The sequence below is a fragment of the Mustelus asterias genome, chromosome 13, assembly GCF_964213995.1.
Source record: "Mustelus asterias chromosome 13, sMusAst1.hap1.1, whole genome shotgun sequence".
NCBI lineage: Eukaryota > Metazoa > Chordata > Chondrichthyes > Carcharhiniformes > Triakidae > Mustelus > Mustelus asterias.
The window spans coordinates 10,094,603-10,238,781 of record NC_135813.1 but is presented as its reverse complement, the minus strand read 5'-3'; the positions used below and the strand labels follow the sequence as shown (position 1 = coordinate 10,238,781).

Sequence of the window (144,179 nt, the reverse complement as noted above, 5' to 3'; positions counted from 1 at the left end):
AAATATGTCCTTCTGATATCTGTGTTAAACCTCCCCCCCTTCACCTTGAACCTATGTCCCCTCGTGAACGTCACCACCGACCTGGGGAAAAGCTTCCCACCGTTCACCCTATCTATGCCTTTCATAATTTTATACACCTCTATTAAGTCTCCCCTCATCCTCCGTCTTTCCAGGGAGAACAACCCCAGTTTACCCAATCTCTCCTCATAACTAAGCCCCTCCATACCAGGCAACATCCTGGTAAACCTCCTCTGTACTCTCTCCAAAGCCTCCACGTCCTTCTGGTACTGTAGGGATTCATGATTCTATGATTCACAGTGAGTTATTGTGATCTGAAATGCATTGCCTGAAAGCCTGGTGGAAACAGATTGAATTGGAAATTTCAAAGGGGGATGGGATAAAGATTTGAAAAGGAAAATTATTCCAGAGTGAGGGGGAAAATGTATGGGGGTCGTGGGGTTTTTATTTTGCTCATTCCTGGGATGTGGGTGTGATTGGTGAGGCCAGCACTTATTTTCCATCCCTTATTGCCCCTTGAGAAGGTGGTGGTGAGCTGCCTTCTTGAACCGCTGCAGTCCATGTTGTGTAGGTATACCCACAGTGCTGTTAGGGAGGGAGTTCCAGGATTTTACAAAAGAACATAGGAATCAGGAGCAGAAGTAGGCAAATTCAGCCCTTCAAGCCTGCTCCGCCATTCAATCAGATCATGGTTCATCGAATCCCAATAGTGCAGAAGGAGGCCATTTGGCCCATTGAGTCTGCAACAACCACAATCCCACCCAGGCGCTATCCCCAAAACCCCACATATTTACGCTGCTCATCCCCATGACACTAGGGTTAATTTAGCATGGCCAATCAACTAATCTGCACACCTTTGGCTGATCTCTCCCTGGTCTCAAATCCACCTGCCCACCTGTTCCCCATCTCCCCTTATCCCTTTTTTAAAATTAGAAATATATCTATCTCCTTCTTGAAACCATTCAATGATTCAGACTCCACCGCGCTATGGGGGCAGCGAGTTCCACAAATTCACCACCCTCTGCGAGAAGTAGTTCCTCCTCATCTCAGTTTTAAATCTACCGCCTCTCAACCTATACCTGTGACCTCTTGTTCTAGATTGCCCCATAAGAGGAAACATTTGGTCTACATTTACTTTATAAATCCCTTTATAAATGTTTAAGTTTATTTATTAGTGTCACAAGTAGCTTACATTAACACTGCAATGAAGTTACTATGAAAATCCCCTAGTCGCCACACTCCGGCGCCTGTTCGAGTACACCGAGGGAGAATTTAGCACGGCCAATGCACCTAACAAGCACGTTTTTTGTACAATGGTTATGAAGGGCGGTACGGTGGCACAGTGGTTAGCACTGTTGCCTCACAGCGCCAGGGACCCGGGTACGATTCCCGGCTTGGGTCACTCTGTGTGAAGTTTGCATGTTCTCCCCGTGTCTGTGTGGGTTTCCTCCGGGTGCTCTGGTTTCTCCCACACTCCAAAGATGTGCGGGTTAGGTGGATTGGCCATGCTAAAATTGCCCCTTAGTGTCAGGGCGACTAGCTAGGGTAAATGCATGGGGTTGTTGGGGTGGGGCCTGGGTGGGATTGTGGTCGGTGCAGACTCGATGGGCCGAATGGCCTCCTTCTGCACTGTAGGATTGTACGTACCTCGATCAGACCCAGCGTCAGTGAAGGAAAGGCTGATATGTTTCCAAGTCAGGATGGTGAGGGGCATGGAGGGGAAACTTACGGGTGGTGATGTTCCCAGGTAACTACTGCCCTTGTCGTTCGAGGTGGATACCTCTTTCAAAGACCCCTCCCCACCCCCTCCACACACACACATCCATTGACTCTGTCTACTCTTCCCGTTGCCTCGGCAAAGCAGCCAGCATAATTAAGGATCCCACGCACCCCAGACATTCTCTCTTCCACCTTCTTCCGTCGGGAAAAAGGTACAAAAGTCTGAGGTCACGTACCAACCGACTCGAGAACAGCTTCTTCCCTGCTGCTGTCAGACTTTTGAATGGACCTACCCTGCATTCAGTTGATCTTTCTCTGCACCCTAGCTATGACTGTAACACTACATTCTGCACTCTCTCCTTTCCTTCTCTGTGAACGGTATGTTTTGTCTGTATAGCGCGCAAGAAACAACACTTTTCACTGTATGTTAATACATGTGACAATAATAAATCAAGTCGGATCAAAAACACACAGAGGGGAAGGGCCGAATGGTCTCTTGCTGACCCGCCTCATCCTTTGAGATGGCGCCAACAATGTGAGCACTCCACATCTAAAACCCATGAATCTTGCAAGGAGCTTCTGAAGATTAAGTAGACGTGTTAGGACGGGTTTCAACAGGTCAAATCTCAAATTTAAACAAAAACCCAAAGATTCTTCACACACAAGAGAGAGGCATATCTTATAAGCCTTCTGAAAGGCTCCCAGAAAGTTACAGATTCACACAGCCTGCCATTTCGATGTGCAATGAATAATAAAAAAAAAACAGTCCCAGGCTTATCAAAGGAAGGAAGTGTAACACACATCTAAATAGAATACCAGCAGAGAGAATCCAGTCGCTTGAAGCTCTGAATCAAACACTCAGTTGGCCCCATTAGCAGGAATCCTGTGTTTGCGAACACTCAGTGCCCCCCGGGGGAGACAGTGCGTCGATATACAGGATTTGCCACATTCTGGGAATACAATCTTTCCAATGGACAAGGGGGGGGGGTGTATTTTTTCACCGCACAGGGGAAACAGAAAGTCTTGAATCGATTTGTCGTCGGAGAAAAAACAAAGCAGTTGTCACTCACTGCCTGAGACACAGCATTGCTACATTGAAGCCAATCCCTCTTTGCCCTGACAGGCACCCTGTTCCTGGTGCTAAGCTTACCTCGAAGAGTTGAGGGATCTCCCTCTGCGAAAGGTAATCCCTGGCGTCGCTGGAGTTCATGCCGGACGGTGCGGCCAAGTGGGCGAGTGCTGAAACTGACCAGTGAAACTGACAGCAGTCAGGGTTACTGCTGCTGTCACTGCCCCTGTCCTGCATCCAGCTCCCTCTTAATGTAGCGTTCAGGTCTCCAAATGTTTCTGTGCTGTACAGGAGGATGGGTGGGGAGGGGGCAGGGGGAGACCCCTTTCTGTGTGAATCCAATCTCTCTCTCCCCACACACACAGAGAAAGAAAATCCTGGGTTTAACTCCCAAACCAAAACATCTTTTACCAGCCTCCTCCTCACCAGCAGCCAGTCATCACCATCAGTCCCTCAATCCTCCAGCAACTTTTCTTCAACCTTACTGATAACGTTCACCGCTTCTTCCCCCCCGACCCAATCTCTTTCCCTTCTGCATCCAGAGCTCAGGAGTTACACACGCGTCCTCGGCGCCAGCATGTTTTTGTGCTGTTACTGTCTTTACACTGTGGCTGCACTTGAGTGAATGAGATTCCTTGTGCTGTGTGTCCTGCCTCTCTCTCTCTCTCTCACACACTCACTGCTCTTCTCTAACACAATCCAGGGTCCAAGTGCCCGTCCTGTCTATTAAAGTAGCTGCCCATTCATAGAATCCCTACAGTCTAGAAGGAGGCCATTTGGCCCATCGAGCCTGCACCTACAACAATCCCACCCAGGCCCATCCCCTTAACCCCACGTATTTACCCTGCCAATCACCCTTGACACTAAGGGTAAATTTATCATGGCCAATCCCCCTAACCCTCACAACTTTGGACACTATGGGGCAATTTACCATGGTCAATCCACCTAACCTGCAGACCTTTGGACACTATGGAGCAATTTAGCATGGCCAATCCACCTAACCCGCACATCTTTGGACACTATGGGGCAATTTACCATGGCCAATCCCCCTAACCCATACATCTTTGGACACCAAGGGGCAATTTATCATGGCCAATCCACCTAACCCGCACATCTTTGGACACTATGGGGCAATTTAGCATGGTCAATCCACCTAACCTGCACATCTTTGGACACTATGGGGCAATTTATCATGGCCAATCCACGTAACCTGCACATCTTTGGACACTATGGGGCAATTTAGCATGGCCAATCCACCTAGCCCGTATATATTGGACTGTGGGAGGAAACCGGAGCACCCGGAGGAAGCCCATGCAGATACGGGGAGAATGTGCAAACTCCACACAGACAGTGACCCGAGGCCAGGAATTGAACCTGGGTCCCTGGCGCTGTGAGGCAGCAGTGCTAACCAATGTGCCAACGTGCCACCCCCAACTGCTGTGCCACTGTGCCACATGTCTTTCCATTGCCAGTCCCGCTCCCTCTGCGGTAGGGCCATAAAATTCTGTGATATTCTCCAGGCGAGTTCACAGAGTTGTTACGCCAAAGGAGGAGGCTATTCAGCCCACCCTATTGGCACTGGCCCTCCAAACCAGCATCATGATTTAGTGCCATTCCCCTGCCTCTTCCCCTTGTACCCCCTGCACATTGTTTCTAACAGCTCAAGCAAATGGATTACAGCATGGTAGAAATGTTACAGCACAGAAGGAGGCCATTCACCCCATCATGCCTGTGTCAGCTCTTTCAAAAGGCTAGGCCACTCCCCTGCCTTTTCCCGGTGAGTCCAGGAAATCTTTCAATTCCCTGGTGAAAACCATGTTTGAATCTAACTGGGCGGCACGGTGGCACAGTGGTTAGCACTGCTGCCTCACAGCTCCAGGGACCTGGGTTCAATTCCAGACTCGGGTCACTGTCTGTGTGGAGTTTGCACGTTCTCCCCGTGTTTGCGTGGGTTTCCTCTGGGTGCTCTGGTTTCCTCCCACAGTCCAAAGATGTGTAGGTTGGTGGATTGGCCATGCTGAATTGCCCCCTAGTGTCTAAAGATGTGTAGGTTAAGGGAGTTAGCCAAGCTTAACGTGTGGGATTATGGAGATAGAGCAACGGGGTGGGCTTTGCTCTTTCGGAGAGTCGGTACAGACTCAATGGGCCAAATGGCCTCCTTTTGTATTGTAGGGATTTTATGGAACTCCACCAACATCTCAGGCATTCCAGATCCTAACCACCCCTTTGTAAAAATGTTTTTCCTCACATTGCCTTTGGTTCTTTCTCTGTGCCGAGGTGGGCGTCACGGTGGCACAGGGGTTAGCACTGCTGTCTCACAGCGCCAGGGACCCAGGTTCGATTCCCAGCTTGGGTAACTGTCTGTGTGGAGTTTTCATGTTCTCCCCGTGTCAGTGTGGGTTTCCTCCGGGTGCTCCGGTTTCCTCCCACACTCCAAAGACGTGTGGGTTAGGTGGATTGACCATGCTAAATTGCCCCTTAGTGTCAGGGAGATTAACATGGAGTTACGAGGATAGGGCCTGGATGGGATTGTGGTCGGTGCAGGTTCGATGGGCTGAATGGCCTCTTTCTGCACTGTAGGGATCCTATGATTGTATGAATAACAGCAGAGCCCACACGGCAACAGGAATGGAACCAGCATACCACCATGAACAACAACTCTCTCATCTCAGGTCCCATAGCCCGCCCAGCTGGCTTCAACCAACCACGCCAACACTGGGCACTCCTCAACCATTTCCACACTGGCCAAGGCCTTTGTACAGCAAATTGGCACAAGTGGTGCCATGCAGGGAACCAGGACTGCGACTGTAGAGCCTCCCAATCAAAGACTCACATCATCGAGGACTTGAGAATTTCTCCCTATCTACTCTGTCCAGACACATCATGATTTTGAGCACCTCGATCAAAATTCTTCCCAAACTTTGTTTCTCAAAAGGAAAACAGCCCTAGCTTCTCTATCCAGGTAACTAAAGTTCCTCAACCCTGGAACCATTCGCATCAATCTTTTCCGCATCCTGTCTAATGCCTTCACATTCTTCCTAAAGTGTGGTGTCTGCCCCAGACTGGACACAATACTCTAGTTGAAGCCAAACAAGTGTTTTAGATATGAACGTACATACAAGTAGGAGTAGGCCACTGGGCTCCTCGTTTGAGCACTTAATAAGAACATGGTTGATCTGATTGGAACCACAACTCCACATTCCCACCTACCCCCCTGATAACTGTTCACCCGCCCCCTGCTTATCAAGAATCTATTACCTCTGCCATAAAAATATTCAAGGATTCAGGCTGGGATTTTCCAATCTCGTTCACCCCACCTCTGCTGCCAGCGAGAACGGAAAATTTGACAGCTAAAACTCCATTCACTGCGGCAGGACTGGAGAATCCTGGCTGTGGGCTAGGTTGGAGAATTCCAACCTCTACTTCCACTGAGTTTTGAGGATGGGAGTTCCAAAGGCGCACTACCCTTGAAAAAAAAATCTCCCCATCTCTGTCTTAGTATCTCAATGAACCCTAGATGGGAATATTATGGCCAGTTCTTCTCCAATGTCCACTCACAATTTCACCAGTATTCTCAGATCCAGTCCTGGTGATGTAGCAACTTCAAATCCACCCATACCTTCTAATACATCCTTTGTATTGATCATTTCCTTTAGGCCATCACTGCCTCAACTATCTCCTTTTTCTCTACAACTTTGGTAGTATTTTCATCCTTGGTAAAATAGCCTCAATCCCATTTTTGGTCCCTATTTGACCCCAGTCCTCTTTTTGCTGGCTTTTTACTATTTAGATGTTTTTTTTCATTTATTTGTGGGACATGGGCGTCGCTGGCTGGCCAGCATTTATTGCCCATCCCTAGTTGCCTTTGAGAAGGTGGTGCTGAGCTGCCTTCAGTCCATGGAATCTTGAATCATAGAAACCCTACAGTACAGAAAGAGGCCATTCGGTCCATCAAGTCTGCACCGACCACAATCCCACCCAGGCCCTACCCTCATATCCCTACATATTTACCCACTAATCCCTCTAACCTATGCATCTCAGGACACTAAGGGCAATTTTTAGCATGGCCAATCAACCTAACCCGCGCATCTTTGGACTGTGGGAGGAAACCAGAGCACCCGGAGGAAACCCACGCAGACACGAGGAGAATGTGCAAACTCCACACAGACAGTGACCCAAGCCGGGAATCGAAGCCAGGTCCCTGGAGCTGTGAAGCAGCAGTGCTAACCACTGTGCTACCGTGCCGCCCATGTTCTGTGGGTTGACCCACAATGCCGTTAGGGAGAGAATTCCAGGATTTTGACCCATAAGACATAGGAGCAGAATGAGGCCACTCAGCCCATCGAGTCTGCTCCGCCATTCAATCATGGCTGATATTTTTCTCATCCCCATTCTCCAGTGACTGAGAAAGAACAGCGATATATTTCCATGTCAGGATGGTGAGTGGCTTGAAGGGGAACTTGCAGGTGGTGGTGTTCCCATGTATCTGCTGCCCTTGTCCTTCTAGATGGAAGTGGTCGTGGGTTTGGAAGGTGCTGTCTAAGGATCTTACAGGAACTATGTTGGCAGTTCATTCTGACGTGAGTAAAATGACACCCAGGTCCCTCCCTCACTCAGCACATTCCAGAAAGAGTCACTGGAATGCTACTCACTGACTCCCGCCCTCGAAGCAAAATGCTCTGGATTATTATACCAAGACACAGCAAAGATATGAAAATAACAATTCTCTTACATACTGCTATAAATTTAACCTTCAACCCCTTCCTTTTAAGGCTGAAAATCTTCACCTGCAAAGGCTTTATGTGCGGATCATTCCAGCCATACCAGTAGGAAAATCAGTTTTTTAAGTCTTTCCTGATAACTCAGCCTCAATCTCGAAATGTCCCCGGTTGGTCTTGGTGACCAGATGTAGCCACTGACTGTCACCAATTTTTACAGATGCACCACAGAAAGCATCCTTTCTGGTTGTATCACAGCTTGGTATGGCTCCTGCTCTGACCAAGACTGCAAGGAACTACAAAGGGTTGTGAATGTAGCCCAATCCATCACGCAAACCAATCTCCCATCCATCGGCTCTGTCTATGCTTCCTGCTGCCTTGGAAAAGCAGCCAGAATAATCAAGGACCCCACGCACCCCAGACATACATTGGGCGGCACGGTGGCACAGTGGTTAGCACTGCTGCCTCACAGCGCCAGGGACCTGGGTTTGATTCCCAGCTTGGGTCACTGTCTGTGCGGAGTCTGCACGTTCTCCCCGTGTCTGCGTGGGTTTCCTCCGGGTGCTCCGGTTTCCTCCCATAGATGTGTGGGTTAGGTTAAATAATAATAAATCAAAACTATAGCTTTTCAATTACGGATTAATTAATTAAACTAAATTCCACCACTTGTCATGGTGGGATTTGAAACCTTTGGTTAAAAGAGAGGCGATCAAATGAGACAAAGGAAAAGTTGGAAAATGGATTAATAATTTAAATTTGACATTTTAAAATCTCAAATAATTGGAATCTGAAAGAACGTGACTCCTCATTTCTAATTGTTAATTGCTGGGAAGTTGCCTAGTAAAGGTTATCACAATTAACTTTCTGTGGCGAGTTTAGTTCATCTCAGCTGCTTAAATATTTATTTATTTTATTAATGTCACAAATAAGCTTACATTAGCACTGCAATGAAGTTACTGTGAAAATCCCCTAGTCGCCACACTCCGGCGCCTGTTCGGGTACACTGAGGGAGAATTTAGCATGGTCAATTCACCTAACCAGCACATCTTTCAGACTGTGGGAGGGAACCGGAGCACCCGGAGGAAACCCACGCAGACACGGGGAGGATGTGCAAACTCCACACAGACAGTGACCCAAGCTGGGAATCGAACCCAGGTCCCTGGTGCTGTGAGGCAGCAGTGCTAACCACTGTGCCACCGTGCCACCCATAAAATACAGCATCTTCATGCTACTCAATGCATCATAACAGTGAGGCAGATGGTAAAATGCTGTTTTTGCAAAGCTGGCCATGGAGTGGTGCAACTTAGATCGGAACATTTGGGTATTGGCATTTAACTGCATATCTGCACCTTGCCCAAAGCTGTTGTATCAGCTCCATATAAATACCAGCAAACATCACCAGCCTCATTAACCTGGCAGCAAATTCTGTCCCAGTGCCTTCCCTTCTATTGGTTTTTACCCATTGAACACAAAAATTTGTCAAGTACATTTTCATGGAGATTTAAATGAACAGCCTTTCAACAAAAATGTCCCAAGCTCCTGATCAGAGTGACGGTTAATTAGAGTGACAGCGTGTACCAACATTCAGTCGCTGCAAGCAAGCGCACAGGTACAGCAGGTAGTAAAGAAGGCAAATGGTATGTTGGTCTTCATAGCGAGAGGATTTGAGTATAGGGATAGGGATGTCTTGCTGCAATTGCACAGGGCGTTGGTGAGGCCGCACCTGGGGTATTGTGTACAGTTTTGGTGTCCTTATCTGATGAGGAAGGATGTCCTTGCTATAGAGGGAGCGCAGCGAAGGTTTACCAGGCTGATTCCTGGGATGGCAGGTCTGTCGTATGAGGAGAGACTAAGTCGGTTAGGATTATATTCACTGGAGTTCAGATGATTGAGAAACTTATAAAATTCTAACAGGGTTAGATAGGGTAGGTTCAGAAAGAATGTTCCAGATGGTGAGGGAGGCCAGAACTAGGGGTCACAGTTTGAGGACAAGGGGTTTTAGGACTGAGGTGAGGAGAAATTTCTTCACCCAGAGGGTGGTGAATGTGTGGAATTCACTCCCACAGGATGTAGTTGAGGCCAAAACGTTGTGTGATTTCGAGAAGAAATTAGATATAGCTCTAGAGGCTGAAGGGATCGAGGGGTATGGGGGGAAGGGGGGGATCAGGATATTGAATTCGATGATCAGCCATGATCAAAATGAATGGCAGAGCAGGCTCGAGGGGCTGAATGGCCTGCTCCTGCTTCTAGTTTCTATGTTTATAAGACATAAGACCATAAGACACAGGAGCAGAATGAGGCCACTCGGCCCATCGAGTCTGCTTCGCCATTCAATCATGGCTGATATTTTTCTCATCCCCATTCTCCTGCCTTTTCCCCATAACCCCTGATCCCCTTATTAATCAAGAACCTATCTATCTCTGTCTTAAAGACACTCAGTGACCTGGCCTCCACAGCCTTCTGCGGCAAAGAGTTCCACAGATTCACCACTCTCCGGCTGATGTGTGGATTCCATTCTGATCGACCTGATTGCTAATCGTTGTGACATGAAATGCTGAACGTTATGAGAAGATTGTATTTTAAAATGTTCTCAGTACTTTAGTGAAGTAGAATGTTCCGATAAGAGGGGAAAAGAGCAAATCCCTGATAAAACACCTCAGTCCGGAGAAAAGCCCATTGGATCTGGTTGGCATGGGGAGAAAACCCCGATTGGAAACCGTCAGTTTTAGCACCTTCCAAAATATTTCACAGAAGAAGGAGGCTGCTGTTTGAGACACAGAAACAAAGGAGACGCTGCCGTGGGAGCAGGGGGGAACCGTTTTATAGAAATCATAGAAACCCTACAGTGCAGAAGGAGGCCATTCGGCCCATCGAGTCTGCACCGACCACAATCCCACCCAGGCCCTACCCCCACATATTTACCCACTAATCCCTCTAACCTACGCATCTCAGGACTCTAAGGGGCAATTTTTAACCTGGCCAATCAACCTAACCCGCACATCTTTGGACCGTGGGAGGAAACCGGAGCACCCGGAGGAAACCCACGCAGACACGAGGAGAATGTGCAAACTCCACACAGAAAGTGACCCGAGCCGGGAATCGAACCCGGGACCCTGGAGCTGTGAAACAGCAGTGCTAACTTGTACGAACAACCAAGCAGGATGCTCTTGGGAGCTCAGCGTCTGTTCAAAAGAGAGGAATCAGAACATATGGTGCTCTGGAAGATTTAAGGAACAGGGTGTCGCTGAGGCGTGCTTTGCTGGTGATACTCGCATTTAGGAACATAAGAATTGGAGCAGGAGGAGGCCATCTGGCTCCTTGAGCCTGCACCGCCATTCAATAAGATCATGGCTGATCTTTTCGTGGACTCAGCTCCACTTACCCGCCCGCTCACCATAACCCTTAACTCCTTAAGGAAAACTCCAGTGGAGTGGAACAATTGTCACAGGACACTGGAAATTTTGATCTGGCATGGCAGGGAGAAGTGAACCTCTGCCAGAGAGCTGGGAGTGACTACGGGGCTTTTCTTATACTGTCACATATCTGCCGGAAGCATGGTGCACAGTGAAAGGGTTTTGTAAGGTTGATTTTGATGGGTTAGTTAGTTAGTTAACGAGACAGTACCTTTCCTTTACTTTGATGTATTAGTTACCTGTCAATGAATGTTTGATCTATGTTGATTTTAGATGGTTTGTTATAGTAAAAGTCTTTAAAAAGTGAAATCTTGTCCTCTGGGTTGTGTTGTTCATTGGGAAATTCATTTAAAAAAAATAGGTTTTGCTCCCGGGCGGCACGGTGGCACAGTGGTTAGCACTGCTGCCTCACAGCACCAGGGACCCGGGTTCGATTCCCGGCTTGGGTTTCTGTCTGTGCGGAGTCTGCACATTCTCCCCTGTGTCTGCATGGGTTTCCTTCGGATGCTCCGGTTTCCTCCCACAGTCCAATAATGTGCTGGTTAGGTACATTGGCCATGCTAAATTCTCCCTCAGTGTACCAGAACAGGTGCCGAAGTGAGGTGATGAGGGGATTTTCACAGTAACTTCATTGCGGTGTTAACTGCAAGGTTCAATTCCCAGCTTGGTCACTGTCTATGCGGAGCCTGTACGTTCTCCCCGTGTCTGCGTGGGTTTCCTCCGGGTGCTCCGGTTTCCTCATAAACTTCAAAGATGTGCAGGTTAGGTGCAGTGGCCATGCTAAATTGCCCCTTAGTGTACCGGGATGCGGAGGTTAACTGGATTAGCGGAGTAAATATGTGGGGTTACGGGGATAGGGCCTGGGTGGGATTGTTGATTGTACAGACTCAATGGGCCGAATGGCCTCCTTCTGCACTGTAGGGATTCTGATATGATTTCTAATGTAAGCCCTACTTGTGACGCTAATAAATGAATAAACTTTAACTAAGGGGATTGTAAAAATTGGCATTCTAATCAGAATGTCGCTGATCAGGGTGACATTGTACACTGATACCCTGATGGGAGCGATTGTTAATCAAAGCGGCGGTGTGTATCGCTATCCTGATTGGAGTGATGTCTAATCTGAGTGACATTGTCTACAGATAACCCGGCGAGAGTGACGGTAAAAGAGATTGCAACAATCCAATCTCAACAGGGAGTTTTCATATCAGTCAGCCAGCCCAAATATTGATTGCTATCTCATCGTGATCCATACTGAGTTTGACCATGTGTACGCTTCCACATGGCAGGAGACCACTTCATCACAAGCTGAAGTCATTACTTGCACTCATTATCAAGTCTGGTTAGAGCAGTGACTAACTGCACAGTGTATCTCGCAAAGAGCCATCAACAAAAGACAATCCATTTTAAACTGAGATTTCAAACACTCGCAGGTTGGGTATCTCGGCGTTGGTTGACAGTGATGACTCTGCTACAATTTTCTCCTCCAGCAGGGAGTCTCCGATCACTTGCTGTGGTGAATATCTAGTTACATACGAATTAGGGGCAGGCAAATCAGCCCCTCAGGCCTACTCCCCCATTCGATGAGATCATGGCTAATCTGATCGTAACTTCAATCAACGTGTAGTTTCCTGCTTTCAGTTTCTGTCCCTTTATGAATAAAGGAGTCACATTTTCTATCTTTCAATCTAATGGAACCGTCCCCAAATCTAGGGAATTTTGGAAAATGAAAACCAATGAATCACCCATCCCGTTAGTTCCTTCTTTCAAGACCTTAGGGTGAAGTCCATCTGAACCTGAGGATTTGTCAGCCTCCGAACCCAATAATTTGCTCAACACCACTTACTTCCCTGGTAATGTTCCCAAGTTCCTCCCTCCCTTCCATTTCCCGTGTTCCAGCTATTTCTGGGATGTTACTTGTATCCTCTATCGTGAAGACTGATGCAAATCCATCATAGCCTTGCTTTCCATCAATGCCACAGACACACTTTCTACAGAACCAATTCTCCCTTTATTAACTCTATTCTTCTTTAAGTATCTATAGAGAGTCTTACTATCCATCTTTATATTATTGACTACCTTTCTCCCATACTCTAGTTTTTCCCTCCTGATCAATCTTTCTATCATTCTTTGATGTTCTTTATACTTTTTCCAATCTCCTGACTTGTCATTCATCTTTGTGCAAATATATGCTGTTTCTTTAAGTTAGATACTTTTGTTAACTATAATTAGTGAACCATGGATGATGGGTCCTCCTCTTGCAAAACTTTCTTTCACACTGGAATGAATCTATTCCTCAAGCCACAAACACAAATGTTTACAATGTGCCCTGAAATAAACCCCTTCCGATTAATTCCACGAAGTGAAAATCGAGTGGATTCCTTTCCGGGTGCAACTCAAAAATGTTCCGACGACGTTCAGCGCAACAGGACACAGACTCGAGGAAAATCTCCCCCGAGATCTGACAGGAGGTACACAGACAGACAGACAGACAACACCAACGACAATGACAATCGATGCCAAGTCAAAGAAAGAGACGTCGGGACAGGCGACTGACTGGCTGAGGGGTGGCTTTCACGGAACGGGAGAGGGATGTGGAGAGTTTTAGGGAGAGGATTCCTGAGATTGGACAGCTGAAGCCATGGTCACCAAGGGTGAAGTGAAAGTAAGTGGGAGACAAACAAGAGGCCGGAGTTGGAGCAATGCAGAGTTCTCGGGAGAATCGTACGGCCGCAAGGGGCCAGGAGCCAACCAGCAATCACAGGAGTGATCATGGAGATGCCGGTGTTGGACTGGGGTAAGCACAGTGAGAAGCCTCACAACACCAGGTTAAAGTCCAACAGGTTTATTTGGAATCACGAGCTTTCGGAGCGCTGCTCCTTCCTCAGGCGAGTAGAGAGTTGGGTTCACAAACAGGGCATTATATAGACACAGACGCAATTGCAAGATAATGGTTGGAATGTGAGTCTTTTCAGGTAATCAACTCTTTACAGGTACAGACAATGTGAGTGGAGAGAGGGATAATCACAGGTGAAAGAGGTGTGAATTGTCTCAAGCCAGGATGGTTAGTAGGATTTTGTTTAAAGTTTATTTATTAGAGTCACAGGTAGGCTTACATTAACACTGCAATGAAGTTACTGTGAAAATCCCCTAGTCGCCACACTCTAGCGCCTGTTCGGGTACACTGAGGGCGAATTTAGCATGGCCAATGCACCTGACCAGCACATCATTCGGACTGTGGGAGGAAACCGGAGCATCTGAGTCACTGTCTGTGTGAAGTTTGCAATTCAGGGTTTACACGTTCTCCCCGTGTCTGCGTGGGTTTCCTCCGGGTGCTCCGGTTTCCTCCCACAGTCCAAAGATGTGCAGATTAGGTTGATTGGCCATGCTAAATTGACCCTAGTGTCGGGGGATTAGCTAGGGTAAATGCGTGGGGTTACGGGAATAAGGCCTGGGTGGGATTGTGGTCGGTACAGACTCGATGGGCCAAATGGCCTCCTTCTGTACTGTAGGGATTCTATGAAATCCACGCAGACACGGGGAGAATGCACAAACTCCACACAGACAATGGTCTAAGCCAGGAATCGAGGCCCTGGCACTATGAGACAGCAGTGCTAACCACTGTGCCACCGTGCCACCCCGTGCAAGCCCAGGCCAAACGGTGGGGGTTACAGATAATGTGACATGAACCTAAGATCCCGGTTGAGGCCGTCCTCATGCGTGCGGAACTTGGCTATCAGTCTCTGCTCGGCGATTCTGCGTTGTCGTGTGTCTTGAAGGCCGCCTTGGAGAACAGTTACCCATTAACAAACATAATGATAGTCAATCACACGCAAGGGTCGAAAGTCAAAGGTCAACAGTGTGTTTATTCCGGAGTATTAGGCACTATTTGACCTTCCCTGTGTGGAGAGAAGGTTTGGGTTTTTTACAGACCCTTAACATCCTGCAGGATCTGGTGTCCTTTACAGGACATGGGAGAGTTGAGATCATGAGAAAGTATGCAATCCAATCCTTTTATGGGATTCATGTCAAATGAAAACAACATTTTGTTTACTTGTTCATCTTGTCCATGAAGCTGTTCTGTAACCAATTCTGAGCCTTTGTTATTTAATCGATAGGCTACCTTAACCTTAGTAAAAGCATTGAAACTGTAACTCACTCCCATGTGTCCGTTATTCCACATTTATACACCCTTCAAACCCTTCAGTTAGATTTATAACGCACTCCCAGCACTCAGTTACACAATGTACGATTCACCCTCGGGTGGGTAGGGCAGTTGCCTCACTGTGGACTGGGAGCCCATTGGTCTGACTGGGGTTTGATTTCCTGTTGAGACGAATTCCAAAACTCGCACTGACATTTTCCTCTACAGCACGGATTGCCTTCACAGACTCACTCTGACACACACGCATGCATATTCTGATACACATGCACGCACACACAAGGCTTGGAAACTCTGACACACACACACATGTACACACTCTGACGCACATCGCACACACATCCTCTGACACACACACACATGCACACTCTGATACACACACACACTGATACACACACACACACATGCACACTCTGATACACACACACACTGATACACACACACACACTGATACACACACACACACTCTGATACACACACACTCTCTGATACACACGCACTGATACACACACTCTGATACACACACACACTCTGATACACACACACACTCTGATACACACACACACACACACTCTGATACACACACACTCTCTGATACACACGCACTGATACACACACACTGATACACACACACTGATACACACACACACTCTGATACACACACACACTCTGATACACACACACACTCTGATACACACACACTCTCTGATACACACGCACTGATACACACACACTGATACACACACTCTGATACACACACACTCTGATACACACACACACTGATACACACACTCTCTGATACACACACACACACACACTCTGATACACACGCACTGATACACACACACTCTCTGATACACACGCACTGATACACACACACTGATACACACACTCTGATACACACACACACTCTGATACACACACTCTGATACACACACTCTCTGATACACACGCACTGATACACACATTCTGATACACACACTCTGATGCACACAGACACAGTCTGATACACACAGACACTGATACACACACACTGATACACACACTCTGATACACACACTCTGATACACACATTCTGATACACACACTCTGATGCACACAGACACAGTCTGATACACACACACTGATACACACACTCTGATACACACACTCTGATACACACAGACACTGATACACACACTCTCTGATACACACACTCTCTGATACACACACTCTGATACACACACACAGACACACTCTGATGCACATTTAGACACAACGCATGCTCTGACATACACAGGTTCTGCTGCAGGGGGCTGGTGCCACCTAGTGGAATTGTGTAGAACTTCCTCAATCAGGGAGTAATTCGCCATCGCTACAGACCCCTCCCCAAGGCAGTTCTGCCAAGTGTGGCAGCAGTCTTCAAGCTTCATCAGCTTGGACACATTCGCAGGATGGAAGATCGGGGCGGCACTGTGGCACAGTGGTTAGCACTGTTGCCTCGCAGCACCAGGGACCCAGATTCGATTCCTGGCTCTGGTCACTGTCTGTGCAGAATCTGCACGTTCTCCTCGTATCTGCGTGGGTTTCCTCCGGGTGCTCCGGTTTCCTCCCACAGTCCAAAGATGAGCAGATTAGGTGGATTGGCCAGGCTAAATGTTTGGGGTTACAGGGATAGGGCCTGGGTAAAACAGAGAGTCAGTGCAAACTTGATGGGCTGAATGGCCCCCTTCTGCACAGTAGGGATTCAATGATTCTAAGTCCCAAGTAGTTCCAATCTGAGGGCAGTGTTTTCTCTTCCACACATGACCGCGTTACTGGAGATGAATAACTTTTACATGAAACAAGAAATCTAATCAGTTTCTCCCACAATCTGTTTAGCTTCATTGAATAGAATCATAGAATCCCAGGACAGTTCTGGTTCTTAGAATCATAGAATCCTACAGTGCAGAAGGAGGCCATTCAGCCCATCGAGTCTGCATCGACAACAATCCCACTCAACCCCTATCCCATAACCCTACGTATTTACCCTGCTAATCCCCTGACACTAGGGTCAATTTAGCATGGCCAATGCACCTAGCCCGCACATCTTTGGACTGTTGGAGGAAATCGGAGCACCCGGAGGAAACCCATGCAAACACGAGGAGAACGTGCAAACTCCGCACAGTCACCCGAGCCTGTGAATTGAACCCGGGTCCCTGGTGCTGTGAGGCAGCAGTGCTAACCACTGTGCCACCCATTCAGTCCACACATAGCAATCCTTTGACCGGTTAAGACATTCACTGTCCTCGACTTCAGAAACTTCCAAAACATTTAGGATTTTCAAAAGTATGATGCGCGATAAATCACACGGGAGGCTGGATGTACCCGGGAAATAAAGGCTTTTATTGCCAACATTAACGGAGCTACTATATACAATCCCAGACTAAAGGGTCACCAGGCAGAGCAGTGACCTTTATACCTCTCCCGGAAGGCGGAGCCAACTGGGGTGTACCATAGGACTATATTAACAGGTAGAACAGCCCAACCCTAACCCGAACAGTAACATATCTACAGACTCATAGTACTGGCCAGACCATGGCTCAGCACTCCTGGTGGGAACCAACAATGGTTCACCATAAAGTGTGAAGTGGATATTCCTGATCGATATTATGCCGACATCAAGCTTTGAACAGGTTTAAGAATAAATACAAGTGTTGCTCTCAATAGCTTCCGATCTGGGCAAACCTCTACAATAGCAAAACTGCAATGAAAAGGGATTGTTTGCAGGTGGGGTGGCTCTGTAATGATCAATTTACTAAGCTGGAACTGATGAGGATGATTAATGGCTTTTTTTGAGTTGGGAATAACAAGGAGGCTCTTCAACCTCTCCAGGTGAAGAGAATCAGAGATTGGAGGTAACTATAGGAGTGTGTTTGTTCTTGAGTTGTTAAAACTCAAAGGATAAACTGACTGAATCTCTTTATTTTTGACAAAGAGGAACAGTGATAGGAGTCTGGATGATGGTGCGCCCAAGGACCAGAAGCTACAATGCCCTTTCTAACCGTGTTGAATATGAGACAATCACTCCTAGGACCACCAAGGGGATCTTCTCAGCCCAGGCCCTGGGTATCGAGGATTCAGAGGAGCAATCTACAGACAATGCTGAGGATTCTGCCTATAGTTGGTATGTGATCAAGTTTGAGTTGAGCTGTTACTCTAGTTTGTTGGATTATAATCTCTTTAAATTGTAATTTGAGTTACTTTTTGAGAGGAATTTATGATTTCATTATTATGGATGTAGAAGCATCAGCTTCATTTCTGAGATAGCAGCTATATTTTAAATGTTGCTGGAATATGAGATTAATAGCTGGAAACAACTCCCCTCCCCAAGTCTTAACCCTTTTCTTTTCCTTTCCTGTCTGTTTTGAGGGTTGTTGGCAGCAAGTTGCATGCTATTAAAGTTAAAAAAATCATATGTGATGTACTGCAAGATCACAAAGGAGTCTCCAGAAGGGTGTTTTTGAGTTGGGGAAGGGTTTTGTGGTATGGCACAGTGGTTAGCACTGCTGTCTCGTAGCATGAGGGATCTGGGTTCAATTCCTGGCTTGGGTCACTGTCTGTGCGGAGTTTGCACGTTCTCCCCATGTCTGTGTGTGGGTTTCCTCCGGGTGCTCCAGTTTCCCCCCTCTGTCTGAAAGATATGCTAGTTTTAGTGCATTGGCTGTGCTAAATTCTCCGAGTGTGTCGACTAGGGTATTTTCACAGTAACTTCATGTTAATGTAAGCCTGCTTGTGACACTAATAACTTAAAACTTATCTTGGAAGTAGTGTGGTGATGTGATTTATCTTTCTATTGGGTGGCACGGTAGCACAGTGGTTAGCACTGCTGCTTCACAGCTCCAGGGACCTGGGTTCGATTCCCGGCTTGGGTCACTGTCTGTGTGGAGTTTGCACATTCTCCTCATGTCTGTGTGGGTTTCCTCCGGGTGCTCTGGATTCCTCCCACAGTCCAAAGATGTGCGGGTTAGGTTGATTGGCCATGCTAAAATTGCCCCTTAGTGTCCTGGGATGCGTGGATTAGCGGGTAAAATATGTAGGGATATGGGGGTAAGGCCTGGGTGGGATTGTGGTCGGTGCAGACTCAATGGGCCGAATGGCCTCTTTCTGTACTGTAGGGTTTCTATGATTTCTATGATATTGCAAACATGGAACCTGGGTACAGCAATGCCGTTATCCAAAGGCCTTGTGTTTATAAGCTATTGTCTGTACTGTCTAATCTATCTAACCATGTGGGCCAAATCTGGAAAATCTCTCGTGATGCGTTGTGTGTGTCTGCTAAGGTGGAGCAAGCATTTCAGGGGATATTGGATACAAATAACTATATGTAGCTTTAATTAGAATGAATACTTAGCAGTATCTGTGGAGAGGACAATAGATAAGGTAGATAGTCAATATCTCTTGCCAAAGGTAGGGGAGTCCAAAACTAGAGGGCATAGTTTAAGGGGAGAGATACAAAAGGGTCCAGAGGGGCATCTTTTTCACACAGGGTAGTGTGTCTGGAATGAGCTGCCAGAGGGAGGTACAATTTTGGCTTTTAAAAAGCGTTAGACAGTTACATAGGTATAGAGGGATGTGGGCAATTGGGTCTAGCTCAGTGGTTAAAAATTGGGCCGAAGGGCCTGTTTCCATGCTGTAAACCTCTCTAATGGACTTGATGCTTAAAGTCGATGATTTAAAACTTGCTTCTCTCTCCACAAGTTGCTTCAGTATTTCCAATAACCTGTTTGTTTCAGTGTAAGGTTTATTTGCATTGGGTCCAGTTCACACCAGCGTGTTACACACTCTGTCTGCCTGGTGTAAAACAACTCTTTAAAACTCCAAACTACTTCTGGGTGAAAGCTACCTCTTGGCTTCTCGTTTGGACTTGGTGGGGGTACTTTACCTACCTACGTGGCGAGGGAGGTCCAATTTCAATGTTTAGTTCATTTAGCGTGTTGATTCCCGTCTTGTTAAACCTGTGGTAATCTTTAAACAATACACTGTCCTTGTATTCCTCTTGTAAAATATTTCTGTCGGCATAAATTGTTAAATTAGAAACTATTTGCCCCTGGATTTTTCTCATGGTGCGAGTGTTGAAACACAGCAGCCTTGGCGTGCATGTTTGAGATTGTTTTGTTGTCTGGGGGGGGGGGGGGGGGGTACAAACATGCCCTGAAAATGAGGGTGGTGGGATGATCAAAGACTTTCCATCTGTGTCTTAAAACCAAGTCCAATGTAAGGTGGTGACACTTGTCCATTCTGCCTTTTAGAAACCTCATTGTGTGTGTTTTCTTCCTCTTGGGGTTTTCAACGCCTCTGTCTGTCTGAACACTTTCTTCCCATAATCCATCTGCCGGAATGTAGGCTATTGGCTGAAAACTCTAATCATCTGATAAAAAGGACACCAGACTCAGGGGTGTTACCTGTGGAAATTCTTCCCTGGCTCCTGTCTGGGTAATCTCAAATAATCCAGGGGATCCCATTAATCACCTTTTTTAGCAATTGGGATCTAGTGAAGGTATACGGCTGGGGAGGCGATGGCCTAGTGATAATATCAATCCAGAAACTCAGCTAATATTTTGGGGACCCGGGTTCAAATCCCGTCACGGCAGATGGTGGAATTTGAATTCAATTTTTAAAATATCTGGAATTTAAGAATCTACTGATGACCATGAAACCATTCTCGATTCAGAGAAAAACCCATCTGGTTCACTAATGTTCCTTGGGGAAGGAAATCTGCCGTCCTTACCTGGTCTGGCCTACATGTGACTTCAGAGCCACAGCAATGTGGTTGACTCTCAATTGCCCTCGGGTAACTAGGGATAGGCAATAAATGCTGGCCAGCCAGCGATGCCCATGTCCCACGAATGAATTAAAAAAATACTTCTATATCTTGCCACCTTTTGGGATAAAGGCTAATCTAGCCTCGCCCTTGAACCAACTGTTTAAGCTTCCTGAGAGTTGCCCCCAAGCACTTATCAAGTGAACCAACATATCCAACTTTGTAATGCAGTCACACACCAATTGGAAAGCAAAGTGATTCATTACCCAATTGACTATCAGCCAATCGGCCTTCTTTTCACTCCATTTCAATATTATTATTATCCAGTAAAGAGAAACATTCACATTTTTCTCCAGGATTGCATCCAGCTTTATTTCATCTTCAATTCCTGAAGACTCCAGGCCAATCCTGGAGGGTTGGCAACTGTTTCCATTTTGGGTGAAGTGTGGTGATGACATTGGACCTGAAGAAGCTAGAGTGTTTCTTTATTCATTTGTGGGACATGGGCGTCGCTGGCTGGCCAGCATTTACTGCCCATCCCTAATTGTCCTTGAACTGAGTGGTTCATAATTTCAGAGGGCAGTTGAGAGTCAACCACATTGCTGTGGCTCTGGAGTCACATGTAGGCCAGACTGGGTAAGGACAGCAGATTTCCTTCCCGAAAGGACATTAGTGAACCAGATGGGTTTTTCTGAAATCGACAACGGTTTCATTAGATACTTAATTCCAGATTGATTTTTTCCAATTGAATTTCCGCCGTGGCGGGATTCGAACCTGGGTCTTCAGAACTTTAGCTGAGTTCCTGGATTAATAGTCCAGCGATAATACCACTAGGCCATCACACCTCCCCTTTGGTGTCAGATCAGTGCTAGTGTATTGGTGCCCAAATTGTGGGGAGTGTTCAGTCTTTTCTAGCTAAAAGGGAGTGTAGTGAAAAGATCACTTGCTCTAGATCCTTCCTTCCCGACCCCAATTGTCCACCTTCAAGTCTCACCCTCTTGTGCTGTTTTCCTGATCCTCCCCTCTGACTCTGCTCTGCCTAAAGGCCTCTGCTCCATCCCCTTGTGTCCCATCTCCATGAACTTCAAACTGGCCGCCTCTCGTTCTGTGCCCACTTCCCAGGGGAGACTCTCCGGTATTGAAAATATTTTCTTCATCCCTGTCTTGTGCTTGCAATTCCAGAATTCTTCTAAAGCTTTTGGTTCCAGTTTTTTTTTTTTGGTGCTTGCTTTGCAGTTTGTTTGAATGATTCCATTGCGTCTGATTGAGTTGCTGAGATTCCAGCAACTCCTTCAGAGCTGCTTTGTTTCAAAAGCTTCTCTGTTCACTCTTGGTCCAGCAGTGATTCTGGGGAGGAGGATGAGGAGGAGCAGGGGCAACACAAGGACACACTTGATCACTTTCAGACGCAGATGTTAAAGGAGCATCAAGAAGCATTGGCCAGAACTGACGCCCATGTCGAAAAGATAAATGTGATCAAAGAGCGAGATAGGAGGTAAAAATGTCAATCTACTATTGTACGTTTCTTTTCCAATTTTAAAAACTATTTGTGTATGTCAATGTAATCATCCTGCCAATGGGGGAGTGAGGGAGGGGGGGGTGGGAGGGGGGGGGGGGGGTATTGCTGGGGCACACAGGCCAATTTCTATTACAAATGGAGATTGTCCTTCTCTTCAGTTGCTTGAAGACTATTTTTGGTCTTGGTGTTTGCAATACCTCGAAGATCATGCCGTTTGTATGTGTGCTGCACACTTTCTGGGTGTTATCATTGTCATTCCTCCGAGGTGATGTTTTGATAGGATTTTGGGGTGGCACAGTGGTTAGCACAGCTGCCTCGCAGCGCCAGGGACCCAGGTTCAATTCCACCCTTGGGTGACTGTGTGGAGTTTGCACGTTCTCCTCGTGTCTGTGTGGATTTCCCTCTGGGTTCTCCGGTTTCCTCCCACACTCCAAAGATATGCAGGTTAGGCTGATTTGGCCATGCTAAATTGCCCCTTGGTGTCCCAAGATATATAGGGTGGGGTTATGGGATAAGTGCCAGCGCAGACTTGATGGGCCAAATGGCCTCCTTCTGTGCAGTCGGGATTCTAAGGATACTTGTAACTGCACATGTCTCCCACTGGGATAATCGCAGAACATTGCAACCCCATGGGCAAAATTCTTATTAAATATTTTTTCCAAAAATACACTAATCTTTCTGACCTTTCAAAATGACCATCACGGTGTGATAAGATTCAAGTTTTCTACATGTTGCATTCTTCAGCTGCTTCAGTTCACAAAGAAATATTACAGATGTTTCAAAATGGCGCTTGGTTGTCGACATGGATCTGGAGGTGCTTCTCTACATGTAATATTCACTGTATACATTCAGTAAAGAGACAAGATCACTTCAGTGGCTCTGCATTTCGTGCACAAGACCCACCTTGATGCACTCCTCTGAATTAGTAATGTATGGCCATCTAATCAGTACTCCAAAAGACATGTTGGTTGGTTGCATTGGCCCTTCTAAATTCTCCCTCGGTGCACCCAAACGGGCACCTAGGATAAAAGGCATAGAAAGTGAACTTTTTACCTCTATTTGCCTCTTTTCCTCCCTCCTCCTACACCCCCCCCCCCCCCCCAACCTTTTTCTGTCACAATTTATCCTCTGATTTCAGTTTCTCTGCCGTTTGCCCATTCACACCCTTTACTCTCTCTATGGGCTGCCATTAGCAGCCTTTCCCCTGGTTTTTGTGGCTATGACTCATCTTTCATTCCCTCCCCCTGCAGTATAAATATCTCACACTTTCTCTGCCTTTTAGCTTTGACAAAGGATCATCTGCTCTCGGAACATCAGCTCTTTTCTCTCCTTACAGATGCTGCCAGACCTGCTGAGATTTTCCAGCATTTTCTCTTTTGGTTTTGGATTCCAGTGCTGCACCATCAATCGAGCAAAGACTAGTTTGTATGCAAGAACAAATAGGCTTTTATTAGCAAAAGACTTGGAGCACACCCATGCCGATGAACTGGTCCAGACTGAGGCAGGGGGGTGGGGAGCAGTCGCCTTTATACCTGGACCCGGGGGGAGGGGGAGGGGGAGGGGGAGGAGGAGGGAGAGAGAGAGAGAGAGGGAGAGAGAGTCTCGGGTAGGGCCGGCAGGGATGTGTCCAGGCATGTCACATGTATACAGTTAATAAGCTAAGTGGTTTACCACATCCAGCATCCGCAGTAATTTGCTTTCCCTTCAGGATAAGGGGTAGGCCATTTAAGAATTGAGATGAAGAGGATTTTTTTCAGTCGGAGGCTGGTGAATCTAAGGGGCTCCCGGCCACGAGGGTTGTGGAAGCTCGATCATAGAGTATCTTTTTAAAACACAGGACATTGCAAAGTCCAGGGATATAGTGGCATTGAGACAGCGGGCGGAGCAGGTTTGATGGACTGAATTGCCACCCTCCGACTGAACAACCAAGACACCCCCACCCCAAACAACTTCTTCCTGCTCCACAAATGTGGGACAAGAAATTGGATTGGGGAGTAAGTTTTGAGTCTGAACTTTAGATTCCAACTGATGCTGGGGAAAAATTGGTTAACCAGGAAAATCTCAGCAGGTCTGACAGCATCTGTGGAGAGAGAATTGAGCCAACGTATTGAGTCTGGATGACCCTTCAGATGTGGAGATGCTGACGTTGGGCAGGGGTAAACGCAGTAAGAAGTCTCTCAACACCAGGTTAAAGTCCAAAAGGTTTATTTGGTAGCACAAGCCACAAGCTTTCGGAGCGCTGCTCCTTCATTGGGTGAGTGGGAGTTCTGTTCACAAACAGGGCATATAAAGACACACTCAATTTACAAAATAATGGTTGGAATGCGAGTCTTTACAGGTAATAAAGTCTTAAAGGTACAGACAATGTGAGTGGAGAAGATTAAGCACTGGTTAAAGAGATGTGTATTGTCTCCAGCCAGGACAGTTGGTGAGATTTTGCAAGCCCAGGCAAGTCGTGGGGGTTACAGATAGTGTGACATGAACCCAAGATCCTGGTTGAGGCTGTCCTCATGTGTGCGGAACTTGGCTATCAGTTTCTGCTCAGCGACTCTGTGTGTCGTGAAGGCCGCCTTGGAGAACACTTGCCCTTCAGAATCGGCAGAGATCTGTTGGCTCAATTCTTTCCCCACAGATGCTGTCAGACCTGCTGAGATTTTCCAGCATTTTCGGATTCCGGCATCCGCAGTATTTGGCGTTTAACCAGGTTATCGGCAATGTCTGCCTCGGGATCTCTGATTTAGTGAAAATGGTCACTTTGTTTAAATCTGGCAGGAAACGGATTAAGGGCAGCTGCAACCAGCTTCGGGGCCTGCTGCCAAAATTTGAAGGGCGAAGGAATGACATGGCTTCAGTCTTGGAGATGACGGTGAAGTATCTGGAACTTGTTCAAACCCTTATCCCACCTCCGGAACGGTCCAGAGTGAGTGGAACTTTCAGTAATATTTCTGCTCCACTTTGTTCAAGGATTTTCTTTTTTTTTGGGAGATTTCCAAACAAGATTTGTCTTTAATAACTTAATAGAACTAATAATGTTCCTGGGATGTGGGTGTCACTGGCTAGGCCAACATCTATTGCCCTTGACGAGGTGGTAATGGGCCATGTGTGGTGTAGGTACACCCACAGTGCTGTTAGGGAGGTAGTTCAAGAACTTTGACACAGTGAAGGAACGGCAATTGTGGCTCCCAAGTCCGGATGGTGAGTGGCTGGGAGAACACCTTGCGGGTGGTGTTCCCATGCCTCTACTGCCCTGTGGAGGTCGTGGGTCTGTTGTGATGCCACATTCGCTGTCCTACTGCAGTCATGTACTGACTCAATCCAGCAGCCACACTGAGAGCGGTAAGGAATGGACTTGAAACCCCCAACGTTTTTAACGTGCTTATTTCTTAACTTGTAGGAACCGGAGGACGAGCCTCTGAACTTGTTAATGTACATTGAGGCTGTGTCTTTTAAGAAATGTAGTTAATGCATTTTTGTTTGTTTTGGTTTTCTCTTGGGGTTTCAGCAGGGTTTTGATTGGGTTGATTGACAGCTTCTCCTCTTGAGCACATGACTAAGATTACAGGGAAAAGCAGGCAGTTCCTGGGCAGCCCAAGTACAAGCACGCAAGCCTGTGTGTGACTAACTATTTTGAAGAGGTGCTCAAGTCTGAGGAATATTGCTTGAATTGGAACTAGGGGATAGGTTAGCAGTGACCTTGTCGTAAGTATTTCAATTCATTATAGTTCAACTGTATTGTTAAAGCTTCCTAGTGTCAATAGTCACACCTGGTGTAAAACACCTTGCCTTCACATTGCCAAAATAGAAAAACTGTTTCTGATGCCCTAACAAAATTTAATACAAAGTGACTATCTATCTTGTCCTGCAATTGTTTTTATTCAGGCTTTATCGGTTCCTGAAGGACTATACAAAAAATGGCAGAAACCCACCTCAAAGACATCTTCCAGACAGGAAGGTGACAAGAGAACCAGAGCAAGAAGAAAAATATACTCGTAAGTTTGCTGAAAACATTCAGTTTTCACTGGGCAAGCCAATCCTTGGGTACTATTTATCCTACACTCCAACATTGGATAGTCTAGTTTTGGGGGTGTAACTCTGTGTGGGAGTCCTGTAAATTAGTTACAATCGCAACCCTGAGTATCTGAGCTATGGACAGCAATTATTCTCTCCAGAACACAGATGTTTGGTAAATGAGGCAAAGCCCTGGAAGTGGTACAATTAATTTAATTGTTTAGTTATCACTGGAAAAGCATGGAGGACAGAAGTCCCAGCTGGTAAGCAATTGGAAGCTTCCGTTATCCAGTGCGTGTATCATTTATTTCACAATCTTTCCGTTTGTTTTGGCAAGTTACGGCACTCCGCCATGAATCGTGCTCTACGTGGGTAGAAATTTGGATACTTTATTCCTTCCTGCCACTTAATAATCACTTTGCTTGCGTGGGACTGTAGCTTGGCATCATTGCGCCCAAGGGCTACACATTATTGATCTCTCGTTCCAGTATTCCTAGAAGGGTTGCCGTGCCAATGTTGGAAGGAGGCTTGCGATGTACATAACCATTCCCAAGGAGTGGAGGAACAGTGGGTAGGAAGGTCCAAACAAACCTGACGCACCATTTAAGACAGTTTAAAGATCTGAATCTCCGGTCAATCACGTTTGTGTTTTACCCCGTTGTCCTAAATGTCTCATCCTTCTTTCAACAGCAAAAAGGGGCCAACGAAAACTCATGGTACAAGTCAAACTGCAAAGGGGAGAAAGCAAGCCATGGCTGGAAGTGCCAACATCACCCAACAGTCAGCTCAACAGAGCATCCCTTTCGCATCTGGTTAGCTCTCTATTGTTAATAAGTGGTCTGTTCTAACTCTCTTGCTGCCCCCCTCTTCCCCCACTGGGTATTGAGAATCCCCAAACATTGTTCCCAGCGCTAAACCAAATTGAACCTAGTATCTGGTTAGAGAGCCATACCAGTTCTTTAAAGCAAGTCCCTCCTGGAGATTGTCAGCCGATCTATATTCTGAGTAGGAAGTATATTTTTTGGGTTCATTCATTAGTTTGAATAGACGAGGGGACAGCACTGATACAAGTTTCAAAATGGTTTTCTTTTTATTGAACAGAAATGTTAAAATTAGTAATGTGGCAGAAGCCAAAAGAAAAGCTAACCTGGAGACTGGCTTTTACTGCCCTCTCTCCACCCCCTATACTGAGCTTGAAACAAACTGAACGTACACACGAAAATCCAAACTATATTTCAACCATTTTCTTGTTGTTGGAAACATTTTTCGCTGTCGGTCTCCGTCTTGGAAAAACAATCCTTGCAGTTATGAAAAACATGTTTGCCTGCATTGTGTACCCTTCAGGAATGCAGTCAATTTTCAGCTAATCTTTAGCTTTCTGATTCTACATGTCGTCACATTAGCAGGGTTAGTTACATCGGCATAAATATCTTAAAATGAAGTCTTTTTGCATAGACGGAAGCAAACAGGGCCAAGCATACTTAGGCACTCAATCTACACAATTGTCCCTGTTTTTCCACACCCCCCCCCCCCCCCACCCCCAGTTTATTTAAATGTTAATTGGGCTATCCATTCCCAGGCCTAGACTAACCTCTGGAGACATGAGGTTCAAATCCCACGATCACAGCAGCTGGGGGGATTTACATTAGTATCAGCTTGTCATAAAAATCCATCTGGTTCAGTAATGTCCTCTAGGAAAGGAAATCTCCTGTGCTGGATGTGACACCAGATCCACAGCAATGTGGTTGACTCCTGACTACCCTCTGAAACGACCTAGCAAGCCACTCCAGTTGTGTTGAGCCCCACCCCTGCACATGGACCAGCAGTGGTGCAAGGGGACTTAGTGCCACTGTCTTGAGAGCAGTTAGGAGTGGACAATAAACATTGGCCTTTCAAGTAATGCTTCAAGTTTTTAGGTGTCTAGATCACCAACAATCTGTCCTGGACCCCCCCCCCATGCTAACACTACAGTTAAAAAAGCCCACCAACACCTCTACTTTCTCAGACTAAGGAAATTTGGCATGTCAGCTGCAACTCTCTCCAACTGTTACAGATGCACCATAGAAAGCATTCTTTCTGGTTGTATCACAGCTTGATATGGCTCCTGCTCTGCCCAAGACCGCAAGGAACTACAAAAGGCCGTGAATGTAGCCCAATCCATCACGCAAACCAGCCTCCCATCCATTGACTCTGTCTACACTTCCCGCTGCCTCGGCAAAGCAGCCGGCATAATTAAGGACCCCATGCACCCCGGACATTCTCTCTTCCACCTTCTTCCGTCGGGAAAAAGATACAGAAGTCTGAGGTCACGTACCAACTGACTCGAACAGCTTCTTCCCTGCTGCTGTCAGACTTTTGAATGGAGCTACCTCACATTAAGTTGATCTTTCTCTACACCCTAGCGATGACTGTAACACATTCTGCACCCTCTCATTTCCTTCTCTGAAGGGTATGTTTTGTCTGTATAGCACGCAATAAACTATACTTTTCACTGTTAATACATGTGGCAATAAATCAAATCATCTCCAGAATGCATTCAATAAATGGCATGCAAGAACCCATTGAAAAGAAGGCATGAAGGAAAAAGTCTGATATAGAAAAAAGATTCTTTTCGCAACACTTACGGATTCTACTTTTCACCCCAAGAGCAGAATAAAAGCTTTAAGCATCTGATTTAATTTATCACAATTACATTGTGAAATTGTTGGAAGACAATTAATTGAATTGTTGTAACAGTAACTCCCTGCCTGTTGTAGCGTGGGTGGGATGTTTTTAAATGCTTGTTTCTTTTTTTAAAAAATATAATTTCTTTTGTAGAGCAACCAGCCGTGATGCCTGTCCCTGGCTCCTCTGAGCAGAGCGCGCCACATCTAACCAGCCATCCATCAACCAAGTGGTTTCCAACTTGCCCCAGTGCAGACCAACATCAAGAAAATCTTCTGACAAGCTCTGAAATTTTTGCTCCACTTCAACTGGATGGGTTTGTGTCTTGATCTCCACTTCTTTGTGGGGGGGGGGGCGGGGGGTGGTGGAGGAAATTTGCAAGTATTGGATTTTCAGCGTTTAATTCCTGTTGTGCGCACAGTTTTCCAGGAGGAAGAGCAACTCAATCGGATAGTCTCAACATCCAAGAACAATGGAATGTCGTGCAAGGTAAGGTTATGTTTATGCAGTATAATAATTTCTCTTTAATTGTCAATTCTTATTTCTGAATTCATGCACAGGCTTGCTTATTGTGTGGGGGGGGGGGGGGGGGGGGGGGAGGGTCCCCCTGCAGCCTCAAAGTGGTGCGACTGGGGTTAACTTGACGACTTCAACCACTGCTCTTTCACACATGTCACGCTGGTCAAATATCTTAGCAGTTCAGCCGCATGGACAAGGAAATCTCCAATCTGGAGTTGATCATAGAATCCTTACAGTGAAGAAAGAGGCCATTCGGCCCATTGAGGCTGCACCAACAACATTCCTCTTGTAGGACATTCCACGGAGAGAGGTCATAGGATAGGGGGTTGCAAATTTACAACAGTTGAGGAGAAACTGCTTCTCAGGATTGTGAATCTGTGGAATTCGCTATCACACAGTGCGGTGGATATTGGGACAGTGAGTAAATTTAAGGAGGAGTTAGATTTTTAATTGGTAATGGGTTGAAGGGTTATGGGAATGAGAAGCATATCAGCCATGATCGAATGGCGGAGCTGACTTGATGGGCTGAATGGTCTTATTCTGCTCTGATATCTTATGAACAATCCCACCCAGGTCCTATTCCTGTAACCCTACACTTACCCTGCTGGTCCCCCGGCACTAAAGGGCAATTTAGCGAGGCCAATCCACCTAACCTGCACATCTTTGGACAAGGAAACCCATGCAGATATGGGGAGAACATAAAATCTCTGCACAGACAGTGACCCGAGGCTGGAATTGAACCCAGGTCACTGGTGCTGTGAAGCAGCTGTGCTAAACACTGTGCCATCCACAATTTGTATCACTGGCTATAGTGACAATAAGGATGCTTTGCTTGAGATGGAAGATTTGAGTTATCTATCCGAGTAGTGGATTGGATTTTGCCCTCCTGTGTTTGGACCTGTTGATCTGGAGCTGTTGAGCAATGAATTTGGCATTTGTGTATATTTTTTTAGATGCATCCAAGACTTGAACCACTTAACCTTGAATAACCATTCATCAGCTTCATGTGCATGAATTTTGAACTTGATTGCATAGCTGAAGTGATTTGATTTATTATTGTCGCATGTATTGGTATACAGTGAAAAGTATTGTTTCTTGCGCGCTATACAGACAAAGCTTTCCTTCTCTATGAACAGTATGGAGAGATTGCAGAATGTAGTGTTAGTCATTGCTAGGTGTAGAGAAAGATCAAGTTAATGTGAGGTAGGTCCATTTTAAAAGTCTGACAGCAGCAGGGTAGAAGCTCACTTTATTGGAAGCTGTCCGCTTACAGGGCACACTGGTATCCTGTAAACATGCCGTATTCAACCCCTGTTGTCGTTGGGTCAAAATTCTGGAACTCCTTCCCTAACAACACTGGATGTACCTTCCCAATGTCCAAAGATGTGCGGGTTAGGTTGATTGGCCCTTTAGTGTCAGGGAGATCAGCAGGGTAAATATGTGGGTTTACAGGAATAGGGCCTGGGTGGGATTGTTCATAAGATGTAGGAGCAGAATTAGGCCATTCGGCCCATCGAGTCCACTCCGCCATTCGATCATGGCTGATATGCTCCTCATCCCCATTTTCCTGCCTTCTCCCCATAACCCTTCAACCCATCCCCAATTAAAAATCTTGGACAATTTGGGAATGGGCAATAAATGTTGGCCTAACCAGCAACTGGAGGGGGACATGTAATGGTATTTAACTGGGCTAGTAATCCAAAGACCCAGAGTAATACTCTGGAGACCTGGATTCGAATGGTGGAATTTGAATTCCAAATTTTAAAAAAACTGGAGTTGTTGTGAAGGGGTACCAAAAAAAAACAAGATGACAACACGGGACTAGTGCACATCTTTGGCCTGAGGGAGGAAACCCACACAGACGCTGGAAGAACGTGCAAACTCCACACTCGCTCGAGGCCAAAATCAAACCCAGGTCCTTGGCGCTGAAAGACAGCGGTGCTAATTACTATGCCATTCTGAGGTGAGAGTTCATACCTGGCACAAAAGAAAATGGTTGTTGGAAGGTTAGTCATCTCGGCTCTAGGAATTCCCAGGGGAGTGTCCTAGGACCAACCATCTTCAGCTGCTTCATCAATGACTTTCCCTCCATCATAAAAGATCATAAGTGGGGACGTTCGCTGATGAATGTTTAACACCATTCGCAACGTCTCCAATACTGAAGTAGTCCCATGTCCAAATACAGCAAGACCTGGACAATATCCAGGATTGGGTTGACAGTGGTAAGTAACATTTGCACCAGACCCAAGTGCTAGGCAATCCCCATCTCCAAGAGGATCTAACCATTGCCCCTCAACATTCCCATCACTGAATCCCCCACTATATCAACACCCTGGGTGGTGGTGGTGTTGCCATTGACCAGATACTGGACTGGACTAGCCATATAAATACGTGGCTACAAAAGCAGGTCAGAGATTAGGAGTACCTCACTATCTGACTCCTCTCCATCTACAAGACAATTTGATTTATTGTCACATGTATTGGTATACAGTGAAAAATATTGTTTCTTGCGTGTTATGCAGACAAAGCATACCATTCATAGAGAAGGAGAGGGTAGAGAATGTAGTGCTTTTGTATCTTTTTCCTGACGGAAGAAAGTGGAAGAGAGAGTGTCCAGGGTCCTTGATTATGTTGGATGCTTTTCCAAGGCAGTGGGAGGTGTAGTGTAGATGGTGTCAGTGGATGGGAGACTGGTTTGTGTGATGGACTTGGCTTTGTTCACGACCCTTTTTGTAGTTTTCTTGCAGTCTTGGACAGCGCAGGAGCCATACCATCGAGTCAGAGGTTTACAGCATGGAAACAGGCCCTTCGGCCCAACTTGTCCATGCCACCCTTTGACTTGAGCTATTTTGTAATTTGGGCTTTCAACTTGATTGGCCCAGACGTGTCTGCAAGTTGTCATTGCATTAAAAAATGATCAAATTTCTGAATCCAACTCCTTTGTAAATTAGGAACCTTGCTATTGTTTCCACCCTTGCCTTCAAAGCTGGAATTAGCCAAGACTTGACCTAAACTTCCCACAGCTTTGACTCTTGCTAGCAGGGAATTGTATAATTAAAAGCAGAAATTCAGATCGGGCAGCAAGAGTATTTTTAGTCAGTAGCCTTCCATCGGAGCAGCAACTTCATTACTTACCCAGGAGCATTACACACAGCTGTCTATCATCCCTCCCTCCAAGCCAGAGACTGGTCAGGCAGCATGTTCCCTCACTGACCTTGTACAGAAAATGCTGGAAAATCTCAGCAGGTTTGTCTGCATCTGGAAGGGCCATCCAGACTCGCAACATTGGCTGTATTCTCTCTATCCCTGTACAGATGCGGTCAGACCTGCTGAGGTTTTCTGCTTTTCAGATTCCAGTATCCACAATATTTTAATTCTATGAATACTAATGGCTGTACAATAACTTGAGCATTTTGTATTGTATTTCGGTGGAGGGAAAAACACAACTCCAATCTCTTTGCTTTGATCTTGGTTTACTTTTTTTTTTGTAACTATAGGACAAATGTCATTCATTACATCAAAAATGCCCAATAACTAATACTTCAGATCTCTTTGCGTGAATAGCCCTAGTTTTTGTCTTTCCCAAAGTTCTTCATTACCATTATTTTCTCCCTTGAATGTCCTTTTCCTGTCTGGAATGGAATCCTCTTTGGCTTGAGTTATCTATATCAAAATACATAGAATGCCATCTTTTCACTCTTTCTTTGTCCACCCACCTTGGCTTAACTTTTGGAAATTCAATGCAGTTTTTCCTCCTGTTTTAGCAGCTTTTGACTATTGCACCTCTTGCATACTCGAATCCAGATCTTTGATCGTGCAACACCATTGACATGCCTCTAGTTCATGAATCGCTGTCCATGTTGCTACCTTCCCTTGACTATGGGTAATGTATTGATCATGGCAAATTGAAATCTATGCTGCAATTGCCAATATGAGCTGCTGGTATCAATATGTCACACGGTACAGCTTTGGATGGAGTGTGAATTTTGAGGGGAAGGTGCTGCTCCTCTGGCTTTTCTAGCTGGTTTTTTTTCACCCTGTAGGAATTTGGCTTCTGCTGAGGTGAGTTGTTGGTGATGGCTTATCCATAGAATCCCTATGGTGCAGAAGGCCATTCAGCCCATCAAGTCTGCTCCAACCTATGTCAGAGCATCTTCTCCACGCCATCTCCCTGCCCTATCCCCGTAACACCATGCATTTACCAAGGCTAATCCCCCTAATCTATACCTTTTGGACACTAAGGGCCAATCCCTCTAACCTGCACATCTTTAGAGTGTGGAAGGAAAGCAGAGCACCTAGAGATGTCTGTTCATGCAGACACGGGGAGAATGTGCAAACTCCACAGTGACTGGAATTGAACCTGGGTTCCTGGCGCTGAGAGGTAGCAGTGCTAACCACTGTGCCATCGTGCTGGTTTAAGTTTGTCCTGCAGTTTGAGAGATTAATGTCTTTTAATTAATTTTAGATTGTGAGTATGGTAGGACAGATGTGTCAATGTTGCGGCAGCTGTTAGCTCATGGATAGTAGTTATCAAGGACGAGCAGCTTGAAGGGTTTCGACTTGGCCATTAAGCTGGAGTCTGAGCTGTGGACAACGATGCATCAGGGAGGGAGAGTTACCTGTTTCAGGAGGCAGTCACAACCCTTGGGATAGAATCTTTTTGGGTTGGAAAGTGGTCAGGGAGGGTGTGATTGCAACAGAGACACATCAGAGGGGAGGAGTATCGGCCTCTACAATTGCCCAACCAGGTTTTGAGGTTCTTTTGGCTTGTTTGGATGTTCTTTTGGCTTGTTTGGATGAATGGGAGCTACAGGGTGCATGAGCTGACTGACTGGTACAGGAGCCATTCAAGTTGGGGAAGGATTTAAGGAAGTGGTGGTGGGGGAGATGTAATAAGGAGGTTCTTTGTGGCAAGGAGCAAGAGTCTGGGTGATTTGTGTTGCCTACTTGATGCCAGGGTTTGGGACATCGGCTCCAGGTTGGAGCAGAACTTTCAGTGGGAGGGATGGATCCTGTTGTGGTCCATGTAGGTACCAATGACATGGGTAGAACAAGGAAAGGGGTTCTGCATAGAGTTTGAGGAGCTAAGCAGTAAAACAACGAACCTCCCCAGGGATATTGAAGTAAAGTCAAAGGTGGCTTCAAGTAATTTACACCAGGATCTAACAGAACTAGTCCATTTCTCCCCTCTGGCTCCAACTCTCATCCTGTATGGCCTTTGTGTGGAGTCCAGCCTAATTGCATGGCCCTCAAAGGATTGCCACATTAAAGGGGCCACATTACCAGTTATAATCCAGTGTGCAGGTTGGCATGGGGTACACAATTCCTGGCTCAAAGACTGGTGTAGAAGTGGGTTTCAGTTCATGGGGTACTGGGAATGTACCACTGGCCTACATCTGAACCATGCTGGGACCAGTGTTCTTGCAAACTGTATAACTAGGGAAGTAGGGAGGACTTTAAACTAAATGGGGGTGGGGGAGAAAGGTGTTCTAGAGAGGGGATATCTAGGCTTGCAAAGCAAAAGGACAAGGCAGCTTTTTAGATAATACCCAGAATGTACCAAAATAGAGGAAAAAATGGCAACAAGCAAAATTAAATACATATAGTACTTCTCTCAAATGAATTAACAGCACATTGAGGTTATAGGGCGGCACGGTAACACAGTGGTTAGCACTGCTGCTTCACAGCTCCAGGGTCCCGGGTTCGATTCTCGGCTCGGGTCACTGTCTGTGTGGAGTTTGCACATTCTCCTCGTGTCTGCGTGGGTTTCCTCCGGGTGCTCCGGTTTCCTCCCACAGTCCAAAGATGTGCGGGTTAGGTTGATTGGCCAGGTTAAAAATTGTCCCTTAGAGTAGGTTAGAGGGATTAGCGGGTAAAATATGTGGGGGTAGGGCCTGGGTGGGATTGTGGTCGGTGCAGACTCGATGGGCCGAATGGCCTCCTTCTGCACTGTAGGGTTTCTATGTATCTATGTAATGGGTATGATGGTGTCGCAATTAGACATGCTTAAGGAGATCCAAACTAGGAACTAAATGTTCAGGGGTCTGGAAAAATATACTGGCATTGGAGGTAGCCCAAGGAAAGTTCACCAGATTGATCCTGGATATGGAGGAACTTTCCTGAGGGGTTGAGTAAGTTAGGCATGTACTCATTAGAGTTTATGAGGCAATCTTTATTGAGACATAGGATTCTCAGGGGGGCTTGATAGGGTAGGTGGAGAGGTTGTTTTCCACTTGTGGGAGAGTCTAGGACCAGAGGACATATAATCTCAGTAAGGGGTTCCCCATTTAAGATGAGAAATATCTTGGTCAGTGAATCTGTGGAATTCTTTACCACAAGAGGGCTGTCATTAAGTATGTTCAAGGCAGAGATGTATAGTTTTATAACCTCAGTAAAGGAATAGAGGGCTATGGTGATAAGGTGGGAAAGTGGAGTTGAGGATTATATCGGATCTATAATCTCACTGAATGGTGGCACAGACTCAATGGGCCTTTTACTGCTCCTATGTCTTATTGGTCTTGTGAAATTCAAAATAGAAGTAGGTGTTTATGCCCTGCACTTGTACATTAAACTCCAATAATAAAAGTGTCTTGGAATGTTTGGCTTTTAACTATAAGCATTGGCTATTTTCCCCTGTGCCCAGGCCTGTCCCACCATCAGTTGTCTGTCAGTATTCTGCTCAAAGCCATACCATTTTGTACCATTACAGATGATAATTCCACCATCTATACGGCTGACAAAAGTTTGGGAATTTCTGCATCTGCTCTGGCTGCAGAGGACTCAACAAACATGAATCTGGCTTTAGCTTCAAAAGTGAAGCCAGAATTGAAGAAATCAGTCCAAGCCTTGGACTTTGATGCATTAATGACCGAGAATGTACTGGGAAACTGGACAGAAGTGACATTGCATGAAACATCTTCTGAAGATGAAATGGCTAGGGTAGACTTAATCTTCCTAAGTTTATAATTGAAACCTTGGCCATTTTCTGTTTCCTACTTGTAATTTTGGGGGCAAATGAGGTATTGCTCTATTATTTGCACCCTCACTTGGGCGCTATTCTGGGAGTTCGCCCAGTGACCTAGCCAACATTTAGCAATGATTTACATTCGTGGAACTTCCCACAGCCACACTAGCTGTTGCACACTTTCCTAATGACTAGTCATCTGACTGAAATCCCAAATTTGTCCATCCTTGGGCTATATTTTTTTACATGTGGCTGCATGATGGTACTGAAACAATCCCATTTGGGATGGGTAAGAAATATCCTCCTCGCATTGACTGGTCAATGATATGAGGTTAATCAGGTGCTCAATTTTAAACTTCCAGCAATGTCTTCGTTCCTGAGAGAGAATGGAGACCTTCAGTGAAGCAGCCCCTAACCATGGTTCAGATAATGTCACTGTCTCAACAGATACTAATGCTTATTAAAGCAACAGATTATATTAAATTCTGTTGAGAATGCAAGTTCTCTTGACCAGAGTTTACTTGCAGGGAACCCATGGTATCAGGGGAGGTCCTTTTGTGACAGCTTTGTACAAAATGTTGTTCAGAATTCTAGCATTGAACTATCTGAGAATGGCTATTTGTAGTACTGAATTTATCTGCTATACTTTTTGCCATTCTTGCAGTGAAAGGAATAAACATGTTTTATTGCAGTGCAAATCATTTGGCAGTTAAATATTAAACTGATTCTCTCCAAGATCACCTAAAACAAAGGCAGCATTTTTGAAATTAACTTTATTTAAATATACTGTACAAGCTTAAAAAACCAACAGCAAGAACACTTTTCTTTTTACAATGACATTAATCAGGCAAGTCTGAGGATCAGTACAGTAAGAACCCACTAATGCAACATGTGCAATAAGTGAACTTGATGTAGAATCCTTCTTCAAAAGGTGAAGAACCAAGATTTATTCCCAATGGAAGTTTCTAGCTTGGAGGGTAAAACTAACACTGCCCTTCCAACCCCCAGAGAATTGCTGGAAATAAGTACACTAACGGGCTGCTGACTTGGTAGTTTCCAGATAAGATTTAATTATTAGTTCACTTATCAACCAGGTTAGAAAAGGCAGCGATTCATATTTTTAACTAAGACACTTTCAACTGTGTCTTAGTGCTATGATGTAAGTGCTTGGCTGCACAGCAATTAAAGGAATCTATAGCTGTTGTTTTGACTTCTGTCTCGCTTCAGTTATTAGGACGCTGATGCCAAAGTATGTGTTAAGCTAAAAATGCACCCTAAACTCTCTGTAGCTGTTGTAATAGATGTTAAACTTCAACAAAAGATTGTATGTACATACAAAATCACAATGGACTTCTTAGTGTCTATACAATACTTCAAATAAAAACATTTGAAAAGCACTTTACAAAGAAAGTTTGGTCAACCTTGAACAAATCTGACCTGCCATTTTAAAAAAAATCCCAACTGTTATACCATCTAAGTAAAATGTTTGCATATAATTGGCATTATCTGATCTTGTAGGGGAAGGAACTCCTTTTTTTAAAAAAACACACCATTCTCCTTGCTGTGGCTTTGACCCAAGTCAAATTACCCCATTATAATTAGAGTGGGGAGGATGAGAAGGCAATAGGAATGAGACCAGTTACTGGGCCATGCTCTATCTTGAACTGAAATGTGAGGTTTTATGTTTCGCTTCCAAGTTGAAAATGTGTGACAGAAATTGCATAATAGTATTGGCACAAAGATTTAATATAGCTGTAGCAGTGCCAGAATAAATTTGCTTTAAATAAAACTCACCCATCTGGATTTATTTAATCAGCACTAGGTATTCATAAGGCAGCAAGGTTTTATTTCCATAGAATAGAATATTGTCCCAATTTTGCAAAAAATGCAACTGCTGTAAATGTTTGCAATTTAATGTATAAAAGTTGCTAGATACATAATGCACTTATTATAGGTGGTGCTGTTCAGCACAGCAATTTGGTATAGTTACAAAAAGTAGCAATTCAATTGTCATTGTAAATGGGTTAAACCGTACAATTCACCAAATGTGTGACTCGCATTGTGTCATCTTCACTACACCAACACCACCTCCAAGACGTCTGTAATTCATACTTCCAAAGAGCCTGTGGGAATAAATTGGTTTTAAGATTAAATCAGCCTTGGTCACTCTACATTGGACTTGTAAAAATATTGTAATCACTTTCCATTTTCTACTATTGCCCTTCCCTTTTAAGCAAAAAAAAAAAATGGTATTGGAGGGGACCAAGAATTCAAACACAAATATCAGTAATAGTTTCATGTCTAATTTAGTAAAAATTTTAAAAGCAATTAAATGTGATTGCTGGATTCTATCTTACAAAGCATTGGATTGGATTCATGTGGTTTTGTAATGAATTGTAGTCATGTGATAAGTAATGCAAGTCAAGATATGCACATTTTTTTAAAAAAAAACTGATTTAAGAGGTTTTATCTTGGTGTTTCCCACTAGTCAGCCAGTAAGTAGAGTCTGGACAGTCTAGAGATGGTTTTAGCTGGTACACCACTCTGGTCAGGATCACAAACCTCTGTTTGCTCTTGGTCCAGGGCACCAGTGAGAAGCACCTTTCCTGATTAAATTACACATGGGTATAGAGCCCAATGATGAAACATTGCAAATGCTGACTCTACCTCGACATCCTTCACTATTAATTACAAGTAAGGCCTACATTAACACTGCACTGAAGTTACTGTGAAATTCCCCTAGTCTCCGGCACCTGTTCAGGTCCATGTACCTAATAAGTCTTTCAGACTGTGGGAGGAAACCCATGCAGACTCCACACAGACAGTGACCCAAGCCAGGAATCAAACCCAGGTTCCCTGGCGCTGTGATGCAGCAGTGCTAACCACTGTGCCACCTGGTCAGGCACAAACCCATCAAATTCACCTAGTCATCCTTTCAAATTGTAGGAGTGTAAGCAGTCTGGGAGTGATTTTGAAGACCAGTTTAGTTTCCGCATTGTCATCTTGTGTAAACAACTTAATATCACTACTTACTATTCACCCAAAAACATTCATCTGTCAGATTACAGCAGGTTTGTGGGCAGCATCCACTTAGCACACCGGAATATATTTACCACAAGAGGTGCGTTCATCAGCTCTTTGTTTGGAACTCAATGCCATTGGTGTGAAAAACTGAAATGTGGGATTCTACCCTTGCACTGATTGGCAAAAAAACTAATTTTCCCTGAGGAATAAGATCGGTTACAGCTTAATTCACATGATGACACTCGCAGCTGGGTTAAAAATCTTTAGGGTCAAGTTCAACTGAAAGCCAAGATTGCAGAACTGACTGACAATCTCCAAGGAGAATGCATTGCTGGAGGCACCATCCTTTGGGTTGTAAAACTCCAGGGCCTATGCTGCCAAAATAAAGTAGTGTTGGTGTTCTAAAACGATCGTCTTCAGCTAGAGCACATGGGATCCCTTGTGAAACTGAGAAGCAGAAGTTGACTGAAGTGCTCTGGTAGATAACAATCTAAAGATCAATTAAACTCTTGACGCAAATGAACTGAAAGATTGTGACAATGCATAGCAGATGTTTTACACGAGTTTGAAACTTTTGGGCATCTCAACATGTTGGGGCCATAGCAAGGGAATTTCTGGGAAAGCATTCTTACAACAAATTGTACATTGCTCGAACTGAACATAATACTATTATAAATGTCAAAACATGTACGGTTTTTCTTGTTCCGCTCTGCAATTTTGCATCATGAAATTCCAATTTAGTTATCTCATAGAGACCAGCACACTGAATGGAATCAATTAATTTGCTGTAAATTTAACTTGAGCTGGAAGCATTTTGAGATGTTTGTACCTCCAAGTATTTGCATCAGGATCAAACACTTCAACAGTTTTCAAGTAGGTTGTACCATCAAAACCTCCGACTGCCATCAAAAGTCCATTTACAACAGCCAGACCGACCTGGGTTGTGGTGAAATAAACATGAATTACAGTTACTTGTAAGGAACTATAGTATTTATATTTGGTTAAGGAGCAAATGCTAATACAAGTACCATGCTAGTTCAACACCGAATCCCCGCAGTGCAGGAGGAGGCCATTCAGCCCAGAGTCTGCACCAACTCTCCGAAAGAACATCTAAGCCAGTCCCCCGCCACTCCACCCTATCCCTATAACCCCACACATTTAGCATGATTAATCCATCCAACTTGCACATATTTGGACTGTGGGAGGAAACCCACACAGACACAGGGAGAATGTGCAAACTTCACACAGACAGTCACCCAAGGCTGGAATCGAACCCAGGTCCCCTGGCGCTGTGAGACAGCAGTGCTAACCACTGTGCCGCCCTGATGAGATACAGCGTCAGATCATGCTACAAAGGCACAGGGTTGTCCATTCAGTTGTTACCAACTTTCTTTGGGCCAGTGAGTGGCACTTACTGAGTTTAAAAATTGGCAAGTCATGTTGCAGCTTTATAGAACCTTAGTTAGGCCGCACTTGGAATATAGTGTTCGATTCTGATCGCCACACTACCAGAAGGATGTGGAGGCTTTGGAGAGGTACAGAAAAGATTTACCAGGATGTTGCCTGGTATGGAGGGCATTAGCTATGAGGAGAGGTTGGAGAAACTTGGTTTATTCTCACAGGAATGACGGAGGTTGAGGGGTGACCTGATAGAAGTCTACAAGATTATGAGGGGCATGGACAGAGTGGATAGTCAGAAGCTTTTTCCCAGGGTGGAAGAGTCAATTACAGGGGGCATAGGTTTAAGGTGCGAGGGGCAAGGTTTAAAGGAGATGTACGAGGCAAGTTTTTTTTACACAGAGGGTGGTGGGTGCCTGGAACTCACTGCCAGGGGAAGTAGTGGAAGCAGATACAATAGTGACTTTTAAGGGGTGTCTTGACAAATACATGAATAGGATGGGAATAGAGGGATATGGTCCCCAGAAGGGTAGGGGGTTTTAGTTCAGTCGGGCAGCATGGTCGGTGCAGGCTTGGAGGGCCGAAGGGCCTGTTCCTGTGCTGTAATTTTCTTTGTTCTTATCATTTCCCCAAAGTGAACTTAGTTGGTAATGGACATCTTAGCCAACCTTGTGAACCACCCAGCGGTTTTACTGCAATAAGGCATATATTGTTAGGAGAATTATGCAGTATTAAGGTAGATCAGTGGTCACCGCATTGTGAACAACTGTGAAACTAAAGGATTGGTATTGCTGCACAGGCAGTGCCAGCAATGTTGAGATCTTAATCAGATTATTCTGCTGTGGCAGCATGGGGAGAGGAAGGAGCCCTGATGTAAATTGCCCGCCAGATGTTTTGTTCCTCTGTAGATACACAGAAAAAATGTATTATTCAACCAGCCACAGTCTGTATGATGCTCCACATTATAAATCTTCACAGTCCCATCTGTTGATTGTTAGATTGAGAGTTAATGGCACTCAATGGACATTATTTTCGACAGAAGATTTGACTTTGATGCCAAGAGGAAGTGCCTTTATCAATTCGAAGGAGCTGCGAAACATCAGGAATCCAAATGATAAAGTTCAATATGCTGCAGATCCAAAAGTTACAACACACGCACAGAAGTTCAATCAGCATTTGGAAGAGGAAACCAAATTGCAACCCTCATTAAAACCGTCAGTTGTGTTGGAGTTATACCCCCCCCCCCCCCCCCCCAAAAAAAGTATAATTCAACTTGTTCGCATTTCATGTCTGATTGGATTCCATCTTGTTCAGGTTAAAACTGCAGTCCAGGGATGGTACTTTTAGAATCATAGAATCCCTACAGTGCAGAAGGAGGCCATTCGGCTCATCGAGTCTGCACCAACCACAAGCCCACCCGCAACCCCACATATTTACCCTGCCAATCCCCTGACACCAGGGTCAATTTAGCACGGCCAATCAACCTAACCCGCACATCTTTGGACTGTGGGGGGAAACTGGAGCACCCGGAGGAAACACGCCCAGACACGGTGAGAATGTGCAGACTCCATATAGACAGTGACCCAAGCCAGGATTCGAACCCAGGTCCTTGGAGCTGTGAGGCGGCAGTGTTAACCACTGTGCCGCCCCTGTATTTTCAGAATACATTATTAAAAACACGCACACACAACACATCTGAGCTTAGTGTACACTTACACCACTCCGTCTAGAAGTCATAGCAACCACTGGAGACCACTGATTGGCTCTGAGGTTGTACCGCTCGGCACTGCTGAGCTCAGTTGTGTCATCGCGTCCTCCGACTGCATAGATCATGTCCTGGAACACAGCGCAGCCAAGGTGCTTCCTCCTCGTCCCCATGGGTGAACAAGGAGACCAGCGATTCTCCTGAGGAATGAAGCGTTCAACTGAAAAAGCACAAAATAATTCCATGAACCCAACCGGCTAAACCTTGTTTCAGTGTTTGAGCACAGCGGGTTACTGTGCACATCGTAATGCTGATATCTTCCAAGTAAGAAATTTGAAAAGCAAGGTTCTCTCCAGGAGAGATTCCAAGCTGTTAGCAGAGGAACATTACTGCAATGCAAACAAAATCATCTTGCATTAATAAAACACAAGGCGCTGGAAATACTCAGCAGGATAGGCAACATCCCCGGAGAAACAACAATTCAGGTCAACAACCTGTCATCACAACAGTTCTCATGAAAGATTCGACTGTTTCTCTCCAGAGGCTGCCTAACCTACCGAATATTTCCAGCATCGCTGGTTTTCATTTCAGATTCCTAGCAAATGCAGTATAAAATAATCTTGCGGTTCCCCTTCATTCTCATAAACGTTGCTGTAGTCGCAATGTACAATGTTCTATGAATATGGAACGGGAAAGAAAATGGTCAGTTTATTTGCAACGATAGCTTCAACTTAATGTACATCAAAAAAAAAATGACAATTACTGAGAGTCTTACTATCAAGAAGTTGCCCCCAGGACCATGCTCCAATCTCCCCATTGTGAGGACAGCTTGACAGAAAATGAATTTGGAAAGCAATTACCCAAATATTGCTGGGTCCAAAACCTTGGCACAAAAGTTTATTTATTAGTGCCACAAGTAGGCTTACATTAACACTGTAATGAAGTTACTGTGAAAATCCCCTAGTCACCACACTCCGGCACCTATTTGGATACATTGAGGGAGAATTTAGCATGGCCAATGCACCTAACCAGCACGTCTTTCGGACAGAGGGAGGAAACCGGAGCACCCAGAGAAAATCCACGTAGATACGGGGAGAATGTGCAAACTCTACACAGACAGTGATCCAAGCAGGGAATCAAATCCGGGTCCCTAGCGCTGTGAGGCAGCAGCACTAACCACTGTGACGCCTATAACTTGACATTAATTACAATTAAATTAGTAATTTTTTTAAAAGCATGTATGACACAGAGGTGATTAAAAAGCCACATAGACACAGCTGGTGATGTTTTAAGATTACAGACACAGATATTTACACTCCATCTGATCTGAAAAGGCAACAACCATATTGAGAAAATGTTAATTGTCTAGCACACACCATCGCTTATTATGACGAGGGAAAGGTTAAAATTAGGATCAGTCTGAAGCACAGCTACTGTTGTAATTATTCTGGTTGCACATACATTACCTGTATTTAGTGGAGATGTTCCATCAGAGCCCCCGATGGCATAGAGATGTCCACCAAGGACTGCCACAGCTACCCCGAGGCGCCGAGTGCTCATGGGGGCTACTCTCATCCACTTATTTTCCTTGGGATCAAACCTGGCAAAATAATAAATGTGCTACAGATTTGATTCTCTCTAATCCTAGAAACATACTGTGTAAAGGGTTGATGGGAGGCAAGTGCCACATTAAATACCCACATAAAAGTCAAACTCTTGGGATTAATTTTTCTTAGGCCAAAATAAAATCATGAGTCGACTTTTATTGGGGTAATGTTTGAGGCGTCAACGTGTGCTTGAATTGGGCCCAAATTAAATCAAAAAAGGTTACTGCAATGGAATAAAGTAAATACCAAAGCTGCTAAAGAAATCAAATTAAATTATGAATATACTTTTTTAAAAATTCATTCGTGGGACATGGGCATCGCTGGCTGGTCAACATTCATTGCCCATCTCCAGTTGCCCTTGTTCAGGAGGGTCGTTGAGAGTCAACCACATTGCTGTGGCTCTGGAGTCACACGTAGGCCAGACCAGGTAAGGACGGCAGATTTCCTTCCCTGAACAACATTAGTGAACCAGATGGGGTTTCTCCCACAATCGTCAATAGTCATCAGCAGATTCTTAATTGAATTCAAATTCCATCATCTGCCGTGACGGGATTCGAACCCGGGTCCCCAGAACATTAGCTGAGCTCCTTGATTAATAGTCTAGCGATAATACCACCAGGCCATCGCCTTGCTTTCAGATTAAATTGAATCGTTAACATCTCCAGGATTTTGATTCTGAATTTTTTGGGTTTTAATCCCTGTAAAACTAGTGCTGATTTTTAACTGCATGAAATATGAAAATTATAGGATTTTTTTTTAAAGACCAAAAATCATGAGGTCGATTTTTACATGAGATTGACTTTTAACCCCTCACTTCCTTTGTATTTTCAGTTTGATGTTCTCTCCCACATTAAACAGGATTTATTTTTCAAGTTTCTGATAGCTTCCTGGTACCTTTCCCAAGTGTTTAACTTTCACATACAAACCTGAACAGCAAGTATTGGCAATGTTGCTCACAGCCAAGTCCACACTCAGCGGTCACACACAAGTAACCAGCTATGGGTCACTGGATAATAAAGGATCAGAAGACCGACCCTATCTCTGATTTCCTTTTTCCTAGCTTGGGACTCAAGAGGCCAATTGTAACAATAATGCCACCCTGCTGAGATAAACTAACCAAATACCGGCCCAATTATTGAACTTGTTTGTGCAGCTCAGCTATTAATAAGCCTGAACTTCTAGGCGTTGTTTTTAAAATAAATTAAGTTATGTTCATGTTTATTTGGCTTAAACAGCATACGCTTCTGTTCGGCTGTAAGTAATGCATATTTTGCCTTCTGTGCAGAGCTTGGGTGCAGGCCGGCAAGAGCCTCTTGGGGATTTCAAAGTTGCACAGAGGATTCCGCTGGAAATCAGTGGGACACAACTACTTGTTCAGTTAGGTTCCCCGGATTAAATTCAGTGGGAAGAACCCAAGCACCTACTGATAGTTTTACCTCTCCAGAGTTTATGAATGAAACAGGCTCTGTAGCATTGTCGATTTCAATGGCTCAGGTATTGGATTAGTAAAATATCGCAAGAAGGTTGATGTGCTCCCAATGATCCATCATCAACGCATCACTTCAGACTTAAGCCCTAAACAATAAAATAATCAAATGTATCTTCTTTCTGTCCTCTAACCACTAGGGAGAATAGATTAATGCTCAATTATTGACAAAAGGACAAAGTGCAGGTTTCAACTCTTACAAGGAGACCAGGAAGCCATGTGGTGAGCACCATAGCTCATCAAGTCCACAGTCACAGGTCTCCTGAATGCACCATAACCCATTAAATAGCAGCTCCATTCGGAGATGCAGAGGTTCAGCAGCCTATTTACACTCTTGCAGTAGGTATCGTATGAACATACATATTAGGAGTAGGACACAAGCCCCTAGAGCCTGCTCCGCCATTCAATAAGAGCATTGCTGATCTGATTGCGATCTCAACTCCACATTCTGCCTCCCCTGATGACGTTTCATCCCCTTGATTATCAAACATCCACCTAGCTCTGCCTTTAACATGTTCAAAGACACTGCTTCCACTGTCGTTTGAGAAAAAGAGTTCGAGAGACTCATGACCCTCGGAAATAAATTCTCCTCATCTCTGCCCTAAATGGGTGATCCCTGGTGCTGGATTCTCCCATAAGAGGAAACATCCTTTCCACATCCACCCTGTCAAGACCCATCAGGATCTTATAGGTTTCAATCAAATAATTAAACATTGGATATTTGTGTTCTCGTATCCAGCCTTCAGGCAGCAAATCATAGTAGCATCTCATCAAGGCACAGTGTTCTCATCAACTGCCCAGCATGTTGAAACACCTTGTGCAGGATAGTTTGAAATATCTGTGACCTTGCTATGTCAACGTCCCATGCTGTATACCAGGCTTACTCTCATCAATTACTTAAGACATGAAAGGCTCTGGCCAATGCAGCTGCTGACTCTCTTCCCCTGTAAGCCAGAGCTCAGCCTGTGATCATTTCCCTTCAGTTAATTCCCTTCAACTGTGAACGGAGCACATGATACTCTTCCACTGCATGCTAACCTGGGGTAGAGAACTAAATAGACATAGGTCTCACATGCCTCAAGAATAACCTTAACAAGGTCATTTCTGTCACAGAGACTAAAGCAATCCTTCATCACTTCCTTACCTTTCAACAATGTTAAGGCAGGACACTCCATCTTGTCCTCCAACAGCATACAGGTACCCTCCCAGCACTGCTACCCCCACACTGGTTCTGCACGTGCTGGTTGGGGCTACATCACTACTCCACTGGTTTGTCTTCGGGTCATACCTTAGCAAAAGAAAAAATTTACAAGTTAAAAGTCAAGGGCATGTGAGAGAACCATTATTCCAAAGGCATGTGTAACCAGGACAACAAGGCAGTTTCCCCTGAAACATCAAATGCCGGAAAATCTCAGCAGGTCTGACAGCATCTATGGAGAGAGAAACAGAGCCAATATTTCTCTATGACTCTTTTCCTGATCTCACCTCAGGCTGTTGCATTGAAGTGTTGGTCGCTAGGGAATGGAGCTTGTGGCAGTGACCAAAGACAATGGCCGGAATGTTACAGCCATTCACCGTAACGGGATTTCCCCATCCCACTGCTGTGAACGGAGATTTGGCTGGGTCCCAATTTTTCCAACCTCGAGAGCATGGCGCAAACGGCTGGTAAGACTGCGCCCAATGGCTTTGGCCTTCCCAATACTTAGTTGGAGGAAATTTCTATTCAGCCAGTTCTGGTCGTCAGGTAACAGTGTGACCACGCGAGACAGTAGAGGAATCGAGCTGGTGAGAGTAAAGTTGGGCGTATTCAGTGGTGTGTGTGTGATTTCCACAATGTGCACAAGATTGAAAAAGGGAGGGAGAGAAAAAAAAAGTTTGTAAACCGTAAAATCAAAACAGCATTCAGTTTCTTTTCTCTATTTGCGATGAGATGACAATTGTTGGTGTGACAAGAACAGCTTCCAACATCAAGTCAAAACAACCCAAGAGACTAAGCAACTAGTTTAGAATCAAATCAGATCACGGTGCAGCAAGAATACATGTTTTCCCGCCAAGTATTTCGAATCCTTTCATTGGACTTTAAATGGTCACACGCACGCGCAATTGAATGATAATTTAGGGTAGATATAAGTCCGAAGACTGACAAATCTTAAAGACTATCATGTCTTAATAGAAGAGAGTTATCACAAAGTGAACTAAGGGGGTAGGAAGTTTGGTAAAAATGGTGTTTTCATTCTTCCTCATCGGCCTGAAGAACATATAAGAAGTCTCACATCAGGTTAAAGTCCAACAGGTTTATTTGGAATCATGAGCTTTCGGAGCCCTGCTCCTTCCTCAGGTGAGTGAAGGAGCAGCGCTCCAAAAGCTCATGATTCCAAATAAACCTGCTGGGCTTTAACTTGGTGTTGTGAGACTTCTTACTGTGCCCACCCCAGTCCAACGCCGGCATCTCCACATCATGAAGAACATCTGGCAGCAAGTATATTTATTACCTGTCAGAAAGCATTGCCCCTGCATTAAAATTCACAAATACACCAAGCGGCTTCCACATTCTTCATCAGTTGCTATCAGGCTTTACAACAGCAACTTTTATTTGCCTGTAGGCTCCAATTAGCTCGGTAGGAACTAGCAATATGAACTAATTAGGGAGCCAAATTGCAGTGACCAGAGTTCAGAAAACATTACTGACCCAAGTAAACAGCAGTAAAAAGTAGGTAGCATAGTTTTTTAAACCCTATTCTTCAAAACAAGCTTTATATTCAGAATCAAGTTTCCACTTTCAAAAACTGCATCAGAAACTAAAGCTGATTTTGAAATACAGGGGTCTACTTCTCAAATGACAAACTAAGCCTATCTGTCAAAGTGGGTGACAGCTAAAATAAACAGCTGAAGGGTTGTACATAGTCTGCTATACATTTCAAACAGGCTTCTACTTTTATGAATAGATGTAATCTACCAGCCCTCTGCCAACTCCTCTCAGTACAAGTTTCCACAACCTATCACTGATATCATAATTATACAACAGATGTAATATTAGTCTAGGTGAGGCACTGCGCTGTGTTAAATCCAGAGGTGCTGGAATTAACCCAAAGATGAATTGCGGTAGCACTCCATTTCGCACAATACCAGCAGGTCAAGAGCATGTGGCTGCATTATTTACACCATTTTGAAACAGTTCCTGTTCTAACTGCAACTAAATTAATATTTTTTAATTAATTCATGGGACATGGCCAGCATTTATTGCCCATGTCTCACTTGTGTTACTGTCTGGACAGCCCACTTCTAAAGGATAGTACTAGAGTACTTGGTCTTACATATATTTAGAGTTAAAGATTATAAACATGTGCCTCCTAATCCAAGCACATGGGAGTGTTTTTCCTTTACAAGTTTACAAGTAACCCCAGTTAATACTCACCACCCGCAAACAGTCAAACACAATTAATATACAATTAACAACTGGCTTTTGATGCAAGACCATTTCTTGTCCTGCTTCAAGCTTTGCGCTGTTTGCAACATGACTGCATGTTCAACCTTTTTTTGCCCGACACCCTTTTACATTTCAAAAAGTTGGGAACAGGAGTAGGCCATTCAGCCCCTCGAGATTGGACGCTATTCAATTAGACCACAGCTGGTTGTATGAACAAAATAAACTGATGTCCGATCAATTCTTTTGCAACATCAGATATGTCACCAGCTGCTGATACTTCACAAGCTTACCTTCAGCGACTGGTGTACAAGGACACCCAGGTCCCGCTGCATACCCACGTCTCCCAATTTACAGCCATTCAGGTAGTAATCTGCCTTTTTCTTTTTGCTTCCAAAGTACTAGACCAAATTAGCGAGAAGGTTATAGGTTGAGAGCCAAATAAGCCCCTCATTACCCTTTTCACCTAGTACGTTGATTTCAGAACCTGTCCTCCAGTCAGGTGGGATTCCATTCACCAAATTCGCCTAAACTGCGAAGCTGTTTCTTCCTATGTATCAGCTTCTGAACCTATAAAATACTGGACCATGTATATAAAACTGAAATGCATTTGAGGTTCTTTGGATAGTTGCGATCAACTTATCCAAGTGTTAAAATGATAAGGGCTGTCCTTGTGCTGAAGGTAAGCATGCAGGTACAGCATGGGCGAAGAAGGCAAATGGTGTGTTGGCCTTCATTGCGAGAGGTTTCGAGTACAGGAGGAGGGATGTGTTGTCACAACTATACAGGGCCTTGGTGAGGCCACACCTAGAGTATTGTGTGCAGTTCTGGTCTCCTTTTCTGAGGAAGGATGTTCTTGCTCTCGAGGGAGTGCAGCGAAGGTTTACTGGGCTGATTCCAGGGATGGCGGGACTGATGTACGAGGAGAGATTGACTAGGTTAGGATTGTTTCGCTGGAGTTCAGACGAATGGGGGGGGGGGGGGGGGGGGGATTTCCACTCTTCTCTTCCCCAAAAGGCATTTTATTATTAATATAGTAGCACTTCCTTTTTTATATTATGTATTATTTATTCATCACTGGTGACTGCCAAATACTCTGTTAAATGACTAACTTCCACTGTTGAACCTGGGCAGTAGTCTGCAGGTTACTCAAACCAAACTTTCTAGCACGGATCAGTGGTGAGAAGAAACAGGAATTCAAGTTGATATTTCCTCTGCATAGTCCAGACTACGGTAGCAAACTAGCATCCCTGCTGTTGTCAGATTGAAATCAACTAACTGGTAGCACCAGAGTCCTGGCTAATAGGGGTCAGTCAGTCCCACTGCTCCATTGTTGTAACTCAAGAGACAATCACCAATCTTTTGATCCTTCCACAAACAAAAACAGTTCATTTAGCAAAACCTTTGACTTTACCTTTCGACACTGTTCAGGTAGGAAGACCCATCATGACCTCCAACTGCATACAAAAGGTCATCAAGAACTGCTACACCAACACCACATCTTCGTTTGGACATGGATGCCATCATCCGCCATTCATGTGCCTGAGGGTCATAGCGTTCTACGCTAGAGATTGCATCACCACTGCACCAACCACCAACTATAACAGGGGCAAAAATAAAAGTTAACGAGTAGGATATTAAAAAAATCTATATAGAACAATGTCTCATCTGCCATGGTCTAACTGAATGGTGGAACAGGCTCGAGAGACTGAATCGTTGAAATCTGTTCCAGTGCGTCTCTCCACACATCTGTTTCCACTGGAGTTGGCCTTGTTGGAAATGTACAGGAGAGGCAAACTATTACGCTAACCATGCAATGTCTTTCAACTCAATAAAGGGTTGGCACGGCATAACTTCCAGGGTTATGAGCCAAGTGCTGGTAGATGGAATTAGGTGGGAGTTCAGGCGTTTCTCGCTTGCTGGTGCAGACTTGAAGACCAAAGGGCCTCTTCTGCACTGTATTCCTTTTATTCGTTCATGGGACATGGGCATCGCTGGCTGGCCAGCATTTATTGCCCATCCCTAATTGGCCTTGTTCAGAGGACAGTTGAGTCAACCACATTGCTGTGGCTCTGGATTCATATGTAGGCCAGACCGGATAAGGACAGCAGATTTCCTTCCCTAAAGGACATTAGTGAACCAGATGGGTTTTTCCCAACAATTGATGATGGTTTCACGGTCATCAGTAGATTCTTAATTTTGTTTTTTTTTTAAAATTGAATTCAAATTCCACCATCTGCCGTGGCAGGATTTGAACCCGGGTCCTCAGAATATTAGCTGAGTTTCTGGATTAATAGTGTAGCGGTTATACCACTAGGTCATTGCCTCCCGAGTTAACATCTTATTGGTTAATTAACCGACCAGATACTGCTACATCAATGCAGGAAACTCTTGTGCTCGGAATAACAACTCATAAATGAAATGATTTATAGCATCAAGTTGCCATTTTAATATTCTCCATTATGTTATTTGTGACACGGATATTTCTATGCATTATGACAACAGTTAAAGAACCACACACACAAAAAGAGCAATTATATAAAATCTAGATCATGATTCACAAAGATACTTTAGATTGCAAATTTAGGGCCATTATCACTGAGAAATCTGTTAGAGTTCACCTTCACTTCTGTGTAAAACTGACAACTTTTGGTTTCTGCACACAGGCAATTAAATGCAGAAATCCAGAAGTTGTGATCAATGATTCACTGCTTCTCCAGAGGTGCAATCAGCACAGAATGTGCGATTTGACATGAATTTCAACTTACACAATTTCTTGATGTAAAAACAATTTTAAAAGCTTTGCTGAATGAGATGCAGCTGGGTTTTTAAGCAGTGTATTAAATCACTTCTGTGACCCAGAAAAACTCATCTCACAAGTCTGGAGTGTCGTTGCAAACTCATTTAATTTAAAAAAACTGTGGAGTTTATTCAAGTTTGTTTATTAGTATCACAGATAGGCTTACATTAACACTGCAATGAAGTTACTGTGAAAATCCCCTAGTCGCCACACACCAGCGTCTGTTTGGGTACACTGAGGGAGAATTTAGCACGGCCAATGCACCTAACCAGCACGTCTTTCGGACTGTGGGAGGAAACCCACAACAGGAGGACGTACAAACTCCACATAGTCACCCAAGCCGAGAATCGAACCTGGGTCCCTGGCTTTGCGAGGCAGCAGTGCTAACCACTGTGCCACCATGCCGGAGTTAAGCTTGATATTGGGCAGCCTCACAGCTCTAGGGACCTGGGTTCGATCCCTGGCTTAGGTCACTGTCCGTGCGCAGTCTGCACGTTCTCCCCGTGTCTGCGTGGGTTTCCTCCGGGTGCTCCGGTTTCCTCCCACAGTCGAAAGATGTGCAGGTTAGGTTGATTGACCATGCTAAATTGCATTCTGGGATGTGTACATTAGAGGGACTTGCGGCGTATATACTTAGGGTTTCGGGGATAGGACTGTTGTCGGTGCAGACTCGATGGGCCAAATGGCCTCCTTTCTGCACTGTGGAGTTTTTATGATTGATCCAATATGCATATCCCAATATTTATTCTGCTGTCTGTAAAATGATTTTAAAAAGTATGTGTTAATCAGTGCTTTTACTTCCTGGTTTGCTGCCTGTGATAATTCTGCAATCTAATTGGCTGCTCAGCCTGCTTGATGACTTCACTCCTCCCGAATGCTAAAGATTCCTTGTGGCTGGTGTCAGAATGAGACTGATGTCATGCAGCTCAGTAATTCATTATAGCTTGCTTTCTTTGAGGTCAGCAGCTTGTACTGTCCTTTCACTGCTGACTGCAAAACTCAGGCTGTCAAATCTTCAGCAACAGGTTAGGGGTTCAGAAGAAATCACTGCATTGACTCACCTGCGAAAAGCACCTCCCCACATCGGATGGGTTTGCGAGGACGTGTACGGGGACCTTGCATTAGGGGTCTCTCCTGTGGCAAAAGGAGATAATTCTTTGCCTCATCCAGGAGATCTCTGAAAAACATTGGGGAGGAAGACAAAAGTAATTAAAAGGTTACAACTGAAAACACTTAAACACAGGATTAATAATTGCAGAGCAGGTCATAGAATCTCCACAGTGCATTCGGCCCATCGAGTCTGCACCGACCACAATCCCACCCAGGCCCTATCCCCATAACCCCATGCATTTACCCTAGCTAGTCCCCCTAACATTAAGAGGGCAATTTAGCGTGGCCAATTCACCTAACCCGCACATCTTTGGACTGTGGGAGGAAACCCACGCAGACACGGGAAGAACGTGCAAACTCCACACAGACAGTGACCCAAGCCCGGAATCAAACCCGGGGTCCCTGGCGCTGTGAGGCAGCAATGCTAACCACTGTGAGGCAGCAATGCTAACCACTGCGAGGCAGCAATGCTAACCACTGCGAGGCAGCAATACTAACCACTGCGAGGCAGCAATGCTAACCACTGCGAGGCAGCAATGCTAACCACTGTGCCAACTATGATCTACACTCACTACTTTTTCTTGTGTACTGCAGATGCTGGAAATACTCAGCAGGCTGGACAAGCGTCTATGGAGAGAGAAACAGAGTTAACGTTTCAGGTCAAGGAACTTCAGAACTGAAGGAAGATAGAAATGGCATCGGTTTAATGCAAGTGAAACGGGAAGGTCGGGGGGGGGGGGGGGGGCGGTGGGGGAGGAGAGAGAGAGAGAGAGATTAAATGACAAACTATTTCATAGCAAACCAGGCACAGGGAGTGGTAATGGTTGTAGTAAAGAAAAAGATATGTCCTGAGTGACAGATCAACAAACAGATATGTCCGAAAACAAAATCAAGATGTAAAAAAAATAAATGAATGAAAATGGGACACAGAGCTCAGGGTTTGAGCTAGGCACCAACTAAACAACAGCATTTTCAAAAGAACTGCCAAAACTAAAAGTGGACTATCTTCCACAATACGGATTATAATAATGTTGCATTTATATTGAGAACCTTTGCCACGGAGCTGGTTCTCTGAAGAAGTCATTGGCTGGAATTCTCCGGCCGTTCACACCCTACCGCCACTGCCAGTGAGAACGGAGAACTTGGTATTCAGGTCAAATCTCCGCTTACTGCAGCGGGATCGGTGAATCCCAGCGGTGGGCGAGGGTGGAGAATTCAGCTCATTATTTTGTAACTGAGCACTGATAACGTGGGCAAAAAAAAGGGGGAAGTGCGCCTTTAGGTCAAGAGTAGCACAACTCTCGTCTTAAATAGCTAAAGAGAAAACTGCGGGGAAATGGTTTAGGATACAAGCAATAGTTATTCATGGAATTGAATAAGACTACATCAAAATTGACAGCTTCACACTTCTTTAAGGAAGGTTTATACTCCCCCCAAGGTGAACTACAGTCAAATGGTGGCTCCTCACAAAAGAAAATTAAGCAGCATCAGGATTCAAACACAAAAATCAATGACAGTGATCAATTTGTTATACGCAAACACACCAATGCTGAAATATGGTTTATTTAAAAGGCAAAAATGAACATTTTGCAGATGCTAGCCAATACTTGTTCTAAGCAAACTTTAAAGAACTCGCTATATTAATTAAACACTTCAAGCATATAATACAGCTGAGGAAAAGTATTTTCACCCATTTCACAACACCACGATTGCAACTAATTAAAAAAAAAACCCACAACGCGGTTGACTATCCAAAATTACAGAAGTGCGAGCTTCCTCCAAACTTCATGCACAAACACTTTGTCCTTTAGCCACCTTTCAGTGACATCCGCATTCACCTGCCTGCCCCACTGCCGAGGAGTAGGACTGGGCAGCCAAGGCTGTTAAAATAAAGTTAAACTCCAATGCCTGTTATCATCAAACAGAATTTATAAGAATAATCAAAACCTATTTGTACAATAGCGATCAAATTAAGTGCATCAAGAGTAAGCAATGTTTTCTGTCAAGAAAGTGTTTAGTTAAAGGAATAATTTAAGAAACAAATTGCAAATAATTGGGAGTTTTACGATACTCACAGACTTGCACAATTCATTTCGCTAACTAAAGCCATGTCTTTCATCATAAAAGAGCCATTGTGCGTCATGTTTTTTTTCCCCCCTAATCAAAACTGAATTGTATATTTACTCTAATTAGTTTGTCAATGATGAAATGTTGGTGCTCCACGCAACCTTCTTATATAGTTGACTGAACAGAGCAAATGGAATATTTATGCCTTGCCTATAAAAATTACGACATGGATACAGTGACCATGAAAACTGCACCAAAGGTCACATGCCTAAAAAAACGCTGCAGGTAATTAATACCACATGGTTTTGAAACTATATTTGAAGTCAAGAAAAAGGCATTTACAAATTAACGTTTGGAAAACACGGCAGTATAAAAGTGGTCTCTAACCGGTGTGCCGAACCCATGTCAATTACATTAAATGCTGCCCGATGATCTCAATTTGAAAGATTACTTACATGCACAATTGTACAAGTGCATGGTGCCCTCCAGCACTCAAAACTTTTATCAGGGGTGTCCCACAACATAATCTCCTGTTTGAAGTAGCAAAGTCTCAGTGCCAACGACAAGGAGTACAGCGCTTCGGAGGAACTTTTGTTCCTCCTCAACAATTGAGGAGGAACTTTTTCACCCAAAATCTGTGGAATTCCCTGCCCAATGAAGCAGTTGAGGCTACCCAACTGAATGTTTTTAAGGCAAGCTTAGATAAATTTTTGAACAGTAAAGGAATTAAGGGTTATGGTGACCGGGTGGGTAAGTGGAGCTGAGTCCACAAAAAGATCAGCCATGATCTTATTGAATGGCGGAGCAGGCTCGAGGGGCCAGATCACCTATTCCTAGTTCTTATGTTCTTAGTAATTCAATGAAGAAGCTCACGTTATTGCTCCTGTTCTTAGTAACAAGAATGTAGGAGCAGGAGGCAGAGGGGAAATATCTTAAATTGCTAGAGGAGTCTCTGCTCCATTGCCCATGGGGAAAAATGAACACCAGATTTAAAAGTATTTGGCTTGTTTAAAAAAAAAAGTACAGTTGAGGAATCATAGAAGAGACAGTAGGGAAGTGAGAAGTTCTAAACGTACAGAGAGTTTAATCCATGCAACATCATCGATTTCTTTTAACCACCAGCACTGGAAAAATAACACAGTAAATGCACTATCCCCTGATGAAAAAGTTACCTACAGAGGAATTACTCATTCTGTCCGGCTACACAAAACAAAAATGATAAAAAGATAACAAGTTGCATCTTCAAATGTAAAATCTTAACTCTAAAGGGCTGGAACCATGAACTTCTTGTACATGCATACTTGATCTTATTATTAATGACAAATGCAGATATAAAATGTGCATGCATTAAGCAGAGGTGATGGCAATAAATACTCTTGACATGGAGTACAAAAGCCAAGACGACAACTGAAAAGCTTCCTGGGGGGTCACAGTAGCCTAATTTTTGCTTTAAGCAAATCTCTTGGGCGTCTGCTCTCCTCTCAAGAGCACTGAGCCATTGATAAACACACAAATAAAATAAATATGGAATGGAACATTTGGGACACCAGGCTGCGCTTCATTCTAACTCTGACCACAGGCTTCTACGAATCAGTGCAGGACTAAATGGATCATGTATCTCAAGCAGGTCTATAAAAGCAAATAGCAACCCAATGTCAAAACAGTCATAAAAAAATATGGAAACTGCAATAGTAAACAGATTTTTAACACATGAATATAATTAGACCGAACCATTATTGTGCGGTTATTTCTTTCAAAAAAACGCATCAGTTATTCAGTGATTCCAAACTAGACATCATATTTGACTCAGAATCACTGCATGATAATTAATGCATTGCCATAAATATTTAGAGACTTGTGCGCAACGTGCTAGCGTGCACATAACTGTTTCTGTATAGAGGGGAAGGAGAATAGAAATGTTTACACTGGCAGGTTACTTCCCCCTTCCTACAAGCTTAAGTTGGAGATTTAAAAGTACTTGGCAAGAGGTAAATGTTATTAAATGCACTGCTTCGGAGAACTGATGCTTCACGAAGGGAAAACCTTAGGTCATCAGTGCACTGACCTCCTCGAGAACATCAGTCAGAAATTCCATGTACTTTAAAAGCAAAAAAAAAAAATCATTTTAAGATCCTCGATGCAGAAATCCTGCGCTGCTTGGCGATTTTCCACCAATGGCGCACAGCACAGGGTTTTAAGTGAAACATCAGTATTCGACGATAAATACCAAACACATTGCCAGACTACAGAACATCCAGAGTCACATTTCAGCTGAGCACTTACTTTTCTCATACGCAAACACGGTGTTGAGTGCAGGTATGACAATGTGTACTCGAGCTGATGATAGTTCTGTTACATACAGCCTCTGTAAGGCATCAACTTTGATTTCATTTTTCACCAATAGTATTCTGTCCAAATTAGAATTTAATAAGTCAAGAAAAAAGTATAACATTTATATCTTTGAGGTGTGAACAGTGCACAATTATACTTCTTTAGCAGTTTTCAAATTCCTGCCACATTATTTTTGTACATTATTTTTAAAATGCTCAGAAAGTTTACACTCAGTGTGCAGCACACTGCAAAATTGACAGACGCGAAAAACTGTAATGTCCTGTACCTCCCTCGGAGTGGCAATCATCGGTGGATCGTCACTCCTTAATGCCTTACCTTCGCTGGAATGCTAAAGCCCCCTGTCACGCCTAACCTCCTCACTCAGGCTGGGTGAGACTTGAAAGCTCACCCCCAGCTGCGAGGTGTAAAAGGAGCGCAGCGAAGAAGGACATGTCCCGTTTTACGGCACTGGTTTCAAAGGAGGGGGTTCAGACATCGTGGGGTCACCGGGGGGGGGGGGGGGGGGGGGGGGCAGGAGAGAGAAAAGAGGAGGTTTGTCCCATCTGGGCTTTGGGCTGGGTCTTTAAGATACTTCCTCTGAAGTTAGAAGTGCTTTTTAACCCTTCCAACACTTTCAGGAGTAACTGTTAGTGTAAAACTCATAAAACCATCCCAAGTTAGCGATTTAAAATCACTTTGTCAGATGGTTCCCAACCCGGCACAACTGCTCAGGAGAGGTCAGCCCTTCTGGACAACAGCTGGGTAAACCCTTACGTGGGAACTTCTCAGAGGGAGATACCCCAGCACATCTTTGGGGTACTTCCCAAATGCAATGCTGAGGAGCCAGGATATTGTGGCCCATTAAATCACTTCAGGAACACCTATTAGAATAATGATTTTCTACAAGTCTCTCGAGTTGATTGGTGATGATCATTGCAAATACAAGACATCAGAAAAGGCCATACAAGACTGGTATAGAACTATTTGAAAAAAAAAGTTAATAAAATAGGTTAAATTCAAGGTCGAGCTTATAAAAAAATGTTGAAACTCAACAATGACTCTGTTGCAATATTGCGTTTAAAAGTAGTAAGGAAAGTACCACGCTAAGCCGATAAATAACTGCAAAATCAGGACTATTGAGTTTAAAGTTTATTTATTAGGTTCACAAGTAGGCTTGCATTAACCCTGCAATGAAGTTACTGTGAAAATCCCCTAGTCACCACACTCCGGCGTCTGTTAGGGCGCACTGAGGGAGAATTTAGCACGGCCAATGCACCTTACTAGCGCGTCTTTCAAACTGTGGGAGGAAACCGGAGTACCCGGAGTAAATCCTCACAGACATGGGGAGAAAGTGCAAACTCTACACAGGCAGTGACCCAAGCCGGGAATCGAACCCAGGTCCCTGGTGCTTAGAGGCAGCAGTGCTAACCACTGTGCCACTGGGCAGCATGGTGGTTAGCACTGCTGCCTCAGTGCCAGGGACTTGGGTTCAATTCCAGCCTTGGGTCACTGTCTGTGTAGAGTTTGCATGTACTCCCCGTGTCTGCGTGCATTTACTCCAGGTGCTCCGGTTTGCATCCTCAGTCCAAAGGTGTGCGGGTTAGGTTGATTGGCCATGCTAAATTGACCCTATAAGACCATAAGACATAGGAGCGGAAGTAAGGCCATTCGGCCCATCGAGTCCACTCCACCATTCAATCATGGTTGATTTCAACTCCATTTACCCGCTCTCTCCCCATAGCCCTTAATTCCTCGAGAAATCAAGAATTTATCAATTTCTGTCTTGAAGACGCTCAACGTCTCGGCCTCCACAGCCCTCTGTGGCAATGAATTCCACAGACCTACCACTCTCTGGCTGAAGAAATTTCTCCTCATCTCTGTTCTAAAGTGACTCCCTTTTATTCTAAGGCTGTGCCCCCGCGTCCTAGTCTCCCCTGCTAATGGAAACAACTTCCCTACGTCCATCCTATCTAAGCCGTTCATTATCTTGTAAGTTTCTATTAGATCTCCCCTCAACCTCCTAAACTCCAATGAATATAATCCCACGATCCTCAGACGTTCATCGTATGTCAGGCCTACCATTCCTGGGATCATCCGTGTGATCCCCCTAGCGTCAGGGGGATTAACAGAGTAAATATGTGGGGTTATGGCAATAGGGTCTGGGTGGAATGTGGTTGGTACAGACTCAATGGGCCGAATGGCCTCCTTCTGTACTGTAGGGATTCTATGAAAAGCAGCAAGAGTGCATATTAAGCAATGCCTAAGTAAACACAATTGTGGGCAGTCGAAAATCAAGTCATATCAAATCTTTAAATTGTTACCTAGATACAGGCAATAATTATAGGTTGTTGGAGGTCACTGATAAATTCATCTTTGGAATTATAAGACGAGCAGTTCCCGTGAATGGGATTTTCACAACTTTGGCAGTTTCTGCTGCAATTCGTGATGGGAGAAGCCAAAATAGATTGATCCTGCTCTCGAACCGTCGTCACATTTCAGCAACTGATCAAATCACAGTGACAGGGCTATCATTTTATTTTCTTACAACTGACTGGAGGGCAAGAGTTTATCTGCTGATAATTTATGAATTATTCACTTGGTAGTACAGAACTTGGGGGAGGGGGCAAAAAGGAGACATGCTGTCAAAGCATTTTGTCTTGCACTCATCAGGACAGATTCGCAAGAATGCCAAATATCAAAGGGAACATCAATTTATACTGCATGAGAAGAGATTGATTTCCTTAACAGGCTTCCAACATGCGCTCAAATTCACCTTTGAAATGGAGCAGGAAGCTGAGCTCCCAAAAGGATTCTGTACGACGGTCTACTCAAGCCTACCTTCACTGGTCAATATATGCACTGTGATTCCTACAGTTCCACACATTACCAGACTAACCCTATTGACAACCTTGACAATAGGGCCCTGAGCCATTTGCTTACAGTATAAGCTTACTGCCAAAAAAAAGGTGTATTTATAAAAAGGGGTGGCATGGTAGCGTAGTGGTTAGCACTGCTGCCTCACAGCATCAGGGACCCCGGTTCGATTCCCAGCTTGGGTCAGTGTGTGTGGAGTTTGCACATTCTCCCCATGTCTGCGTGCGTTTCCTCCCACAGTCCAAAGATGTGCGGGTCAGGTTGATTGGGCATGCTAAATTGCCACTTAGTGTCAGCGGGATTAGCAGGGTAAATACATGGGGCTACAGGGATAGGGGCTGGGTGGGATTGTGGTCGGTGCAGACTCGATGGGCCGAATGGCCTCCTTCTGCACTGTAGGAATCCTATTCTATTCTAAAGCTATCCTGCACGTCTATAAAATAATGACAGGCATAGATCAACTAGATTGTCAACACCTTTTTCCAAAGGTAAGGGAGACTAAAACCAGACGTCATAGGTTTAAGGTGAGAGGGGAGATACACTGGGCGGCACAGTAGCACAGTGGTTAGCACTGCTGCTTCATAGCTCCAGGGACCTGGGTTCGATTCCCGGCTTGGGTCACTGTCTGTGTGGAGTTTGCACATTCTCCTCGTGTCAGCGTGAGTTTCCTCCAGTTTCCTCCCACAGTCCAAAGATGTGCGGATTAGGTTGATTGGCCATGCTAAAATTGCCCCTTAGTGTTCTGAGATGCGTAGGTTAGAGGGATTAGCGGGTAAAATATGTAGGGATATGGGGGTAGGGCCTGGGTGGGATTGTGGTCGGAGCAGACTCGATGGGCCAAATGGCCTCTTTCTGCACTGTAGGGTTTCTATGATTCTTCTATGACACATAAAAGGGTCCAGAGGGGCAATTTGTTTTCCACTCAGAGGGTGGTGAGTGTCTGGAACGAGCTGCCAGAGGTAATAGTAGAGGTGGGTATAAAATTGTGTCTTTCAAAAAGCATTTGGACAGTTACATGGGTAAGAGGGATATGGGCCAAACGGGGGCAATTGGGACTAGCTTAGTGGTTAAAAAAGGGGCGCCATGGACAAGTTGGGCCGAAGGGCTTGTTTCCATGCTGTAAACCTCTATGAGTCTATGATAACGGTTACTCTGATCAGTTCATTGCTCGAGTCTCACAGACTCACGAAACCAAGGTTTCCGCTTTCAGTCTATCTCACGTTGCCCTGGGAGGGCAAGGTGTCTCAAAAATTTGAGCAACAGGTGAAGCCAGCCGTTTCAGCCTGCTGCTGTGACGCGAGTGATATTCGCCATGAACAGGATGCTGCCACCTAGCCAAAAACACATTCTGCCTACCACACAAATGAGTAAAGTAGTGGATGAATTCCAATGCCGGTGCAATGTCAGGTATGTATATCCCAACAATTGGGGGATTGTATCAAACAGCACATCCCTTTGGCTGTTCACAACAGGCAAAGTACTGACTATAGCTAACCAGCCATAGTTTCAAAACTCAGAACAGAGTGTCCAATGCTAGATATGATTCCACAATTGAACAACACCTACTGAACAATCCTGATTGTGCTAAAAACAAATTATGCTGGAAATTAACTTATTATCAGTCAGGCTCGCATTTGTGGCTCGCTTATGTCTTATAAACGTGTCTATTTTTCAGCAATAATTTGTGAATTCATAGAATCCCTACAGTGCAGGAGGCCATTCAGCCTATTGGATCTGCACTGACTCTCTGACAGAGTGCCTATCCATACCCTCTCCCCAGCCCTAACCCCGCACATTTACCATGGCTAACCCATCTAACCGACACATATTGGGGCACCAAGGGGAAATTTAGCATGGCCACACCACCGAATCTGCACATCTTTGGACTTTGGGAGGAAACCCATGCCGACACAGGGAGATGTGCAAACTCCACACAGACAGTTAGCCGAGGCTGGAATTGAACCCGGGTCCCTGGCGCTGTGAGGCAGCAGTGCCACCGTGCCGCCCTATTATTGTACGATTACCGTGTGGCTGAAATGTCACAGCTTTGCGAACAGGGCTGTTACTCCGTATATTTTCTTTCCCTTTAAGATGTCTTCATTCAGATATTAAACTGCCCTAACTCAAGCCTCCAAAGGAGAACCACTTCCCCCTAGAAACACTATGGTTAAAGCTACCAGAGAGTTGCAGAAATCATCAGACCAGCTGGTGTCAACCAAAAGAAACCAGGGGTTTAATTTACCATGCCAAGCCACCCTATAGAGACTGAAACAAAAATAAATGCTGACAGATCATCTAATTGACACAAATGTGGCAAGAGGCTTATCACATAACAGGTTCAAAAATACTTTATTGAGAACTGCAAGGTGATGTTGGTGCTAAAATGAGTAAGAGGAGCTTGGCAGTAAACACTATGATCCTATCGATGCCAGACTTATCCCTCCTCATGTGAACAGCCAGATTATGCAGAAAATGTGGTGGTATTATTAACCCCTGACATTCTGGAAATGATTCCATGGTACCAAAATTTGCCATCAACATAGCACTGCTGTCTCACAGCGCCAGGGACCTGGGTTCGATTCCCAGCTTGGATCACTGTCTGTGCAGAGTCTGCACGGTCTCCCTGTGTCTGCGTGGGTTTCCTCCGGGTGCTCTGGTTTCCCCTCTCAGTCTGAAAGACGCACTGGCTAGGTGCACTGGCCATGCTAAATTCCCACTCAGTGTATCCGAACAGGCGCCGGGTGTGGCGACGAGTGGATTTTCACAGTAACTTCATTGCAGTGTTACTTGTGACACTAATAAATAAATAACTAAAAAGGCATAAAAATCTCTTATCCTGACAGCTACCGCATTACTGTTTTATAGACAACATATTTTTATCGTACTAAAAATGTATTTTAGTGATTTCAGGAAAAACAATAGCAGATTTACTTGTTCGTGTAATGATGTAACATATTTAGTGGAGAGCTATCACACTATTTGCAATTAAGTTGTGGTTTGTTTAAAAATAAAAATCAATGAACATGCATATTCCCTCAGTAATCAAAAGGCTAACAGTGTGTGCCACTGTTTATAGAACATAGAACAGTACAGCACAGAACAGGCCCTTCGGCCCTCGATGTTGTGCCGAGCTTTGTCTGAAACCAAGATCAAGCTATCCTACTCCCTATTATTCTGGTGTGCTCCATGTGCCTATCTAATAACCGCTTGAAAGTTCCTAAAGGGTCCGACTCCACTATCACAGCAGGCAGTCCATTCCACACCCCAACCACTCTCTGAGTAAAGAACCTAGCTCGGACATCCCTCCTACATCTCCCACCATGAACCCTATAGTTATGCCCCCTAGTAACAGCTACATCCACCCGAGGAAATAGTCTCTGAAAGTCCACTCTATCTATTCCCCTCATCATCTTATAAACCTCTATTAAGTCGCCTCTCATCCTCTTCTGCTCCAAAGAGAAAAGCCCCAGCTCCCTCAACCTTTCCTCATAAGACCTACCCTCCAAAACAGGCAGCATCCTGGTACATCTCCTCTACACTCTCTCCAATGCTTCCACATCCTTCTTATAGTGAGGTGACCAGAACTGCACATAATATTCCAAACATGGTCTCACCAAGGTCCAGTACAGTTGTAGCATAACCCCATGGCTCTTAAACTCAAATCCCCTGTTAATAAAAGCTAACACACTCTAGGCCTTCTTCACGGCTCTATCCACTTGAGTGGCAACCTTCAGAGATCTGTGGATATGAACCCCAAGATCTCTCTCTGTTCCTCCACATTCCTCAGAACCCTGCCGTTGACCCTGTAATCCACATTTAAATTAGTCCTACCAAAATGAATCACCTCACATTTATCAGGGTTAAACTCCATCTGCCATTTTTCAGCCCAGCTTTGCATCCTCTCAATGTCTCTTTGCAGCCTACAACAGCCCTCCACCTCATCCACTACTCCACCAATCTTGGTGTCATCAGCAAATTTACTGATCCACCCTTCAGCCCCCTCCTCCAAGTCATTGATAAAAATCACAAATAGCAGAGGACCCAGCACTGATCCCTGTGGTACACCGCTGGTAACTGGTCTCCAGTCTGAAAATTTTCCATCCACCACCACCCTCTGTCTTCTATGGGATAGCCAGTTACCTATCCAATCGGCCAAATTTCCCTCTATCCCACACCTCCTTACTTTCATCATGAGCCGACCATGGGGAACCTTATCAAACACCTTACTAAAATCCATGTATACGACATCAACTGCTCTACCTTCATCAACACACTTAGTTACCTCCTCAAAGAATTCAATCAAATTTGTGAGGCAAGACTTACCCTTCACGAATCCGTGTTGACTATCCCGGATTAAGCTGCATCTTTCCAAATGGTCACAAATCCTATCCCTCAGGACCTTTTCCATTAACTTACCGATCACCAAAGTAAGACTAACTGGCCTATAATTACCAGGGTCATTCTTATTTCCTTTCTTGAACAGAGGAACAACATTCGCCACTCTCCAGTCCTCTGGCACTATCCCCGTGGACAGTGAGGACCCAAAGATCAAAGCCAAAGGCTCTGCAATCTCATCCCTTGCCTCCCAAAGAATCCTAGGATATATCCCATCTGGCCCAGGGGACTTATCGACCCTCAGGTTTTTCAAAATTGCTAATACATCTTCCCTCAGAACATCTACCTCCTCCAGCCTATTAGTCTATATCACACTCTCATCCTCAAAAACATGGCCCTTCTCCTTGGTGAACACTGAATAAAAGTATTCATTCATCGCCTCTCCTATCTCTTCTGACTCCATGCACAAGTTCCCACTACTGTCCTTGACCGGCCCTAACCTCACCCTGGTCATTCTTTTATTTCTCACATAAGAGTAAAAAGCCTTGGGGTTTTCCTTGATCTGACCCGCCAAGGACTTCTCATGCCCCCTCCTAGCTCTCCTAAGCCCTTTTTTTAAGCTCATTCCTTGCTACCTTGTAACCCTCAAGCAACCCAACTGTGTCCTTCGCAGGCTCTCTCTAGAAAAACAAGCCTTGCAGCCGCTGATATGAAAAACCTGTTTTGCCTGCATTGTGTACTCTTTAGAAATGCAGTCAATTTTTAGCTAACCCAGCATGCCATAACTCAAAGGAGCAGAATTAGGCCACTTGGCCCATCGAGTCTGCTCCGCCATTCAATCATGGCTGATATGTTTCTCATCCCCATAACCCCTGATCCCCTTATTAATCAAGAACCTGTCTATCTCTGTCTTAAAGACACTCAATGACCTGGCCTCCACAGCCTTCTGCGGAAATGCCTCCTGAGTTTTAAAATGTAATCAAGTTAGCAGTGTTAGTTAATCCCTACAGTCTAGCATTTAAATGTAATTGTATAGGCAGAAATATCTTAAAATGAAGTCTTTGTGTAGATGAAGTCTTTATACAGACTGAAGCAAACATGGCTAAGCATACATAGGATCTCACAGTGATCTACCAGGTGCAGTGTAAATGGTAGATTCTAACAGCAAGATAGAGAGTTCCTGTTCTACCCTCAAAAATAGATGGGAATTGAAACAGAAAAGTCTATTATTGTAAAATTTTGCCTTGAACATTCAAATCAGGATGCGCAAATCATCAAATTCAAAGCCTATTGAATATTAAGATCAGCCCCTTATACAATTAAGTTTGAAACCCGGTCTTTGCATTGTCAGTAATTCTCAACTGGAATGGCTGAAGGAGCTGCTTTGCTTTCAGCATGTGGGAAAGGATAGAGAGAATAATTGGCTGGGACTATTATTCTGATGCTAAGTAATTGCGTCTGCTGCAAGTGCCCCGTGGACATCAGACGAGGACAAGATCAGGTTCCGCGCTACCCACGGTCAGAGAGGCTACTGGTATCCACTTTGGAAGATTCCACAGGACTGTACCTCAAAACAAATGCCCAACTCTTCAGCAGAGAAGGGAAGGACTGTAAAACAAAACATGCTTGTAAGATGCTCTTGCGTACAGCACTGCCCCACAGTCCACTGCATGATGGACATACGTATACGTAAGCACGCTACCTGCACATTTCATCACTTTTGATCAAAGAATCAGTTCCAACCGTGCCAACCAGGAATTTAGGGCTCAGCAATGGCAACCGGACATGTTGCAAGACCTGGGGAAAAATAATCAAAAAAGTGTAATGAGAGAGCTTGCAGATTGGTTGCAAGTATAGACTAGAAGACTGCAAAACGCAGCTCTGAAGGATTTACTCTTAGCACAGACATTTTGCTGCATTCAAATTGAAAGGTTTTCTGTGTTGACGAATGGAGAATTGCTCCATTTTCCTTCTGCTCCCTCTAAATTGTTCCAGCTCAAATCAGAGTGTAAAAACGTGCTCCAAGAACAGGTTTTACCCCCAACCCGCAAACAGCATCCTCTCCATTTCACCACAGTCGTCTTATTTTTATAACCGTACTCAAGAAGTCAATTAGCTACACAATTCTGATGTGGACTTTGCCCCGTCAGGTTATCAAACATTTGGATTTCAGTATTTCGGGCAGATGGATGGCTGTAAATATCCATCAAAAAAAAAGTTTCAGGTCATGGGGCGCAAACAATGCTGCCATAGAAACTGCTAGGGTCACTCACTGACCTGTAATAATTACAGATTGAGAATCTGAACTGTCAGAGCTCTGAACTCAAATAGAATTTCTTCATCTGTTGAAAAATAACATTTCTTCAGGGGATAAATAATAAACTTTTATGGAATAAACTGAGCTTGCAATCTCTTGTATTCAGTACCATTCATGCCAACTCATAATATCCCTAATCTTTTTGACACATCTCAAATTGTTTTGGACAGAAGTAATTAAGTAGCCAGGGGGCTCAGACAACCAGTCTTTCCAATCACCTATTATTGATTAGCCTTTGACACTAAATGTGGTCACTATCTGAACAGTGACCGTAAGCACAAGTTAAGCTTTGGTGAATATTACTTTAAAATTTGATTTTAAATATTGATTTAATATGTGACAATTATAGTTTCCACTGTTTATGATCTTTAATCCAAGACTTTGATAGATATTTGCAACTATCTAGCAGATAAATTTAGCCAGTTAGATGCTTCACTACATTTTTACTCGTATCCTAAAGATCCAGCTGCTAGTTGCAGGATGATTTTCAGTTCTAAACATTTTTTCGGATTTTAAAAAAAATGCTCATCAAGGTAAGTGGGCCTTAGTTTGGAAAAAAATCCAGACCAGGTTCCCATGTTGGACACCCATTGTGAATGGTAACCACTTCCATCAATGGTAGGATGAAGGATAAAGCATCCATTATCGTACGGCATGACATCTACTCCCCACACCATCTATACCGTGTTCAGTGCAAGGTCATCATTTAATGCCAAATTTGATGGGCGTTCTGCAATTTTAAAAATTCATTCAGGGGATGTGGGCATCACTGGCTGGGCCAACACTTAATCCCCAATTGTGGTTTGCCAGGCCATTTCAGAGGCCATGGCTGTCGATTTGGAGTCACACATAGGCCAGACCAGTTGAAGACGTCAGATTTCCTTCCCTGAAGAAAACTCAGACAGGTTTTTATGACAATGGTTCCATGGTCCTTTTGATTCCAGATATTTATTGAATTCAAATTTCACCATCTGCAGTGGTGGAATTCGAACCAGAGCATTATTACGTTGGGTCACTAGTCCAATGACAATACCACTACGCCATCGCCTCCCCCATTTGAACACAAGAATATTGAGGGCTAGACTAAGACAAACTGTTTTTTATTATTTGTTCATGGGGTGTGGGCGTCGCCGGCTGGGCCAGTATTTATTGCCCATCCCTGAGGGCATTTAAGAGTCAACCACATTGCTCTGGGTCTGGAGTCACATTTAGGCCAGACCAGGTAAAGACGGCAGATTTCCTTCTCTAAAGGGAGATTAGTGAACCAGATGGGTTTTTATGACAATTGACAATGCTTTTGTGGTCACCTTTTAATTCCAGATTTTTTTTACTGAATTAAAATTTCACCATCTGCCATGGTGGGATTCGAACCCGGGTCCCCAGAACATTACCTTGGATCTCTGGATTACTAGTCCAGCGACAATACTGCTACACCAATTTCCTCCCCGGTTTCAACTGGTCCTTAAAACTGTGTAGGCATTCGTCCCTTTAATCAGAGCTCGATTCAAACTCAGGTCTCAGAGGTGAAAGGACACCAAGCGAATCCACTTTTCCATCTAGTCCCTGACTTTCCCCATTCTCTGGTTACCTGTGCAAGTTGTCCCCTCCTCTCCGGAATGTTGTACTTGACCCACGATACGACAGCACTATACACCTGCTCCTCGCTTCGCACATTCAACTCATCGCTGGAAATGATATCAATCATTTGGTTTGCGGGCAGCAGCATGAACTCTTCACTCTCCATCACCTGGGCAAAAGGATTGAGAAATCCAATTTCACTCTGAAGCTGAACAATCAAAAACAGCAGCTCCCACAACAGTCAAACTTCAACAAGAAATATGGCCACAGATCCATTATGCCAGTGCAATAGGATATCCTCGGAGTGGAGTACCACAGCTGCCCTTGTATACTCACATATAACTGCTTATAGAGACAGTGATTAACCTGGACCGCTCACATAGAAAGTTATTATAATTACCAGGACTACAACTGGCGTCAATGACAGAGGGATCTGTTCATGATTTCGTAGCCTGCCTTATAGGCAGGAGAGTGGCCTGCTTCAAAGCAAGAGCTGCGCTTCACTAGTGTACTGCCTGTGGGAAAGTTCTCTAAGTTGGCACACCCTGAAATTAATCACAGGCTAATCGTTTTATTGGAAGTCATTTGCCAGTCATTGACAAATCCTTAGTTCCTCATCTTGGTGAGATGCCAGGTCCAGCTCAGCAATTAACCCACAAAATATTTACTTTTCTTAAAACCTCACAACCAAGAAACAGAAGAAATTAGACCATTTGGCCTTTCATGCTTGATCCACCATTCAGTATGAACATGGCTGATCCTCTATCTCATCGCCATAATCCCACACTCTCCCCATACTCCTTGATGCCTTTAGATCCTAGGAGGGGGAATTTTCCCATCCCACCCACCACAGGAATCGTCGCAGGCGGGACACCAACCATGCAAAGATCCATTGACCTTGGGCAGGATTTTCCGGTCTTGGGGCGAGCGCGGCTGGAAAATCCCAAGCTAGAAATCTATTTCCTTCTTAAATACATTCAGTGCCTCCACAGCCTTCTTGTGGTAAAATATTCTACAGGTTCACCACCCTCCGAAAGAAGAGGTCTCCCCTCATCTCAGTCCTAAATGGCCTACCCCGTATCCTGAAACTGTGACCGCCCCCCCTTGTTCTAAACCCTCCAGTCAGATTTTTTATTCATTCATGGGATATGGGCGTCGCTGGCTGGCCAGCATTTATTGCCCATCCCTAGTTGCCCTTGGAGGGCAGTTGAGAGTCAACCACATTGCTGTGGCTCTGGAGTCACATGTCAGCCAGACCAGGTAAGGGCGGCAGATTTCTTTCCCTAAAGGACATTAGTGAACCAGACGGGTTTTTAACAACAATGGTTTCATGCTCATCAGTAGATTCTTAATTCCAGATATTTTTTATTGAATTCAAATTCCACCATCTGCTGTGGCGGGAATCAAACCTGGGTCCCCAGAACATTAGCTGAGTTTCTGGATTAATACTCTGGCGATAATACCACTAGGCCATTGGAGGTCCAGGTCTCAGAGGAAACAACATCCCTGTATCCAGTCTGTCCAGCGCTGTCAGAATTTTATACGTTTCAATGAGATTCCCTCTCATTCTTTGGAATTCCAGTGAATCCAGGCCCAGTCGACCCAAGCTCTCCTCATACGACAGTCCTGTCTTCGCAAGAATCAGTCTGGTGAACCTCCAGTGGTGGTTTGCTCGTGTTTTTATGAAAACAACCGAGTCTGCACTGTCAAAGTTCGACACATTGAAGCGTGATGGATGCACGTCACGCAACACACCTATCACCATGGCAATGGTCACGGAAGTCAGAAGAGACAAGGACAGTACATGTGCAATGCACAATGTATTACTCTGCGACTAAGGGACTTTGCCGACCCCGACAAGGTCCAATTGTTTTGACTTCCTGAAGTCAATTACAGGCCAAATGTCTGCTTTTTGGACCAAAGTCCAAGAAGATAGCACATCAGGCTGTTGAAGTGGCAAATTTGGCTGGCAGTATGACAGGCAAAGTGTGATGAACATGAATTGCAGATACAAGTTATAATTACTGACACTCTTAAAAAGTATAAATCTCTTGCTGCGTTTGACAAAGATGTAATTAGATGCTGCTTACCCTCCTATATGTCAATATAATTTTAATCATTTGGTATATGTATAAATACACCACATACTGTAGTATGTGCTGCAGAATACACAGTGGCATCAAGCTCATTTCCTAACTTTGTGTTAGGATAGCCAATTTCAGGCAACACAGCGCTATAGCTGACGTCAACGTGTCCATGACAGGAAGTAGGAAGGATCAATGTCCATCATTCCTAATCTCTGGATAAATCTGTCCTCCCAAGCTGCAGTTCATAAAACAGCCTTTAATGGACTTTCAAATATCTAGAAACTTTGCACCCTTGGCAGTGCCAGCCTGTGCCCCCTGGCACTCCCAAAGGACAAAATGCCCATGCCCAGGGTTACCTTGGCACTGCCCACTGGGCATGGGACAGTGTCAAGGGAGCAGGGTGTCACTGGGATCATTCAGGGCTGGAGGGAGGCCAGCGATTGGGGCGAAAAGCACTGGCCAGCGATTGAACTGGACTGTAAACTGCAGGCTGACAGATCGGGGCCACTGCGCATGAGCAGAGGCCCAGAACAGTCAGACTCTGGTGCGAATAGGCCCCACCCCCGAGCTTTTAATGATAATCATTATGGTGACCTCTGCATTGCGCAGAGTGTAGGATATTCGAGTCTGAACTCCCTCTGAAAAAACCAATCGTGATTTACACCAGTTTTCCCCGAATTCAGCACTTAGAACTTGTTTTTTTTTTAGGAGAATCGTCCCCACTATCTTTAATAAATCATTCGAAAAAATGTGTGTATACCTGCCCTCTGCATTCTCAGGACCATGCAGAAGGTGAAGGAAATTGGAGGAGAAATAATTATTTCCAGTTTTTTAAAGAAAAGTATTAACTGATGAGTCACACGAAAGTGGCAGAGATGTGGCTTTTGCTATGGTTTACCCTCTGGAATCATTTCAAAGTATAAAATACAACAGCAAGAGACAGAGATGCCTTAATATTTCTGTAGTTTTGAAAACAATCAGTTCAGTAACAAACCTCAGAATTATAGAATCCCTACAGTGCAGAAGGAGGCCATTTGGCCCATCGAGTCTGCACTGATCACAACCCCACCCAGGCCCTATCCCCATAACCCCCGTGCATTTACCCTAGCTAGTCCCCCTGATACTAAGGGGCAATTTAGCACGGCCAATCCACCTAACCCGCACATTTTTGGACTGTGGGAGGAAACCGACACAGACATGGGGAGAATGTGCAAACTCCACACAGACAGTGACCCACGCCGGGAATCAAACCTGGGTCCCTAGCACTGTGAGGCAGCAGTGCTAACCGCTGTGCCGCCCCTCTGAAGGAAGAAGGAAACTGTTAATTACACTCTGCAATTTGGAATTTAAGCACAAATGCTGATATTAACTCTTAAATTTGGCTACATTTATATCCAAGATCCTACATCACGATGAGTAGTGCATGAGGATAAAACAAGGACATAGTACTACCATCAGGAGGCCGCAGGAGAGAGAAGGGATGGAACACTTGTCTCAAATGTTCAAATTCCACTAAGGCTGTAAAGCTCAGCCGTTGAGTTTTATAAATTACAAATTTGAGTTTTCAAAAACTCAAAAACAGGGTCAAAACAGAGAAGCATAATTTCTCACCTCTTGGAAGTTGTGTTGTGTGAATTTATCTGCTACCCGTAGCAACTCCCGACAAGCATGGGTGTCGGCAAATGCCCGAATTCCCAAACAATTGGAAGGGTCAAGCTGTCGTTTTAAAAATTCACAGCAGGTTTCTTGGATCTCAATCAGCTGCAACAAGCAAGCGGCCGGCAGCAGAGTCTGGACATTGTTCTCCTCCACAATAATCTGGGACGTGTAGGCAAACTCAATGAGCAACTCCATGGCATGCTCGTCAATGTCCCTAATCAGAACTTCCGTCTGTCTACTCTCTGCAAGTTCACTGGTGAACATTGCATGGAAATACGGACTGCAGGCTGCAAGCACCACTCGATGGGCATAGATTTTCTTCAGCCCGACAACAAGCACAACGTCGCACAGACCCTGGTTTCTCCTCAGCTGGTTGATGGCATCCAGAGTAAGTCGGGGGTGTTTGTCCGAAACGTAATGCATGCGCGCAGGTTGAGGCAGGCCTTCGGGAAGCCGGTTTGGATCGCCAGCTGTACATCGGCTGGTCACATCCATCCCCGTCACAACTGGAGACATGAAAATATCTGAAGAGGATGAAAATAATGCATCAATATGGGCATTGTGCTGTACAACACTCATCAACTCCTGTCCATTGACAACTTTGACGATGCCTCTGCTAAACCCTCTCTGTATAACACACAACAACCTGGCTTTAATCAGGAGTTTAACAACACCAGGTTAAAGTCCAACAGGTTTATTTGGTGGCTGGCTTTTGCTACCAAATAAACCTGTTGGACTTTAACCTGGTGTTGTTAAACTTCTTACTGTGTTTACCCCAGTCCAACGCCGGCATCTCCACATCATTTAATCAGGAGGGCAAGCATTTAGTCTGAATACCTATCCCTAAGACAGTGTTAAGAGAATGATCTGTCATCCCAAGGACAGTTCTGGTTCTTAGAATCATAGAATTCCTACAGTGCGGAAGGAGGCCATTTGGCCCATCGAGCCTGCACTGACAACCATCCCACCCAGGCCTTATCCCCATAACCCCAAGTATTTACCCCACTAATCCCCAACTTAAGAGGCAATTTAGCATGGCCAATCCACCTAATTTGCACATCTTTGGATTGTGGGAGAAAACCGCAAAACCTGGAGGAAACCCACGCAGACACAGGGAGAATGTGCAAACTCCACACAGACAGTGACCCAAGGCCGGAATTGAACCTGGGTCCCTGGCGCTGTGAGGCAGCAGTGCTAACCACTGTGTCACCGTGCCACCCTGATAACCAGAATTATCCAAAAGCAGAACTTAATTTTGAGTAAGAGATGAAACGTGAAAGCTAAATACATGTGCGAGCGCTAAACACAGAAGCAGATTAAAAAGTTTCATGAAACTATTATGGTGTTACGGGTAATGTATTAGCATGGATAGAGGATTGGTTAACTAACAGAAAGCAAAGAGTGAAGGCAAATGGGTGTTTTTCTGGTTGGCGATCAGTGACTAGTGGTGTGCCTCAGGGATCAGTGTTGGGACTGCAATTGTTTACGATTTACATAAATGATTTGGAGTTGGGGACCAAGTGTAGTATGTCAAAATTCGCAGATGACACGAAGATGAGTGCAGAGCAAAGTGTACAGAGGATGCTGAAAGTCTGCAAAGGGATATAGATAATCTAAGTGAGTGGGCAAGGGTCTGGCAGATGGAGTACAATGTTGGTAAATGTGAGGTCATCCATTTTGGTAGGAACAGCAGCAAAATGGATTATTATTTAAATGGTAAAAAGTTGCAGCATGCTGCTGTGCAGAGGGACCTGGGTATCCTTGTGCAGGAATCTCAAGGAGTTGGTTTGCAGGTGCAGCAGGTAATTAAGACGACAAATGGAACTTTGTCCTTCATTGCCAGAGGGATGGAGTTTAAAAACAGGGTGGTTATGTTGCAGCTGTATAAAATGCTGGTGAGGCCACACCTGGAGTACTGTGTACAGTTTTGGTCTCCTTACTTGAGAAAGGATATACTGGCACTGGAGGGGGTGCAGAGGAGATTCACTAGGTTGATTCCGGAGTTGAGAGGGTTGGCTTATGAGGAGAGACTGAGTAGACTGGGGCTATACTCATTGGAATTCAGAAGAATGAGGGGAAATCTTATAGAAACATATAAGATTATGAAGGGAATCGATAAGATAGAAGCAGGGAAGTTGTTTCCACTGGCAGGTGAAACTAGAACCAGGGGGCATGGCCTCAAAATAAGGGGAAGCAGATTTAGGACTGAGTTGAGGAGGAACGTCTTCACACAAAGGGTTGTGAATCTGTGGAATTCCCTGCCCAGTGAAGCAGTTGAGGCTACCTCATTGAATGTTTTTAAGGCAAGGATAAATAAATTTTTGAACAGTAAAAGAATTAAGGATTATGGTGAGTGGGCAGGTAAGTGGAGCTGAGTCCACGAAAAGATCAGCCATGACATTGAATGGCGGAGCAGGCTCGAGGGACCAGATGGCCTACTCCTGCTCCTAGTTATGTTCTTATTGGGCAGCACGGTGGCACAGTGGTTAGCACCGCAGCCTCATGGCTGCCAGGGACCTGGGTTCAATTCCTGGCTTGGGTCATTGTCTATGTGGAGTCTGCCGTGTCTGCATGGGTTTCCTCCCACAGTCCAAAGATGTGCAAGTTAGCTGGAATGACCATGCCACATTGCCCCCTAGTGTCAGGGGGATTAGCTAGGGTAAATACATGGGGTTATGCGGATAGGGCCTGGGTGGGATTGTGATTGGTACAGACTCGATGTGCCAAATGGCCTCCTTCTACACTGCAGGGATTCTATGGTTACTGCAGTAAGCCAGACACCCATCTGCACAGAATCTCCAGCACAGATACCAATATCAATCTATATCAAACTCAATCTATGCTCCATGTGAGCCTCCTCGCCCCCATTTCTTTCCCTCTCCCCTTGTTTACCCAGCTTCACCCTTAAATGTATCTATGTTTTCACCTCAACTACTCCCTGTGGACTTTAACCTGGTGCTGAGAGACTTCTTGTTGTGCCCACCCCAGTCCAACGCCGGCATCTCCACATCATGACTCCCTGTGGTAGTGAGTTCCACACCATATTCTCACCACCCTCTGGGTAAAGAGGTTGTTCCTCGAATTTCCCATTGGATTTATTAGGATATTATCTTATTCTTATAGCCACGAGTTTGGACCTTTCCCTCGTGGAAATATCTTCTCTAGCTTATCCTAATTCTCAATATTCAAAGACCTCTATGAAGTCACCCCTCAACCCTCTCTGGAAAATGTGATAGCTTGTTCTGATATCAGTTCTAGTATTAACCTTGAGAATATTTTCACACTTCCTTCAGTGTCTCTAGATGCTATTTATAATATGGGAAGCGGAGCGATGTACAGTATTTAATCTAACCAAGATCTGATGCGGGTTTAACTTGTCTGCTTTTTAATCCCATCCCTCTAGACTGGACTCCAGTGCTTGGTTTCTTCACCTTAAAAATAAAAGGCCTCATGACACTCCTGTTGGCGTTTTGCCCCTGGATCCCTCTTCTCCCCTCTCCATTCTGAGGTATTATTGAAGCAGATTCGGCCTCCCTTAATCTCCGCATTAAAATACCAACATCGTATGTTTGTCTATGTTGAAAATCATTTGCCAATTACATTCCTGTTCTCCTATCTTTCTCAGTGCTCACTACATCTGCAAATTCTGAAGCTGTACATCGGATTCCAAAGTATACATTTCTATAAACTTTGAACAACAGGTGTCGCAGTATCGACTCTCATGAAACACCACTTCCTATCTTTTGACCCAGCCTGAGCAGCTATGCTTAACGCTTACTCCGCTTTTGAAGACAAATGCTTCTCATTCTGAAATCAGAGGAAAATACCATGGATCTTGGCGATCCAAATTAAAAATAGAAAGTACTGGAAAAGTCAGGGCGTCTGAAGTGAGAAGCAGAGTCAACATTGAGTCCAACGTAACTCTTCATTGAGTCCCTACAGTGGAGAAGGAGGCCATTCGGCCCATCAAATCTGCACCAACTCTCTGACACAACATCTTCCCCAGGTTCAGCCCCCCCCCATCCTGGTAACCTCTCTAACCTAAACCTCTTTGGACACTAAGCTGCAATTTACCTTGGCCAATCCACCTAACCTGTATATCGTTGGACTGTGGGAAGAAACCGGAGCACCCGGAGGAAACCCAGGGAGAACGTGCAAACTCCACAGTCACCTGAGGCATGCGTGTGCAGCAAGAGAGATCAGGGATAGGCTAATAGTAGAATCTGCTATCAACACCTACTCTGGAACAATGATTTGGGACTTCAGTACTATCATTATCATTCTCTTTGCCGTGTGTTCCATGACATCTTTGTCATTTAATCTGCCCCGCCCTCTAACCTATCCCTGGCCATCTCTTTGGCTTCACCTGTCCTTCCAGTCTTTTGAAAACCATCACATTCCTCCCCGTCCTCAGTTCCGATACAGAGGAGTTATATTGCATTCGAAACATTAACTCTTTCTCTTTCCATTGATGTTGATGCTGAGTTTTTCCAGCACCTACTGCTTTTTGTCACCCGATTCTACATGCTCTGATTAGCTTGTGCGTTATGCATCCAAATAAACAACAGCTCTACTCATAAATGCACTGCTCATCCCAATAGGGAGAGTTCGATGCTCATGTTGTCAAGTATAAAATTTCACCCACAAAAAAAAGGCCTAAATACATCAAATACCCTGGAAAGTCCAGATCTAGCTCCAAATCCACTTCTGAGCACCCAGGCAAAAAAGATTAACTTAACATTTGAAAAATAGTCTCTAAAATCTCTGAAAACTCCCTGCTTGCTTGTATATTTTTGAAGGATAGTAAGAAGTCTCACAACACCAGGTTAAAGTCCAACAGGTTCATTTGGTAGCACAAGCCACGAGCTTTCAGAGAGCTGCCCCTCCATCAGGTGAGTGGGAGTTCTGTTCCAAAACAGGGCATTATATAGATACAAACTCAATTTACAAGACGATGTTTGGAATGCATTCCAAGTACGTTCGCATTCCAACCATTATCTTGTAAATTGAGTTTGTGTCTATATATGCCCTGTTTGTGAACAGAACTCTCACTCACCTAATGAAGGAGCAGTGCTCCGAAAGCTTGTGGCTTGTGCTACCAAATAAACCTGTTGGACTTTAACCTGGTGTTGTGAGATTGCTTACTGTGTTTACCCAGTCCAACGCCGGCATGTCCACATCATATTTTGAAGGATCACATACAAACAAATCTGTGTTCAGCTAAAGTGGCATGGGTTTGGCAAAATGTTTTCTAATATCTAGTCTCTCATGATTACTGGCCAAGCCCTACAGAACATCCAAAGATGAGCAGGTTAGACGGATTGACCATGTTAAATTGCTCCTTAGTGTCCCAAGATGTGTAGGTTAGGGGAAATTAGTCATTGTAAATGCGTGGGGTTACAGGGATAGGGTGGGGGAGTGGGCCTGGGTGGGATGCTCTGTTGGAAAGTCGGTACAGACTCGATGGGCTGAATGGCTTCCTTCCAGATTCTATGGTTCTAGAAACACCAGCTTGCTCATTTTTATTAGTTCGTTATAAAGGAGATATCGTGGACAAAGTGCCTTACCAAGGAGGAAAGAGTAGAGTTTCACTTGACCTGAAGTTGTCGACATTCACTTGCTGGTCCCACTCTGATTGTTCCTTACATTTAAAGTTTAGTTATTAGTCACAAGGCTTACATTAACACTGCAATGAAGTTACTGCGAAATTCTCCTAGTCGCCACACTTCGGCGCTTGTTCGGGTCATTGCACCTAACCAGCGCGTCTTTCGGACTGTGGGAGGAAACCGGAGCACCCGGAGGAAACCCACGCAGACACGTGGAGAACGTGCAAACTCCACACAGACAGTGACCCATGCCGGGAATCGAACCCGGGTCCCTGGCGCTGTGAGGCTGCAGTGCTAACCACCGTGGCGCCCCATGTAAGCCCAAGCAGCCTTGGCAGGCTATTTAAACACACTGGACACAAAGCCTAATCATTTGCTCACACTATTCCCGTCAATGGTCAAAGAACAGCGGAACCCAGGAAGTCTATTATCCAGGTTTTCCACGCTACACTTTTAATATCAACGTTTCTATTTTACGATCCTGCTCCTATATCACATTCACTTCCCCCTTTGGAGGGAACCAACCTGTTCCGATCCGACTGCCTGGCCAAATAAAGGCAACAACAGGCTGCTCAGCTACCAGGATAGACGCTCAATAGCTTTCACACCCCGTCTGCAGTTTCTCAGTGGCAAGTGGTACATTCAACAGGAAACTCCGTTGATAACGGCAGGACCATAAGATCCTGGGGCGGCATGGTGGTTAGCACTGCTGCCTCACAGCGCCAGGGACCCGGGTTTGATTCTGGCCTTGGGTAACTGTGTGGAGTTTGCATGTTCTCCCCGTGTCTGCGTGGGTTTCCTCCAGGTGCTCCGGTTTCCTCCCACAGTCCAAAGATATGTAAGTTAGGTGGATTGGCCATGCTAAATTGTCCCTCAGTGTCCAATGATGTGCAGATTAAGTGCAATGGCCTCGGTAAATGTGTGGGGTTATGGGGTAGGCCTGGTTAAGTTGCTCTTTCAGAGAGTCGGTGCAGACTCGATGGGTCGAATGGACTCCTTCTGCACTGTAGGAATCCTATGTTGAGTTACATGACACATGTGTGTGCAAAACATGAAGGCACCAAAAGGTTTGGACACAAGCTCCATTAAACCAAATTATATCACTGCTTTTCAAAATGTACTTTCCTTTCTGGAACTATACACATACCAAAGTGTGACTGGCATCACACGAGGGGAGTAAGTATGAGAGCAGAGATTCTCACTGACACGGAGCAGCTTGTCTGGAGAGTTCCCTGCCTGGGGGGTAGGATAAAGAGAGAAAATGCTGCAAACACTCAGTAGGTCAGACAGCATATCTGTGGAGTGTGAAAAAAAGAGTTGACATTCCTGGTCAGTGCCCTTACAGCAATGTGTACAGGGAGAAGAGAATAGTGTAATTTTATTTATTAGTGTTAATTAGTGTTATGGTAGGCTTGCATTAACACTGCAATGAAGTTTCTGTGAAAATCCCCTAGTCGCCACACTCCAGCGCTTGTTCGGGTACACGGAGGGAGAATTTAGGACGACCAATGCACCTAACCAGCACGTCTTTCAGACTAAGAGGGGAAACCAGAGCACCCGGAGGAAACCCACGCAGACACAGGGAGAACATGCAAACTCCGCACAGACAGTGACCCAAGCCGGGAATCGAACCCAGGTCCCTGGCACTGTGAGGCAGCAGTGCTAACCACTGTGCCACCGTGAATAAAAGCAAAGAGAGAATTTTTAAAAGCAAATTACCACTTACGCTGGAATCTGAAACAAAAGCAGAAAATGTTGGAAATAACACCTTACACGCATCTCAACGCTATTCATTGAATCATAGGGGGGGGATTTTCCCATCCCGCCCATCACAGGAATTATAGCAGACGTGGGATGGACCATGCAAAGATCCACTGACCTCAGGCGGGATTTTCCAGTTTTGAGGCGAGTGTGGCCAGAAACTCCCGTCCATAGAATTCCTACAGTGCAGAAGGCCATTCAGCCCATTGAGTATGCACCGACTCTCTGACAGAGCATCTTACCCAGACCCTGTTTGTTCCCTGCCCTAATCCCATAACTCCACACATTTACCATGGCCAATACACCTAACCAGCACATCTTTTGGACTGTGGGAGGAAATCGGATCAAACCCTCGCCGACATGGCGAGAAGTAGGTTAGAGGGATTAGTGGGTAAATATGTGGGGATAGGGGAATAGGGCCTGGGTGGGATTGTGGTCGGTGCAGACTCGATGGGCCGAATGGCCTCCTTCTGCTCTGTAGGGTTTCTATGATTTCTATGAACATGCAGGCTCCACACAGACAATGACCCAAACTGGGAACTGAACCCAGGTCCCTGGCACTGTGAGGCAGCAGTGCTAACTACTGTGAATAAAATCAGAGGGAGAGAGAAATTCTAAAAGAAAATTACCGCAGATGCTGGAATCTGAAACAAAAGCAGAAAATGCTGGAAAATCTCAGCAGGTCTGACAGCATCCGTGGAGAGAGAGAAACGGAGTCAACATTGAGTCTTTGTTGGAGCTGGCCAGCTTTGACAAAGGGTCATCCCGACTCAAAATGTTAGTTCCCTCTCCACAGATGCTGTCAGGCCTGCTGCTTTGACTAAGATTATCATAGAATCACTACAGTGCAGGAGGAGCCCTGTTCTCAAAATTGACAATCCTTTTCACAGTATGTTTTTCGTGTGGGAGAGAGAAATTGTCAACCCACATCCAGACTGAGAATAAAAATTGTTCAGAAGTTATTTATTACATCGGTGCGGTGGCACAGTGGTTAGCGCCGCTGCCTCACAGCGCCAGGGACACAGGTTCGATTCCCAGCTTGGGTCACTGTCTGTGTGGAGTTTGCACGTTCTCCCCGTGTCTGCGTGGGTTTCCTCCCACAGTCCGAAAGAGGTGCTGGTTAGGGTGCATTGGCCGTGCTAAATTCTCCCTCAGTGTACCCGAGCAGGCAGCGGGGTGTGGCGATTAGGGGATTTTCACAGTAACTTCACTGCAGTGTTAATGTAAGCCTTACTTGTGACACTAATAAATATAACAAAAAAAAGCAAATCCCCAATAGAATATTGAACACAGGGGTCCATTCGGCCCATCGTGTCTGTTCTAGCCCTTTCCATGGAGCTGATTAGCGCACTCTCCTCAATTCCCCCCTCCCTGACAAGTATTTATTCCATTCTTTTTCTCCACCTCAAACAATATAGACACAAGGCAGCCATCCTGAGGCCAATGGAACTCACCAGAAGGTGGCCTGAGGCCGGACACAGACCCTCCTCAGCGGCTCAGCACCAGCACCCGGCCCCGAGGCAGCGGCCCGGGGACATCCCGCTCCTCCATCACCGCCTCACAAAAAAAACAAACCCGCCTCACTAACTCCTCAGACCCAGAGCCGTGGGGATCTCTCCCTCACCGCCTGCGCTATTCCCCCACGGTGGGACAGTCCCCATGCCGGCCACTCCCGCTCCGACTCCGGCCAGCGAGCAACCCCATCCCAACCCGCCCGCGCCCACCGCTAAAGCCCGCCCCCCTCGACCGTCCCCATTGGCTGCAATCCATCCCCGTACCGCGTCCTGATAGGATGTTCCCCTGCCAATCACCCCCAACGGAGTCCCGCCTTATTGCCTCATTTCCATTGGCTCTAGTCTGTCAGCATGCTACATCCTGATAGGACAGTCAGCTGTCAGTCACACTCTAACTAAGTCCCGCCCCCATCTCATCCCCATTGGCTGCAATAAATCCCAGTGCCGCGTTCTGATAGGATGCGTGTCCGCCAATCATTCCCAACGCGTCCCGCCTTACAACCTCATTCTCATTGGCTCTAATCCATCCCAGTACCGCTTCATGATAGGTTGCTCATCTGTCAATCATTCTGACTAGGACCCGCCCCCTCTATCTCATCCCCGAAGCTTCTAATAACTCTCAGTACCTCATTCTACTAGAATGTCAGAGTCCTGGGTGGCCCAGTGGGTTAGCACTGCTGCCTCATAGCACCAGGGACCTGGGTTCGATTCCCGGCTTGGGTCACTGTCTGTGCAGAGTTTGCATGTTCTCCCCGTGTCTGTGTGGGTTTACTCCGGGTGCTCTGGTTTCCTCCCATAGTCCAAAGGTGTGTGAGTTAGGTGCATTGACTGTGCTAAAATTGCCCCTTTGTGTCCTGAGATGTGTAGATTGGAGGGATTAGTGGGCTGGGGTAGGGATTGTGGTCGGTGCAGGCTCGATGGGCCCAATGGCCTCTTTCTGCGTTGTAGGGTTTCTATGATACTCATCTGTCAATCCCAAAGTTGTGTTTTGATAAGATGTTGGATCTGTCAATCAGCCAGCCCAGGCTCCACCCCCTCATCACAACCCCTGAACCAACAGAGCTAATCATTCCCACTGACAGCATCCTGACAGGATCATAGAATCTCTACAGTGCAGGAAGAGGCCATTCAGCCCATCGAGCCTGCAATGACAACAATCCTACCCCCGTAACCGCCCCCCCCCCCCCCCCCTGTATTTACCCTAGCTCGTCCCCCTGACACTCGGGTTAATTTAGCATGGCCAATCCACCTAACCCGCAGACACGGGGAGAATGTGCAAACTCCACACAGACAGTGACCCGAGCCGGAAATGAACCCGGGTCCCTGGTGCTGTGAGACAGCAGTGCTAACCACAGTGCCACCTGTAAGAACTGTAGACAATACTTCAGCTAAGGTCTAACTAATTAGTGTCTTGTATAAGTTCAGCATTACCTCCTTGCTTTTGTACTCTATGCCCTTATTAATAAAGCCCAGATTATTGCTCTCTGTTTTATTAACTCCTCTCTCTACCTGCCCTGAAACTTTTAATGATCCATGCACATACACACCCAGGTCCCTCTGTTCCTGCACTCCACTTTAAGAATTTTACCCATTATTTTATATTGTCTCTCCATGTTCTCCGTACCAAAATGCATCAACTGACACTTCTCCGCATTGAACTTCATCTGCCATCTATCTGCCCACTCCACCAACTTGTTTATGTCCTGTCAAAGTTTTATACTATCCTCTTCACAGTTTGCAATTCTTCCAAGTTTTGTGCCATCCGCAAACTTTGAAACTGCCCCCTGCACACCAAGATCTAGCTTATTAATGTATATCAGGAAGAGCAAGTGTGGTGATTGTCCCTTTCAGGGTAAACAGCAGAGTAAGGGTCACGTAGCCTGGGTGATCAATCAGGACTCAGAGTGGGGAATTACCCCCGGGGGAGGGGTTTCCCCTGGGCAGAGATATTTTAGGATTATGCATGCCAAACGACGACAATAATCTCTCCCTCAATGTCATCAAAACGAAGGAGATAGTCATCAACTTCAGGAAGCATAGTGGAGAACACACTCCTGTCTACACCAATGGGGACGATGTAGAAATAATTGAGAGCTTCAGGTTTTAAGGTGTCCAAATCATCAACAACCTGACCTGGTCCCTCCATGCTGACGCTATAGGTAAGAAAGCCCACCAATGCCTCTACTTTCTCAGGAGACTGAGGAAATTTGGCACGTCAGCTACAACTCTCATTAACCTTTACAGACATGCCATAGAAAGCATTCTTTCTGGTTTTATCACAGGTTGATATGGCTCCTGCTCTGCCCAAGACCGCAAGAAACTACAAAGGGTCATGAATGAAGCCCAATCCATCACTCAAACCAGCCTCCCATCCATTGACACTGTCTACACTTCCTGCTGCCTCGGAAAAGCAGCCAGCATAATCAAGGACTTCACGCACTCCGGGCATTCTCTCTTCCATCTTCTTCCATCGGGAAAAAGATACAAAAGTTTGAGATCACATACCAACTGACTCAAGAACAGCTTCTTCCCTGCTGCTATCAGACTTTTGAATGAGCCTACCTTGCATTAAGTTGATCTTTCTCGATACCCTAGCTATGACTGTAACACTACATTCTGTATAAATACATTTTATACAAATTTGATTTGATTTAATTTATTATTGTCACACGTATTGGGATACAGGGAAAGGTATTGTTTCTTGCACCTTGCACGCTATACAGACAAAGCATACTGTTCATAGAGAAAGAAAGAAGAGGGTGCAGAATATAATGTTACAGTCATAGAAAGATCAATTTAAGATAAGTGAAGGTCCATTCAAAAGTCTGATGGCAGCAGGGAAGAAGCTGTTCTTGAGTTGGTTGGAACAGGATCACAAACTTTTATACCTTTTTCCAAACAGAAGAAGGTGGAAAAGAGATTGTCCGGGGTGTGTGGGGTCCTTGATTATGCTGCCTGTTTTTCTGAGGCAGCAGGAAGTGCAGATGGAATCAATGGATGGTAGGCTGGTTTGCGTGATGGAATGGGCTACATTCATAGCCCTTTGTAGTTTCTTGCGGTCTTGGTCAGAGCAGGAATCATACCAAGTTGTGATACATCCGAAAAGGAAGCTTTTTGTGGTGCATCTGTAAAAATTGGTGAGACTCATAGCAGACATGCCAAATTTCCTTAGCCTCCTGAGAAGGTATAGACGTTGGTGGGCTTCCTTAACTATAGCATCAGTATGAAGGGCCCAGGAGAGGTTGTTGCTGATCTGAACATCTAAAAACCTGAAGCTCTTGACTATCCCCACTTCATCCCATTTGATGTAGACAGGGGCATGTCCTCCACCACGCTTCCTGAACTCGATGACTATCTCCTTCATTTTACTGACATTGAGGGAGAGATTATTGTCATCACACCAGTTCATCAGATTCTCCATCTCTTTCCTGTACTCTGTCTCGTCATTGTTTGAGATCTGACCCACTACAGTGGTGTCATCACCAAACTTGAAAATGGAATTGGAGAGGAATTTAGCCACACAGTCATAAGTGTATAAGGAATATAGTAAGGGGCTGAGGACACAGCCTTGCGGGACACTGGTGTTGAGGATAATTGTGGAGGAAGTGTCGCTGCCTATCCTTACTGCTTGCGGTCTGTGGGTTAGGAAGTCAAGGACCCAGTGGACTCAGGAGGCCACAATTTCAGTATCATCAAACCACACCGTACAGGCTAAGCTATCTATTCATATTTATTTATTAATGAAAAGTATACAGAAGAGAAATAACACAGTGAGATAATGAATTGGTGCTTTTCTATAGACCTCTTTCGTAGATCTTCAGCATGAGATGCTGCACATTATTACGTGCGTTCAGTTCACTCACACAACCTAATTCACATCAGGACCATAATCAACAGAAGAACATTGTATTGTGCGGATAAGAAGCTTTTGGCGATGGTGCAATCTATCATTGGGAATGAAAGGGACGATACCCTGTTGAACAATTAGTCACATCAAACTGGGTCTTGAGTATTTGCTGGGGACCCGATACTGTAGAATTCAATATTCCTGCAGGAAAATATCTAAAGCTTTTTTCAATTGCTGAGGCAGCAGGAAGTGCAGATGGAGTCAATGGGTGGGAGACTGGTTTGCGTGGTGGAATGGGCTACATTCACAGCCCTTTGTAGATCTAAAGCTTTTTTCAATTGTTAGTTTTATGTCAGTTTCATGTCAGAAAATATCTTTCATTTTGTAAAATAATGAAACAGGAACTTTTGCAATACAATGAAAGAGGCGGCAGGGGTGGCACAGTGGTTGGTATTGCTGCCTCACAGCACCAGGGATCCGGCTTCAACTCCAGCCTCGGGTCAATGTCTGTGTAGAGTTTGCACGTTCCCCTCGTGTCTGCATGGGTTTCCTCCCACAGCCCAAAGATGTGCGGATTGCGTGGATTGGCCATGCCAAATTGACCCTAGTGTCAGGGGAATTAGCAGGGTAAATATGTGGGGTTACGGGAATAGGGCCTGGGTGGGATTGTGGTTGGTGCAGACTCGATGGACTGAATGGCCTCCTTCTGCACTGTTGGGATTCTATGGTCTCCATTAAGGTTATTTCTTTTATTCGAAATTAAACCAGTTCAAACAAAGACAGAGGTTTCCTATTTGCCTCAGACACCGGCAATGAAGGCTTAACAAGCATTGAAGTTATGATTTATATTTAACACTCGTTGATATATACCTTCCCTGTGTTATATATTCTACGATGCTGTAAACATGGTCATTTCACTGAAATCCATTTGTTGTACATATTATTTCTTTTGCTCAGGGAGTCCTGAAGCACTATCGATTTCTATCTAATTAACTTGTCTCTGTTGCGCTGCTATTTGATATTCAACGTTACCCACAGTGTCTTTGGTACTAAATAATTCACCTAGTGCAAGTTTACTTTCAGAAACACACAATCGGTGTAGGGAAGGGACAAGTACTTAGCAGATAAATGTACGTTGTAATTTGTTTAATGTTACACAAATTCAGGCAAGCTAGCAAAACGATAAAAACGAAAAGTCTGCAAGGGGACAAAATCTAACGTGAGTGAAATGTTGTCCATCGGTGTTTACCTGCTTTGTGTTCCCTTTCCCAGGTATTTGATCTATGAGAAGCGATTGGATTACCGTCTGTGAGCGCATCCTCCTGACAAGGGAATTAAATTAACCAAACAGTATCTTCCTCCATTTTGAAATTTCAGAGTGGAGTTTGTCACAGTCTGGGAGCAATAAGACCAGGTAACCTGTACCTCGTTGAGGATTTATCCATCTAGAACCTGCTTCAGCTAACCATGCAGGTAAGCGTGTTACAACATTTTACCAACAAGTGCGAAAGTATTAAGCAACTTCTAAGTTACACCGTGCTAATGGGACAGGTCAGTAACAAAAAACATTATCTTGTCAGCTTTGCAACATTTAAACATAAACCTATTGAGTCTTACTAATTGAGTAACTGTACATTTTAAGTTTTAGTGTGTTTATTAGTGTTGCAAGTAGGCTTACATTGACGCTGCAGTGAAGTTGCTGTGAAAATCCCCTAGTCGCCACATACTCTGGCGCCTATTAGGGTACACTGAAGGAGAATTGAGCGTGGCCAATCCACCTTACCCCCACACCATTGGATTGTGGGCGGAAATCGGAGCATCCAGAGGAAACCCATGCAGACACGGGGAGAATGTGCAAACTCTACGCAGACGGTGACCCAATGCGGGAATTGAAACCGAGTCCTTGGCGCTGAGAGGCAGCAGTGCTAACCACTGTATTTTTGCGTAATAAAGGTTCAGTTTGTCTATTGGAGACATTTGAACCAGAGAGACTTACAGCATCATTAGGAAGTGCATTGCATCTGCACCAGATTGCTGTTAGGGCCCAGCACCTCATGATTATATTGCTCACTGCAACAAGAAAAGTATATCCATGAAATTGGCTGAAAGGCTCATGAAGTGATGATGGAAAATAATGAACGCCTCTTAGTTTTCTCCTTCAATCCCCAAATATACGAGGGTTTTGAAACATCTTTTAAGAAGGTGGTGCCTCCACTTTCAAAAATAAATTGTAAATTTCAGCAGGGGAAGTTTGGACTCTGTATGTGGCGCAACTTTCTACTTCTTGATGTGTGTCTTCATTAGCATGTCGGGTTATAGAATGGTACCACTTTTGGTAATGTTAACATACGTTGGGTGGCACCGTGGCACAGTGGTTAGCACTGCTGCCTCACAGCGTCAGGGACCCAGGTTCGATTCCCAGCTTGGGTCACTGTCTGTGCGGAGTCTGCACGTTCTCCCCGTGTCTGTGTGGGTTTCCTCCAGGTGCCCCGGGTTCCTCCCACAGTCTGAAAGACGTGTTGGTTAGGGTGCATTGGCCATGCTAAATTCTCCTTCAGTGTACCCGAACAGGGGCCGGAGTGTGGCGACTAGGGGATTTTCACAGTAACTTAATTGCAGTGTTAACGTAAGCCTACTTGTGATACTAATAAATAAACTAAAACAATGAACAGTTTGATGAAATGACTGTGGTCAACATTGAAAACAGGTATTCGACCATCCCTTTCCTGTGGTGACATGTTACAATCATGTCTTGTACAGATGATGCAGCAATACATTTTGGGGTGAATTTTTCTGTTCCACTCGCCACAGGAATCGTAGCGGGTGAGGAGCAGACCATAGAAAGCTCCATTGACCTCGGGCAGGATTTTCCAGTTTCGGGACAAGCATGGCGGGAAAATCCTGCCCTTTGAGGCAAATGTTTGCCAGATAGTTTTCCCCAGGAAGACAGAGCCCTTTTAGCCTTCCACTTTCTCTTAAATTATGAAGTGAGAAGACTGAAAAAAGGGAGGCGGCCCATGGTGGCTGCCTCCGAGAGAGAGGGGAAGCGGGGTGGCGGTGATGGGAAGCTCGAATAAAAAATCTCCAATAGTCGGTGGCACTGAAATAGAATTGAAACGTTAAAACCATGGAGTCAGTTTTGCAGGACAACAAGAGGCCCTTCAGCCCACCATATTTTCTTTGAAGGGTTACCCATGTTCCTGAGATGGTGAAAATCGAAAGAAGGTGAGAGAAATCATGGGTAACATAGAAATGTAGAGACATAGAAACTAGGAGCAGGTGTAGGCCATTCGGCCCTTCGAACCTGTTCCGCCATTCATTTTGATCATGGCTGATCATCAAAATCAACATTCCACCTTCCCCCCATATCCCTCGATCCCTTTAGCCCCCAATTGAAGTAAATTAGAGCATCCTCCTTTCAAAGAGTGTTGGAGGTTTGCAAAGCGATGTGGATTATTGGCAGGGATGATCCAGATATATTACCGTAATATACATCCAGATATATTACCGTAAATACATGTGAAAAAGTCAAAATTTTCAGACCAATTTTCTCAGGCCAAAGTTCACGGGTCAACTTTTACATGAGTAATATTTTTGAGGGGGTTATTTATTTATTGATTCGTGGGACATGGGTGTCGCTGGCTGGCCAGCATTTATTGTCCATCCCTAGTTGCCCTTGAGAAGGTGGTGGTGAGCTGCCTTCTTGAATCGCTGCAGTCCACGTGCTGTGGGTTGACCCACAATGCCGTTAGGGAGGGAATTCCAGGATTTTGACCCAGCGACTGCGAAGGAACGGCGATACATTTCCAAGTCAGGATGGTGAGAGGCTTGGAGGGGAACTTGCAGGTGGTGGTGTTCCCATGTATCTGCTGCTCTTGTCCTTCTAGATGGAAGTGGTCATGAGTTTGGATGGTGGTTACCATGTTGGTTAATTTGGGCACAAGTGAGATCCAAGACAGACCATCACGAATGGAATAAAGTAAAAAACGCCAACACAAAACAATTCATTTTAATTACCAGTCATAATCTGATCAATTTAATAACTTAAGTAAATAGAAACCAAATTTAAACACACAAATGTTTTAAGCATTCATTTAACGGCACTCATTTTCATTAGTTGTAATACATTTGCAAAATGAAATCGAATCATTATACATTGGGTGGGATTCTCCCATTTCATTCATCCTGCACCCCCCCCCTCCCCCCCACTGCCATGAGAATGGAGAATTTGGCGCTCAGCCAAAACTGCAGCGGTACCGGAGAATCTCAGCTGCGAGTGAGGTTGGAGGTTTCCGGTGTTTGCTTCTGAATTTTTTGGGCTTGCATCCCTGAAGTCCCTGGTTTTAACATGAAGTATATTAAAAAATCAGTTTTGGCTTTTTTAAATTCATTCGTGGGACATGGGCATCGCTGGCTGGCCAGCATTTATTACCCATCCCAAAGTTGCCCTTGAACTCAATGACTTGCGAGGCCATTTCAGAGCGCAGTTGAAAATCAGCCACGTTGCTGTGGCTCTGAAGTCACACGTAGGCCAGGCCAGGTAAGGATGGCAGATTTCCTTCCCTGAAGGACATTAGTGAACCAGATGGGTTTTTCCAACAATCGACAACGGTTTCATGGTCATCAGTAGATTCTTAATTCCAGATACTTTTTATTGAATTCAAATTCCACCATCTGCCGTGGCGGGATTCGAACCCACGTCCCCAGATTATTAGCTAAGTTTCTGGATTAATAGTCCAGCGATAATACCACTAGACCATCACCTCCCCTGTTAGGGCAGCGATCATGATATTGGCTTGTACATGAGATTGACTTTTACATGGGGTGTGGTGTAGTTTAGGTTTCAAAAGACAGGAGTTAAAACAAAGGGAAGTTAGATTTAATTGTTTTCATTTCCCAGGCATAACTTTAACAGGGTTGGGCACTGAGGTCAGCAGAATAAACAGGCATCAGATTCTTTGTTGGTTAGGAATGAGATTGGGCGACGTGGTAGCGGCATTTATTTAAACAACGGAATGGTCAATCGAATGTCTTTTCCCGTCTCCTCAAATAAAACCTTTGTATTTTTCTTTGTCCAGCTGTTATTCTGCAGGCTCCGCACGAATCAGTGGTGCTTCCTCCTCTTCAATGTGATCCTCTTCCACGCCTTGCTCTTTGGGGCTGACATCGTGGAGGAATATCTGCTCCAGTCCTCTCCGACCACCTACGCAGATGCCCAGACGCTGGATGTCCGCGAAAGGGCCAGGAAACTGGACATGGGCCCGGTCAAAAGAAACACCTCCGAGTATTTTCGCATCAGCCCCGCAGAGGCCTGCGCCGGTGGCGGTGACCTCTTTCTCCTGGCCGTCGTCTCCAGCCGGGCAGAGAACCTAACGCGGCGGGAACTAATCAGGAAGACCTGGGCTAACGTGAGCCAGGTGCAAGGTTATGGTCTGTTGACGCTATTTGCCATCGGGATCCCTCAGACCCAGGCAACCCAAGAGGAGATCAACAGAGAGAACGAAAACCACAGGGACATCATTCAGGGAACCTTCCTGGACTCGGCCAACAATGTCGTCCTGAAGACCATCATGATCGTGCGCTGGGCCGTGACGTTTTGCTCAAAAGTCTTATTCGTTCTGAAATCTGATGAAGAGAGCTTTGTCAATTACAGAAGCTTGATGGAATACCTGCTCAGTTTGAAGAGGCACGCGGAAGATCTTTACATTGGGAGGGTCCACCACCAGGTTAGGCCCATCCGAGACCCTCTGAGCAAATGCTACGTGCCAGTCAGTGTGTATTCGAGGAAGTACTACCCCGATTTCTGCAGCGCATCTGCCTACGTCATCTCACAGGACGTTGCCCGCAAGGTTTTTGTCGTTTCCATGGCGATGGAGACCTCGATGCCTGAAGACGTCTTTGTCGGGATCTGTGCCCAGAAAGCTGGCGTGGTGCCCATCCACAGCTCCAGGTTCTCTGGGGAGAAGCATATCCGGTTCAATAGCTGCTGCTACAAGTTCATCTTCAGTTCTTTCGGAATGACGAAGGATGAGCTGGACAAGGCCTGGGAAGAGATTAATGACAGCAGGCCGTGCACTATGTTAGAAATGTACTACGGATTGATCAAGTGCAAGGCGTTAACCTATCTGGACAAGCTCACATCTCAGCATGGTGCAGAGTCTGAGGAGATTGCAATTCCATCAGAATAAAATGTCAATTAAAATGATAATCCCCACAAACTGTGATTCAAGGTACAGCATTCTCACCTCTGAGTCAGACGGTTATGGGTTCAAGTCCCATCCCAGAGGCTTGAGCACATAATCTTGGCTGGCACTCCCAGCGCAGTTCTTATAGAGTCCCTATGTGCAGAAGGAGGCCATTCATCTCAAGTCTGCACCGACCACCCCCCAGGCCCTATTCTCGCAACCCCACATTTTTACCTTAGCTAGTCTCCCTGACACTAAGAGTCAATTTAGCATGGCCAATCAACCTAACCCACACATTTTTGGACTGGGGGAGGAAACTGGAGCACCCGGAGGAAATCCACGCAGACACGAGGGAGGGGGGGGGGAATGTGCAAATACAGACTGAAGGAGTGCTGCACTGCCAGAGGTGCCACCTTTCAGATAAGCTGTCAAACCACCTCCACTCCGTTTCAATTCATTTTATTTTATTTCATTTCTTTTTATCTTATTAATCCATTTTTATTTCTTTATCTACCCGTTATATATTTTAAAACTTAATTTCTTCCATTGTTTCATTTGTCCACTTCTAAGTCTCACTTTCCATCTTGTTTCACCCCTGACCTCCCAGCCTACATCACTAGGGTCAGCTGTCACAGGTTGCCCTTTGACACTCTGCACCTTTGCTCTGACATTTACACACTCTGATCTCTTAAGGGACGCTAATAGCACCATTCCCAGCCTTACACGACCATTAACATTCCCTTTCTCTTTTTGTCTGTGACATCTTGGTCAATTGCATCACCAATCCCCACCCTTACAGTATAAACCTAATCTGATTTTCTTTGTCTTCAGCTCTGACGAAGGGTCATCCAGATTCAAAACGTTGGCTCTATTCTCTCTCCACAGATGCTGTCAGACCTGCTGAGATTTTCCAGCATTTTCTGTTCTTGTTTCAGATTGCAGCAGCCACATTGTTTTGCTTTTATGTTAAGCCCCAGGTATTCTCTGCCCTCTCAGATAGACAGAAAAAGTTTCATGACAGTACTTCAAAAAAGAGAGAAGTCTCTCCTGATGTCCTGGCCAACATTTATTCCTCAACCAACATCAGAAGAAATAGATTATCCACTCGTTGCTGCTTGTGGGATCTTCCTTTGCACAAGTTGGTTGCCACAGTTCATACTTTAGAAACATAAAAACATAGAAGCAGGAGTAGGCCATTCGGCCCTTCAAGCCTGCTCCAACATTCATTATGATCATGGCTGATCATCGAATTCAATATCCTGATACCCCCCTTCCCCCCATATTTCTTGATCCCTTTAGCCCCAAGAGCTATATCTAATTTCTTCTTGAAATCAGACAACATTTTGGCCTCAACTACTTTCTGTGGGAGTGAATTCCACACATTCACCACCCTCTGGGTGAAGAAATTTCTCCTCACCTCAGTTCTAAAAGGTTTACCCCTTATCCTCAAACTATGACCCCTAGTTCTGGACTCCCCCACCATCGGGAACATTCTGAATCTACTCTGTCTAAATGTGTTAGAATGTTATAAGTTTCCATGAGATCCCCTCTCACTCTTCTAAACTGCAGTGAATATAATCCTAACCGATTTAGTTTCTCCTCATATGACTCAACTGCCATCCAAAACTGAACACAATATTCCAGGTGTGGCCATACCTATACAATTGCAGTAAAACATCCCTATCCCTAAACTAAAATCCTCTCTCTCTATGAAGGCCAACTGTATCTGCTGCATCTGTGCACTTACTTTCAGTGATTGATGAATGGAATCACCAAGGTCTCGCTGAGTATCCACCTTTCTCAATTTACACCCATTCAAGTAATAACATGCTTAAAATTGAAAATGGTCAAACATGTGATTATGATGCTTTTTCAATGCTGTATTGTAGAATTCTCAATAGCTACATTTTTAGGATATATTATCACTAATAATAGAATCCCTACTGTGCTGAAGGAGGCCATTCAGCCCATTGAGTCTGTACCAACAACAATCCCACCCTTAACCCCACATATTCACACAGCGGCACGGTGGCACTTCTACCTCTAGGGACCCGGGTTCAATTCCCAGCTTGAGTCACTGTCTGTGCGGAGTCTGCCCATTCTCCCTGCGTTGTCATGGATTTCCTCCGGGTGCTCTGGTTTCCTCCCACAGTCCGAAAGGCGAGCTGGTTAGATGCATTGGCCATGCTAAATTCTCCCTCAGTGTCCCCAAACAGGCGCCGGAGTGTGGCGACTAGGGGATTTTCACAGCAACTTCATTGTAGTGTTAAGTTAAGCCTACTTGTGACACTAATAAATAAACTTTAAAAATCTAAGGCTCAATTTAGCATGGCCAATCAACCTAACCCGCACATCTTTGGGACTGTGGGAGGAAACCGGAGCACCCAAAGGAATCCCACGTGGACACGGGGAGAATGTGCAAACTCCACACAGACAGTGATCTGAGGCTGGAATTGAACCTGGGTCCCTGGCACTGTGAGGCAGCAGTGCTAACCACTGTGCCACCGGTAAAATAAATGCTCAATAAAAATAACATGAGGCTTTGTCATTGGTGACTCGCAGCATCGTGTATGCAGTGGTGTTACAAAGTCCCTCTTATTTTTAATTTAAGGAACATCCATCACTGATTCTTCTGTTTCTAAAGAATGCAGAGAATAATGTTAAGGGACCGTTTGCAATTGTTATGTTTTACAAAAGCGTACAAAGATACTCAGGCGTAGCTGGGACAACGATTTCTTCAGAATGCACCCATAGACTCAGGCCCTTAGCTTAAACAACAGGTCAGGTGTTGCAACTCAAGGGGGGTGAAAAACATTAACACCGTTCCCATCTCTGATCACCACGCCATGAATCTGCTCGAACGTGTTTGTTTGTGTGTGTGGTTTTTGGATAAGGGTGGAATCGGACTCAGTTTGGCATTCTCCTTTGCTCCCCCCAACCCCCATCTTCACCCCCCCCCTTCCTCCCTCGCCTACCCCCAAGGTCAAGTTGCTCACTGATCCCCATCTTCTAAACTAGACCCACACGTAAAGAATGGTCACTTCAGCAAGATACCAGAGAGCTTACCTGCGCCAGGGTGGCATGGTGGCACAGTGGTTAGCACAGCTGCCTCACAGCGCCAGGGACCCGGGTTTGGTTCCTGGTTTGGGTCACTGTCTGTGCGGAGTCTGCACATTCCCCCTTGTGTCTCTGTGGGTTTCCTCCGGGTGCTCCACTTTCCTCCCACAGTCTGAAAGACGTGCTGGTTAGGTGCATTGGCCGTGCTAAATTCTCCCTCAGTGTACCTGAACAGGCGCCAGAGTGTGATGACTAGGGGATTTCCACAGTAACTTCATTGCAGTGTTAATGTAAGCCTACTTGTGATACTAATAAATAAACTTACAACTAAAGCCGTACCTCATCAAATCTGGTAAAGAGAGAAAAAAATAATCATTATTAATGAAGGGGAAACACTTGCCTAAACAATGCTACATTCACGGTATTTTGAGTGTTCCGGGACCCTGAAATGAATTTCTTGGTCTGAAAACTGACCACAAAACAGCCTTGATTTGTTTTTTGTTTGTTACATTTATTGTGTATGGTTACAACATTTTCATTTGCTTGGCATATCTTTGCCTTGGCTTGAAGTTTCTGGATGTGTTTTAAAATGTATTTCTGCTTCCTGACAAATAACAGAGGCTCACGATGCAAGAACACTTGTAGCAACTGAAGATAACTGTGTTAACTGTGAATCCTGAATTTGAAATATAATAAAGCACGTTTGTGTTATTTTACCTAAACCGTCTTCATCAAAACATTCATTGAAATATTTCTCAGTGTGGAGTAGTCATCAAAGGGTGCCCCATTACAGAGGGGGTACAGAGCCCATCAAGGCTCACCGAGTGGTGTAAGGGCACTTGGTACAGTCAGTAACATCGGAACAACAGAACAAAAAGGAAATAGACATCGGATGGAATAAAGGATGCCAAATGTGGCCCAGCAGCGTAAACGTGGGATTTGTTAAATTGAAATTTTTCAGGACGGACCTTGGCCAGGATTCTCCCAAAAAAATTCAAATTTCCCAGTGTGCAGGAAAATGAGAGTGAATCCCGCTGTGATTTTTGGCATGATTTCCAGAATGAATCTTCGATACTCTGTGCAAAGCAGAGAGCCTCAGTGTGGTTCACGCTGGAAATCTGGGAGTGGAGTCTATTCCCAGCCGAGAGGCCGGCTGCATAGCACTGAGTGAGCCACCGCGCATGCGCTGATCTTTCAGAGCGGAGATCGGCACATGCGCAATGGTCCCCCATCGCTGCCCCTCTGACCGCCCCACCCCCCAATTGCTTGTCTCCCAGACCTCCCTGGGCCAGCCCCGATGTCCCCACCCCCTCCACCAGCGGTCAGCCCCAATCTCCGCAACCCATCACCCTGACAGACCCGAAGCTCCCCCCCCCCCGCCCCCGACAGCCCCGACCACCTCACCCCCACCATGATCATCCCCGACACTCCCAAAAGCTCCAACTGCTCCCCTCCACCCGGATGGTCAGTCCCAATCTCCTGATCCCCCCTGACACTCCTAATGCCCCCCAACAGTCTCCACCCCCCCCAACCAAATCCGCCCCGACACCCCCCACCAGCCAGACCCTCCCCCCTCTCCCTATCCGGATGGTCAGCCCTGATCTCCCAATCCTCCTGACCGACAGTCCCGGCCCTGCCCCAACAGTCCCAACCCCCCCCCCAAAACAATCCCACCCCCCCCCCCCCCGCCCCGACAGTCTTGATGTTCCTGGCCAGCCCCGAGCCCCCCCCCCCCCGCCCTACCTGGATGGCCAGCCCCGATCACCTCCTCCCTATCTCCCTCACCGATCCTCTTTCAGAGTGGCAGCGGGTCCCCACACCCACCGATTGCCCCCCCCCATAGATCCTGCCCCCTCTGGCCTCATCCCAGTGGGCAGTGCAAAGGTTCCCCTTGGGCAGCACCAGTTTGCCCCTTGGGCAGTGCCAGGGTGCCAGGCTGGCATGACCAGGCTAGCACTGCCCAAGGTGCACTCCGCCCCTTACATCTGACTTCCTGGGGGGTCCGCAATATCGTTTCTTCCCTCCAGCAGTGTCTGGCCGCCTGTTCCCCGTTAAACCCTGCTGGAGTGACCCACTCCTGGCAGCGTGGGGAGATGCTAGCGGGCCCAGAGAATTCCACTAATGAAATGCAAATAATGATTTTCATATTGAAAACAGCTCCGCGCCGATTTTCATGAAACGGCCCCCGTTGATGCCTCCCAGCCCACTGCACTACTCGCGCAGCGCAGTGGGCTGGGAGAATCGCCTCATGTTTCTGAGCACACCCCAAGACCAGAAAATCCCACCCAAGGTCAACAGACCTTTGTATGGTCCTGTTCCGCCTGCCACGATTCCCGTGGCAGGCAGGACGGGAAAATTCCGCCCCATGTCTACAACACGCTGGTCAATATATTCGCGTACATTCCTAATTAGTATATACATCACACTGATGTATATGTATGTATACACATAGACATTTATCAACTGAGCTTGGAAAATTTTTCTTGATGGTAGCACGGTGGCACAATGGTTAGCACTGCTGCCTCACAGTGCCAGGACCCGGGTTCGATTCAGGCCTCGGTTGACTGCCTGTGTGGAGTTTGCATCTTCTCCTCGTGTTAGAATTTTATAAGTCTCTATGAGGTCCCTCCTTCATTCGTCTGAATTCCAGTGAAAACAATCCTAACCTCGTCAATCTCTCCTCATACATCAGTCCTGCCATCCCCGGAATCAGCCTGGTAAATATTCGCTGCACTCCCTCGAGAGCAAGAACACCCTTCCTCAGAAAAGGAGACCAAAACTGCACACAATACTCTAGGTGTGGTCTCACCAAGGCCCTGTATAGTTGCAACAACACATCCCTGCTCCTGTACTCGAAACCTCTCACAATGAAGGCCAACATGCCATTTGCCTTCTTTACCGCCTGCTGCACCTGCATGCTTACCTTCAGCGACTGGTGCACAAGGACACCCAGGTCCCACTGCACACTCCCCTCTCCCAATTTACAGCCATTCAGGTAGTAATCTGCCTTCTTGTTTTTGCTTCCAAAGTGAATAACCTCACATTTATCCAAATTATACTGCATTTTCCATTGATTAGCCCACTCACCCAACCTGTCCAGATCATTCTGAAGGATCTCTGCATCCTCGTCACAGTTCACCCTCCCACCCAACTTGGTGTCATCTGCAAACTTTGAGATATTACATTTTGTTCCCTCATCCAAATCATTAATATATATTGTGAATAACTGGGGTTCCAGCACCGATTCCTGTGACACTCCACTAGTTACTGCCAATTTGAAAAGGACCCATTAATTCTTACCCTTTGTTTCCTCTCTGCCAATCAGTTTTCTATCCATCTCAATACACTTCCCCCGATTGACTGGCTCCCCCTTGTCAACTGTACTCGTTACATCTTCAAAGAATTAGATGTAACATATAATTATATGTTCATCTCAAAGTGTCTTTGTCCAATCTGAGGTCCAATTTTGGGTTAGCAATGTCTCCCTTGATCTGCTTTATAAATTGTACAGCTTTGATCCATTGTAGAGTTTAAAAATTTCATCTATGGGATGTGGACAGTGCGAGCTAGGCCAGCATTTGTTAACCATCCTTCAGTCGGTGGGAGTGAGCCGCATTCTTGAACCGCTGCAGTCCCTGAAGGTACACCCATCGTGCTGTTAGGGAAGGAATTCTAGGATTTTGACTCAGTGACAGTGAAGGAACAGTGAAGGATATACTTCCAGGCCAGAATGGTGCATGACTTGGAGGTGAACCTCCAGGTGGTGGCGTTCCCAGGTATCTGCTGCTCTTTTTAAAACGTCTTTACTCAATTCTGAAAGTTACAAAGCCAACGCGCAGAGTGGACGGGGCGAGCCCGAACCCATAAACCAAAAATCAAAATCCAATTGAATCCAATTCATGGTCCCCACAAGAGAGACAGGCAAGATTCAAGCTGACAAGAAAAGCCATCGCACCCCATCCTGGGCTCGATCTGACGCTTGATCTTAGCCAAAAAGTGCTTGTCCTTCTAGATCAGCGGTTCCCAAAGGGTGCGGCGCGCCACACTGGTGCGGCGAGAGAGGATGGCAAGTGTGGCGGGAAGATTCAAGGACAATCAAAGAAACATTTAAACATGGTTTAAACAAGCATTGTTTTATACTTTCTGGATGTCCCATGATCAGATTATAAAGTAGTTGTGTTCTATGTTATGAAACAAGCACTGCTAGGAGTTGGTTTTTTTTGTATGTATTTCTTATCAATAAAAAATTTGGTGTGGCGCGAGCAAATTTTTATTCCGAAAGTGCGGCCCAGTGAAAGAAGTTTGGGAACCACTGTTCTAGACGGTAGTGGTTGTGGATTTGGAAGGTGCTGCCTAAGAAACCTAAAGTTTATTTATTAGTGTCACAAATAGGCATATATTAACACTGCAATGAAGTTACTGTGAAAATCCCCTAGTCGCCACACTCCGGCCCCTGTTCGGTTACACTGAGGGAGAATTTAGCATGGCCAATGCACCTAACTCGCACATCTTTCAGATTGTGGGAGGAAACCGGAGCACCCGGAGGAAACCCACGCAGATACAGGGAGGACGTGCAAACTCCGCACAGACAGTGGCCCAAAGCCAGGAATTGAACCTGGGTCCCAGGCACTGTGAGGCAGCAGTGCTAACCACTGTGCCACCGTGCCGAACCTTGCTGAGTTCCTGCAGTTACTTACTGTTTTGGTTCTTGTTCCACCGCTGCCCCGCCAGCTCCTATTGCTCGATGTTTGATTTGAATTGATTTGATTTATTATTGTCAAGTGTATTAGTATACAGTGAAAAGTATTGTTTCTTGCACGCTATACAGACAAAGCATACCGTTCATAGAGTACTTCGGGGAGAAGGAAAGGAGAGGATGCAGTCATAGCTAGGGTGTAGAGAAAGATCAGCTTAACATGAGGTCGGTCCATTCAATAATCTGATGGCAGCAGGGAAGGAGCTGTTCTTGAGTCAGGAGTCGGATGTTTCTCACTAAAGAGTAACCACAAGTCCATTGCAGCCCATGTTCCTCTGGTTAGCCCTTTGCTAAGATCTAAGTAACAACCTCAGACTCGAATGCTTCGTATCACTTAACAAGCTTTGTGTTCACAGGGGGAGGTGCCAAGAAGGGAGGAGACTTGCTGCTGTCTCTCAGTACCAGCTCCGTACGGATCCTGTTGGACTCCTGCCTCGATCTGTTAGTATTGAGCTGACTGAAATGGCACAGAGAATCAGCATCAAATATCGCAGGTATGACATTGGCAAAAACTTGTTACTAAAGGAACCGATACAGTTAGGCCACGATATTGCTTAAATGCATAGATATAGAATTCAAATTTAAATTTCTACAGTGTAAATGAGATGATTCTTTTATGCTGCTTCTAATTCAGTTAGTCTCAAAATGGACATATCGAATGTTAATTTCTATCCTATCGCTTCCCAATGTACTAATGCTTCAATGATTCAGGACTATTTCTATCCAGGAACTAGGGTGGCACAGGGGTTAGCACTGCTGCCTCACAGCGCCAGGGACCCAAATTCAATTCCCGGCTTGGGTTGCTGTCTGTGCGGAGTCTGTACGTTCTCCCCATGTCTGCGTGGGTTTCCTCCGGGTGCTCCGGTTTCTGGTTGGGTGCATTGGCCATGCTAAATTCTCCCTCAGTGTACCCAAGCAGGGCCCGGAGTGTGGCGACTAGGGGAGTTTCACAGTAACTTCATTGCAGTGTTAATGTAAGCCTACTTGTGACTAATAAATAAACTTTAGGGTGGCACAGCGGTTAGAACTGCTGCCTCACAGGGACAACGCTTCGATTCCTGGCTTGGGTCACTGTCTGTGCGGAGTCTGCACGTTCTCCCCATGTCTGCGTGGGTTCCCACCGGGTGCTCTGGTTTCTTCCCACACTCCAAAGACATGCTGGTGAGGTGGATTGGCCATGCTAAATTCTCCCTCAGTGTACCCGAACAGGCACCGGAGTGTGGCGACTACGGGATTTTCACTGTAACTTCATTGCAGTGTTAATGTAAGCCTTGTGACACTAATAAATAAACTTTAAACTTAAAAAAAATAATCAGATTGTGGTAAGAATGTGATTTGTCTCTTGAAATGCTGGGAATTTATTTAACTGAATGAATTTTTTCAATGAGAGTTAAATATGCCTTGTTTAGGTTTGGTGGATATTTTATTCCCAATGGGTGAGTTGCTGTGTAAGTGTTCTGTCTATTTAGATTGTGCAGTGAGCTCTATTTACCTGAGGCTGCTTTGCAATGGCATCCAGCCATCTTTTAGTTCCTCTCCCTATGGATGTATCCCTATCCTTCCAGTAGTTTTCACACCTGTCCCTCTCCCTCCCGCACACCCCCCCCAACCCACCAATCCCCTACCCACTCCCCCATCATCTCCCCAATCCCCTATCCATTCCTTCCTCCCACCTTATCCCTGGTCATAAACTGGAGGCAGGCAGCTTTCCCCCTGGCCCTGTGTCCGTGCCAATAATGATTCAGTCGGTGGACTTACCCTCTATTTTACCCTCCATCTTTTGGGGCTTTTGTTGGCAGCCTGACCGAGATTGGAAACTCGCCACAGCAGGTTCTGGGGATACAATCCCACGTCCCACCGATCATGGCACCATGTGGTGCTCACCCACATTTCACACTTACACTCCACGCGAGCATGTCACTGCTTACAGATTCTTTGAGGTGAACCTTTTCCTGCTAATTGACTTGTCTGTCTTATCCGATTCTAGAATCGGTCTTCTCAATAACCACACAAACACTGTGCTGTCATAGAATCATAGAATCCTACAGCGCAGAAGGAGGCCATTTGGCCCATCGAGTCTGCACCGACCACAATCCCACCCAGGCCCTATCCCCATAACCCAATGCATTTACCCTAGCTAGTCCCCCTGGCACTGAGCAGCAATTTAGCATGGCCAATCCACCTAACCCGCACATCTTTGGAGTGTGGAAGGAAACTGGAGCACCCGGAGGAAACCCATGCAGACACGGGGAGAATGTGCAAACTCCACACAGACAGTCACCAAGCCAGGAATCGAACCCGGGTCACTGGCGCTGTGAGGCAGCAGTGCTAACCACTGTGCCACCGTGCTGCCCACATCTGTCTTTTAACATTCAGTCATGCCTTCCTATTACGCTTGGTGGGTAACCAGCAAATGGCTTAAGTTATCCAAATGCACATTGTGGCAGGCTTCAATCTTCAGTCAATCTCCTCTGCTCCTTGCCTGAAGGTGCTGACCAGCTAGGGTAGAACTTCACGGGTGTCACTGACCTGTTAGCAGTTCACTCAGTGACTATTGTCAATATGTGAGTCGGGATAGTAAGCATTGATGGGTCGTTCATCAGGAGAGAAGATCAGGGCCAACCACAGCACAGAATGATGGCAACAACATCACATAAACAAAAAGGTCTATAAAATAATGAGGGGCACAGATCAGCTAGATAGTCAACATCTTTTCCCAAAGGTAGGGGAGTCTAAAACTAGAGGGCATAGGTTTAAGGTGAGAGGGGAGAGATACAAAAGTGTCCAGAGGGGCAATTCTTTCATACAGAGAGGGTGGTGAGTGTCTGGAACGAGCTGCCAGAGGTAGTAGTAGAGGCGGGTACAATTTTGTCTTTTAAAAAGCATTTAGGCAATTACATGGGTAAGATGGGTATAGAGGGATATGGGCCAAACGCGGGCAGTTGGGACTAGTTAAGTGGTTAAAAACTGGGCAGCATGGACAAGTTGGGCCGAAGGGCCTGTTTCCATGCTGTAAACTTTTATGACTCTATGAAATCCATGTTTCCATTCAAATCACACATCGGAACTTGGACATACATCGCCATTCCTTCATCGTCACTGGGTCAGAATCCCTAACAAAGCACGTGACCACCAGGACTGCAGTGGTTCAGTAAGGCAGCTCACCACTTGTTGCTGCCATCTGCTGTCCCTCGACTGGAAGGTGACGTTTACTCAAGCTCGATGAGTTTCTGCCGTGGGTCTTCATGTGACTGAACAGACCGACTTTCGAGCAGTAGATCATTGGACACATGTGGCAAGATGTCCTGTGAGGTAGTGAGATCCGGAGTGCAGGATTCACTTCCTTTTCTCTCCTGCTCTGCTATCTCTCTGCCTCAGCGTTGAGGCTTTGGGACTCAGAGCGTGATGCAGCTTGATGGACAAGTGGTCGTCATTCAGAACAATTGGCAACAATCTCCTCCCTGTCACCATTAAGGTCAATGCCATTGCAGTTCAAGGAGAGTATCAGAGAGACTTTAAAGCATTTTCTTTGTCCTCCCCTGGAACATTGACCATTTGAGAGTTGAGAAAACCTTGTTGCAAGAGGACCCACCATTTAGAAGAATCTCAACAGTGCAGAAAGAGTCCATTTGGCCCATCAAGCCTGCACAATCCCACCCATGCTCTACCCCCGTAATCCCACATGTTTACCCTGCTAATCCCCCCAACACTAAGGGGTAATTTAGCATGGCCAATTTGTGCATCTTTGGACTGTGAAACCAGAACAGCCGGAGGAAATCCAGGCAGGCACAGGGAGAACGTGCAAACTCCACACAGACAGTGGCCCAAACCGGGACTCGAACCCAGGTCCCTGACGCTGTGAGGCAGCAGTGGACGACAGAAACTTGCTGTCCACAAATTTCTCAAGGAGAAACAAGGACAGGCAATAAATTGTGACCCAGTGAAGTCCATATCCCAAGAATGAATATTAAAATTGTACATATTATCACTGAGTGGAAAGTGATCAGGAATTCCCAAGCCTGGATGATGAAGTAAAAACAGAAAATGCTGGAAAAACTCAGCAGGTCTGGCAGCATCTGTGGAGAGAGAAACGTTTAGAGTTAGTACGACTCTTCTTCAGAGCTGGATGACTGTGACGCCATTTACAAAATTCCCTGTGCTCCCCTGACTGAGGTGAGTTAATGGAGCACAGGCTGGGGGTGCGTCTTTCCCTGCGCATTTTAATTGAGGTTCCGCCGGGGTTTGGAAACGTCTTTAAAAAAAACAATCACCAGTTACAATACGAGGTCCAGTCATTCGTTACAACAGGGCCCAGCCGCATTTATTAACACAAATTTAATGTCACGAATGACAGCAGCGAGTCTTTGGGGAGCTCTTGCTTTGTTTGGCGGAGCATGTTTGCATTTATTATTCAAGGGGATAAATTAGTCTGTCTAAAAATACAATGGCATCTTCCTGGATTCCTGCCATTTGCACAGAGTTGGTGTTTCAGGTTCCCCTGACTTGTGAAGCAGCCAGGAGGGTAACACCTTCAGCTGTCAGCCCGGGTATCAGGCTGCGCAATTTCCAATTCCCATGAAACATGCATAGATGCACACTATTGTACCTGCAATTCAATAGGTTATTCAATTATTTATTGTTAGTGCTGGCTTGTATTTTATCTTTGATCAGACGAGGACCCGACGCTCCCCAATATCATGCCTAACAGCTTCCAAACCAAGCGACTGAGAAAGCCATTTTAAACGGGAATTTATCTTCTCCTGTCCATCCTGCGACAGGCAATGTGAAATCTTGCTTGCATGGCCATGAGTTTCCATTCAGGTTAAATTAAAGTTTATTCATTAGTGTCACAAGTAGGCATACATTAACAGCACAATGAAGTTACTGCGAAAATCCCCTAGTCGCCCACATTCTGGCGCCTGTTCGGGTACCCTGAGGGAGAATTTAGCACGGCCAATGCACCTAACCAGCACGTCTTTCGGACTGTGGGAGGAAACCGGAGCACTCGGAGGGGACCCACGCAGACACGGGGAGAACGTGCAGATACCGCACAGACAGTGACCCGAGCCAGGAATCGAACCCAGGACCCTGGGCACTGTGAGGCTGCAGTGCGAACCACTGTGCCAAATACTCTGATGAGCAAGTAAACACACTTTGCATTGAACTTCCAGCTTGAATTCTTTTCTGAGCCTTCAGTCTTCCTGTGTCCTGTCTGTCCAATTGCCTGTATATCCATTCATTTGGCCGAGTCTGTGTGATTCTTCTTCAAAGTTGAGGGGCAGTAGGTTTCGAGGGGATTTGAGGAAAAGCTTTTTTCACCCAGAGGGTGGTGGGAGTCTGGAATGTGCTGCCTGGGAGGGTGGTAGAGGCGGGAAACCTCACAGCCGTTAAAAGGTGTGTGGATGAATACTTGAAATGTCAAAACATTCAAGGCTAGGGGTCAAGTGCTGGAAAGTGGGATTTGCAGATGGGCCAAATGGCCTCTTTCGCACTGCGTTTGGGCAGCACGGTGGCAGAGTTGTGAAATTTGAATTCAATAAAAAAATATGGAATTAAGAATGGACTGATGCCCATGAAACTATTGTCATAAAAACCCATCTGGTTCACTAATGTCCTTTAGGGAAGGAAATCTGCTGTCCTTACCTGGTCTGGCCTACATGTGACTCCAGAGCCACAGCAATGTGGTTGACTCCCAACTGTCCTCCAAGGGCAACTAGGGATGGGCAATAAATGCTGACCAGCCAGCGACGCCCATGTCCCATGATGAATAATTTTATTAATTGATGTATAATTATGTAGAGATACCGGCGTTGGACAGGGGTGGGCACAGTAAGAAGTTGTGTCTGGTGTTATGATATTCATGAGCAGTGGGGTTGTGGACGCACTGCTTTGCAGTTCACACTTGTTGAATATTTACTATATTTACTGTACCCTGCAGTCCATTGGAGTCATATTACAGCTTGCGAGACAAACACCTCGATTATTTTGCTGAACCGAATAAGGGAAAACACCTCCACAGAGGAGATAAGGTGAGCATTATCCAGCGTGGAACTGACAGTGGATTCACGTGAAAAAGCATTGATGATTGGAAATCTGAAATATGAACAGGATGTTTTCAAAATGCACAGCTAGTCAGTCAGCCTCTGAAAGAGGAAGGGAAATTAACATTTCAGGTGCTTCTCTTCATTGCTCAAACAAGGTGCCCCAGCTGAAACCCTTTCACTAATCTTCCTCTTGTTGATCAGGGTGGCACGGTGGCACAGTGGTGAGCACTGCTGCCTCACAGCGCCAGGGACCCGGGTTTGATTCCCGGCTTGGGTCACTGTCTGTGTGGAGTTTGCATGTTCTCCCCGTGTCTGCGTGGGTTTCCTCCGGGTGCTCCGGTTTCCTCCCACAGTCCAAAGACGTGTCGGTTAGGTGGATTGGCCATGCTAAATAGCCCCTTAGTGTCAGGGGGATTAGAAGGGTAAATATATGGGGTTACAGGCTTAGGACCTGGGTGGGACTTTTGTCAGTGCAACTCGATGGGCCAAATGGCCTTCTTCTGCACTGTAGATTCTATGACCTATGTAGTACAGATTTTGAGCATCTTCTGATCATTTTTTTATTCATTCCTGGGACTTGGGCGTCGCTGGCTGGCCAGCATTTATTGCTCATCCCTAGTTGCCCTTGGGGAGCAGTTGATCATGAGGTCAACCTCCGAGATAACCTCAGAGTTAATTGTGAGCAATGTGCATCCTTTGTGGATATGAGTGGATCCCTGTCTTGTTGCTCGCTGTGAGATGGAAGATTCCAATAGCAGGGCCACATGGAAATATATGAGGTTGTGGGGATAGGTGAGATTGTTGTCGGTGCAGGCTCGATGGGCCGAATGGCCTCCTTCTGCGCTGTTGGGATTCTATGATTCAGTGGTGAGAGGGTTACAGCAAGGCCATAGCCTCTGAGAACTGGCGGGGCATTTCCATGATGGGTGCAAAGGAAGGTCAGTGGCCAGTTCTTTAGTTCCAGCAGACGCAGTGGCTGGGGCTGAATGCCAAATTCTCAGTTCTCGCTAGCGGCAGTGGCGGGGTGAGCGATATCGGAGAATTTTGGCCCAGTTCAAAGCACCTCAGTTATAAATATAAATATATAGTATAAATATTATAAATAGTTATAATATTATTGAATATAAAGTGAACTTGTTCTTATTTATGGGCTCGATCAATGATTTCAAACTACAATAAAGACTTTGACCATTTAAGCTTTATGATCTGTACGTTGGGAATGAGCGCTTGGAATTAACTTGGAGCAAAATTTTAGCTTGTGATTTGTTTGGATATTCAGAGAGAAAGAGTGAAAAAGAAAGACAGATTTGCCATCTCACCATTCCCCTCAGCTTCAATGTTAACTGAGAGCTACGCACCAACCAGACTTGTGAGTAATGCAACCTTTGACTTCTCCTCAGCCAGGGCGGTGGAGTGAAAATGGCAGTGTGGTTCTCAATCCTCCAACACCAGTGGTCACCCCTTCCATGTGATTTAAGAAAATAGACCAAATAATGGCCCTAGCTCATCGCTGTCAGAACGATGGAGGTGGGAGGGTGGGGGTTGGGGGGGGGCGGTGGAGGGGTGGGGATGGAGTATTGGTCTAGGGTTAAGACATTTAAGACTCATCTGGATAGGCACATGAACAGGCAGGGTAGAGAGGGATACAAGCTGTTGGTCTACATAGGACAGCGCGATCGGTGCAAGCTTGGTAGGCCGAAGGGCCTGTTCCTGTGCTGTACTGTTCTTTGTTCTTTGGTTACCAACTGTGGTTGGAGGTATTCCAGGTGATTTCATGAACCACTCCACCCCCACATTCCTGCCATTGGAGAGGCGATGGCCTAGTGGTATTATCGCAAGACTATTCATCCAGAAACTCAGCTCATGTTCTGGGGACCGGGGAATATCTGGAATTAAGAATCTATGGATGGCCATGAAACCATTGTCGATTGTCGGAAAAACCCATCTGGTTCACTAATGTCCTTTAGGGGAGGAAATCTGCCGTCCTTACCTGGCCTGGCCGACATGTGACTCCAGAGCCACAGCAATGTTGTTGACTCTCAAATGCCCTCTGAACCAGGGCAACTGGGGATGGGCAATAAATGCTAACCAGCCAGTGATGCCCATGTCCCACAGATGAAAATAAAAACTTGACACATGTATCCTTGTGTCGTGTTGCGTTCTCACATCCATTGGAAAGCACACTGACTTTGTGTTGGCTGATTGGAAGGTTCTCAACTATGGCTGCCAGCACGCCCACCCCGATTCCGGGGTCGGGCGAGGCTCGGAGAACGGAATTCTCCATTGGCCTTGGGCGGGATTGTACGAACCTCGGGCGGACGTGCCAGTAAGATTCCGCCCAATGAGTCAAACGAGTCTTTACTCCTGCTCCGAAAGATTTGTAAGTTGAAAACAAAAGCGTTGAAAGTAAATGAAAGAGAAATGTCTTTTTCTCACGTTGCTCAGGGGAATGTCCAAAAAATGAATCTTGAGTTCCGAGGAGACTGTAGGAAAATCCTGGAGCATTGGGAACAGTAGGGTCACGGGTGGTGAACACTCTAGAATTGCACACTGGTCAATTCAGAGAATACAGTAAGAGTTTTAACAACACCAGGTTAAAGTCCAACAGGTTTATTTGGTAGCAAATGCCATTAGCTTTCGGAGCGCTGCTCCTTCATCAGATGGAGTGGAAATCTCAATTCAGAGAATTCCATTTGATTAGGTCATTAATCACAGAGAATGGGGACAGGTATTCATCCACTTTTATTCAAAGGAGAATCCCCGCCTCAAAGTTCCCCAAGGGAAAAATCTAGAAGTTTCCATAGCATTACAAACCCTACCCAATAAACACCCTGAGAATAACTGCTGTCTGATATATTAGTGAGGTTGTGTGGGCGTTGCGACTGCTACCTGCTGACATTTTCACCGAGTCTTTTGTGGTTCAGGCCTCAAAGGATGGTCAATGTTCCCTCAAAGGTGCACCTGTGCGTCTGGAAGGTTACTGTCCATTGACATGAATAGGCCACACGCAAGAAATAAAAAAAATGGAGGCAACATTGGTGATGATTAACAGCTGTATGTTTTAGCTGGCTTTGGTCTGTCAGTACTTGCACCCTGTACCGGCTGAGGTTATCCATTAAGGCTCCACCATCTCAACCTCGCCCCTTGCCTGACGTGTGGTAGTCCTCAGATTAAATCACCACCAGTCAGCTCTGCCCCCTCAAAGGGGCCTATGGTCATCCGGGGCTAAGGCCACCTTACCTTTCGCTTGCCTAGAGACCATTTAGTCTCAGTTTTTTCACCAACTCTCTGTCACCAGTAACAGAGCTGTAAGATGGCAGATGTCAGTAGATTTATTTACATTTTAAGCCGGAAAGTCTAGCGTTACCTCACATAATTCCAGGAGTCATAACTCATGATCCCTATTCTTAGCCAGCCTGTCAACAGCCTGCTCCTGGTGGGAATATGAGACCGGTTCGCCTCCGAGCTCTCACCTCGAATACGGACGGAGGAGGTGGATTTTTCTTATTAGAAGACTTAGATGTCTCGGACCTCTATCAGGTAACTTCTCCAATATATTCTTTATATCTTTAAAGTATCCGTTACCCAGGAGGAGGTCTTGTGGCACAGCTAGTGGTCGCATCCAAACCTCTGGGTTCAGGACCTGATGGCCAGGGAAGCCCCGTGCCCAAACAGATTTGATTACCAATCCGTAAATCCTTCCAACTTGTCTGCCGGCAGGAGGTAAGAGCGGGAGAGTTTCCTGGTCAACCACACTGCAGAAGTCAGCACAAAACCACCACAGTGCTCTGCCAAGCACAGTCATGGACCAATCCAATGGAAGTCCGTGGTCGCCAATGCCCTCGTAGAACACAGGGCCTGAAGGAGGAGGAGGCCTCATCACTCAAAGGTGCCATTTAGCAACAACTGAAACGTCCAAACCCAGAAAGCAGCCAGGTTATGCCTATTACGGAGTGGACGGAGGTTGTCGCAAGTAGCACGCCGAAGACATGAGTCTTAGGACTTGTTACATAGAAACATAGAAACTAGAAGCAGGAGTAGGCCATTCGGCCCTTCGAGCCTGCTCTTGAGGCCATTCATCTTGATCATGGCTGATCATTATAGAATCCCTACAGTGCAGAAGGAGGCCATTCAGCCCATTGAGTCTGCTTCCACCACAGTCCCACCTAGGCCCTATTTCCGTAATATTTACCCTGCTAATCCCCTGACACTAAGGGTCAATTTAGCATGTCCAATCCACCTAACCCGCACATCTTTGGACCGTGGGAGGAAACCGGAGCACACGGAGGAAACCCATGCAGACATGGGGAGAACATGCAGACTCCACACTGACAGTGGAATCGAACCCGGGTCCCTGGCGCTGTGAGGCAGCAGTGCTAACCACTGTACCGAATTCAATATCCTGATCCCCCCTTCCTCCCATATCCCTTGGTCCCTTTAGCTCCAAGAGCTATAGTTCTTTTAGGTTCAAAGAGAAAGTGGAATGTTAAGAACTTGTGTTTATATATTAGATATCTCCACGTAGAGGAATAAAGAGAGTGAATCCTGCATTGAACTGGTGCAGTGTGGCAACAGGCCATTAATCCCATTGGTCTATGTCCGTGTTTTATGCTCCTCCCAGCTTGCTTCATCTAAATCCACCAGCATATCCTTCTAGTCCTTTCCCCTCGTATGTTTACCTATTATCTGTTAAGGTAGAAGCGATGACGGAAGGTTAGATTAAAAAGCTGGGCTTTATGGATATTTGAGAGGGTATAGAAGGATACAAGGGGAAGAGGTCTGAGTGGTCGGGCAGGGGGAAGGGGGGCCCTGTGGGCAGGGTTGAGGCACTGGAAAACTACGGCTCCACTGGACGAGGGGAGGGAGAGAGTCTGAGGACAAAAGTTATTCATTCCAAGCTGCTTCTCCTACAATTTCCAGCTTTTTATTATGTCTATTTGTATTTTCCTCATGCTCAGCCCCCCATCCAACTGCTCTCTTTATACCCTGGGGAGGCGATGGCCTACTGGTATAATCACTAGACTATTAATCCAGAAACTCAGCTAATGTTCTGGGGATCTGGGTTCGAATCCCGCCATGGTAGGTTCGTGAAATTTGAATTCAATAAAAAATATCTGGAATCAAGAATCTACTGATGACCACGAAACTATTGTCGTAAAAACCCATCTGGTTCACTAATGTCCTTTAGGGAAGGAAATAGAACATAGAACATTACAGCGCAGAACAGGCCCTTCGGCCCACGATGTTGCACCGACCAGTTAAAAAAAAAAAAAACTGTGACCCTCCAACCTAAACCAATTTCTTTTCGTCCATGAACCTATCTACGGATCTCTTAAACGCCCCCAAACTAGGCGCATTTACTACTGATGCTGGCAGGGCATTCCAATCCCTCACCACCCTCTGGGTAAAGAACCTACCCCTGACATCGGTTCTATAACTACCCCCCCTCAATTTAAAGCCATGCCCCCTCGTGCTGGATTTCTCCATCAGAGGAAAAAGGCTATCACTATCCACCCTATCTAAACCTCTAATCATCTTATATGTTTCAATAAGATCCCCTCTTAGCCGCCGCCTTTCCAGCGAAAACAATCCCAAATCCCTCAGCCTCTCCTCATAGGATCTCCCCTCCATACCAGGCAACATCCTGGTAAACCTCCTCTGCACCCTCTCCAAAGCCTCCACATCCTTCCTGTAATGTGGGGACCAGAACTGCACACAGTACTCCAAGTGCGGCCGCACCAGAGTTGTGTACAGTTGCAACATAACGCTACGACTCCTAAATTCAATCCCCCTACCAATAAACGCCAAGACACCATATGCCTTCTTAACAACCTTATCTACTTGATTCCCAACTTTCAGGGATCTATGCACACATACACCTAGATCCCTCTGCTCCTCCACACTATTCAAAGTCCTCCCGTTAGCCCTATACTCAACACATCTGTTATTCCTACCAAAGTGAATTACCTCACACTTCTCCGCATTAAACTCCATCCGCCACCTCTCGGCCCAACTTTGCAACCTGTCTAAGTCTTCCTGCAAACTACGACACCCTTCCTCACTGTCTACCACACCACCGACTTTGGTGTCATCAGCAAATTTGCTAATCCACCCAACTATACCCTCATCCAGATCATTAATAAATATTACAAACAGCAGTGGCCCCAAAACAGATCCCTGAGGTACACCACTTGTAACCGCACTCCATGATGAATATTTACTATCAACCACCACCCTCTGTTTCCTATCCGCTAGCCAATTCCTGATCCAATTTCCTAGATCACCCCCAATCCCATACATCTGCATTTTCTGCAGAAGCCTACCATGGTGAACCTTATCAAACGCCTTACTAAAATCCATATATACCACGTCCACTGCCTTGCCCCCATCCACCTCCTTGGTCACTTTCTCAAAAAACTCAATAAGGTTAGTAAGGCACGACCTACCTGCCACAAAACCATGCTGACTATCACCTATCAATTCATTACTCTCCAAATAACTATAAATCCTATCCCTTATAATTTTTTCCAACATCTTGCCGACAACAGAAGTGAGACTCACCGGTCTATAATTCCCGGGGAAGTCTCTGTTCCCCTTCTTAAATCTACTGTCCTTACCCGGTCTGGCCTACATGTGACTCCAGAGCCACAGCAATGTGGTTGACTCTCAACTGCCCTCCAAGGGCAACTAAGGACGGGCAATAAATGCTGGCCAGCCAGCGACGCCCATGTTCCACAAATGAATTTTTAAAAACCTCATATCTTCCCCCTCTATTTATACCCTCTTATTCCCCCTCTCTTTTTGCCCTCTTACTTTCCCTCTATTTTTACTCTCTTATTCCCCTCTATTTATATCCTCTCATTCCCCCTGTATTTATACCCTCCTATGTTACACATATTTAACCATTGCCATGTCTATGTAACCATGCCAATCTCACGCAAAGTGCTGTTGTTATTGCAGTTGGAGAATGAGACGCTTCGCAAGTGGAACTCATGCAGTGAGCAGGACAGTGATAGGTGCCTCCCTGTCATTCAAAGCAAGAGGGTGTCTGTCCATCCAGCGAAGAACCTCAGCCTCCGGCAACCTTCTGTACATCTTACCGGAATGACCCACAACTGCCCTTCATCCAGCCACTTACACAGGACATTAGGACTTTCAAGCAAGGCACCTGACATAAAGATGGAGAGGACGGGAAAGTCGTCTTTGATGGAACAAAACCGCTTCCAAAACAGAAAGGTAGCGGCCATGAGAATCGTGCTTCACTCTTTTGTATAAGTAACTGTACTTGGGGAGCTGACGCTGTGGTCTGTCTGTGAGAAGTGGGAGGTGGATTTGAGACCAGGGAGAGATCAGCCATGATCTGATTGAATAGCGGAGCAGGCTTGAAGGGCTGAATTTGCCTATTCTTGTTCATAATTCCTATGTTCCTTTGTTCCTATATGATTAACAAAAACAACTTGTATTTATCAAGCACCTTTAAAATATGGTGGCCCAGTGGTTAGCACTGCTGCCTCACAGCGCCAGGGACCCAGGTCCGATTCCCGGCTTGGGTCACTGTCTGTGCGGAGTTTGCATGTTCTCCCCGTGTCTGCCTGGGTTTCCTCCGGGTGCTCCGCTTTCCTCCCACAGTCCGAAAGACGTGTTGGTTAGGTGCATTGGCCATGGTAAATTCTCCCTCAGTGCACCCTAACAGGCGCTGGAGTGTGGCAACTAGGGGATTTTCACAGTAACTTCATTGCAGTGTTAATGTAAGCCTACTTGTGAAACAAATTAATAAACTTTAAAAACTAAAATGACCCGAGGAGTTTCCTGGAAATGATTATCAGACAAAAGTTGACACTGAGCCTCTAAGTTAGATATTAGGACAGGCGAACAAACACTTGGTTGAAGAAGCAGGTTTGAAGGAGTAGAGATGAGTGGAAAAGTTTAGGAGGGAATTCCAGAACTTAGGGCTTCAGCAGCTGAAGGTATAACCACCAATGATAGAGTGACTAAGTTTAGGGATAAAGAGCTATTCATTTCTGTAATAATTCTTTTAAGTATTTATTAGTGTCACAAGTAGGCTTACATTAACACTGCAATGAAGTTACTGTGAAAATCCCCTAGTCGCCACACTCCGGTGTCTGTTCGGGTACACTGAGGGAGAATTTAGCATGGCCAATGCACCTAACCTGCACGTCTTTCGGACTGTGGAAGGAAACCGGAGCACCCGGAGTAAACCCACGCAGACACGGGGAGAACATGCAAACTCCACACAGACAGTGACCCAAGCCAGGAATCGAACCCGGGTCCCTGGCGCTGCGAGGCAGCAGTGCTAACCATTGTGCCACCGTGCCGTCCAAACCTTTTATCAAACATCAACATCTACAGAAAGATCTGCTGGAGAATTCTTCAGGAGCATATCCGTGATGTTGTCCTTCAACAAATAGGTGACTTTTCCCCATTCTCTGAGCAGAGTTAAGCCATAGTTTATGTCCAATGTTCTTCTGTGACTTTTAGAAGGATACAGTACTTAGACTTTACTGTTCCTTTGCTATTTATTTTACCAACTGAACATATAGAAATGTTGCACTGAAGTAATAATCCTATGTTTATAGCACGCAGCAACACAGTCAGAGATATACAGCAAATATTCGGGCTCCAAACTTCAGTTGATGAAATCCTTTAACAAGGGACCCGGGTTCAATTCCCGGCCTTGGGTCACTGTCTGTGCGGAGTTTGCACGTCCTCCCCGTGTCTGCGTGGGTTTCCTCAGGGTGCTCCGGTTTCCTTCCACAGCCCAAAGATGTGCAAATTAGGTGGATTGACCATGCTAAATTGTCCCTTAGTTTTCCAAGATGTGTAAGCTAGGGGGCTTAGTGGGGTAAGTATGTGGTGTTACGGGGATAGGGTCTGGGTAACGATGCTCTGTTGGAGAGCCGGTGCATGCTTGATGGGCCGAATGGCCTCCTTCTGCACTGTAGCGATTCTGTGAACCAGTACTGTCTCCTTCTGTACCAATCTTTCCCCTTCATTCACTGAAGGTGTTGACGCTTGTTGCGGTATAGTTCCATGGCAACTATCTGCCCTCCTGTGTTCCTCCTAAGTAGATATTCTCGGTACATGAGCCTAACTCAGGCATTGGGGCCAATTTTCCCATTCTGCCTGCCACGGGAATCGTAGTGGGCAAGGGGCAGATTATGGAAAGGTCCGTTGACCTTGGACAGTATTTTCCAGTTTCAGGGAGAGTGCGGCCGGAAAATCCCGCCCATTGTCAATTCTGAAATTCACATTGCATCAGGAAAGTAGATTCAATATACTTAGACTTCAGCAAAGCCAGGATAAAATACCACACAGGAAATTACTTCAGTGTTTGGGTTAAGTAGTCCAATATAGTGCTTTAACTTTAAAAATGTCTATGTCCATTCACTTGATGGAGAGATTGACTAGGTTAGGATCGTTTTCGCTGGAGTTCAGACGAATGAAGGGGGGAATCTCATGGAGACTTATAAAACTCTAACAGGACTAGGCAAGATAGATGCAGAGAGGATGTTCCCCATGGTGGGGGAATCCAGAACCAGGGGTCACAGTCTGAGGATTCGGGGTAGACCATTTAGGACGGAGATGAGGAGACATTTCTTCACCCAAAGAGTGGTGAGCCTGTGGAATTCATTACCACAGGAAGTAGTTGATGCCAAAACATTGAATGTATTCAAGAGGGGGCTGGATATAGCACTTGGGGCAAACGGGAGCAAAGGTTATGGGGAGAAAGCAGGATTAGGCTATTGAGTTGGACGATCAGCTATGATCATGATGAATGGCGGAGCAGGCTCGAAGGGCCGAATGGCCTCCTCCTGCTCCTATCTTCCATGTTTCTATGTTTCTATATGAGAAAGAGGATGGGCACTATCTGAATTCTCCCTTCCTTGGCCCAGAACGATGAGAACAGTTGTGAGATCTTTGCCAGCACCTGGAAGACAGTCCCATGGTCTGACTGGTCCAGCTTGGCATTAGACAGTGCATTGATTCACTGAGATACTGCTACTGAACTACTGTCATTCTGTTTAAATGTCAAAACTGAATAAATCTAAAGATGATTTCTTTAGATACAGGTATCCTGTCCTCCACAAGACTGCCAGAAGGTTCTACGGCCAGCCAAGCATTCCAATGTCCATATCACAATGCTGTACCTTGGGAGGGAATTGAAGATTCCTGCTCGGAATACCGAACCTCGAGATGAACTGAAGGTGTACCAACAAATCTGTGGAGCAGAAACTATTTGTGTATACAAAGGACATCTTACTCGGAGAGGTAGGGTTACAAGTGGTATGCTGTGTCTTCATCATTTTATGCGTGGCAGGGTGAGAGGATGTTTCGCCCTCCTGAGAGAGTCTAGAACCAGAGGGCATAGACTCAGATTAAAGGGGACGCCACTTTAAGACTGCGATGAGGAGGAAATTCTTCCCTCAGAAGGTTGTGAGTCTTTGGAACCCCTTGATGCAGAGAGCTGTGGGGCCAGAGTCCGTTGACGGGATTTTCCAGCCTTGCTCACCCCGAAACCGGAAAATCCCACCCGGACCTTTCCATGATCTGCCCCTCGCCCGCTCCGATTCCCGTGGCAGCAGGATGGTAAAATTCACCCCCTTATGTATATTTAAGACTGAGATATATAGATTTGTGATCAGTAAGGGAAGCAAGGATTACGGGGAAAGGGCAGGAAAATGGACATGAGGAATGTCGGATCAGCAAAGATCCTATCAGAAATGTAGAAATATAGAAACTAGAAGCAGGAGGAGGCCATTCAGCCCTTCGAGCCTGCTCCGCCATTCATCTTGATCATGACTGATCATCGAATGGAATAATCTGACCCCCTCTTCTCCCCATATCCCTTGATCCCTTTAGCCCCAAGAGCTATATCTATTTTCTTCTTGAAATCACATAATGTTTTGGCCTCAACTACTTTCTGTGGTAGTGACTTCCACACATTCACCGCCCTCTGGGTGAAGAAATTTCTCCACGTCTCAGTTCTAAACAGTTTATCCCTTATCCTCAAACAATGTCCCCTAGTTCTGGACTCCCCCACCATTGGGAACATTCTTTCTGAATCTACCCTGTCTAACCCTGTTAGAATTTTATAATTTTCCATGAGATCACCTCTCGCTCTTCTAAACTCCAGTGAATATAATCCTAACCGATTTAATCTCCTCATATGACAGACCTGCCATCCCAGGAATCAGCCTGGTAAACCTTCACTGCACTCCCTCTACAGCAAGGACATCCTTCCTCAGATAAGGACACCAAAACTGCCCACAAACCCCAGGTGTGGCCTCACCAATGCCACATACAATTGCAGCAAAACATCCCTATCCCTATACTCAAATCCTCTCGCTATGAAGGCCAACATACCATTTGCCTTCTTTACTGCCTGCTGTACCTGCGCGCTCACTTTCAGCGACTGATGCACGAGGACACCAAGGTCTTGTTGAGTATCCACCTCTGTCAATTTATACCCATCCAAGTAATAATCTGCCTGCCTATTATTACTGGCAGAACAGGCTCGAGGGGCCGAATGGCCTACTCCTGTTCCTATTTCTTATGGTCTTATGGTCACTGGCTGTAGTCAGAACCTTGTCTTGTCTTAGTGTGGAAAGCTGAAGTCCATTAACTAGCAATTCTGTTGAAGTGGTTCTGTGTAAACCTTGGCAAGAAAGATGGCATACACAAAGAAGGGCTACTTGGGAAGGATGTGGGAGGGCTGGATGAATTCAATTGTGTCCTCACCAACCAGCTACACAAATGCATTTGATAGTAGATACCATTGAACACCCCCCTCCCCCCTCAAATTTGACTAAACAGAGTCAGTTGGAGTTACCAGCGATGGATTGACACATATCTGCTCTCCTGTGTCCCAGAACAATTCCAGTTTGCCTCAAGGCGCCATTTTGGATTTCCATTCAGTGCTACAATCTACGTCAATGGAATGGTGGCTGCCCGCATCAGCTGGTGCTGTGAACACAAGTACCCATCTGGCTTTCAACAGGGAAAGTTAAGCTGCTTCCGTGTAATCCGTGTTAGAGGAGGAACCCCCTGTTACAGGTAGGAGCATCCAAACATCCGGCAGAGAGTGAGGCCGTTCAACCCATTGCTCCTGTGCTGGTTTGTTGAAGGATTTTAGCCCAATTAGTCCTATTTCCCCTTCTCTCCCCAAAGCTTTGCCAAGTCAAAACTTATTGCATCACATTGAAATGTCGCCATAGTCCCAGATGACCATAGGCTGCTCTCTCTCTCCCCTTTGACTGGTGGTGATTTAACCCGAGGATCACCACATCTCAGGCAAGGGGCAAGGTTGAGAAGGCAGGGCCTTCATGTATAACCTCAGCCGGTACGGGAATTGAACCCATGCTGTTGGCATCGCTCTGCATCTTGAACCAACTGTCTTGCCAATTGAGCTAACCAGCATCACATTACATAAGATATACAGCACAGGAACAGGCCCTTCAGCCCATCCAGACCGTGTTGGCAGTTATGTTCCAATCAAGCCTCCTTCACTTTTTCCTCTTCTAATTCTAGTGGCATAATCTAATCTTCTCTTCCCTCCTCTGTCATATTCTTATCTTGCAAGCCCCGTCCCCCCTTAATTTGACCTATACTGTTGACTTCAACACATCTAGTCTAATTGGGGCGGCACGGTGGCACAGTGGTTCGCACTGCTGCCTCACAGCACCAGGGACCCGGGTTCAATTCCAGCCTCGGGTCACTGCCTGTGTGGAGTTTGCACATTCTCCCCATGTCTGCGTGGGTTTCCTCCGGGTGCTCCGGTTTCCTCCCATAGTTCAAAGATGTGCTGGTTAGGTTGATTGGCCATGATAAATTGACCCTAGTCTCAGGGGGATTAGCGGGGTAAATATGTGGGGTTACGGGAATAGAGCCTGGGTGGGATAGTGGTCGGTACAGACTCAACGGGCTGAATGGCCTCCTTCTGCACTGTAGGGATTCTATGATTCTAATTTCCTTTTGAAAATTGTGATTATATCTGCTTCCAGCGCCCTTTCAGACAGCACATTGAAAATTGTTAGAATTCTACCGGGTTGTGTTATAATAGGGTGTTATATTGGGGGCTGCAATTTTGCTGAAATTCCTGTTGCGGCTTCAAATGCAAACTGAATCCTTGCTCACAGTTTTTTCAAGGAATATTCACCCTTGCCCTTAACTGTAAGACTAAAGCACTAATGTGGATTCTCTGACCCGCGCTCCCTTCAAGACAGATTCCCTGCTGGCGTTGAGGAATCGATGTATAAAAGCTACAAATCTGTCTTTGGTTTGATTTGATTTATTATTGTCACATGTAATGGGATACAGTGAAAAGTATTGTTTCTTGCGCGCTATGCAGACAAAGCAGACTGTTCATAGAGAAGGAAAGGAGAGAGTGCCGAATGTAGTGTTACAGTCATAGCTAGGGTGTAGAAAAAGATCAACTTAATATAAGCTAGGTCCATTCAAAAGTTCTGTTGTCAGCAGGGAAGAAGCTGTTCTTGAGTCAGCTGTTATGTGTCCTCAGACTTTTGTATCTTTTGCCCAACGGAAGAAGGTGGAAGAGAGAATGGCCGGGGAGCGTGGGGTCCTTAATTATACTGGCTGCTTTTCTGAGGCAGTGGGAAGTGTAGACAGAGTCAGTGGGTGTGAGGCTGGTTTGCGTGATGGACTGGGCTTCGTTCATGACCTTTTGTAGTTTCTTGCGGTCTTGGACAGAGCAGAGCACACATTTGTCTTCATTTGGTGAACAAAAAAATTGCAAAATGCTCCTTTTTTTCTCTAAGTACCTCTGGAGTCAGGATTCTTCTAAACATTATGCATAGTGATACTGTAACTTTTTTAAAGATCCTGTTTACAATTTTACTGGACAAAGATCTCCATAAATGTATTTACATCATAGTTCCGTGTCACCATAGCGACCAAAGAAAATGTCACCTCTGTGTGTTAAACAGGTGTTTGATGGCTCCTCACTACCGACAATACAGGAGGAACCAAACGCCAGAGGAAGCGTGCCCTGGAATAAAAGGAGATTTAACCTTTGAAGATGATGGATCAGAAAATGGTAAGGTGCTCATTATTTCTTAACCTCACTATTGGATGGTGTCATACCTGGCACAAAGGAAGATGGCTGTGGCGGTTGGAGGTCAGTCATCTCAGCTCCAGGACATCTCCGCAGGAGTTTCTCAGGGTTAGTGTCCGAGGCCCAACCATCTTCAGCTGCTTCATCAATGACTATCCCTCCATCATAAGGTCAGGAGTGGGGATGTTCACTGATGATTGCACAATGTTCAGCACCATTCGCGACTCCTCAGATATTGAAGCAGTCCATGTCCAAATGCAGCAAGACCTGGACAATATCCAGCTGTGTGACTGGTAAGTGGCAAGTAACATTCATGCCACACAAGTGCCAGGCAATGACCATCTCCAACAAGAGAGAATCTAACCATTGACATTCAACCGCATGGGCAGTAAAGCTCAACTCAGGGCCAAGGTTGGGGGTCCCAGAATCGCCATTTCAGGGAGAGGGGTCGGGAGGGTTCACTTACGCTTACCCTCCCTTCACGTGGGGGCACCAAGGGGTTGTGAAGGCATTATGCGGGCAGCGCTTCCCACATCCTCCTTCCTGGGTTCCTGTCCATATCGCAACTGAGGGAGTGCCATGCCCCAATGGGGGCTGGCAAGAGGGTGGGAGGGACAGAGCACTGCAATGAACGATGAGACCGGTGGCTTCCCCCAGGCTTGGTGGCACGAACAGACAGGGTGGAGGCTCTGTGGGTGAACAAAGTGAAATCTACTGCCAAACACTCAGAACAAACCGGTGACCTTACTACAATAATGCCTATATTCACCTGTGCCCACTCAGTGCCTACGGATTCTTAATCTTCCTCACCCTCCCATTGTGGTGATGTGTCCCCCCAGGATTCACAGCTGGGGTTGAGGCGGCCTGCTGACTTCCATGCCCTTCAGCCTGAGAGGACTTTGGTTGCCATCCCATGCAGTCGTTGTGGAATAAGTGCTGGGAGCTGTTTATATGGAGCTCCCCAGTGTTTGTAACAGTTAAACCATTGGGGGAAAAGGGGGAACAGAGGGAATGTGCCACTGGAGCGGTGCGATACTCATGGGAGATAGAAATCAATACTAATGAGCCATAAGATTCGCCCCGAAACACACCTTGTTCCGTGCCGGACCCAACACTCGGCCATTTTCTGGTAAGATTTCGCCTGACGAGCGATAATCAGTCAGATCAATACACACTTTGGGCGGAATTTTCCCGTCCCGCCCACCACGGGAATCGTCGTGGGCAGGGGGAAGACCATGCAACGGTTGACCTCGGGTGGGATTTCCTGGTCTTGGGGCGAGCGCGTCCGGAAAACCCCGCCCTTCGTTCAAAAGAAAATTGTCCACTTTTTCTCTGCAGGGATCACGCCAAAGTCAGGGCACAGTTCATTCAGGAGTGAGAGAGGTGGCAAGATAACCGTGAGTGATGGAACTCCTAGCCACTCTGATCCTGAAATGCTTAAATCAAAGCAAACTCCAGCCTGTTCAGGAAAGGGCAGAAGCAACCAGAAGTCACTGTATGATGGAATGCAGCAGAAGATAAAACTGAACGGTGGATGGATGTGGAGCGAAGTTTCAAAGGTGAACAACACGATGCCAAGTCCAGGTTCTGATGGTGGTGATTGGATGGGTGAGGAGGAGAGGTCGGTGAGAAAGATATTGAAGAAAAAGCTGTGTCCGAGATTAAAGAGGGTCGATAGCGCTGAGGGCAGTAGCCAAACGTCAACTGGGAATGAAAATACTGCAAGGGGGCTACTGGAAGCACGGCATTGGAAGAGAGATTCTTTCCCAGCAGATAAGAGTAACTTTGATCAGGGAAGTGAGGACAGCAATGACTCTGGGAGAGGCAGGAGTGTGAGGAAGAAACGAAGAAAGAAGAGGATAAGGAGAAGGGCAGCAAGAAAGGATGCTGAGGGAAAGGATCGAAAGTTTGTTGATCGTGTGACTGAAGATGTTGGAAAGATGATACGGGAGAAAGAGCGAAGGCAGAAGGAACCAAATGACCTGGAAGATGGAGATGTGGTCTCTGTAACACGGAACGAAGCGGTGGGAGATGGTGAGTAATGCAAGTGTTACTTAATTTCACAGTAACTTCATTGCAGTGTTAATGTAAGCCTACTTGTGACACTAATAAATAAACTTTAAAAAACTTTAAAACTTTAATTTATCTATTGTGCACGCATCCATTGAAATCAGAGTGAAGAGCCGTTGACTCGGTGATGATGTACAGAAGGTGATAGCTGGATAGCTGGAGGTGATAACTGGAAACCCGTTTTGCTTCTCTCCCGATTTCTATTTTCACTGAAGTCCATGTTTACAACACTCAGGTTACACTTTATGATCGCGTTATTGCCGTCAATTATTTAACAGCTGATACCGGGCAAATATCATTGAATCATAGAATCCCTACAGTGTAGAAAGAGGCCATTCGGCCCATCGAGCCTGCACCAACAACAATCCCACTCAGGCCCTATCCCCGTAATCCCATGTATTCACCCTAGCTAGTCCCCCTGACACGAAGAGACAATTCAGCATAGCCAATTCCACCTAACCCGCACATCTTTGGACTGTGGGAGGAAACCGGAGCACCCGGAGGAAACCCACGCAGACACATGGAGAACGTGCAAACTCCACACAGACAGTGGCCCAAAGCTGGAATCGAACCCAGGTCCCTGGCCCTGTGGGGCAGCAGTGCTAACCACTGTCCCTCGTTCAACATTACTGAGGGAATTCCTGGCATTCCAAATACCTCCTTAACTGAGAGCAGAATGAGGTGTCAATTAAACCTTGGGTGGCATGGTGGCTGTGGTGAACCATCGTTGGTTCCCACTGGATAGTACTGGGCCAGGGCTGGCCAGCACTATGGGAATGTATATAGGTTACTGTGGGATTGTATAATGTTGTTGTTGGGCTAGGGTGGGATTGATACACCTGTGATTGTGACTGTTGTGGCACATCCCAGTCGGGCTCCGCCTCCTGGGAGAGGTATAAGACCCCCTGCTCGGATGGGACCCCTTCAGTCTGGGATAGTGTGTTAAAGTTCTGATAGCTCCATTGTTAGTTAATAAAAGCCTTCTTTTACCGAAGCTTTGAGCCTCGTGTCCAATTGATGCGCATCAGTGGCACAGCGGTTAACACTGCTGCCTCACAGTGCCAGGGACCTGGGTTCAATTCCAGGTTTGGGTCACTGTCTGTGCGGAGTTTGTTCTCCCTGTGTTTGCGTGGGTTTCCTCTGGGTGCTCCAGTTTCCTCCCATAGTCTGAAAGACATGTTGGTTAGGTGCATTTGCTGTGCTAAATTCTCCCTCAGTGTACCCAAACAGGCACCGGAGTGTGGCGACTAGGGGATTTTCACAGTAACTTTGTTGCAGTGTTAATGTAAGCTGACTTGTGACACTCATAAATAATTTTTTTTAAAACTTTAAACCAGGAACCCTCTGGTAACAAAGGCTAGGTGTTACACCTGGCAACGCATTTGCCCAGTATTGTTGTCATTGGGAGAGAAAGCTTCACCATTTTCATTTCAGTTATGGAGATACAAGGAAAGAGGTACAGTTTCTGCACCATCCCCCACTTGTGCCCCTCACTCTAACTCACACTTGTCTCCGCTGTAAAAACTCCAGTGTAACCATTACAAAGTTGGTGATTTTAAAATTATTCATGGGGAAACAAACTGTCGACATTATTGTCAGGTTGCCTGAGAAATGGAGCTGGAACCCTTGACAACCATCCCAACAGCCTTGAAGGAGCAATCAGGATTGTAGAAGATACAGGGAAGGTGTTCGGGAATGACATTCAGGTGCAGAATTCAACAATAAATAACAAAGAAACACCAATCAAAGATAGACTTGATGTTATGCAGCAAGTATCAATGGACAAAGAGTCTGCAGACCAGAGGCAAGAAGATGTTTCGAGCAGAGAACTCAAGAAAGAATGCAAAGAGGAGAACATTCAACGCAGCAACAGTGAAAATGCAGAGAGACTGAGCAAAAAGATTAATCAGCAACCAGAAACCCAGCTGGACAAAGACAAACAGTTCAGTAAAGACGGTGAGTAGGAATGGGATGGAGGTCCGACTGTTATCGTAAGGAATAAAATCTTTCAGCCACTCTTTCAGTGGCACGGTGGCACAGTGGGTAGCACTGCTGCCTCACAGCGCCAGGGACCCGGGTTCGATTCCTGGCTTGGGTCACTGTCTGTGTGGAGTTTGCACATTCTCCCCATGTCCACGTGGGGTTCCTCCGGGTGCTCCGGTTTCCTCCCACAGTCCAAAGATGTGCGGGTTAGGTGGATTGGCCGTGCTAAATTGCCCCTTAGTGTCAGGGGGATTATATAACTGAGCTAAGAATGCTTGTGAGAATGACAGAGGAATCTAACTGGAATATTACTTTCTGAACATGTGTCATCACTTTGCGCCTCCTCTCTACCTGCGGCCCCTCATTTAAATATCTTTTTGTATGTTTATAGTGATATATTTATTTGTGACTGTTTCTGAAGCAGAGCTGGCTGTGTGGGTCCGAGAGAGGCTGGTTTCGGCCATCCAGGGTTCTGAGTGTGTCCGGTCAGAAGCTGAGCTCAGTGACAGCAGTGAGGCCAGCAAAAGCGAAGAGCGACAGGACAGTGAGGAAGAAACAAAGAACCCAACACACGGGCAAACAGGAATCGGTGAGGAAAATAACTCTCACAAGCTCGGGGGTTGTTTTACATACGTACAACATTGGCGGGCAAGAGAAAACCAGTTGTTGACCCAACAAGCCTGCTCCACACACCATGTTGACTCGACTTGACTGGGTGGCACAGTGGCACAGTGGTTAGCACTGCTGCCTCACAGTGCCAGGGACCCGGGTTCAATTCCAGCCTTGGGTAACTGTGTGGAATCTGCACATTCTCCCCGTGTCTGCGTGGGTTTCCTCCAGATGCTCCGGTTTCCGCCCACACTCCAAAGATATGCGGGTTAGGTGGATTGGCCATGGTAAATTGCTCCTTAGTGTTAAGGGGACTAGGTAGGGTAAATACATGGGGATAGGGCTGGGTGGAATTGTGGTCGGTGCAGAATCGATGGGCCTAATGGCCTCCTTCTATACTGTAGGGATTCTATGATCCTATGATTCTATGACTGATTATTGATCAACTAATAGCCACTTCCTGTTCTGCTGGCAATTACCAGCATCGGGACGGGCCCTTGCCAGTGGGGACCAGTTGGCATATTGAGGTGGCCTCCCAGACAGATCCAGGAATGGAAGCGCCATCCTTTATGGCTGCGACATGATCCATGGATGTTTCCCCTGGAGATAATGACCATCCTCACAGCTCCAACACTGGGGCTGGAGGGTTCATCCCTCCAATCGCCCCGGCTGTGCCTCCTGTCCCTCCTATCCCCCCCAGTACCTGAAATACAATATCCTTAGCTGGTCTTCCGGGGTATCACATTCAGATTGGGCTAAGATTCTCACTAGCTGGTGTTTATTAAACTTGCCAGGCGGATTTTGACTTCTGGCATTAGGGAAGGCGATGGCCTAGTGGTATTATCGCTGGACTATTAATCCAGAAACTCAGCTAATGTTCTGGGGACCCGGGTTCCACCACGGCAGATGATGGAATTTGAATTCAGTTAAAAATATCTGGAATTAAGAATCTACTGATGACCATGAAACCATTGTCGATTGCCGGAAAAACCCATCTGATTCACTAATGTCCATTAGGGAAGGAAATCTGCCGTCCTTACCTGGTCTGGCCTACATGTGACTCCAGAGACACAGCAATGTGGTTGACTCTCAACTGCCCTCTGAAATGGCCTAGCAAGCCACTCAGTTCAAGGGCAACTAGAGATGGGCAATAAATGCTGGCCAGCCCTTGACGCCCACATGCCATGGACAAATAAAAAATAATTTTGGCCCTCGATGGAGGGATTTGCTACCTATTTAAAAGAAATTGGCTCATAATTGGGGTTCTCTCAAGATTTTTAATTATATTTACCAATATCCATGGTCCCCAACTTCCAGGCTAATTCCTCATTTTTTTAAATCCTGGGATTGAAAAGGAGTCATAGTCGAAACTATAATCAATTGTCACAAAAATCCATCATGTTCATTAATGCTCTTTAGGGAAAAAATTCGGCCTTCCTTATCTGGTCTGGGCTCACATGTGTCTCCAGACCCACAGCAATGTGGTTAATTCTTAACTGCCTCTCTGAAATGAACCATTCAGTTCAAGGGGCAATTAGGGATGGGCAACAAATGCAGTCCCAGCCAGCGACGCTCATGTCCCATCAACAAATTAAAAAATATGCCGCAACTTTCCTGTTGCTTGCTATTTTTACTCAGCGTCTTGCTCACATGCTCACATGCCCATCCTTGGCCTGTTGCAATGTTCCAGTGAAGCCCAACGCAAACTGGAGGAACAGCATCTTATCTTCCAATTAGACACGTTACAGCTCTTGGACTCAACACTGAGTTCAACAACTTTAGACTGTGACCTTTCTCCTCCATCTTAACCCCTTTTTTACATCTCATACATTTTGGTCTCAATGCAAAATCACTCCTTCCCCCTCCCCCGCACCTGGACATCTATCTCTTGCTCTCAAGTTAAGTTTATTTATTATTTATTAGTGTCACAAGTAGGCTTACATTAACACTGCAATGAAGTTACTGTGAAAATTCACTCCAGCACCTGTTCGGGCACACTGAGGGTGAATTTGGCATGGCCAATGTACCTAACTAGCAGTCTTTCGGACTGTGTGAGGAAACCGGAGCACCCGGAGGAAACCCACGCAAACACGGGGAGAATGTGCAGACTCCACACAGACATGACCCAAGCCGGGAATCGAACCCGGGTCCCTGGCGCTGTGAAGCAGCAGTGCTAACCACTGTGCCACCGTGCTGCCCTCAAGTTGGCTACACTTTTGCTATCTCTTCCATCTACAGCACAGTATGTTACAGATTTTCCTTCCCCCTTAGTTCTGATGAAGAACCAATGGACTTGAAATTTTAACTCTGTTCTCTCTCCCCACAGATGTGGCCAGACCTGCTGAGTTTTTCCAACATTCTCGGTTTGTTTTTAAAAAATCGTATGGTTATCAAGCTATCCTGATAAAACATCTTTAAAGTTCAGGTTTGATTGAATAGATGGGCACTTTTTTCTGTGGTTTCTGAGTGGTAATGTGAAGATAATTGGTTGGATCCTGTGAGACTTACACCACTCATTTTCAAATCTGTTTTGGGTTTTCCAGTAACGATCCTGGAAAAGGCTGGACAGGAAGGAAGCTGGAAATGAAAAACAGGATTTCCCCTCTGACCAGAGCTGAACAGTTACTATTTATCGGTGGTACAGAACCAAGAGTCACAGAGTCAGAGAGCAATACAGCACAGAAACATAGAAAACTACAGCACAAAACAGGCCCTTCGGCCCCACAAGTTGTGCCGAACATATCCCTACCTTTTAGGCCTACCTATAACCCTCCATCCTATTAAGTCCCATGTACTCATCCAGGAGTCTCTTAAAAGACCCTAATGAGTTTGCCTCCACCACCACTGACGGCAGCCGATTCCACTCGCCCACCACCCTCTGTGAAAAACTTCCCCAGAAACAGGCCCTTCGGCCCAACCGGCCCATGCCGACCATGGTGCCCCCCCCAGCTAGTCCCAATTGCCCACGTTTGGCCCAGATCCCTCTAAGCCTTTCCCATCCATGTTCTTATCCAAATGCATTTTAAATGTTGCTATTGAACCTGCCTCAACCATTTTCTCCGGCAGCTCATTCCATATACACACCACCCTCTGCGTGGAGAAATTGCCCCTCAGGTCCCTTTTAAATCTTTCCCCTCTCACCTTAAACCTATGCCCTCTAGTTTTGGACTCCCCTTCCCTGCGAAAAAAGAATCATAGAATCCTACAGTGCAGAAGGAGGCCCATCGAGTCTACACTGGCCACAATCCCACCCAGGCCCTATCTCCACAACCCCATGCATTTACCCTAACTAATGCCCCTAACACTAAGGGGCAATTTAGCATGGCCAATGCAACTAACCTGCACATCTTTTGACTGTGGGAGGAAACCAGAGTACCCGGAGGAAACCCACGCAGACGCGGGGAGAATGTGCAAACTCCACACAGATAGTCACCCAAGCCAGGAATCGAAACAGGGTCCCTGATGCTGTGAGGTAGCAGTGCTAACCACTGTGCCGCCCACGGTGAAAATGAGGTTATAACTGTCAGTATAAAACTGAATGTGTTGGGGCTCTTTTTTCTCTAGACAAGAAAAGACATTGGGTCCATCTAATTGAGGTCTTTAAAATTATGGAAGGGTTTGTTCGGGAGAAAGTAGAGATAAGTTAGGCAGGAGATCAGGTATGATAGTTGCTAATAAGCCCAGTAGACAGTTGAGGATTTACTTCTTTATCCAGAGATTGTTGAGAATATGGAACCAGCTCCTTAAAGGAGTAGTGATCAGCCCAAGGGCAATTCCTCTGCACCTTTCTCCACGCCTCACTGTCGCGCTTTTCCTCTTCAGTCACTTGCGGGAGCCTCCCATTTCCAATTTCAGTAAGGAACGAGCAACATGATTGTGGAAAAGAATACGTGAGGTGGTTTTCCATCACTTTTCTCCTGAGCACTTAAAGGAAACACAAGTCCTATTCCTGAAGCACCCTTTGTCCTTGACCCTCGAGGTTCTAGCTCTTCCCCCATCACCACCGGTTTCACCATGACTCGCATCCCTGAACATGGGGCCCTTACTTGAGTCTGGGGGTCTCACAAAAGGGTGGGGGCAACCATCCCTGAGGTCACAAATGATCGTACTAGCCTTCCACAATGAACAGTCGAGGATAGATACAACTAAGGGGAAGCTGACTACGAGCTTGAGAAAGGAGGAAATAGAAAGATGTTTTGATTAAGGTCTGATGAAGAGCGACAGGATGAGGTTCATGTGGGGACTGGACTAGTTGGGTCCAATGACCTGTTTCTGTCCTGGACCTTCATTCTACACAGTTCTACTTGATGTTATTGTTGTTGTTTCTCTTCCTGCACCTAGTGCCACACAAAGCAGAGTTTCATCTGCTCCCACGGCGAGGTTTTACCTGGAACAGGTCACTCACTAGTCTGTCTCCAGTGGGCTTGCAGCTTGAGGGACGTCACTCCACATCAAGCCTGGCTGACCAGGAGTCTCTCCCGCTTTTACCGCCAATCATTGGCGTGTTTGGAAGGATGTTTCAGGTCGATACTCAACCTGTTTGGCCGCGTTATAAACGCACCTTCCTTGACCATCGAATCCTGGAGTGGGTCTCGAACCCGGAGCTTCTGGCTCAGAGACAGGGAAGCTAACCCACTGCGCCACAAGATGTGTCCATTAGTTCTATTTGTAGAGCTCCTTTATATAGCTCCTTAATTAGCATCTCATAAAAAGAAATTAAATATATGTACTAATGATTCAATCTTTGAATAATTGATACACATCAAGAAACAAAACACCATTGAACTCGATTTCCATCCTCTCTGTCACCAGTGCACGATGCCAGCCATATGTACCATCTACAGGATCTAGTTTACACCAACAAGCCCGTACCCACACATTGCCTGGTTCTGTGTCCTCTCACTAAGAAAGACATGTTCTACACTGATGCCCAAAGTCGAAATACTCCCAGCAGGTTTAAACAATTACCGCTAGCTGAAATCTTGGCCCAAGCTTAATAATTTATTTTCTTTCATGCAAGGTGAGCATCACTGGCAAGGCCAACGTTTGTTGCCCGTCCCTAAGTTGTATACCGCACCATTTCAGAAGGGCAGTTAAGAGTCAACCACATTGCTGTGGCTCACATGTAAGACTCAAAGGCAACTAGCGATGGGCAATAAATGCTGGCCAGCCAGCGACGCCCATGTCCCATGAATGAATAAAAAGAAGATTGAGTAAGGATGGCAGATTTCCTTCCCTAAAGGACATTAATGAACCAGATTGTTTTTTTTACAACAATGGCTTCATGGTCACCATTACTGAGTCTGACAGCATCTGTGGAGAGAGAATAGAGCCAACGTTCCGGGTCTGGATCATTCACATTCTCTCTCCACAGAAGCTGCCAAACCTGCAGAGATTTTCCAGCATTTTCTGTTTCTTTTGTTTCAGGTTCCAGCATCTGCAGTATTTTGCTTTTATCGCCAATACTGAGACTAGTTTTTCAATCCAGATTTTTATTCATTGAATTGAAATTTCACCAGCTGACATGGTGGGATATGAACCCTTGTCCCCTGGATTATCAGTCCAGTGACAATACCACCATGCCACCATCTCCCCTAAATTGACATAAATGTTCTAAATTCCTTTAGTCCCAGCTTTCAATGAGGAATTTAAACAATATTTTCTGGTTGGATTCATTTGTCTGACTGATATTTGGTCAGTTTTTCCCTAATCCAACAATTTTCATTTTATGTATTCACAGGGTGTGGGCTTTGCTGGCGAGACCAGCATTTACTGCTCATTCCTAGTTGACCCGATTAGCACTGCTGCCTCACAGCGCCAGGGATCCTGGTTCAATTCCTGGCTTGGGTCGCTGCCTCTGCAGAGTCTGCACATTCTCCCCGTGTCTGTGTGGGTTTCCTCCGGGAGCTCCGATTTCCTCCCGCAGTCCAAAAGACCTGTCGGTTAGGTGCATTGGCCGTGCTAAATTCTCCCTCAGCGTGCCCGGATTGTGGCAACAAGGGGATTTTCATGGTAACTTCATTGCAGTGTTAATGTAAACCTATTTGTGACACGGCTAAATAAACGAAACATAAAAACTTGAGAAGGTGGTGGTGAGCTGCCTTCTTGAACCGCTGCAATTCATGTGATGTAGGTACATCCACAGTGCTGTTAGGAAGGGAGTTCCAGGAATTTGACCCAGCGACAGTGAAGAAATGGTGATATATTTCCAAGTCAGGATGGTGTCTGTGGCTGTTTGCATCAGTGGAACAGTCTCATCATTGTCTTTAATTGGGTGGGGAGGGTTAGGAGAATATTGTAGGCGGGGAGGGCGGGGACTTTATAAAGGAAATGGCCATTAGCACCTAGAAAAATCTGCTTTGTAAGTTCAGGTGACCACATTCTTCCATGAGTTGGAATTCATAGAAATCATAGAAACCCTACAGTACAGAAAGAGGCCATTCGGCCCATCGAGTCTGCACCGACCACAATCCTACCCCGGCCCTACCCCCCTATCCCTACATATTTACCCACTAATCCCTCTAACACTAAGGGCAATTCTTTTTTAGCATGGCCAATCAACCTAACCCGCACATCTTTTGGACAATTGTGGTTAATTTCCCTTTTGAAGAATTGGTAATACCATCAACAGTGAACCTTTAAAAGTACCAGGAACACTAATTCCTTATCATAACCATTGCAGATGGGGGAGTCGATGAGATTGACCAACTCTCACCCAATGGACTGATGAGAAACAAGAACTCAGTTTACACTGGACAACAGGACGATGGGTTAACAGCGAGCAATAAATCTCCACAGCCAACTCAAACAGAGGCTTGTGATCCAACATATCCACAAACTGGACAGACTAGAGGGAGTCTATCAGAAACTAACTCACAGGAACCGTGTGATGTTGTCACCTTGGCTTTCGCCAACCGTTTGAAAGGAGGCTGCGGGCCTTGTCACTTTCCAGGCAACAGGTCTGCAACGATGGGGAATGAGGGAATCCGAGGGGGAACATTTCCCGCACAGAAAGTTAAAGGCCGCGGGGAAATTGATGAGCGCCACACTCTACAGATGCCACTGCCAACATTGGCAAATCCCTCTGGTGCAATCACGCACGTGGAAAGTGAAGACAAACAGACATCGCCCAGCGACAGGTCCAACCTCCAGCCACCTGACCACTTAACTCTCACTAATGACCCAGCCAGGGAGCCCACACAGTGCAACGTGGAAAACAGGGATGGCCACACAGGCTCTAAACCAGAAACATGTACAGTCGGAGTTAAAAGCAGAGGCACGGAGCAGCTCCTGGCAAAACCAACACCGGAAAATAAGGAGGCAGATGAGACCACGTTAATCATCAGCCCATGGGGTCAGCATGCAGCAGGCATGCTGAGAAAACAAGTAATGTATATTTTTCTCCATAAACATGTCTCTTATTGTAGAGGTACACTCGTACATGTTTCTTCATTTGTTTATGGGATGTGGGCGTCGCTGGTTGGACCAGCATTTTTTGCCCAATTCTGATGGTAGTTAAGAGGCAGCCATATTGCTGAGGCTCTAGGGTCACATGTAGGCCAGACCGGGCAAGGACGGCAGATTTCCTTCCCTAAAGGACATTAGTGAACCAGATGGGCTTTTACAACGATTAACTCACATTGTAGAAACATGGAAACCCTACAGTTTAGAAGGAGGCCATTTGGCCCATGAATGGCCTCCTTCTGCACTGTAGGGATTCTATAACATAGGAACCTAGGAGCAGGAATAGACTATTCGGCCCATCGAGCCCGCTCTGCCACTCATGGCTGATCATCTAATTTTGCTAATTAGTTGGCAAGTTAATTCTGATTGGCCAAAGCAATGCCTTGGAGAAAATTCCACGTGTTTACTCCATGGCAACATCTCAGCCAATTAAGGTCGACTTGCCAACCAATCAGCATCCTTTTCTCTTGTTGTGAACATTTGAAATTTGGTATTCTTGTGTTTGTCCTAATAAGTGTAAAGCAGGAAGCTTTGGTTGTAATTCCTGGAAAAGTATTTTTTTAAACAGGTAGGGGATGGGCGGGATGCATATTTGAGGTTATTATCAGATTAACCATGTTCTTATTAAACGGGGGAATGGGCTTGAAGGGCTGAATGGCCCATTCCTGCTCCTTGTCCATATGTAAAAGTCTGGGCTGAGCAGCATGGCTCCGTGGCAAATTTCTCACCTTTCTGTCAGAATGTTGCAAGTTGGAACCAACTTGCCACCGACTTGGCAAGTGGGTGACACAAATAGAACTTCTGACTGAAAATGTGGCCTACTTTTCCTTCAGTCATTAAACTTTGTTGACACTAATCCAAACGTTTGGGTTGAATAGGATTCAGCTCGGCTGAGTAGCAATTTTCCCATCTCTATGTCAGAGGTTGTGGGTTCCTCACATTACCGAGGCTGATATTTCAGCGGATAACACTGAGGGAGAGCCGCCTTGTTAGAACTCAGAGGTGCCGGTTTTCGGATGAGTTATTAACCTGAAACCCCTTCTGCCAGTTCAGGTGATGTATAAAATAAACCCCAGTGGCACAAATTGAAGAAAATTAGGGCCCTTCCTGGTGTTTAACGTTTATCCTTCAAGCTACACCATCACAAACAGATTAGAATCATAGAATCCCTACAGTGCAGAAAGAGGCCATTCAGCCCATCAAGCCTGCAACAATCCCACCCAGGCCCTATCCCCGTAACCCCACATATTTACCCTAGTAATCCCCCTGACACTAAGGTTCAATTTAGCATGGCCAATCAGTGTAACCTGCACATCTTTGGACTGTGGGAGGAAACCGGAGCACCCGGAGGAAACCCACATAGGGGAGAACGTAAAAACTCCACACAGACTATCAGCCGAGGCCAGGATTGAACCTGGGTCTCTGGCGCTGTGAGGCAGCAGTGCTAACCACTGTGCCACCGTGCCGCCCAGATTAACTGGTCACTTACTTATTGGAACCTTGCTGTGAGAGATTCAGCTACAATCACATCAGCCTCGATCTTGCTGAATGTGGAGAAGGCTTGATCGGCCGAGTGGCCTACCCCAGTTCCTATTTCTTATGACAACACAAATACTTTAAAAGTGGTTAATTAGCTGTGAAAGCACTTCTGCACCACCTAAGGATGTGAAAGATGCTATATAAATGCAAGTTCTTTCTTTGTGAATGTTGGCTTTGAAGCAAGTGCTTTGTTTAAGTTCTTTAAGTTTATTTATTAGTGTCACAAATAGGCTTGCAATGAAGTTACTGTGAAAATCCCCTAGTCGCCACACTCCGGCGCCCGTTCGGGTACACTGAGGGAGAATTTAGCATGGCCAATGCACCTAACCAGCATGTCTTTGGACTGTGGGAGGAAACCTGAGCACCCGGAGGAAACCCACGCGGACACGGGGAGAATGTGTAGACTCCGCACAGACAGTGACATGAGGCTGGAATCGAACCCGGGTCCCTGGCATTGAGAGCCACCATGCCACCCAGTTTTTGTAATAAGCAGTGAAGCCTGTCCAGCCCCATTTTCCTAACCTTCACCAAGGGTTTTTCCTGGAATTGACGCAAGTTTAAATAAACCATCTTGTTGGCGACTAAGGAATCCATTTAATTAATGTCAATCTTTGTCCCTGCCTCTACCCCCAACACCACAGGATGTAATTACTGGTGTAGATTGTGGAAGGGCTTGAATGACAAAGCATGCTGAAAGGGGGTGAGTTGGCTATTCTTTTTCCTATGTTCTCATCTATACGTGGGCTGCAACAAGTAACCAATTCATCCAAGAGACCACAGCTCCACAGCTCTCCTATTGTATGCTCACTCTACACAATGACAATTCCTGTTTGGAACCTCATCCCACCGGCAGCACAGACTCCACACACATCCCAATGAGTTGATGCCCAAGTTAATGGGCAATTCGCTGTGGGCAATTCTTGATATGCGACCTCCCTACCCCCCTCCCCCCGCCCCACCCCATATACAAACCTTCATAAAAGTACTGCAGGTACTGGGAGTCTGAAATTAAAACAAAGTGCTAGAAATACTCAGGTTAGGCAGCAAGAAACTACAGAGGGTTGTGAATGTAGCCCAGTCCATCACTCCAACCAGCCTCCCATCCATTGACTCTGTCTACACTTCCTGCTGCCTCGGAAAAGCAGCCAGCATAATTAAGGACCGTACGCACCCCGGACTTACTCTCTTCCACTTTCTTCCACTGGGAAAAAGACATAAAAGTCTGAGGTCACGTACCAACCGACTCAAGAGCAGCTTCTTCCCCGTTGCCATCAGACTTTTGAATGGACTTACGTCACATTAAGTTGATCTTTCTCTACACCCTATCTGTAAATGCAACACTATATTCTGCACCCTCTGCTTTCCTTCTCCCCTATGCACTTATCAACGGTATGCTTTGTTTGTGTAGCGCGCAAGAAACAATACTTTTCACTGTATCCCAATACATGTGACAGCAAATCAAATCAAATCTGTGGAGAGAGAAACAGAGTTAACATTGAAGGGTTGTTGATTGGAAATGTTAACTCTGTCTCTCTCTCTCTCCACAGATGCTCCATAAAAGAACCTTTACAATCTGATCTGATGTTTTATTCACAACTTCCTCATTAAAAGTTAATCTTCTTTGGTGATGATGTAATTCCTGACAGGTTACTCATCTCTCCATTTGCTCATCTCTTTCTGCTGTTAAGTCTTCGCTGTAAAGAATGTTTCTCGACATGAAAGGCGTTCTATAAATTCAAGTTGTTATTATTCGCACTATCCACAATACCATGACTTCTTGTTCTTTCCTAAAGCCCCTTACAATTATTGGCATGCTCCCGCCAGCCCATTCTAACTTAACACAGCTACCCAAAGAAAAATGTGGCAGAAAACCTTCATTAATCTACAGTAACAGGAAGCAAAACATACCAGAAGGTCACAAGTGTAATAAAACACATCTGATGTCAAACATCCTACTGTCTAGCAGGGTGGGCAACTTTTGGCATGGGGGCCACATGTGGCACATCTGGATTCGGAGTACGGCCCACGAGGCATTTTGTTGACCGTTGCCTACGCGCAGGGTTCTGCCACATTCCACCGATTTTCATCCGTGTAGTTTTTTTCCCTACCAGTGTGACTGAAGTGATTCGCAGGTAAAGCAAGGGTGAGTGAAGTGAGGTGCGTGCTGATTGCTCACAACATTGACAGTGAGAGCCGTGCGCTTCCTCTGTGTCCAAAGTGTCAATATTTCTTTCATTTTTACCATTTGAAGTTGATGAGAATTCTATTAATCTATAAATGAATCAGCATTTTCTAGAACTCACTGTGAAATATTCAGCATGTATTAAATGTATTTAATTTTATTCATGGGGTCACGGTGAGTGAACAAGCCCGATTTCAATCTTGCGGCCCATTGAGTTGGAGAAGGGCCACTCATGCAGCCCACTCACTAGCCGAGGTTGCCCATCGCTGCTGTAGAACCACCTGGCAGGACCACTAGATTCCTGGAATGCCAGTTTGCAAACCAATGATCCAGAATTACAGCACAGGAGGCCATTCAGCCCTTCGTATCTGTGTGCCAGCTCTTTGAAAGAGCAATCTAGTTAGTCCCACTCCCTGTTCTTCTCTCATAGTTGTGCTTTTTATTTCCTTTTCATGTACACGGTGGCACAGTGGTTAGCACTGCTGTCTCACAGCGCCAGGGATCTGGGTTCGATTCGTGGCTTGGGTCAGTGTGTGGAGTCTGCACGTTCTCCCCGTGTCTGCGTTGGTTTCCTCCAGTTTCCTCCCACAGTCCAAAGATGTGAGGGTTTGGTGGATTGCCTATGCTAAATTGCCCCTTAGTGTCAGGGGGACTAGCTAGGGTAAATACATGGGGTTATGGGGATAAGGCCTGGGGGGGATTGTAGTCAGTGCAGACTCGATGGGCCGAATGGCCTCCTTCTGCACTGTGGGGATTCTATACACATTAAATGAATGAAAGTAATGTGTTAGAAAACTCATATACAATGTGCAACACAATAATTCTCTTTCAAATGGGAATGATCAGTAACAGACCGAACTATATACAGAATATTTAAAACTGGTATCTGATGGATAGGGGGGAAAAGTGCGTGGTCTGAAGTCATGTTGCAAGAACAGAGATCCACAGCAATTAGAGTGGAAAACTATATAATCATGGAATCCCTACAGTGCTGAAGGCCATTTGGCCCATTGAGTCTGTACAGACTCTCTGATAGAGCATCTTATCTTATGACACATATCCCCACAACCTCACGTATTTACCCTGCTAATCCCCTTAATCTATACATTTTCGGACACTAAGGGATAATTTAGCATGGCCAATTCACCTAGCATGCACATCTTTGGAGTGTGGGAGGAAACCGGAGCACCCGGAGGAAACCCACGCAAGCACGGGGAGAATGTGCAAACTCCACACAGACAGTGACCCGAGGCCGGAATTGAACCCGGGTTCCTGGCGCTGTGAGGCAGCCGTGCTAACCACTGTGCCACCGTGCCACCTCCACGGAATAAATACTTGCACTCTAACTTAACTTTCATGCTTTTGAATGGACCCTCTGCACAACGCGTGAGGGTTTCCATCCAAGGCAATTCACATTCTCCGCCCTCCTGCAAGTGGTCCTGAGGCAGGACTGGAGCAATCCAAGATGAGAGAGATTGGGGGGGAGAAATTCTCCCATCCCGCCCACCACGGGAATCGTACTGGGCGGGGGAAGGGGGGTGGACCACGCAGAGGTCCATGACCTCAGGCAGGATTCTGCGGTTTTGGGGTGAGCGCGGCCGGAGAATCCCACTCTTTCGTTTTTAGTTTATTTATTAGTGTCACAAGTAGGCTCACATTAACACTGCAATGAAGTTACTGTGAAAATCCCCTAGTCGCCACACTCCGGCGCCTGTTCGGGTACACTGAGGGAGAATTCAGCATGGCCAATGCACCCAACCAGCACGTCTTTCGGACTGTGGGAGGAAACCGGAGCGCCCGGAGAAAACCCACGGGGAGAACGTGCAGAGTCCTTACAGACAGTCACCCGAGTCGGGCATTGACCCCGGATACCTGGCGCTGTGTGGCAGCAGTGCCAGCCACTGTGCCACCCGTGACATGTCCTCACTGAGCATTTGTGAAGCTGGAAGAGGGATAGAGTCACATTCGGATTAGAAATTGAAGAGTGAGATTCAATCAGCCAGGTAAAAACTGGAATCCCCCTCTGCCACAGCGATGGGCTCATTGTTCAATTCTTTTATTTCCCCTCAAAGGTGAGGGACACAGTCACCGTACTCCAGGCCTGTCAGTCGGTGGGGCAACTGATCCTGAGGAACACTGGGCTGACCGATGACCTGCTGGAAACGCTCGTCAGCACACTGATAAATAGCCAATCAGAGGTGGAAACTATCAATCTCAATTTAAATAACCTTGGGCCGCACAGCGCTCAACTTCTGGTGCAGCTTCTCAAAGCCAAGCCTTCAGTCAAGTGTCTATTGTAAGTATCGCCTTGGCAACACTGTGACGTTTGTCTTATTCGTGAGTGCGGGGTGTATTAATTTTTGGAAGTTCTCACAGTAACTTCATTGCAGTGTTAATGCAGGCCTTACTTGTGACTAATAAATAAACTTTAACTTTTTTTTAGCTTTAAAAAGTTACAACTTTTTAATTCACTCGTCACTTCCCAATGCAGAGAATCCGACGAGAATAATTTCTCACCTGAAACGCAAACTCAGTGCTGCAGATACTGGAAATCTGAAATAAATCATAGAATCCTGACAGTGCAGATGCGATGGGCCAAATGGCCCCTTTCTACACTGTAAGGATCTTATGGTTCTAGGTGCCTGACTTTATACAAGTCTAACCTGATTCTTTATGAATATAAATTGTTCTGCCTTCTCAATCATATAAAATTCTTATTGATTAGATACAACTAAAATGACAGGATAGGTTGGCAAAGCAGTTAATCAAATATATGGGATCCTGGGCCTTATAAAGCAGGAGGCAGAGTGCAGAAGCCAGTTAGTTATGCTGCCCCTATATAAATCTAGTGTGGCCTCCATCTGGAATATTCTGTCTAATTTTGAGCAACACTCTTTAGGGAAGAAAGTGATGCTTTGGAAGAGGAATGATTCAGAGGGTGAGGGATTGCAATAGTCTGGAGAAACTGGGTTGTTTTCCTTGGAGCAGTGAAGACAAAGACCCATTTTGAAGGAGGTGGTTGGCACTGTTGCTTCACAGCACCAAGAACCTGGGTTCAATTCCAGCCTTGGGTCGCTGTCTGAGTGGAGTTTGCACTTTCTCCTCATGTCTGGGTGGGTTTTCTCTGGGTGCTCCGGCTTCCTCCCACAGTCCAAAGATCATAGAATCCCTACGGTGCAGGAGGAGGCCATTCGGCCCATCGAGCCTGCACCAACAACAATCCCATCCAGACCCTATCCCCTGTAACACTGCTAGTCCCCCTGACACTAAGGGACAATTTAGCACGGCCAATCCACCTAACCTGCACATCTCTGGGCTGTGTGAGGAAACCGGAGCACCCGGAGGAAACCCACGTAGACAAGGGGAGTGCCAACCACTGCGCCACCCCAAATGTGGTCAGGTGGATTGGCTATATTAAATTGTCCCTTAGTGTCAGGGGGGATTAGCAATGTTACAGGGAATAGGGTCTGGGTGGGATTGTTGTCGGTGCAGGCTCGATGGGCCGAATGGCCTCCTTCCGCACTGTAGGGATTCTGAGATTCTCAGAGTCGAATTGGACTTGAATGTTGTTCTCTCCACAGATGCTGCCAGATCTGCTGAGTTTTCCAGCACTTGCCGTTTTTTTAATTTAAGACTGAGAGAGGAGGTTTGATAGACGTTTTAATACCTTGAAGAGTTTACCTGGAGTAAAGAGAGAGAAACAGTCCAAAGATGTGCGGGTTAGGTTGATTGGCGAGGTTAAAAATTGCCCCTTAGAGTCCTGGGATGCACAGGTTAGAGGGATTAGCGGGTAAATATGTGGGGGTGGGGCCTGGGTGGGATTGTGGTCGGTGCAGACTCGATGGGCCGAATGGCCTCCTTCTGCACTGTAGGGTTTCTATGATTTCTATGAAACAGCTTCTCATGGCTGAAGGATCGTTAACCAGCAGAGACAGATTTAAGTCGATTGGCAAAAAGTTCCAGAGAGAAGATAAGGTGCAACCTTTTCATGCAAAATGTTAATTAGCATTTGGAGAGCTCTGTCTGCTGCTAGGGTGGCAAGATTCAATAGTAATCTTCAAAAGCAAATTAGATAAATACTTGAGAGAAAAAAATAAAGGACGCGAGGAAATAATGAGGGTATGTACAATGGTTAGCACTGCTGCCTCACAGCGCCAGGGACCTGCGTTTGATTCTGGCCTCGAGTGACTGCCTGTGTGGAGTTTGCACGTTCTCCCCATGTCTGCATGGGTTTCCTCTGGGTGTTCCGGTTTCCTCCCACAGTCCAAAAGATGCGAGGGTTAAATTGATTGGCCATACTAAATTGCCCCTAGTGTCGGAGGATTAGCAGGGTAAATATGTGGGGTTAGGGGAAAAGGGTCTGGGTAGGATTGTGGTTGGTGCAGGCTCAATGGGCTGAATAGCCTCCTTCTGCATTGTCGGGATTCTACGTAACTAACTGGATTGCTCTTCAGTGTTGACTCAATGGGCCAAATGACTTGCTTTTGTACTGTACCATTCCATGATTATAACTGTAACAGCAAGATTCTTATTTAGAAAAAGAGCCCAGTTTCCTGGCACGGAAACAGAATTTTGATGCTGGAAGGAACAGTTGGCTGGGATCGTGCCACATACTACACAGTGAGCTTCAGAAGCTAAACTGCATTGTCAGTGAATTGCATAGAATCCACAACAGAACAAACATGTCCAAGCAAATGCTCCAGGAGCCTCTGCTTGTCCTTGTTCACGTTACCCCATCAACTTATTCCTTTCTCCAATTGACTCCTAAAAGTATCTGTGCTATTCACCTCCAGGTCTTGTGGAATAGATTTTGATTTGATTTATTGTCACATGTATTTGTTAACAGTGAAAAGCATTGTTTCTTATGCACCAAATAGACAAAACATACCATACATAGGGAGGGAGAATGCAGAACGTGTTACAGTCATAGCTAGGGTATAGAGAAAGATCAACTTAATGCGAGGTAGGTCCATTCAAAAGTGTGATGGCAGCAAAGAAGAAGCTGTTCTTGAGTCGGTTGGTACGCGACCTCAGACTTCTGTATCTTTTTCCTGATGGAAGAAGGTGGAAGAGAGAATGTCCGGGGTGCGTGGAGTCCTCGATTATGGTGGCTGCTTTGCCGAGGCAGCAGGAAGTGTAGACAGTGTCAATGGATGGGAGGCTGGTTTGTGTGATGGATTGGGCTACATTCACGATCTTTGGTAGTTTCTTGTGGTCTTGGGCACAGCAGACGCCATCCCAAGATGTGATACAATTGGAAACAATGCTTTCTGTGATGCAGCTGTAGAAGTTGGTGAGAGTTGGAGCGGACAGGCCAAATTTCCTTAGTCTCCTGTGAAAGTAGAGGCAGTGGTGGGCCTTTTTAACTATTGTGAGACTGTCCCTATCTCTGAGCCAGAAGCTCCAGGTTAGAGGCCCACTCCAGGACTTGATGGCCAGTGAAAGTCAGTTCATAAAATGGCCAAAGAGGTTGATTAACAGTCTGTACCTCTTCTGCCATTCACACATTCTGATCACTTAGTGGACACCTTTCTCAGTCATTATTATTTACATTCCACTTATCCTGTTATAGACCCAACGCCCACCCTCAGAGTATAAATCTCTTCTGATTTTCTTTGCTCTGACAAAGGGTCATCCAGACTCAAAACGTTGGCTCTACTCTCTCTCCATAGATGCTGTCTGGGCAGTATAGCAGCACAGGGGCTAGCACTGCTGCCTCACAGCGCCAAAGACCCGGGTTTGATTCCCAGCCTGGGTCACTGTCTGTGTGGAGTTTGCACATTCTCCCCGTGTCTGCGTGGGTTTCCTCCGGGTGCTCCGGTCTCCTCCCACAGTCTGAAAGTCGTGCTGGTTAGGTGCATTGACCCGAACAGGCACCGGAGTGTGGCAACTTGAGGAAGTTCACAGTAACTTCATCGCAATGTTAATGCAAGCCTTACTCGTGACTAAAAAACAAACTTTACTTTTTACTTTACTGTCAGACCTGCTGAGATTTTCCAGCATTTTCTGTTCTTGCTTCAGATTCCAGCATCTGCAGTATTTGCTTTTATGTTGTGCAAGGCTGATTATCAACTTGCAAATCCTTCTGCTATGACTGCGGCAGGCAATAAGAGTGTTAAGAGTCTCCTGGTCAGCCACGCTTGATGTGGAGAGGCACACCTCAAGCTATAGCCAGTGGCAACTGGCTAGCGATCTGGAAAAACTAGCAATAGAAATTGACCTAAGAAAGAGTGCGCCTGCTTCGTGCGCGAAAACATGATGATTCACCTCAACTACTCCATGGGGTAGCAAGTTCCACATTCTAACTACTCTCTGAGTAACACAGGAAGGACTAAAATTTTGCAGGAGTTACAAAAGATAAAATAAACCAAGAAGTTGTGATAAGGTGACGCGAGATTTGGCTTTAAAATGGAAGAATGAGGCTTAAATGATTTTACTGATCACAATCCCATTGGGCATATGCTGATTTGCTTGTGATTAAGTATTTTTAAGTGTAATTGTTGATATAATCTTCAGTGTACGGCAAGGGATACTCTATATTTCAACAGTTTTTGGCACTTGTAGTGGCTGCAATGTAGATTTTAACTGGTTAAGTGTTTCACGTTGTTTGAAGTTTGATTAATTTCACATCTAATGACTTTAATACATACAGATATGATTCATAGAATCATCGAATCCTACAGTGCAGGAGGCCATTCGGCCCATCGAGTCTGCACCGACCACAATCCCACCCAAGCCCTATCCCCATAACCCCACATATTTACCCTGCTAATCCCCCTGGCAGTAGGGTCAATTTTTAGCATAGCCAATCAACCTAACCCATACATTTCTGGGTTAGGTTGTGAGAGCTTCCTCTGGGTGGAAACCCACGCAGACACGGGGAGAATGTGCAAAATCCACACAGACAGTGACCCAAGCCGGGAATCGAACCCGGCTCCCTGGCGCTGTGAGGCAGCAGTGTTAACCACTGTGCCACCCACATTCGGATACACAATCCTCAAATGTCAATCACATCTGATTACAAACACAATTGTCTCTTTTTTTAGATTATATGGAAATAAGTTGGGTGATAAGGGCATTGGCACCTTGACGAATGGATTAATTGACCTCTTCACAGCTGAGAAGGCGGAAGAAACCAGAGCTAGCGTTTTGGTAGAACAGCCTTTACCGCGCAAGAGGAGGCTGCAACTAGCTGAACTTGACATTGGCTCAAACCAACTGACTAATGAGGGGTTGAGAAGTGTGGCCAAGTTCCTCAGACTGAACCCCCCTCTTGAATATTTGGGATTATCCCGGAACGTTGCTGTGGACTTGACCGGCTGGTGTGAACTCTTCGATATTTTGAAAGACAACGGGGATGTCTCTCACTTGCTCCTCGATGAAAACGTTCTGGGAAACGAGGGGGCAAAATACTTGGCAGAAGTTCTCCGTGTTAACGGGAGTCTGCGTAAAGTGGACCTGGACTGGAATGAAATAGGAGACAAAGGTGGCCTGGCTCTGGCTGAAGCCATGTCCTTCAACCCTCGTCGATCGCTCGTACATTTGAGTCTAGATGGAAATGAGCTCAGCATTGGAGTGAAGAAAGAACTGAAAGCCTTACTTTCAGAAAATAAGCAGGGTCGTCTGCACCTATGCACTGGCTGGAATTACACACCAGCCCGCATCAACACCTTTGAGAGAGGAAGCAAACAGCTAGGCAGTCACCATGGAAACTGATTCTAAGTACTACTTGTAATCATTTAAAACAGAAAATCAAACAGCTTGCAACTCAAACACTGATATAGCCACAGGACCAACAGCCAAGATAAATCAAGTGCACTTCCCGTTGTTAAGGCATCAGATGCGAGCACGATTCTTAGGAAATAATATAAAAGTGATCACACTTTCTGCACCACCTCTGAAGCGTCAGCAACGTTTAATCCATCAGGAAGTAACTTCCACAGTCAACTCAAAATTGATAATTTTAGTATGCGACATTTTTTATTCACTCATAGGACAAGGGCTTCACCGGCTGGCCAGCATTTATTGACCATCCTTAGCTGCCCTTGAACTGAGTGGCTTGCTAAGACATTTCAGAGGGCAGTTGAGAGTCAACCACATTGCTGTGGCTCTGGAGTCACATGTAGGCCAGACCAGGAAAGGACGGCAGATTTTCTTCCCTAAAGGACATTAGAAAATGGGAGTTACGACATTATCCAGTCCACAATTCAGTGTATGCACAATGAATTCAGTCCATGTGAAATCAACCTGGGGCTGAAGACACTGGATAATGTGAAGGCCATGAGCCCTGACAATATTCCAGCAATATTTTGCTCCAGAGCTTGTCACACCGCTGTCCAAGCTGTTCCAACTGGGCGGCACTCTCAGCGACAGGGACCCAGGTTCGGTTCCTGGCTTGGGTCACTGTCTGTGCGGAGTCTGCACATTCTCCCCGTGTCTGCGTGGGTTTCCTCCGGGTGCTCCGGTTTCCTCCCACAGTCCAAAAGACATGCTGGTTAGGTGCATTGGCCATGCTAAATTCTCCCTCAGTGTACCCGAACAGGCACCAGAGTGTGGCGATTGGGGGATTTTCACACTAACTTCATTGCAGTGTTAATGTAAGCTTATTCGTGACAATATAAATAAACTTTCCAACACTGGCATCTACCTGGAAAATTGCCCAATGTCTTGTTGCACAAGTCTAACCCTGGCCAAATACTGTCCCATCAGTATATTCTCGATCATAATAAAGTGATGGAAGGAATCATCAACAGCCGTATCAAGCAGCTCAGTTTGGGTTTTGCCAGAATCACTCAGCTCATGGCCTCATTACAGTTTTGGTTTAAACATGGACAAAAGATCTGAATTAAGGAGATGTGGTGGGAGTGACTGCCCTTGACATCATGGCAGCATTGGACTGAGGGCAGTATCAAGAAGCCTGAGCAAAACTGGAGTCAATGGGAATAGGGGGAGGGGGGGTAAACTCTCGTGGTTGGAGTCATAGCCGGCACAAAAGGAGGTCAATGCCATTAAGGGGAGATAATGGTGCAGTGCTATTGTCACGGGACTAATGATCCAGAGACCCAGCGTAATGCTCTGGGGACCCGGGTTCAAATCCCACTACAGCAGATGGT

The 144,179-nt window shown here is 45.7% G+C and overlaps 4 protein-coding genes across 5 annotated transcripts; 3 read left to right on the top strand and 1 right to left on the bottom strand.

The window, feature by feature from the left end:
• The first annotated feature begins 24,910 nt into the window (after window positions 1-24,910).
• Window positions 24,911-38,336, top strand: LOC144502419 (uncharacterized). The gene is made up of 6 exons (XM_078226299.1): window positions 24,911-25,320; window positions 26,280-26,389; window positions 27,099-27,220; window positions 29,226-29,388; window positions 29,494-29,561; window positions 36,301-38,336. The coding sequence occupies exons 1-6, from the start codon at window positions 25,033-25,035 to the stop codon at window positions 36,555-36,557; spliced, it is 1,008 nt and encodes a 335-aa protein (XP_078082425.1). The 5' UTR covers window positions 24,911-25,032; the 3' UTR covers window positions 36,558-38,336.
• LOC144502414 (kelch-like protein 20) lies at window positions 37,312-81,442 on the bottom strand. 2 transcript variants are annotated; one of them, XM_078226294.1, is made up of 11 exons: window positions 81,179-81,442; window positions 72,310-72,881; window positions 68,622-68,780; window positions 66,419-66,513; window positions 53,061-53,176; window positions 50,614-50,797; window positions 46,920-47,063; window positions 44,149-44,282; window positions 42,694-42,902; window positions 40,409-40,515; window positions 37,312-38,678 (listed from the first exon to the last, which is right to left on the bottom strand). In XM_078226294.1, the coding sequence occupies exons 2-11, from the start codon at window positions 72,871-72,873 to the stop codon at window positions 38,594-38,596; spliced, it is 1,797 nt and encodes a 598-aa protein (XP_078082420.1). In that variant the 5' UTR covers window positions 72,874-72,881; window positions 81,179-81,442; the 3' UTR covers window positions 37,312-38,593. The 2 variants fall into 2 exon arrangements, with proteins under 2 accessions (XP_078082420.1, XP_078082419.1); XM_078226293.1 differs by lacking the exon at window positions 81,179-81,442 and adding an exon at window positions 80,354-80,419.
• Window positions 81,443-90,100: 8,658 nt separating this feature from the next.
• Window positions 90,101-91,357, top strand: b3galt9 (beta-1,3-galactosyltransferase 9). The gene has a single exon (XM_078227552.1). It carries the CDS (start codon window positions 90,101-90,103, stop codon window positions 91,271-91,273), a length of 1,173 nt encoding a protein of 390 aa, XP_078083678.1. The 3' UTR covers window positions 91,274-91,357.
• A 17,214-nt stretch (window positions 91,358-108,571) lies between these two features.
• Window positions 108,572-143,717, top strand: LOC144503048 (uncharacterized). The gene is made up of 11 exons (XM_078227551.1): window positions 108,572-108,667; window positions 112,088-112,363; window positions 115,213-115,417; window positions 117,019-117,202; window positions 119,092-119,201; window positions 120,558-121,253; window positions 122,889-123,245; window positions 123,697-123,861; window positions 130,564-131,267; window positions 137,139-137,362; window positions 142,113-143,717. Exons 1-11 carry the CDS (start codon window positions 108,572-108,574, stop codon window positions 142,780-142,782), a joined length of 3,687 nt encoding a protein of 1,228 aa, XP_078083677.1. The 3' UTR covers window positions 142,783-143,717.
• Window positions 143,718-144,179: the final 462 nt, after the last annotated feature.

Excerpts from the sequence above, each read along its gene's own strand:
- LOC144503048 (XM_078227551.1), top strand. The coding sequence starts at position 108,572 with ATGAGACCGGTTCGCCTCCGAGCTCTCACCTCGAATACGGACGGAGGA. Across the intron at positions 112,364-115,212 it reads ACCGCTTCCAAAACAGAAAG|ATACAGGTATCCTGTCCTCC; the intron begins GTAGCGGCCATG and ends TGATTTCTTTAG. Across the intron at positions 121,254-122,888 it reads GAACGAAGCGGTGGGAGATG|GTTGCCTGAGAAATGGAGCT; the intron begins GTGAGTAATGCA and ends CATTATTGTCAG.
- b3galt9 (XM_078227552.1), top strand. The coding sequence starts at position 90,101 with ATGGTCAATCGAATGTCTTTTCCCGTCTCCTCAAATAAAACCTTTGTA.
- LOC144502414 (XM_078226294.1), bottom strand. The coding sequence starts at position 72,873 with ATGTCTCCAGTTGTGACGGGGATGGATGTGACCAGCCGATGTACAGCT. Across the intron at positions 44,283-46,919 it reads TGCCTTAACATTGTTGAAAG|GTTTGATCCCAAGGAAAATA; the intron begins GTAAGGAAGTGA and ends TTATTTTGCCAG. Across the intron at positions 42,903-44,148 it reads AACATCTCCACTAAATACAG|TTGAACGCTTCATTCCTCAG; the intron begins GTAATGTATGTG and ends GTGCTTTTTCAG.
- LOC144502419 (XM_078226299.1), top strand. The coding sequence starts at position 25,033 with ATGCTGTCAGACCTGCTGAGATTTTCCAGCATTTTCGGATTCCGGCAT. Across the intron at positions 25,321-26,279 it reads CACCTCCGGAACGGTCCAGA|GCTTTATCGGTTCCTGAAGG; the intron begins GTGAGTGGAACT and ends GTTTTTATTCAG. Across the intron at positions 26,390-27,098 it reads GCAAGAAGAAAAATATACTC|CAAAAAGGGGCCAACGAAAA; the intron begins GTAAGTTTGCTG and ends TTCTTTCAACAG.